The following is a 144179-nucleotide window of genomic DNA, read 5'->3' as shown; positions in this document are numbered from 1 at the left end:
GGCGGCAGGGGAGGCCAGTGGACCAGAGTGGTTACAGGAGCAGCTGGCTGGCTTGCTTCAGGGGGAGGCGGCAGCTGGAGACGTGCAGTCTCGGGGCGTAGGATGTGTGTCAGTTCAGACGCAGGTGGGGGGTGAGGAGGAGAGGCCTAAGTTTAGCGACGCGGCGAAGGGTAAGGTGTAGGTCTGTTTTGAGGGGCCGTTGGGGGCGCACTTAAAGCAGGATGTTCGTGAGCGGATATGGTGGGGGGGAGTATGTTGACATTTTTTCGCTTCTTCCCCTGGAGCGGTTTAAACCTAGATAGGGAATGAGTGGGTGAGGGAAAAAAGGAGGAAGATGAGAAGCGTCGGCATAGACTCATACCGCGTACGTTTGCCAATTGGTTGCAGGCGTTTGCGATCTTGGCAAGTGTCATTGGGGAAAAGACGCCTGAGTGTTGCTCGGCCTTGTTTTGCTATTTGGATGCCATTGGGGAGGCGTACCGGGTATATGGTGGGGCCGGGTGGCTTAGGTACGATGAGCAATTCAGACAGAGGAAGGCGGTTAGGCTGAATATTCGGTGAGACCATAAAGATATAAGTTTATGGTTGCGGGTGACCGCACCGGGGCGGCAGGGGCAGTCCTTTCGGGGGGATACGGGAGGGGCACCGGGACAGTCTACAGTGTCAGCAGCGTCAGCCAGGGGATTGTGTTTCCTCTTTAATGACAGTAGCTGCAGGTTTGGCGCAAAATGCAAGTTCAAGCATGAGTGCACAACTTGCGGGGGTAACCACGGGGCTAACCGGTGCTTTAGAGGCGGGAAAAACAGAGGGTCAGACTCGGCTGCAAAAGGGTCAGACTCCAGTTCGGGTGTGAAGGATGGAGTGGTACCTAAATAGGTATCCCAGGCGGGAGGCGGCGGAATTGTTAAGACGCGCTTTTTTGGAGGGGTTTCGTATTCCGTCAAACCCATTGCCGGTGGTGGTACCGCAAAGAAATTTGCGGTCGGCTTTAGAGTTTCCTAAGGTAGTCAAAGGAGGTTGCCTTGGGCAGGATGGATGGGCCATTTGAGGGAGTGCCGTTAGCTGGCCTGAGGGTATCGCTGCTGGGGCTGGTGCCTAAAAAAAGAGTCTAACAAGTTTAGGCTTATACATCACTTGGCTTTTCCTAAGGGGACGTCGGTAAATGATGGTATAGATCCGGAACATTTGTTCGGTGGTCTATACGTCATTTGATGCGGCTGTGGCATGGGTTAAGAAGCTGGGACCTGGGACATTGTTGGCTAAGGCAGATATCGAGGCGGCTTTTCGGTTACTCCCGGTTCACCCGGATAGTTTACATCTGTTGGGTTGTTTTTGGGACAGGGGGTATTTTGTGGATAGATGTTTGCCTATGGGCTGTTCTGTGTCATGCGCATACTTTGAGGCATTTAGTTCATTCTTGGAATGGGTGGTGGTTGACGTGGCGGGGTGTTCGTCCATTATCCATTACTTGGATGATTTTCTGTGTTTGGGACCGGCGAGCTCGCGGGTTTGTTCTCTTTTGTTGGCTACGTTGCAGTCGGTTTTTGCGGATTTTGGGGTGCCGTTAGCGGTGGATTGCGTTTTTTGGGAATTGTAATTGATACGAAAAGGATGGAATGTCGGCTTCTGGAGGATAAGGTGGTTGATTTGCGGGCAGGAGTTGAGAGGGCGAGGCAGTCTGCGAAGGTTCGGTTGCGGGATCTGCAGTCGCTTTTAGGGAAATTGAACTTCGCATGTAGAATCATGCCTATGGGCCGAGTGTTTTGTCGTCGGTTGGCGGCAGCTACGGCGAGGGTGGTTGCACCACATCATTTCATTAGGTTGGGGCGGGAGTTAAAAAGGGATTTGGAAGTTTGGTCTGGTTTTTTGAGGGATTTTAATGGTAGGACATTAATGATGGGCGAGGTGGTGGATAGTTTTGACTTTGAATTATTTACAGATGCGGCTGGCGGGGTGGGGGTTGGGGCTTATTGTCACGGCCAGTGGTGTGCGGCTCGTTGGCCGGAGTCTTGGGTTGGTCAGGAATTTGTGTCTCCTTGAGCTGTTTCCCATAGTTCTGGCAATGGTGTTGTGGGGGGATAGATTTAGGAACAAGAAGGTGCGGTTTCATTGCGATAACATGGGGGTGGTACAGGCGATCAATGGTTTGACGGCTTCGTCTCCACCCGTGGTTCGCTTTTGACGGCTTCGTCTCCACCCGTGGTTCGCTTGTTGCAGCATCTTGTGTTGCTTTGTTTATCATTCAATACATGGGTGGTAGCGGGTCATGTGCCCGGGGTTTCACATTGCGGATGCTCTATCTCGTTTGCAGTGGGAGCGATTTCGGCAGTTGGCTCCGGAGGCAGAAGGCCTGGAGTGCCCGGGGTCGCTGTGGGGGCTATTGGAGGTACTGTAGCGGGGTTGTTGCAAGCGTCATTGAGCGCGGGTTCCTGGGCTGCGTACGGGAAGGCATGGAGAGAATGGGAGCAGTGGTGTGCTGTTTTGGGGATGAGAGTAAATGAGGGGGAGATACCTTTATTGTTGTTCCTGGGGCACGGGAAAGAGCAAGGTTGGTCGGTGGCGCAGTTGAATAAGTGTGTGGCAGGCCTGGTATTCGGTTTCAAGCTACGGGCCATGGTGGACGTGAAAAAGGCTTTTTTGGTGCGGCAGGTATTGAGGGGTTGGAGGAGGGGTCAGCGGACGGAGGATCGTAGGAGGCCAGTGTCGTTCTCTTTGCTGATGAAGATTGGTAGACAGGTTGAGTTAATTGGTAGTTCCGTTGGGGAGGTTAGCTTGTTTCAGTTGGCCTTTTCCTTAGCCTTTTTTGGGGCTTTCCGTTTGGGGGAATTGGTGTCTAGAAGAGTCAGGGTTGCGGGGGGTCTGTATGGGGAGGATGTGGATCTGCTGCAGGACAGGGTGGTGGTCCGGCTGCAGACGTCCAAAACTCATATGGAAGGTAAGGGGGCGGTATGTTACACTTTTTTCAGTGCCAGAGTGCTTGTTGTGTCCAGTGAGATGTTTGCGAGTGTATAGGGAAGGGGTGTTTTTTTAGGGTGGCTTATTGCTAAGGCATTGTGATGGGTCGTTTCTTTCCAGGTTTCAATTTGTGGCGGTGTTTAAAAAATGTCTGGTAGGGGCAGGGGTGGACCCAGCAGATTTCACGGGTCACTCCTTCAGGATTGGGGCAGCAACTGAAGCGGCTAGGTTGGGGTTAAGTGACGAGGTTATTAAAAGGATAGGGCGTTGGGAATCCATCAGGTTCCAGTCATATGTGCGTTTGGGGAGTTTGTAAGGGGTGTAATGGTGACTTGAATAGTAATATGTTTTCTTTTGTTTGCGTTTTATTGCAGGCTCCAGTCCGGTGCTGGTTTGGATCATTGGACACTCGTTTGTTTTCTGGGGGGCGTTGAGGGCGGATGTTCGGGAAAATGGATGGCAATTGGGGTTTGGCAGGGATGTCGCGGTTGTGAAGTGGCTAGGATCGAGAGGTATGTTGTGGGGCAGTGTGCTGAGGGAAGTTCATCGTTTTGTTAGGTTAGACAGAGCCCCAGATATTTTAGTGCTCCATGTTGGGGGCAATGATTTGGGGGTTAGACCGGCGAGGGAATTGATTGGGGATGTCAAATTTGACCTTTTACGGCTTTGGTCATTGTTTCCGCAAATGGTGACTGTATGGTCAGATATTGTGCCTAGGAAAACGTGGCGGGAGGCGCGGTCTGTTGAAGGGGTGAACAGGGCTCGCATTAAGGTGAACAGTGCGATTGGACAGTTCGTGGCCAAGAGTGGGGCGGTGGCAGTTAGACATGTGGATCTTGAGTCGGGCCTGGGTGGGTTTTGGAGGGTGGATGGCGTTCACCTGAATGTGGTTGGGATTGATCTGTGGTCACTAGGATTACAGGGTGGAATTGAGAGGGTTCTGGAGATGTGGAGGAACACGCAATCATGAGGTTTAAATGGTCAAGTTGCGCGTTATTGGCAGGGGGAGGTCCTCGGAGCTGGTGGAATGGGTTGGTGCTTGAGAATGAGAGGGCCTCAATGGTGGGGCTGGACTCTCAGGACTAGGCACTCAGTTAATCGGTGAGGCATCCATCAATTGGTGGCTCCGAGCTGGGTGTTTACGGCTGGAGGCAAGATGGATTGTCCACTTGGTGGTTGTTCTGGATGGATACATGTTGGGGCTTCTAGGACCTCCCTCGTCTGGGGTAATTCATTGTTAATATATATTTGTATTTTTGTTTAATAAATAACGGCTGCTGTGGCCGATTTAAATCCGACTCAAGTCTCTGTGTCTTATTGGTAAGGAGCAGGTTAAAAGGGGTAAAGGATGGAGGTATTACGGGAAAAGGATAGTTTGCTGGGGCCCGAAAAAGGGTCACCAATAATTCGCTCAAGTAAGGCCGGACTAGAGGTTTAGCCTAAGGGTAGGCCTGCATGAAGAATTTTGGTGCCAGGGGCCTGGTAAGTGTAGGGTAAATGTAAGGTGGGAAGCGGAGGGGCGGGATAGTAAGGGTGGAGTTAGAGGGCACCTTATTTAAGGGGGGCTTAGCTAGGAGGCCATTTTAGAGTTAGTGAAATAAGCACCCGCCCACCCTCCCTTTTGAGTAGGTGTTGGGGGTTCGTTAAGTATGTCGCGGCAGTCGAGGCGGGGGGAGGTCCTCGGAGCTGGTGGAATGGGTTGGTGCTTGATAATGAGAGGGCCTCAATGGTGGGGCTGGACTCTCAGGATTGGGCACTCGGTTAATCGGTGAGGCATCCATCAGTTGGTGGCATCCGAGCTGGGTGTTTACGGCTGGAGGCAAGGTGGATTGTCCAGTTGGTGGTTGTTCTGGATGGATACATGTTGGGGCTTCTAGGACCTCCCTCGTCTGGGGTAATTCATTGTTAATATACATTTTCATTTTTGTTTAATAAATAACGGCTGCTGTGGCCGATTTAAATCTGACTCAAGTCTCTGTGTCTTATTGGTAAGGGGCAGGTTAAAAGGGGTAAAGGATGGAGGTATTACGGGAAAAGGATAGTTTGCTGGGGCCCAAAAAAGGGTCACCAATAATTCGCTCATGCAGAGGGAGACAAGCAGAGAATGGAGTGAGGTGCTGCACACTGCACTGGGGAAAAACACTCTCGCCTCCATCTTCAGGGTGAGGGACAAAAGTGTCACACCTGGGGGGATAACTGTGGGAGATGGTCTCTTCAAGTTGTTACCTAGAGAAAAATAAAATACATGGCTCTGGATGTTCTGTGGTGCTTTATACTGGGAGGTACCATGCAATTAATTAATCTATTGCTTACTAATTGGTCTCTATTCTGATTGTACCCAGGGGACTTAACCATTTGATGTGTGCTGCCAAGGACGATCAGGAAATGCTGATTTCAGCGCTGTGTCACTCATGAGCTAAAAGTAAGTGGTTGCTGAGAACCAGCATCATAAACATTGCAGCCCAGGCCTTGAAAAGAGTCAAGTCTACCTGAGAAGAGTCCTGGTTATCCATAACCTCCTGCTCTCTCACCCATCTGCTGATGATTGGCAGTTCTCTCCTAGACAGAAAGGGAGAAAACTAGGTAGAAGACGGTCAGTCACCAGCAGGTGGGCAGGAGAGCAGGAATTCATGGATAACCAGGACTCTTCTCAGGTGGCCGTGACTCTTTTCCAGGCCCAGTCTGCAATGATTGTGATGTTGGTTCTCCGCAACCCCTCACTTTTAACTTTTAAATGACAGATCGCTGAAATCAACTCACCTGTCTCTACTTTATACTGCCGTTAGTATGGGCAGCATAAAGGTGATGACAGGTTCCCTTTAACAGTAGGGCTGTAGAAATCTTTTGCCTCAGGTAGAAGGAAGGCTAAAATCACAAAATGTATTAGGAATTAGAAAACGTCTACTTTTGGACTAGTCATTTACAGCTTTGTGATTGATACGCCTGCAATACAGCAAGCTATTTTCTTAGTCACCTCTGAAATGTCACATATAATAGTCATACAAGCTAGTAGAGGAGAAGTCTCACATTAAGTACTATGACTAATGTGACTTGTGAAGCAACTCCAGCGTTGTCAGTTACTTCAAAGCACTTCACTGCAAAATAAAATGTAAAATATACAGCAAACTGGAAGATAGAAATGTATCACCGCATAACTGGGCAGATAATTTATCCACACTCTGTGATGGTCATTCTTTGTGAGAGGCTGTCATAATGCATATGAGCAAAACCATATCATAGCATATGCTTCTGTCATAAAGGGTGGTCTGCTACTCATGTATGAGCCACGCAGCTGGGCTCTCGTTCTGGTGGTCCCAGTCTGTCTGATCCGTGGCCAAATCTGCATGTGTCACTTGCAACGAGTGAAATCTTGAATCTCACCGAGAAGTTTTCTGCTACATCAAAATGGGCCTTCAAAAATTTGAGACAAATTCACAATGTCTAAACATTAAAGGGGTTTTCTGGGATTTTACTACTGATGACCTATTCTCAGGATAGGTCTTGAGTATCTGATCCGTGATCAGCTGTTTCAGAAGACACTGGCACTCCTGTGAGCGCCGCGGCCTTCTCTGTACTTACCAAGCACAGCTCCGTACATAGTATAGCGGCTGTGGTATCGTGCTCAGCCCCATTCACTTCCATCCTTCCACTCCAGGTCTATCTTTGCCCTGTTTATGCCATCTATAGGGTAAGTAAATCTGGGCCTGCGTTTGTAGATGTTTTATTATAGATCGAAAAGTAACATCTGAAGAAAAAAAAAAGTGATGATAAATGGAGAAAACCCACAGCAGATCGGAATGAAACCCCTGCTGCAAAAAACACCTGAAATGGGCTGCTTTTTACAGTGGCATCTCTACAGGGATTGTAATGAGTCCTCCTCTGCTTTGCATTGCAAAGATTGGAAGCTACGGGTTAAACCCACTGCCAAAAATAACATGCTGTGGATTGAAAACCTGCAACCCAAGTCAATTTACACTGCGGGATTTCTCCTCACCGTGTGGATGAGATTTGCTAGCACTGTAAAACAGGGGTGTTGCTAGGCTAAAACATTCGGGGCCTGGGCCCCAGATGTTTTGTCCCAGGCCCTGAATGTCCTGCCTGCCAGATAGATACAACTGTATTGCTGTCCTCAGGACAGCAATACAATTGAATCTAATGCACTGGAAGAGCTGAAGGACCTGTGGTGACATCACAAGTCATGTGACCAATAAAACAGGCAGTGTATGTGAAGGACCTGCGGTTATGTCACCATCATGTGACCAGTGCAATAGAGGACGGCAGTGAGGAAAAGTCCTGGAGAAGAAGCTGTGATGAGTAGAGGTGAGTAAAGGGAGAGGCAAAGCAATGCTGGGAGTTGTGATTATTTAACTGGGACTGTATGTTAGGGCTGAAGGGAGGGATGTTATCATGGGACTAAATGTTCAGGAGTGATGCTATTTACATGAGGCTGCATGTTGGAGGTGGCTGTGAGAGGGGGCGATGTTATTTACATGGGACTGTATGTTGAAGGCGGCTGTTGGAGGGTGTGATGTTAGTTACATGAGACTGTATGTTGGAGGTGGCTGGGGGAGTGATGTTATTTACATGGGACTGTATGTTGAAGGCGGCTGTGGGAGGGAGTGATGTTATTTACATGGGACTGTATATTGATGGTGGCTGGGGGCAGGAGTGATGTTATTTACATGGGACTCTATGTTGATGGCGTTTGTGGGAGGGAGTGATGTTTAAATGGGACTGTATGTTGGAGGTGGCTGGGGAAAGGAGTGATGTTATTTACATGGGACTGAATATTGATGGCATCTGTGGGAGTGAATGATGCTATTTACATGGCACTGTATGTTGGAGGAGGCTGGGGAGAGTGCGATGTTATTTACATGAGACTGTATGTTAAAGGCGGCTGTGGGAGGGAGTGATGTTATTTACATGGCACTGTATGTTGGAGGGGCGATGTTATTTACATGGGACTGTATGTTGGAGGAGGCAATGTTATTTACACGGGACTGTATGTTGGAGGAGGCAATGTTATTTACATGGGACTGTATGTTGGAGGAGGCAATGTTATTTACACAGGACTGTATGTTGGAGGAGGCAATGTTATTTACACAGGACTGTATGTTGGAGGAGGCAATGTTATTTACACAGGACTGTATGTTGGTGGAGGCTGGGGAGGGGGCGATGTTATTTACATGAGGCTGTATGTTGGAGGAGGCTGGAGAGGGAGTGGTGTTACTTACATGGGACTGTATGTTGATGGTGGCTGTGGGAGGGAGTGATTTTATTTACATGGGACGGTATGTTGAGGGGGCGATGTTATTTACATGGAATTCCATGTCAAAGGCGGCTGTCGGAGGGAGTTATGTTATTTACATGAAACTGTATATTGATGGTGGCTTTGGAAAGGAAGTGATGTTATTTACATGGGACTGTATATTGATGGTGACTGTGGGAGGGAGTGATGTTATTTACATGAGACTGAATGTTGAGGGGGTGACTGAATGTTGAGACTGCCCGATCCCCTGAAGGTGCCATGTATATGGTGAAACATGTCGGGGGGCAGTGTATAGTGTTTCAAGCTACAATAGACCTCTCTTAAAGGGAACCTGTCACCGGGATTTTGTGTATATAGCTGAGGACATGGGTTGCTAGATGGCCGCTAGCACATCCGCAATACCCAGTCCCCATAGCTCTGTGTGCTTTTATTGTGTAAAAAACCCGATTTCATACATATGCAAATTAACCTGAGATGAGTCCTGTCCCTGACTCCTCTTACGTACAGGACTCATCTCAGGTTAATTTGCATATGTATCAAATGGTTTTTTTTTACACAATAAAAGCACACAGAGCTATGGGGACTGGGTATTGCAGATGTGCTAGTGGCCATCTAGCAACCCATGTCCTCACCTCTATACACACAATCCCGGTGACAGGTTCCCTTTAAGTGTGATAGTAGGTAGACGCCGGAAAAAACTAATAGGTAGCAACTGGAGCAAGTGCGCCGCTACCAGGCTACCAGAACAAAAGTATAGCAAGTAAACACAAACAGCACACCAGAGGTTCTAGTAGATTGTTTTAAATAGTAGGTTAGATAGGAATAAGTAATCATTAATTATTTAAAAAGTGATTAATAAAAGTTATATTTTAATGTTAAAATTGAAATGTGCACATGTCAAGAGCAGGCAATCAGTAGTCTTGTACTAAATGAAAAAAAGTTATTTCTACTGGGGACTCTGTGAGGGCATTATTAATAAAGGAGGGCTTTTCTACTAATGGGGACACTCTTGGGGAGCGTTATCACTATTTGGGGCACTGTAGGGGGCAGCATAGGCGTGCGCAGCCTATTGCATTAGGGTGTGCACACTAAAGAACAAACACACATGCTGCACACGCATATGTGTGTGTGTGTATATATATATATATATATATATATATAAATACACAAGAGGATGATACAGTCCTCTTGTACAGTCCTGATCAAAAGTTTAAGAACACTTGAAAAATTGCAAAAAATATTATTTTACATTGTTGGATCTTAACAAGGTTCTAAGTAGAGCTTCAACATGCAACAGAAAGAAATGAGAGTGAGACAAAACATTTTTTGAGCATTCAACTAATTGAAAATAACAATTAAACTGAAATAGGCTGTTTTTCAGCTGATCCAAATTTTAGGACCACATGGCTTTAAAAGGCCAAATTTGTGCAAAGATGTGAATTCATTTTCTGTCAGGTAGTCACACGTTGTGATGGCAAAGGCAAAAAAACTCTCCTTTTTTGAATGTGGTCGGGTTGTTGAACTGCATAAGCAGGGTCTCTCACAGCGCGCCATCGCTGCTGAGGTGGGACGCAGTAAGGCAGTCATTTGGAATTTCTTAAATGATCCTGAGGGTTATGGAACAAAGTGGAAGACCCAAAAAAATGTCATCAGCACTGAGCCGGAGGATCCAATTGGCTGTCCGTCAAGACACTGGACGATCCTCAACCCAAATTAAGGCCCTTACTGGTGCTGACTGCAGCCCCATAACCATCAGACGGCATCTGAGACTGAAGGGCTTCAAAAACAGAAAACGTCTTCAAAGACCTCGTCTCCTTGAACGCCACAGAACTGCTCGTTTGGACTTCGCAAGAGAGCACCAAACATGGGACATTCAAAGGTGGAAGAAAGTTTTATTCTCTGATGAGAATTTTTTTTTAACCTTGATGGTCCTGATGGTTTCCAACGTTACTGGCATGACAAGCAGATGCCACCTTAGATGATTTCTACGCGCCACAGTGGAGGGGGCACCATAATGGTCTGGGGTGCTTTTTCCTTCAGTGGAACAATGGAGCTTCAGGAGGTGCAGGGGCGTTAAGAGGCCGCTGGCTATGTCCAGATGTTGCAGAGAGCATTCCTCATGACTGAGGGCCCTCGTCTGTGTGGTAACGACTGGGTTTTTCAACAGGACAACGCTACAGTACACAAAGCCCGCAGGACAAGGGACTTCTTCAAGAAGAATAACATCACTCTTTTGGCCCATCCTGCGTGTTCCCCTGATCTAAATCCAATTGAGAACCGTTGGGGATGGATGGCAGGGGAAGTTTACAAAATGGACAACAGTTCCAGACAGTAGATGGCCTTCGTGCGGCCGTCTTCAACACTTGGAGAAATGTTCCCACTCACCTCATGGAAACACTTGCATCAAGCGTGCCAAAACAAATTTTTAAAGTGATAAATAGGGATGAGCGAACTCGAACTGTATAGTTCGGGTTCGTACAGAATTTTGGGGTGTCCGTGACACGGACCCGAACCCGGACATTTTCGTAAAAGTCCGGGTTTGGGGTTCGTCGCTTTCTTGGCGCTTTTGTGACGCTTTCTTGGCGCTTTTTTAAAGGCTGCAAAGCAGCCAATCAACAAGCGTCGTACTACTTGCCCCAAGAGGCCATCACAGCCATGCCTACTATTGGCATGGTTGTGATTGGCCAGAGCACCATGTGACCCAGCCTCTATTTAAGCTGGAGTCACATAGCGCCGCCCGTCACTCTGCTCTGATTAGCGTAGGGAGAGGTTGCGGCTGCGACAGTAGGGCGAAATTAGGCAGATTAACTCCTCCAAAGGACTTGATTATTGATCGATCTGCAGCTGTGGGTCATTGAGCTGCTGATACTCAATTGCTCACTGTTTTTAGGCTGCCCAGACCGTTTGTCAGTCACTTTTTTCTGGGGTGATCGGCGGCCATTTTGTGTTTTGTGGTGCGCCAGCACAAGCTGCGACCAAGTGCATTTAACCCTCAATGGTGTGGTTGTTTTTTGGCTAAAGCCTACATCAGGGTGAAGCTGTCACACCAAGTGCATTTAACCAGCAATAGTCTGTTTATTTTCTGGCCATATACTACATCAGGGGCAAGCTGCGCCTGTCACCAAGTGCATTTAACCCTCAATGGTGTGGTTGTTTTTTGGCTAAAGCCTACATCAGGGTGAAGCTGTCACACCAAGTGCATTTAACCAACAATAGTCTGTTCATTTTTTGGCCATATACTACATCAGGGGCAAGCTGCGCCTGTCACCAAGTGCATTTAACCCTCAGTAGTGTGGTTGGTCAAGCTGTCACACCAAGTGCATTTAACCAGCATTAGTCTGTTCATTTTTTGCCATATACTACATCAGGGGCAAGCTGCGCCTGTCACCAAGTGCATTTAACCCTCAGTAGTGTGGTTGGTCAAGCTGTCACACCAAGTGCATTTAACCAGCAATAGTGTGGTTATTTTTTGGCCATATCCCAGTCTAATTCTGTCAGTAAATCTATACCTGTCACCCAGCGCCTAAATACTAGGCCTCAAATTTATATCCCGCTAAATCTGTCGTTACCGCTGTACTGTTCTGGCTGGGCAAGTTATTTAGTGTCCGTCAAAGCACATTTTTTGTTCTGGGTTGAAATACAATTCCCAATTTAGCAATTTCCTAATTTAGTGGTTTCTGCTGTATCAGAGCTATTTGAAATCTATCCCTAAAAGGGTATATAATATTCAAGGTGCACATAGGGTCATTCAGAATAACTTCACACACACACTACTGTGCATTTCCAAGTCTAATTCTGTCAGTAAATCTATACCTGTCACCCAGCGCCTAAATACTAGGCCTCAAATTTATATCCCGCTAAATCTGTCGTTACTGCTGTACTGTTCTGGCTGGGCAAGTTATTTAGTGTCCGTCAAAGAACATTTTTTGTTCTGGGTTGAAATACAATTCCCAATTTAGCAATTTCCTAATTTAGTGGTCTCTGCTGTATCAGAGCTATTTGAAATCTATCCCTAAAAGGGTATATAATATTCAAGGTGCACATAGGGTCATTCAGAATAACTTCACACACACGCTACTGTGCATTTCCAAGTCTAATTCCGTCAGTAAATCTATACCTGTTACCCAGCGCCTAAATACTAGGCCTCAAATTTATATCCCGCTAAATCTGTCGTTACTGCTGTACTGTTCTGGCTGGGCAAGTTATTTAGTGTCCGTCAAAGCACATTTTTTGTTCTGGGTTGAAATACAATTCCCAATTTAGCAATTTCCTAATTTAGTGGTTTCTGCTGTATCAGAGCTATTTGAAATCTATCCCTAAAAGGGTATATAATATTCAAGGTGCACATAGGGTCATTCAGAATAACTTCACACACACGCTACTGTGCATTTCCAAGTCTAATTCCGTCAGTAAATCTATACCCGTCACCCAGCGCCTAAATACTAGGCCTCAAATTTATATTCAGCTGAATTTGAATACAATACATTGGGCCAAATAATATTTTTGTTGTTGTGGTGAACGATAACAATGAGGAAAACATCTAGTAAGGGACGCGGACGTGGACATGGTCATGGTGGTGTTAGTGGACCCTCTGGTGCTGGGAGAGGACGTGGCCGTTCTGCCACATCCACACGTCCTAGTGTACCAACTACCTCAGGTCCCAGTAGCCGCCAGAATTTACAGCGATATATGGTGGGGCCCAATGCCGTTCTAAGGATGGTAAGGCCTGAGCAGGTACAGGCATTAGTCAATTGGGTGGCCGACAGTGGATCCAGCATGTTCACATTATCTCCCACCCAGTCTTCTGCAGAACGCGCACAGATGGCGCCTGAAAACCAACCCCATCAGTCTGTCACATCACCCCCATGCATATCAGGGAAACTGTCTGAGCCTCAAGTTATGCAGCAGTCTCTTATGCTGTTTGAAGACTCTGCTGGCAGGGTTTCCCAAGGGCATCCAACTACCCCTTCCCCAGCGGTGGAAGACATAGACTGCACTGATGCACAACCACTTATGTTTCCTGATGATGAGGACATGGGAATACCACCTCAGCATGTCTCTGATGATGACGAAACACAGGTGCCAACTGCTGCGTCTTTCTGCAGTGTGCAGACTGAACAGGAGGTCAGGGATCAAGACTGGGTGGAAGACGATGCAGGGGACGATGAGGTCCTAGACCCCACATGGAATGAAGGTCGTGCCACTGACTTTCACAGTTCGGAGGAAGAGGCAGTGGTGAGACCGAGCCAACAGCGTAGCAAAAGAGGGAGCAGTGGGCAAAAGCAGAACACCCGCCGCCAAGAGACTCCGCCTGCTACTGACCGCCGCCATCTTGGACCGAGCACCCCAAAGGCAGCTTCAAGGAGTTCCCTGGCATGGCACTTCTTCAAACAATGTGCTGACGACAAGACCCGAGTGGTTTGCACGCTGTGCCATCAGAGCCTGAAGCGAGGCATTAACGTTCTGAACCTTAGCACAACCTGCATGACCAGGCACCTGCATGCAAAGCATGAACTGCAGTGGAGTAAACACCTTAAAAACAAGGAAGTCGCTCAGGCTCCCCCTGCTACCTCTTCTGCTGCTGCCGCCTCGGCCTCTTCTGCTGCTGCCGCCTCGGCCTCTTCCTCCGCCTCTGGAGGAACGTTGGCACCTGCCGCCCAGCAAACAGGGGATGTACCACCAACACCACCTCCGTCACCAAGCATCTCAACCATGTCACACGGCAGCGTTCAGCTCTCCATCTCACAAACATTTGAGAGAAAGCGTAAATTCCCACCTAGCCACCCTCGATCCCTGGCCCTGAATGCCAGCATTTCTAAACTACTGGCCTATGAAATGCTGTCATTTAGGCTGGTGGACACAGACAGCTTCAAACAGCTCATGTCGCTTGCTGTCCCACAGTATGTTGTTCCCAGCCGCCACTACTTCTCCAAGAGAGCCGTGCCTTCCCTGCACAACCAAGTATCCGATAAAATCAAGTGTGCACTGCGCAACGCCATCTGTAGCAAGGTCCACCTAACCACAGATACGTGGACCAGTAAGCACGGCCAGGGACGCTATATCTCCCTAACTGCACACTGGGTAAATGTAGTGGCAGCTGGGCCCCAGGCGGAGAGCTGTTTGGCGCACGTCCTTCCGCCACCAAGGATCGCAGGGCAACATTCTTTGCCTCCTGCTGCCACCTCCTCCTTCTCGGCTTCCTCCTCCTCTTCTTCCACCTGCTCATCCAGTCAGCCACACACCTTCACCACCAACTTCAGCACAGCCCGGGGTAAACGTCAGCAGGCCATTCTGAAACTCATATGTTTGGGGGACAGGCCCCACACCGCACAGGAGTTGTGGCGGGGTATAGAACAACAGACCGACGAGTGGTTGCTGCCGGTGAGCCTCAAGCCCGGCCTGGTGGTGTGCGATAATGGGCGAAATCTCGTTGCAGCTCTGGGACTAGCCGGTTTGACGCACATCCCTTGCCTGGTGCATGTGCTGAATTTGGTGGTTCAGAAGTTCATTCACAACTACCCCGACATGTCAGAGCTGCTGCATAAAGTGCGGGCCGTCTGTTCGCGCTTCCGGCGTTCACATCCTGCCGCTGCTCGCCTGTCTGCGCTACAGCGTAACTTGGGCCTTCCCGCTCACCGCCTCATATGCGACGTGCCCACCAGGTGGAACTCCACCTTGCACATGCTGGACAGACTGTGCGAGCAGCAGCAGGCCATAGTGGAGTTTCAGCTGCAGCACGCACTGCGGAACAGCACCACTTCACCACCAATGACTGGGCCTCCATGCGAGACCTGTGTGCCCTGTTGCGCTGTTTCGAGTACTCCACCAACATGGCCAGTGGCGATGACGCCGTTATCAGCGTTACAATACCACTTCTATGTCTCCTTGAGAAAACACTTAGGGCGATGATGGAAGAGGAGGTGGCCCAGGAGGAGGAGGAGGAGGGGTCATTTTTAGCACTTTCAGGCCAGTCTCTTCGAAGTGACTCAGAGGGAGTTTTTTTGCAACAGCAGAGGCCAGGTACAAATGTGGCCAGCCAGGGCCCACTACTAGAGGACGAGGAGGAGGTGGAGGAGGATGAGGATGAAGCATGGTCACAGCGGGGTGGCACCCAACACAGCTCGGGCCCATCACTGGTGCGTGGCTGGGGGGAAAGGCAGGACGATGACGATACGCCTCCCACAGAGGACAGCTTGTCCTTACCCCTGGGCAGCCTGGCACACATGAGCGACTACATGCTGCAGTGCCTGCGCAACGACAGCAGAGTTGCCCACATTTTAACGTGTGCGGACTACTGGGTTGCCACCCTGCTGGATCTACGCTACAAAGACAATGTGCCCACCTTACTTCCTGCACTGGAGCGTGATAGGAAGATGCGCGAGTACAAGTGCACGTTGGTAGACGCGCTACTTAGAGCATTCCCAAATGTCACAGGGGAACAAGTGGAAGCCCAAGGCCAAGGCAGAGGAGGAGCAAGAGGTCGCCATGGCATATGTGTCAAGACCAGCTCCTCTGAGGGCAGGGTTAGCATGGCAGAGATGTGGAAAAGTTTTGTCAACACGCCACAGCTAACTGCACCACCACCTGATACGCAACGTGTTAGCAGGAGGCAACATTTCACTAACATGGTGGAACAGTACGTGTGCACACCCCTCCACGTACTGACTGATGGTTCGGCCCCATTCAACTTCTGGGTCTCTAAATTGTCCACGTGGCCAGAGCTAGCCTTTTATGCCTTAGAGGTGCTGGCCTGCCCGACGGCCAGCGTTTTGTCTGAATGTGTATTCAGCACGGCAGGGGGCGTCATTACAGACAAACGCAGCCGCCTGTCTACAGCCAATGTGGACAAGCTGACGTTCATAAAAATGAACCAGGCATGGATCCCACAGGACCTGTCCGTCCCTTGTCCAGATTAGACATTAACTACCTCCCCTTAACCATATATTATTGTACTCCAGGGCACTTCCTCATTCAATCCTATTTTTATTTTCATTTTACCATTATATTGCGAGGCTACCCAAAGTTGAATGAACCTCTCCTCTGTCTGGGTGCCGGGGCCTAAATACAGACGTGGACAAAATTGTTGGTACCCTTTGGTCAATGAAAGAAAAAGTCACAATGGTCACAGAAATAACTTTAATCTGACAAAAGTAATAATAAATTAAAATTCTATAAATGTTAACCAATGAAAGTCAGACATTGTTTTTCAACCATGCTTCAACAGAATTATGTAAAAAAATAAACTCATGAAACAGGCATGGACAAAAATGATGGTACCCCTAGAAAACACAGAACATAATGTGACCAAAGGGACATGTTAATTCAAGGTGTGTCCACTAATTAGCATCACAGGTGTCTACAACCTTGTAATCAGCCATTGGGCCTATATATATGGCTCCAGGTAATCACTGTGTTGTTTGGTGATATGGTGTGTACCACACTCGACATGGACCAGAGGAAGCAAAGGAAAGAGCTGTCTCAAGAGATCAGAAAGAAAATTATAGACAAGCATGTTAAAGGTAAAGGCTATAAGACCATCTCCAAGCAACTAGATGTTCCTGTGAGTACAGTTGCACATATTATTCATAAGTTTAAGATCCATGGGACTGTAGCCAACCTCCCTGGACGTGGCCGCAGGAGGAAAATTGATGACAAATCTAAGAGACGGATAATCCGAATGGTAACAAAAGAGCCTAGAAAGACTTCTAAAGAGATTCAAGGTGAACTTCATGCTCAAGGAACATCAGTGTCAGATCGCACCATCCGTCGTTGTTTGAGCCAAAGTGGACTACATGGGAGACGACCAAGGAGGACACCATTGTTGAAAACGAATCATAAAAAAGCAAGACTGGAATATGCCAAACTACATGTTGACAAGCCACAAAGCTTCTGGGAGAATGTCCTGTGGACAGATGAGACAAAAATCGAAGTTTTTGCCAAGGCACATCAGCTGTATGTTCACAGACGAAAAAATGAAGCATATCAAGAAAAGAACACTGTCCCTACTGTGAAACATGGAGGAGGCTCTGTTATGTTCTGGGGCTGCTTTGCTGCGTCTGGCACAGGGTGTCTTGAATCTGTGCAGGGTACAATGAAATCTCAAGACTATCAAGGAATTCTAGAGAGAAATGTACTAGCCAGTGTCAGAAAGCTTGGTCTCAGTCGCAGGTCATGGGTCTTGCAACAGGACAATGACCCAAAACACACCGCTAAAAACACCCAAGAATGGCTAAGAGGAAAAAATTGGACTATTCTAAAGTGGCCTTCTATGAGCCCTGACCTCAATCCTATTGAGCATCTTTGGAAGGAGCTGAAACATGCAGTCTGGAAAAGGCACCCTTCAAACCGGACACAACTGGAGCAGTTTGCTCATGAGGAGTGGGCCAAAATACCTGCTGAGAGGTGCAGATGTCTCATTGACAGTTACAGGAAGCGTTTGATTGCAGTGATTGCCTCAAAAGGTTGCGCAACAAAATATTAAGTTAGGGGTACCATCATTTTTGTCCATGCCTGTTTCATGAGTTTATTTTTTTACATAATTCTGTTGAAGCATGGTTGAAAAACAATGTCTGACTTTCATTGGTTAACATTTATAGAATTTTAATTTATTATTACTTTTGTCAGATTAAAGTTATTTCTGTGACCATTGTGACTTTTTCTTTCATTGACCAAAGGGTACCAACAATTTTGTCCACGTCTGTATATGCCAATGGACTGTTCCAATGTTGGGTGACGTGAAGCCTGATTCTCTGCTATGACATGCAGACTAATTCTCTGCTGACATGAAGCCAGATCCTCTGTTACGGGACCTCTCTCCTCTGCCTGGGTGCTGGGCCTAAATTTATGAAAATGGACTGTTGCATTGTAAAAATATATAGATAAAAACAGGCACTCACCAATTGGTATGTCTATAGTAACTTTTTTATATTCATTAAAACACATAAAATATATGACAAAAAATACAATGTAATATACTAAGGTTCGGGATCCGCTTACATAGATATATTCATAAATGGATAAACAGTATATACAAATCAGATTGTGCCAAAAGTTAGTAATATACTCTGGTATAATAGTGTCCTGTGACTGTAAAATAAAATTTAATATAAGTGTTCTGTGAAAAATAAGTGCAGTTCTCCTGTAAAGAAAGTCCTTCTCCAAAGAAAAAGATTTTTGGTGATAAAGATTTGTATAGAAACCTTGCAATAAATTAGTATCTTCTTATAACTTTTTTGCATATAACGTGTATCCAATGCTGTTGTTATAAAAAGAGAGAGTCTTTCAATTTGTAGCAGCATATGAAATCCACACTTGCAGTAGTACAAGGTAACTCAAGATCGGGTTTAGTTGTTGGGGCGTCCCCCTCTTCCTTAACCCTCTTACCTTGTCTTCAAAGTGTAGCTGCCCTGAAAGTTTTGCCGTTCCTGCGCTCGCTAAGTCCGGTAATCACTGCTTGCTGTTTCGTGTTCTCTGGTCTCAGCGTTCCACGTGGTATAATTACGTCTCGCCTTCCAGGAAAACACTAAGCTGGAGTCGCGAAATCTCGCGATAACTTCGACTGGTTTCTGTTTCAGCCGTATCCAGACCAGCGCATAAGTTTTCTAATGACTAAATAGTCCCTTAGATTCGGCTCGGGTTTTTAGGTGGGTAGTTCGTCGTTCTCAAGGACCAGCCAGACGCGTTTCGAGGGGTCTCCCTCTTCCTCAGATAGCCACTGAGGAAGAGGGAGACCCCTCGAAACGCGTCTGGCTGGTCCTTGAGAACGACGAACTACCCACCTAAAAACCCGAGCCGAATCTAAGGGACTATTTAGTCATTAGAAAACTTATGCGCTGGTCTGGATACGGCTGAAACAGAAACCAGTCGAAGTTATCGCGAGATTTCGCGACTCCAGCTTAGTGTTTTCCTGGAAGGCGAGACGTAATTATACCACGTGGAACGCTGAGACCAGAGAACACGAAACAGCAAGCAGTGATTACCGGACTTAGCGAGCGCAGGAACGGCAAAACTTTCAGGGCAGCTACACTTTGAAGACAAGGTAAGAGGGTTAAGGAAGAGGGGGACGCCCCAACAACTAAACCCGATCTTGAGTTACCTTGTACTACTGCAAGTGTGGATTTCATATGCTGCTACAAATTGAAAGACTCTCTCTTTTTATAACAACAGCATTGGATACACGTTATATGCAAAAAAGTTATAAGAAGATACTAATTTATTGCAAGGTTTCTATACAAATCTTTATCACCAAAAATCTTTTTCTTTGGAGAAGGACTTTCTTTACAGGAGAACTGCACTTATTTTTCACAGAACACTTATATTAAATTTTATTTTACAGTCACAGGACACTATTATACCAGAGTATATTACTAACTTTTGGCACAATCTGATTTGTATATACTGTTTATCCATTTATGAATATATCTATGTAAGCGGATCCCGAACCTTAGTATATTACATTGTATTTTTAGTCATATATTTTATGTGTTTTAATGAATATAAAAAAGTTACTATAGACATACCAATTGGCGAGTGCCTGTTTTTATCTATATATTTTTACTTGCTCTACAATTGATGAATAGGTGATTCATCTTAAAAACAGTGCACCTTTACCATATTGATAGATACGGGTGAGCCACGATATCAATTTAATCAATTTCTATGACTGTTGCATTGGTGGCTGACGTGAAGCCTGATTCTCTGCTGACATGAAGTCAGATTGTCTGTTACGGGACCTCTCTCCTCTGCCTGGGTGCTGGGCCTAAATTTATGAAAATGGACTGTTACAGTGGTGGGTGACATGAAGACTGATTCTCTGCTGACATGAAGCCAGATTGTCTGTTACGGGACCTCTCTCCTCTGCCTGGGTGCTGGGCCTAAATTTATGAAAATGGACTGTTGCATTGGTGGCTGACGTGAAGCCTGATTTTATAACAAGACACGGAGGCTCCTATTGCATTAACTTCCTTTACTGTAACCATAGCAGCAAAGAAAAGAACATGTCAATCACAGAAGAACACCCATGTAACCGACTCCTCCCCTTATCCCAGTATATAAGGACCTCCACTTCCTGGGAACATCCTCTTTCTTTGCTGCTGCCATAGCAGATAAGTGTCTTCATTGTTACTAGTAATTTTGCCTGCCATTCATTTGGCTATATTGTTTTGCTGACTGCTTCTTTTTGTCTCTAGTACTGTCTGTGGAGGTTTTTTCTACCTCCCCTCTCATTTACTGTTTTCGTTTTCACTTCGGCGTTTTGCCTTGTTCTTTCCTGGGGTGTTCCCCCCCCCCCCTCCTGATTGTTTTTTCCTCCTCTTCTACTTATTGTGTAGGCCTACTTGGTTTACCTGGTGCGCAGCGTTGGTTGGGCTGGTCGTTCCGATCTCCCGGTCTTCCCCCCCTCTTTTATTCGCATCGCATCGCTCGCCTGCATCTCCGGCACTTGCAGGGACGGCCGAAGTCTCGCGCCTCGCGAGATTTCGGCCTCAGGCTCTCCCAGCTCGGCGCTTCCATTACGAGTCTGCGGCCGCGTCTGATCTCGCGAGATCTCGGCCGCTCCTCCTCAGCTTCGCGCCGTTTCGCCGCTCATGTCCCTGCTGCTCCCTCGGCTTGTGCGCTCATCAGGTGGGTCCCTGTCTCGCGCCCTCCTCCATGCTTTAGTAGTTTTCTTCTGGCCCTCATTCTTTTTTCTCTTTCTTCCTAGGTTTTCCTCTCCTGTGGTCTGGGGTGACTAACTCCTTCCACATTTGCTATAATGTCTCGCCGCAGTAGTTCTTCTTCTGTTAGGCAGGTCCCTGCTGCTAGACCCCAGAGCCCTGCTAGTGCCCCCAACCTGCCTAATGAATCCTCACTGGAGAGACAGAATGCTGCGCTGCAGCAGTCTATCTCTGAGGCTATCAGGGTAGCTTTGGGCTCCATGTCCTCAGCGCTGTCTGAGACCATATCACAGGCCTTAAATGCTCAGCCCCCTAGGTCCTCTCCGGTCCCTATGGTGGATGCTGAAAGACCGTCTGCCTCCAGAACAGTTAGACCCGATGGTAACCCATCACATGACCGCGCGGTTGTCCCGCGGAAAAGAGCTTGCGCACGGCAGGCAGAACACACTCGTGCTTGGAAGTCTGCCAGGACTATGCCTGAGCAGTTGTCTGATTCTGACAGAGAATCTATTGAGGAGGTGCAGAACGATACCCATTTTGACTCCGCAGAGGAGTTTGAGGACGGCGAGTCTGATCCTCTGGGTTTGTTGCCAACCCTTTTGCCACCTGCGACTACGGTGGCCCCACAAGAGGACCAACCTGTAATAGATGACAACATGGTAGATTCATTGGGTGCCCCTCTCTTTAATCCGGATGAGTTACATCATCCCAGGTCAGCAGAATGGCTTCCCGCTACTCATGTGGCACGTTATTTAGAGGAAAAAATCCGTACTCCTTTAAGCAAGGAGTCCCGCAACAAGTTGCGAGCGGAATGCCCCCGCCCTTTGATACCCAATAAGGTGTGTGAGACACCGGTGGTGGATCCAAAGATGGTGCAATTCCTCACCAAGACAAAATTTAACCCTAAGAAGGGACTTGATTCAGCCTTACGCGCGGTTCAGGATAAACTCCTGGATATCACGGGCCCTCTGGCGAAAATTTTCGACATGGCCGAGTCCGCCAAGGCAGAGGGTAGACTGGTGGACCCTGTTGAGTTGGGAGGTTGGGCCCAGAGGGCCATTTGCATGGCGGGCAACGTCAACACCTCCTTAGCCATTGAACGCCGTAAGGCCATCTTAATGAAGGTGGAGCCTAAGCTCTCCAACCTCGCCCTGTCGGAGGCAGGCAAGAATGCTCAGGGTCTCCTATTCGGAGAGTCATTTATCAAGGAGCTGGGCAGATTTGTCGGGGCCTTCACGGCTTTGGACAAGGCCCAGACTTCGATGAAAAGGGTGTTTAACACCCGTTTTTCCAACAGGGCCGGCAGCTCTAGGGGCCGCCTGTCCGGCCGGTCCGACTTTCATTCCCGTGGAACGGGAAGAGGCTCCTTCACCTATAGGTCCTCCCTACAGGATGCCAGACATCAACCCTCCTTCTTCCCTTCCCGGGGTTTTACAGGACGCTCCAGAGGTTACCGTGGAGCCCCATCTCATCGACGACCAGTTGGTAAGTGCCTTGCCCGTCCGTCCATTGTTTTCTTCGACAGATTGCGTAGGGGGCAGGCTCCGTCACTTTTTCAATGCCTGGTCCGAGATCACCTCAGACCGGTGGGTATTAGAGACCATCAGAGGTTTCGAGATAGACCTTGTAGCTCCCCCAGACCTGCTACCAGTCCCCAGACACATTCTTTGTACCGGGTCGGTTCAGAGTCTACTACACAGAGAGCTAAAGGAGCTCGTCCGCAAACAAGCGATCGAGCGCACCTCACCTCAGGCAGCGGTGGTAATCAGCAGTATGTTTCTGGTGCTAAAAAAGGGTGGCCAATCGCGCCCAGTCATCAACCTACGGTCCCTCAACTCTATAGTCCAGTATCGCCATTTCAAGATGGAGGGTATCCACCTCCTAAGAGACATGCTTCTCCCGGGCGATTGGATAGTCAAACTGGACCTCAAGGACGCCTACCTTACAGTCCCGGTGGCTCCGGCTTCCAGGAGCCTGCTCTGTTTCCCGTGGGGAGACCAACTTTGGCGCTTCACTTGCCTGCCTTTCGGTCTCTCCTCCGCCCCTTGGTGCTTCACCAAGGTGATGAAGCCTGTGGTGTCTTGGCTCCGCAGCAGAGGGGTACGCATGATAATATATTTAGACGATGTTCTTATCATGGCGAAGAGTCCGGCTCTTCTTCGCTCACATCTTGCCATGGCCACCGGTCTCCTCACCCGGTTGGGTTTCATCATAAATCGGGAGAAGTCGTGCCTCATTCCTTCGACTTCTATGGAATTCTTGGGTTTCAGGATAGATTCCTCTTCCCTGACCCTTCATCTGCCGCTGGTCAAGGTCCGTGCTATTCGCAAGGAATTGCGACATGCTTTGCTTCGTCCCCAACTGTCTCTGCGACACCTGGCGCGCCTTATAGGTCTCCTGGCGGCGTCCATACAGGCCATCTTCCCGGCTCCTTTGCACTACCGAGCTCTCCAGAGGCTCAAGATTGCACACCTCCGGGCCGGTGCCGCTTACTCGGACTTGGTCACGCTCGATTCGGAAACGAGGGACGAGCTTCAGTGGTGGATCCAGAACCTTTCGGTCTGGAATGGCAAAGCCCTGTTAGGTCCCCTTCCGGATTTGATTATCGAATCCGACGCCAGCTTACACGGCTGGGGGGCACATTGCAATGGGATATCCACGGGCGGTCCTTGGTCCCCAGAAGAGTCCCGCCTCCATATCAACGGCCTGGAATTATTGGCGGGGTCCTTGGCGATTCGCAGTTTCGCCAACGGTACTGTCACTACATGTATCAGACTACGGATGGACAATGTCTCCGCAGTCCGATACGTGAACGGGATGGGCGGTACCCGCTCCTCGGTCCTGACTTATCTGGCTCAGGATTTCTGGGAGTTTTGTCTTACCAGGGGTATAGTGGTTGTGGCGGAACACCTTCCGGGGCTCCACAATATAGTGGCGGACTGCAATTCGCGTTATATTTCGGATTCCAGCGACTGGAAGTTGGACGAGGGGGTGTTCCTAGCTTTAGCATCTCGCTGGGGTCATCCATCGATAGACCTCTTCGCGAGCCGTTTGAACGCCCAGGCTCCCAGGTTCTTCAGCTGGCGTCCGGATCCTCTGGCGGAGGCGGTGGACGCATTTCTCCAGCAGTGGGGAGGTGCGCTGATGTATGCTTTCCCACCATTTGCGTTGATTCCCCGGGTTCTCCTTCAGGTTCAGCTCCAATCGGCAGATCTAATCCTCATCGTCCCGCTGTGGAAGTCTCAGCCTTGGTTTCCTCTTCTTCTAGACTTGCTGGTGGATTACCCAATCCTTCTTCCGGATCTCCCCGAGCTCTTGCGGGATCCCATGGGGAGTCCACATCCCCTCATTCTGTCGGGGGGGTTTCGTCTGCTCGCCTGCAGGATCTCGGGTTCCTCGTTTCACGGTCTGGAGTTTCGGACACGACTCTTTTCTTATTGGAGAGCGCATGGGCTCCGGGAACTAGACGAGCTTATCGCTCCGCCTGGGACTCTTGGGCTCGCTGGTGCGGGGAGCGGGACCTGGATCCCCTTCGGGCCCCTGTGAGTTCGGTCTTGTCCTTTTTGTCTTCCTTGTTCGACTCCGGCAAGGCCTATCGCACCATTAATCTCTACAGGTCGGCCATTTCTTCCCGGCACGAGGGTTTTGACGGTACGCCTGCGGGCCAACATCCTTGGGTGTGTCGCCTCCTGAAGGGCTCCCGTTTGTCCCGTCCTCCCAGGCCTCGCTTCACGACAACTTGGGATGTGAGTTTGGTCTTGAATTTTCTGAGGGTTTGGCCTTCCAATGACCAATTGTCACTACGGCAGTTGTCGGCTAAACTGGTCACGCTTTTGTGTCTCATTTCGTGTAAACGGGTGTCTGATGTTAGGGCTCTGGACCACGACGCGCGGTCTTTTACGCCTAGTGGGGTTCTCTTTAACATCTCCAGACGCACTAAAACGAACATTCGTGCCGTTTCTTACCCGGCTTTTCCTCAGTGCACTCAGCTATGCCCGGTGGCATGTCTTCGGGAGTACGAATCTCGTACGGCGGCTTTTCGGGTCCCTCTTTTACCCAATCTGTTTCTGTCTTTTCGTAGGCCCTATGCTCCTGTCTCCAGTGTGACGTTGTCTCGCTGGGTTAAGGAGATTATGAGTTTGGCCGGTGTTGACGTCGCTATCTTTACAGCTCATTCCGTCCGCAGTGCTTCCGCTACCTCTATGTCGGTCTTGGGGTCCCGCCTGGAGGATGTTATGCGCTTAGCGGATTGGTCTAGGGTTTCCACTTTCCGCGAGTTCTATTTTCGCCCAGAGCCTCATGCTTTTAACGCGGTCATATCTCAGCTTTAAACTTGCAATAGGAGCCTCCGTGTCTTGTTATAAAATTTCATGATTTTCCTATTCCATGACGTAAAGTCATGATTTTATTAAAGACACGGAGGCGAGTATTGCCCTCCCTTGCCCTCCCTGGGGTTTTTTGCGGGGGATCTGTTATCGTTTACTTGTTATTTATTGCTTATTGGATGTTCACATTTTTTGAGTGTTTAGTCTATTTGCTATGTTCTTCATAGGTGTCGTGGTGATACTACCTAGTATTTTATTTCTCGTTTCACAGGTTGACGTTCTCCTCCTCAGCATCTTTGGTCTCAAGTCGCTCGTTGGCGTTCCAGAGGCGTCTGAAGTTTGTTGGTGCCGTTCGTTTGGCTAGTTGGTCCTGTGGTTCGGACTATTGGTTTGGCGGTTTCATGAAGATCCAGTTGCCGGAAGAGTCGGTTTATGTGGCGGTTCAAAGAAAGAGGATGTTCCCAGGAAGTGGAGGTCCTTATATACTGGGATAAGGGGAGGAGTCGGTTACATGGGTGTTCTTCTGTGATTGACATGTTCTTTTCTTTGCTGCTATGGTTACAGTAAAGGAAGTTAATGCAATACTCGCCTCCGTGTCTTTAATAAAATCATGACTTTACGTCATGGAATAGGAAAATCATGAAATTCTCTGCTATGATATGAAGACTGATTCTCTGCTGACATGAAGCCAGATTGTCTGTTACGGGACCTCTCTCCTCTGCCTGGGTGCTGGGCCTAAATTTATGAAAATGGACTGTTGCATTGGTGGCTGACGTGAAGCCTGATTCTCTGCTATGATATGAAGACTGATTCTCTGCTGACATGAAGCCAGATTGTCTGTTACGGGACCTCTCTCCTCTGCCTAGGTGCTGGGCCTAAATATCTGACAATGGACTGTTGCATTGGTGGGTGACGTGAAGCCTGATTCTCTGCTATGACATGAAGACTGATTCTCTGCTGACATGAAGCCAGATTGTCTGTTACGGGACCTCTCTCCTCTGCCTGGGTGCTGGGCCTAAATTTATGAAAATGGACTGTTACAGTGGTGGGTGACGTGAAGCCTGATTCTCTGCTATGACATGAAGACTGATTCTCTGCTGACATGAAGCCAGATTGTCTGTTACGGGACCTCTCTCCTCTGCCTGGGTGCTGGGCCTAAATTTATGAAAATGGACTGTTGCAGTGGTGGGTGACGTGAAGCCTGATTCTCTGCTATGATATGAAGACTGATTCTCTGCTGACATGAAGCCAGATTGTCTGTTACGGGACCTCTCTCCTCTGCCTGGGTGCTGGGCCTAAATTTATGAAAATGGACTGTTGCATTGGTGGCTGACGTGAAGCCAGATTGTCTGTTACGGAACCTCTCTCCTCTGCCTGGGTGCTGGGCCTAAATTTATGAAAATGGACTGTTACAGTGGTGGGTGACGTGAAGCCTGATTCTCTGCTATGACATGAAGACTGATTCTCTGCTGACATGAAGCCAGATTGTCTGTTACGGGACCTCTCTCCTCTGCCTGGGTGCTGGGCCTAAATTTATGAAAATGGACTGTTGCATTGGTGGCTGACGTGAAGCCTGATTCTCTGCTGACATGAAGCCAGATTGTCTGTTACGGAACCTCTCTCCTCTGCCTGGGTGCTGGGCCTAAATTTATGAAAATGGACTGTTACAGTGGTGGGTGACGTGAAGCCTGATTCTCTGCTATGACATGAAGACTGATTCTCTGCTGACATGAAGCCAGATTGTCTGTTACGGGACCTCTCTCCTCTGCCTGGGTGCTGGGCCTAAATTTATGAAAATGGACTGTTACAGTGGTGGGTGACGTGAAGCCTGATTCTCTGCTGACATGAAGCCAGATTGTCTGTTACGGGACCTCTCTACTCTGCCTGGGTGCTGGGCCTAAATATCTGACAATGGACTGTTGCATTGGTGGCTGACGTGAAGCCTGATTCTCTGCTGACATGAAGCCAGATTTTCTGTTACAGGACCTCTCTTCTCTGCCTGGGTGCTGGGCCTAAATTTATGAAAATGGACTGTTGCAGTGGTGGGTGACGTGAAGCCTGATTCTCTGCTATGACATGAAGACTGATTCTCTGCTGACATGAAGCCAGATTGTCTGTTACGGGACCTCTCTCCTCTGCCTGGGTGCCGGGGCCTAAATATCTGAGAATGGACTGTTCCAGTGGTGGGTGACGTGAAGCCAGATTCTCTGCTATGGGACCTCTCTCCAATTGATTTTGGTTAATTTTTATTTTAATTCATTTCCCTATCCACATTTGTTTGCAGGGGATTTACCTACATGTTGCTGCCTTTTGCAGCCCTCTAGCCCTTTCCTGGGCTGTTTTACAGCCTTTTTAGTGCCGAAAAGTTCGGGTCCCCATTGACTTCAATGGGGTTCGGGTTGAAGTTCGGATCGGGTTCGGATCCCGAACCCGAACATTTTCGGGAAGTTCGGCCGAACTTCTCGAACCCGAACATCCAGGTGTCCGCTCAACTCTAGTGATAAACAATAACGGCGGAGCTACTCATTACTGAGTTCATGTTTAGAAGTTGGATTTCTGTTTTGGGGGAGTGTAGTTTTTTTTGGGAGGTGTGGTCCTAAACTTTTTATCAGCTGAAAAACAGCCTGTTTCAGTTTATTTGTTGTTTTCATTAAATTGAATGCTCAAAAAATGTTTTGTCTCGCTCCCATTTCTTCTTGTTGCATGTTGAAGCTCTACTTGGAACCTTGTTACGATCCAGCCATGCTAAATAAGATTTTTTGACATTTTTCAAGTGGTCTTAAACTTTTGATCAGGACTGTATATATTGATATAGTGGACCACGCTGATGTAACCTGGGTATCTCCTGCAGGACTGGCTTTAGGTTCATGTGGGCCCTTGGGCGATAAAGCCTCAGTGGGCCCCCTCGTGGCATTTTGTACAACACATGAGGCAATAAAACTGCATGTATTATATATGCCTCAGATCAGCCCAAAGACCCCCCACTCAGCCCAAAGACCCCCATCGGCTCATCTTTCTCTCTGGCAGCAGTCTTGCTCCCGTCTTTCCGGCTGGCGCTGCACTGTCACCTGTACGCACTCAGGACAGTGAAGCGCTGGCTGGGGAGGGTAAGTATTGAAGGGGCCGTGCGGCATGGTGCACTAGCGGTAGCACAGATCTTTCCCCCATCTTGTTCAACCCCCCCAACAGACCTATCTATCACGATCAATGGCTGCACAATATCCCCAGTCAACAAAGCCCGCTGCCTTGGAGTGATCTTGGATTCTGCCCTTTCCTTTCGACCGCACATCCAAGCCCTTTCCACCACCTGCCGTCTCCAACTCAAAAACATCTCCCGCATCCGCGCTTTCCTTAACTTTGAATCTGCAAAAATACTTGTACATGCCCTCAGTATCTCCCGCCTAGACTACTGCAACATTCTCCTCTGTGGCCTTCCATCTAGCACTCTCGCACCCCTCCAATCTATCCTCAACTCTGCTGCCCGACTAATCCACCTCTCATCCTATTATTTCTCTGCCTCTCCCCTTTGCCAATCCCTTCACTGGCTCCCCATTGCCCAACGAATTTACTTCAAAGTACTTACAAATACATACAAGGCTGTCCATAACCTGTCCCCTCCCTACATCTCTGAGCTAATTTCCCGATACACCCCCACACGCACTCTCCGATCCTCACAAGACCTCCTTCTCTCCTCTCCTCTTATTGCCTCTTCCCACAATCGACTCCAGGATTTCTCCCGTGCATCCCCCATACTCTGGAACTCGCTACCCCAACATATCAGACTCTCACCTACAGTGGAATCCTTCAAAAGAAACCTGAAAACCCACCTCTTCAGACAAGCCTACAACCAATGACCCTGCTGCCTCTATACCGCCATGACCAACTTAACCCGCACCTACTGTGTCCTTCTCCCATACCATGTAGATGGAAGCCCTCACGGGCAGGGCCCTCTCTCCTTCTGTACCAGTTTGTAACTCATTTTGTTTATGATTAGTGCAATTGTCTGTATTATGTATGTGCTCCCCTTATCATATGTACAGCGCTATGGAATGAATGGCGCTTTAATAATAATAATAATAATCCGACAGGCTGTTCCCCCGCTGGACCAGCCTGCTGAAGAAGGCTACCTACCGCTAGTGTGAAAGTGGCCTTAGAGAACTGGGACATAATTATTGGGGCGTGGGCCCAAATCCTTTGAGACACTAGCAATGCAACCTTTTTTTATCCGACGTATCACATCTAATATTTTATGATAATTATTGAATAAAGTATATCTATATTTTGCTACAAAAAAACTTTTAGTCTCAGTTTATCTTTGGTTCGTGTATGTTGATGTCCACTGAGTGGGTACGTTATTTTAGGGTACTCTTTTCACATAGGATCACTATATGTGAACGTAAATCTATGTGTATTTTGTGACTGATATTGTTTAACCCTGCTGTAAAGTGTTGAGGTTTGCAGCACACAAAACCGCAAAACCCATAACATTTATGCCATGTGTGAGCTCACCCCTAAAGGGAGTTGTCTCACTTCATCGAGTGGCATTTATCATGTAGAGAAATTTAATACAGGGCACTTACTAATGTGATTGTCCATATTGCCTCCTTTGCTGGCTGGATTCATTTTTCGATCACATACATTTCTTGTTTCCATTGTTACGACCACCCTGAAATCCAACAGCAGTGGTCGTGCTTACACATTATAGGAAAAAGCATCGGCCAATGTGTGCTCCCACAGTCCCTGTTAGTTTGCGTGCATTAGCCCTCACACTCATAGTCTCACTGCTCTTACAGTAAAGAATCCTCTTCTATGTTTGTGTACAAACCTTCTTTCCTCCAGACGCAGAGGATGTCCCCTCGTCACAGTCACAGTCCTGGGGATAAATAGATGATGGGAGAGATCTCTGTACTGCCCCCTGATATATTTATACATAGTTAAATCTCCCCTCAGTCTTTTTTTTTTTTTTTTTTTTAAACTAAATAACCCAAATTTTGACAATCTTTCAGGGTACTGTAGTCTACCCATTCCAGGTATTATTTTAGTTGCTCTCCTCTGTATCCTCTCCAGCTCTGCTATGTCTGCCTTGTTCACAGGAGCCCAGAACTGTACACAGTACTCCATGTGTGGTCTGACTAGCGATTTGTAAAGTGGTAGGACGATGTTCTCATCACGGGCATCTGTGCCCCTTTTGATGCAACCCATTATCTTATTGGCCTTGGCAGCAGCTGCCTGACACTGGTTTCTACAGCTCAGTTTGCTGTTCACTAAGAGTCCTTTTCCATGTCAGTGTTAGGCTACATGCACACGACCGTATGTGTTTTGCGGTTCGCAAATTGCGTATCTGAAAAAAAAAAAAAAACAGATTACATCCGTATGCCATCCGTTTTTTTTGGGCGGATCCATTATAACAATGCCTAAAACAGACAAGACTAGGACATGTTCTATTTTATTTTTGCGGGGCTACGGAACGGACATACTGATGTGGACAGCACACGGTGTGCTGTCCGCATATTTTGCGGACCCATTGAAATGAATGGGTCCACATCCTATCTGCAAAAAAAGCAGAACAGACACGGAAACTAACAACGTTCGTGTGCATGAGGCCTTACCCAGTGTTTTACCATTTAGTATGTACGGGTGACTTGCATTATTCCTTCCCATGTGCATAAGCTTACATTTGTTAGTGTTAAAGGGAACCTGTCACCGGGATTTTGTGTACAGAGCTGAGGACATGGGTTGCTAGATGGCCGCAAGCACATCCGCAATACCCAGTCCCCATAGCTCTGTGTGCTTTTATTGTGTAAATAAACTGATTTTATAAATATGCAAATTAACCTGAGATGAGTCCTGTCCCTGACTCATCTCAGGTTAATTTGCATATGTGTGACTACCTGACAGAAAATTACAATGAATCCACATCTTTGCACAGATTTGGCCTTTTAAAGGCGTGTGGTCCTAAACTTTTGATCAGCTGAAAAACTGCCTGTTTCAGTTTAATCGTTATTTTCAATTAATTGAATGCTCAAAAAAATGTTTTGTCTCACTCTCATTTCTTCTTGTTGCATGTTGAAGCTCTACTTGGAACCTTGTTAAGATCCAACAATGTAAAATATGATTTTTTTTTCAGGTGCGCTGCGAGTCCGGAGCGTGACACTCGCTCGTCTAAAAGTGGCCTTAGGCCCCTTTCACACAAGCGAGTTTTCCGCTCAAGTGCGATGCGTGAACCACACTAAATCCTGACCCATTGATTTCAATGGATCTGTGTACATGAGCGTTTTTTTCACACATCAGTTCTGCGTTGCATGAAAAACACAGCATGTTCTATATTCTGCGTTTTTCACGCAGCCCTGGCTCCGTAGAAGTGAATGGGGCTTCAGTGAAAAACACATTGCATCCGCAAGTAAGTGTGGATGCAATGCATTTTTCACTGATGGTTGCTAAGAGATGTTGTTTGTAAACTTTCAGTTTTTTATCACGCGTGTAAAAAACACATCAAAACGCATCGTACCAGTGTGGAAAAAAAACTAAACAACTGAACGCAATTGCAGACAAAACTGACTGAACTTGCTTGCAAAATGGTTCGAGTTTCACTGAACGCATCCGGAGCCAATCTGTATGGTTCGTGTTAGGCCTCATGCACACGACCGTTGTGTGCATCCGTGGCCGTTGTGCCGTTTTCCGGAAAATGCACCGTTTTGCAGCTGAGGCCGTGATCCGTGTATCCTGTCCGTCAAAAAAATATGACCTGTCCTATTTTTTTGACGGACAACGGTTCACGGACCCATTCAAGTCAATGGGTCCGTGAAAGAACACGGATGCACACAAGATTGGCATCCGTGTCCGTGATCCGTGGCCGTAGATTGCTTTCATACAGACGGATCCGAAGATCCGTCTGCATAAAAGCTTTTTCAGATCTAAGTTTTCACTTCGTGAAAACTCATATCCGACAGTATATTCTAACACAGAGGCGTTCCCATGGTGATGGGGACGCTTCTAGTTAGAATACACTACAAACTTTGTACAAGACTGCCCCCTGCTGCCTGGAAGCACCCGATCTCTTACAAGGGGATATGATAGCACAATTAACCCCTTCAGGTGCAGCACCTGAAGGGGTTAATTGTACTATCATATCCCCCTGTAAGAGATCAGGGCTGCCAGGCAGCAGACCCCCCCCCCCCAGTTTGAATATCGTTGGTGGCACAGTGTGCGCCCCCCATCGGGCCCCCCTTCCTCCCTCTAGTGTAATAAATCGTTGGTGGCACAGTGTGCGCCCCCCATCATCCCTCTATTGTTATAAATCGTTGGTGGCACAGTGTGCGCCCCCCGTCGCCCCCGCCTCCCTCCCTCTATTGTAATAAATCGTTGGTGGCACAGTGTGCGCCCCCCATCGGCCCCCCTCCCTCTATAGCAGTAACAACATTGGTGACAGTGTGCGGCCTCCCATCTTCCCCCCCCCCCCCCCGATCATTGGTGGCAGCGTAGTTCCGATCGGAGTCCCAGTTTAATCGCTGGGGCTCCGATCGGTAACCATGGCAACCAGGAAGCTACTGCAGCCCTGGTTGCCATGGTTACTTAGCAATAGTACAATAGTAGAAGATTCATACTTACCTGCTTGGTGCTGCGATGTCTGTGACCGGCCGGGAGCTCCTCCTACTGGTAAGTGACAGTTCTTTAGCAATGCGCCGCACAGACCTGTCACTTACCAGTAGGTGGAGCTCCCGGCCGGACACAGACATCGCAGCAGCAAGCAGGTAACTATGAATCTTCTACTATTGTACTATTGCTAAGTAACCATGGCAACCAGGAATGCAGTAGCGTCGGAACTCCGCTGCAACCAATGATCGGGGGGGGGGGGGGGGGGGGGGGAATGGGAGGCCGCACACTGGCCACCAATGTTGTTACTGCTATAGAGGCAGGGGGGCCGATGGGGGGTGCACACTGTGCCACCAACGATTTATTACACTAGAGGGAGGAAGGGGGGCCCGATGGGGGGCGCACACTGTGCCACCAACGATATTCAAACTGGGGAGGGGGGGCCTGCCCCCTGCTGCCTGGCAGCCCTGATCTCTTACAGGGGGATATGATAGTACAATTAACCCCTTCAGGTGCCGCACCTGAAGGGGTTAATTGTGCTATCATATCCCCCTGTAAGAGATCGGGTGCTGCCAGGCAGCAGGGGGCAGTCTTGTACAAAGTTTGTAGTGTATTCTAACTAGAAGCGTCCCCATCACCATGGGAACGCCTCTGTGTTAGAATATACTGTCGGATCTGAGTTTCACGATGTAGCTCATATCCGACAGTATATTCTAACATAGAGGCGTTCCCATGGTGATGGGGACGCTTCAAGTTAAAATATACCATCGGATTGGAGAAAACTCCAATCCGATGGTATAAAAGAACTCCAGACTTTACATTGAAAGTCAATGGGGACGGATCCGTTTGAAATGGCACCATATTGTGTCAACGTCAAACGGATCCGTCCCCATTGACTTGCATTGTAATTCAGGACGGATCCGTTTGGCTCCGCACGGCCAGGCGGACACCAAAACGACTTTTTTTTCATGTCCGTGGATCCTCCAAAAATCAAGGAAGACCCACGGACGAAAAAACGGTCACGGATCACGGACCCACGGACCCCGTTTTTGCGGACCGTGAAAAAAAACTGTTGTGTGCATGAGGCCTTAGGGTCCATTCACACGTCCGTTGTTTCTTTCCTGATCTGTTCCGTTTTTTGCTGAACAGATCTGGACCCATTCATTTTCAATGGGTCCTGAAAAAAAAATCTGACTGTGCTGTCCGTTTTTTTTTTTCAGGACCCATTGAAAATGAATGGGTCCAGATCTGTTCAGCAAAAAACGGAACAGATCAGGAAACAAACAACGGACGTGTGAATGGACCCTTAAAGGGGGCCTTATTTTCAGTTATATGTAAATTAGGTGCTTAGAGCACCAAGGGGCTGGCCTATATCCTGGAGCACGGCTTCCCCTCCCAGACATCCTTCCTGCTCTGAAATCTCACGCATGCGTGTTGGCAGTTGCAGTGAAGATCTTGGACAGGAGACAACCACAAGAGCTCTTCACTGCACCAGCACATGCGGGAGATGTCAGGGCTGGGCATGAGGAGGCCTGGTCCTTTTACTGAAAGGGGGAATGGCAACAGAAAGAGTCGGAGGTGAAAAAAACTCTCCTGTAAAAAAATAGATCCTGAGCATCAGTTATGCACATCTGGCATCTGTTTTAGCCATTTCAGTCAGAGATCCGTTATTTTAGACAGAAAAAAAGTACCGCGTACAAAAGTGTTAGGTTTAAAGATGCAGCAAATTTAGCAAACAATGTTCGGCATTTGATAAATTTGTCACAAAGTACGTCAATGCAGGGAAAACGGACTTCAAATATTGCCCTCATGATAAATCCCCCCAGTGTATTTTTTGCCTTTTGTTTAGGAATTTTGCTATATTTTTTTTCCCACCTTTTTTTATGCAAAAAATTCTACTTCCAAATGTTAGCTGTAAGTACAGTTTTTTGTGCCATTTTTTGTCACTTCGCTGTGTGTATGTATATATATATATATATATATATATATATATATATATATATATATTTATTTTATTAAAGCATATTCTGGCATTTTTGCTTTGTTTCAGTTTTTTTCTTTTTCTTCCACATTTTTTTTTGCCCTGCTTGAATAAAATGCAAACGCCAATCTGTGTTGAATTTTTTTTATGGTACTCTTAGGCCCCTTTCACACGAGTATTCCGCGCGGATGCGATGTACGAGTTGAACGCATTGCACCTGCACTCAGTGGCGGATTATAATAGGGACATTCGGGTCGGCAGCCCCGGGCCCAGCACCGCTGGGGGGCCCAACGCTGACCCGAACGCCCACATACTGCGGCGGGGCACGGGAGCGCATAGCTCCCTGTCCCGTCGCCGATCACCGGCATTCACCGCATAGGCTTCAGGCCTTGTAGGCCTGAGGCCTATGCTGTAGTGAAATCCCGGCGCAGGCGTGCGTGATGACGTCATTGCGCGCCTGTGCCGGGATGCAGCACTGTGACGCTCCTTCCCCTGGACATAGGTGAGTATTTATCTTTTCATTTTTTGTTCATTTTTTATTTCATGTGCCTACTTGGGGGGGGGGGGGACACAGGAGGACATATTAGGGAAGATAGATCGATTACATGGGGGGGGGGATGTGGGGGCTGTATGGGGCCAAATTATTATGGGAGGGAATACTATGTGGGGGCAAATTACTAGATGGGGCAGTGTGGGGGAAACTATTGTGTGGGGGAAATTGCCATGTGGGGGCAGTGTGGGGTAATTTCTATGTGGGGACAGTGTGGGGTAATTTCTATGTGGGGACAGTGTGGGGTAATTTCTATGTGGGGACAGTGTGGGGTAATTTCTATGTGGGGGCAGTGTGGGGTAATTTCTATGTGGGGGCAGTGTGGGGTAATTTCTATGTGGGGGCAGTGTGGGGTAATTTCTATGTGGGGGCAGTGTGGGGTAATATCTATGTGGGGGCAGTGTGGGGTAATATCTATGTGGGGACAGTGTGGGGTAATTTCTATGTGGGGACAGTGTGGGGTAATTGCTATGGGAAAATTTGCTATGTGGGGGCAGTGTGGGGAAAACTATTGTGTGGGGGCAAATTATTATGAGAGGGAATACTATGTGGGGGCAAATTATTATGAGAGGGACTACTATGTGGGGGCAAATTACTAAATGGGGCAGTGTGGGGGCAAATTATTATGAGGGACTACTATGTGGGGGCAAATTATTATGGGAGGGACTACTATGTGGGGGCAAATTTCTATATGGGGGCAGTGTGGGGGAAACTATTGTGTGGGGGGAATTGCCATGTGGGGACAGTGTGGGGTAATTGCTATGGGAAAATTTGCTATGTGGGGGCAGTGTGGGGAAAACTATTGTGTGGGGGCAGTGTGGGGAAATTGCTATGTGGGAACAGTGTGGGGAAATTGCTATGTGGGGGCAAATTACTATGTGGGGGCAGTGTGGTGGAAATTACTATGTGGGGGCAGTGTGGTGGAAATTACTATGTGGGGGCAGTGTGGTGGAAATTACTATGTGGGGGCAGTGTGGTGGAAATTACTATATGGGGGCAGTTTGGGGGAAATTACTGTGTGGGGATTACTATGTGGGGGCAGTGTGGTGGAAATTACTATATGGGGGGTGTTGCTATTGGGGAGGCACTGTAGGGGCATTTCTATTATTTCTGGGAACACTATACAGGGATTATTGCCTGGAGCACAATAGAGGGTGGTATTATTACTGGGGGTCTCTAGGGGACATTATAGCTGCTGTGGACACTATAGGAACATTTGGGCTAAGCAGAGTTAAATTCTTTTTTTAAACCCCTAATAATGATCGGGTCTCCATCCTGATTGTCTCCTAGCAACCGTGCGTGAAAATTGCACCGCATCCGCACTTGCTTATATCTACAGAACACTGATCCCAAGACCGAACTTCTGTGCGATTTTTCTCACGCAAGTGCAAAACGCATTACAATGTTTTGCACTTGCGCTGAAAAATCACGCGTGTTCCCGCAACCCACCAGCACATTTTCCTGCAATGCCCGTGTGAAAGAGGCCTTGGGCCCCTTACACACGGGTGAGTGCAATGTGTGACGTGAACGCATTGCACTTGCACTGAATCCGGACCAATTTACTCCAGTGGGGCTGTGCACATGAGCAGTAATTTTCACGCACCACTTGTGCGTTGCGTGAAAATCACAGCATGTTCTATATTCTATATAGAAATAAATGGGGCTGCGTGGAAATGGCATAGCATCCGCAAGGAAGTGCGAATCCGGTGCGGTTTTCTCGCATGGTTGCTAGGAGATAATGTAAGTAAATTGATAAAAGTCAATTTACTATATTATTTTGCCTTAATACATGGTGATAAGGGAAAATAATAGCATTCTTAATACAGAATGCTTAGTAAAATGTGGCTTTAGATGTTAAAAAAAATAACTTGCGCTCACCACGAAATAAATAAATTCTGAGGCAATTTTTAGTGAATTTTATAAAAATATAAAATTGTCTCAGAATTTATTTCGTTATATAATATATATATATATATATATATATATATATATATATAAAAAGTGTCAATATTTCCATGTGTTTGGTGTTTTCGCCTACGGAGACGTAACATTTGTATTCACAACACAATTACGTCCTGTGTGGTAATGACTATGACGTACTCCCTTAAACACACGTAGTTTACGCACGGAGCGGTTTATTTAGGACAATGTTGCCGACATTACTAGAACGTCCCCAGGACGCTATACTCGCACTATCTATCGCTAGTACGGCTCAGTCGCCATTTTAGTATTTTTTTTTTTCTCGTAACGCAAACAAGGCAATGAGGGCGGGAAAGTGATGAACCCGCCCCTCTCTACATGCCATTCATCCTATTGGCTAACCATCCTTTCAAGCTCACAGGCCGCCCGCCCACTGAACGGTTCCTCACATGATTGGTGAACGTGCCTATCCATCAGCACTAAACTTCAGTTAGGATTGGCTACCGTTCTCCCGCTGACGCGCTTTGGTCACGCCCACTTATTAGCGTGCCGTGTGCAAAAGCAAGCTGAGGGGCCCTGGGAGGGAAACAGCCGTTAAGTGAAAGAGGCGGGTATACACTGGGCACCTGGGGAAGAAAGCAGCAGCCGATTGGCGAAGACGCGGTTTCAAACCATGAAGGCATAAGGCGATTGGTTGTACGGTGTCCTCTCGATCGGGCCTGACGGGCAGGGGGGGGGGTTATTGTGTGTGTATGAGGCTGAGAGTACTCGGTACCGGCACCAGTGAGCAGCGTAGACACGGGGACAACGGTATCCGGATTTTCTAACGGCGACGCTTGAACTTCCGCAACATGGTAATTATTTTAGGTTCCCTCCGCGGGGAATACTGGGAGTGTTGTGGAGCCGACTCCGGGGAGGGCTGCGGAGAGCACGTAAATAGTCCCGGTAGGGAGAAAAGGCGGGAAGAGCGATCTGCTCCACCCCGGGGACGCTTCTCCCAGCGAGTGTGTGGTGCCCGCGCTGCCCACGGCACAGGCTCACCTCCGGCAAATGGCAGCGGTATTGTTCTGGCCGCTCCGTGTGGATCATACACAACCGTCACCTCCGCGGGGGGAGGGTTAAGGGTAGTGAGCAAGTGGCCCCTGAGGGTCCCAGCTACGGGGCAGGTGATCCAGAACCGGAGCCCTCAGGCTGCAGTGCCCCCTGCCGCCAGCTGACTGCAGGGGTCGCGCTGCCCCCGGCGATCAGCTGATGTTGACAGCCAGACCTTGTGTATATAGTGGAGAACAATGGCCCCACAGGGATTGGTCCGACTGCTGCACCTGGCACTCATCTGACAGCCACTGACCCCTCCCCATGTCTCCTATACATCACAGCCATAGGATTGGGGTAGAGCTGGGCAATTCTTGGAAAAAAGAAAAAGGGGGTTACAGTTTTTTTTTTTTCTGGCATCAACTTATTTGTAGCCAAATGACAACTTGTTTTTTGTAAGGCATCATTTTTTTTATTTTTTGTGACAACATTGTAATTGTTTTTTTGCAATTTAAATTTCAGCTACTTCCACACTCGCATTTTGGGCAGATCCGTTACAACCGCATGCATCCGTCTTCCATAGCCAAGATGGATCCGTCTTGAACACCATTGAAAGTCAATAGAGGTCGGATCCGTTTTCTATTGTGTCATAGGAAACTGATCCGTCCCCATTGACTTACATTGGGTGTCAGAACGGATCCGTTTGGCTCTGCTTCGTCAGGCGGACAGCAAAACGCTGCAGGCGGCTTCCAGAGCGGAATTAAGACTGAGCGGAGCCAAACTTATGCCTTTTCCATTCAGAATGCATTAGGGCAAAACTGACCCGTTTTGGACCGCCTGTGAGAGCCCTGAACGGATCTTGCAAACGGAAAGCCAAAACGCCAGTGTGAAAGTAGTCAGTGTTCACAGATCAGTTAAAAAAAAAAAACATTTCCATAATTTAATTTTTAACATTGTCCACAAGGCATTTGACATCTTTAGTACACTGGTTGTGGAGATCACAGCAAAACCATGGTTTACAGAAAACATTTTTATGCACAAAAATAATTTTATTTTTAATAAACTTTTTTTTCTCATTAGGGGGACATCAGTTTTATAATGCGTCAGAGACTCCCTGTATAAGCGGTAGGCAGTGTAATACACACGGTCGTGGCGGCCTTTGTTACCTTCCTGGTTGCCATGATGGTTGCCCGCGATGGTGTTCGCAGGGGCTGATGGTGACGGGGAGTATCTCATCTGCCCAGATGCCACGGTTGATATTGACCACAGCATCTTAGGAGTTTGAACGGCTGGGATCGGAGCTCTCCCCATTCTGTCAGCGCTGGACTCCTGTGGTGATCTGGAGCTGCACACCTCGTGCAGGGTCTTTTCAAGGGTAATCAGAGCTCTGAAGAAAAAAAAAATATATGATAAAAAATAAATAAATCTTCAGACACTAAAAAGGGGCAAATTAATGGCCCAGCCCTCGTTTGTGTCTGTGACAGTGCTGCATCCCTATGTGGCACATACATGAGAGGGGTTTAGGACAGGACGCGCTCGGCTCAGGGACTGCATTCTAACACTGGAATGCTTTCTGAGTTAATTAAAACTTGATCTGTACTTGTGGATGTATTTTTATATACATATAATGTCTGTGGGAGCTCTTACCATCCTGCCTTCCACCAGCAATACACCTTACCAGTGCCCCGTCCCCAGGACATACACAAGAAAGGTGTGCCAGTAAGTCACCGATCTACAACCACACAAATGTGAAGTTATGCATAAAATATGAGTCAGATGGCTGTAGGTTTTTGGGGGCTTAAGTTTTTTGGGTCACATTTAAATTTTTTCAGACCCCTGCCCCCCCCCTTTTAAGCCGCTATTAGACCACACAATTATCAGCAAATTATAGCAAAGCCGCCGTCCCTCCAGCATTCCGTTAGCATCGGTCCGTGTAATCTGGCCAGCGCAAAGGACATACTGATCTGTGTGCTCAGCACACGCAATGTAATAGCGCCTTCGGGCCACCTGCACATGTTGCAGAATATGTGCAGTTTTTCCATGCAGAAAACATGCAGCAAAGTGTAGGAGACTACACAGAACTCGTTTTCACTCTGCAGATTTTTTCCTAATAGGAAATTGCGGATTTCCAAGTCTGCAGCACGTCAATCATGTTTGCAGATTTCACTTTTTTGAAGAGTGAGATTTGCGGCAAAACCGCATCAAATCCGCTGTTGAACATTGTGGATATGCTGCAGAAACACACAAAAATCTGTGTGGAAATTTGTGCCAATCTTATATGCGTTCACCCGTGGGAAAACACCAGAAAGCAAGAGCATGCTGTGGTTCAAAAAATGCCAGAAACTGTAAAAAAATGCATTGGGAGATTCATCAAACTGGTGTAAGGCCTCATGCGCACGGCCGTTGTTCGGGTTCACATCCGAGCGCTCAGATGCGGACCCATTCACTTCAATTGGGCCGCAAGAGATGCGGACAGCACTCCGTGTGCTGTTTGCATCCGTGGCTCCGTTCCGCGGTCGCCGCTAAAAAAATATAACATGTCCTATTCTTGTCCGCGCTTTGTGGACAAGAATAGGCATTTATATTACCGGCTGCCATTCTGCAACTTGCAGAAGGCAACACGGACGGCTTCCGTTTTTTGCAGACCGCAAAAAACAGCACGGTAGTGTGCATGAGGCCTAAAGCAGAACTGGCTTAGGTGCCCATTGCAACCAGAGTCCTCCTTTCATGTTCCAAAGGAGCTCTGAAAAAATTAAGGTGGAATCTGGTTGCTATGGGCAACTATGCCAGTTTGATAATTCCACTCGTGTTTGCATTTTTGTTTTACTGACCAACATGTAAAAGCAGCATAAAAGAAAAACACTAAGTGCAACCACTCTGCTGGGGGCCTAAAGATGGTGGCTTGCAGTCTTTTGGCCCAAAGGCATAATCTTAGACAATGGGGGCATATCGCTAGGATATGCCTCCCATTGTCTGATAGGTGCGGGTCCCAGCAGGGAGCGCTGTGGCTGGAGGACCCCAGATTTCCCCGGGTCAGTCAGCCACCACGCACTAATCCCCACCTCTCCCATAGAAGTGAATGGGAGCGTGCCACGCATGCACAGCCCATGCTCCCATTCATTTCTATGGGGCAGACGACAATGGCAGAGCCAGCGCTTAGCTATTTTCGACGGCCCCATAGAAATGAATGGAGGGTGCACGCGCAGTGCGCTCTCCTTCACTTTCGGGGCTTCGTTCTCGATATAGGTGTGGGTTTCAGTGGTGGGACCCGCACCTATAAGACAATGAGGGCATATCCTAGCGATGGGTTCACACAGTTTTTCGGTGCTGATTTTTCACATTTCCATCAGCTTCAAAAGATGCCTCAACAGCCTCCCATTCACTTCAATGGGAACCAGAACATGTGGGGGAAAAAGCAACATTCCCTATTGGAATCAGCTCTGAATCTCCTGCTGAAATGAATGGAAAGCAGAAAACAAAACTGTATATGCGCTCCTGCGCACGACCATTGGATGTTTTGCAGTCAGCAAATTGTGGATCCGCAAAAAATACCAATGACGTCCATGTGCATTCTGTATTTTGCGGAATGGAACAGCTGGCCCCTAAAAACAGTACTATCCTTGTCTAATGCGGAAAATAATGACATGTTCTTTTTTTTGCGGAACGGACATACGGAAACGGAATGCACACAAAGTAACTTCAGTTTTTTGCGGACCCATTGAAATGAATGGTGCTGTATAAGGTCTGCAAAAAAAACGGAACAGACACGGAAAGAAAATACGTTTGTGTGCAAGAGGCCTTAGGCTGGTGTCAGACGAGCTCGATTTATGACGCTGTGTAACCCTTATAGGTCTGGAATGTATTGGATAACACTGAGCTGTCAGTGTTACATTCCAGACCTCTAAGGGTTACATAGCATCATAAAATCAATATAATGCTATGGGACCCCGGCAGTGCTAGGAGGTCAGGGCGGGAGCTGTCTGATACTCACGCTGCGAGTCTGGACCGCGACACTCGCGCGTCTGACACCGGCGTTAAGGTACCTGCACACGTAGTGGATGGCACAGGGTAAGGCCCCTTTCACCCACACTGAATCCAGACCCATTGATTTCAATTGGTCTGTGTACATGAGCGTTTTTTTTTTTCCACGCATCACTTGTGCGTTGCATGAAAAACGCAGCATGTTCTATATTCTGCGTTTTTCACGCAGCCCTGGCTCCATAGAAATTAATGGGGCTTCAGTGAAAAATGCATTGCATCCGGAAGAAAGTGCGAATGCAATGTGTTTTTCACTGATGTTGCTAGGAGATGTGGTATGTAAACCTTTAGTTTTTTTATCACGTGCGTGATAAACGCATAAAAACACGTTATACCCGCGTGGAAAAAAATTAACTCAATCGCAAACAGAACTGACTGAAGTTGCTTGCAAAATGGTGCGGGTTTCACTGAACGCATCCGGAGCCAATCAGTCATGCTCGTGTGAAAGGGGCCTAAGAGTCTTCAAAAAGTGTTGCTCGATCAGACAAATCTCATGGACACTTCGTTTTTTTTTTTTTTTGCGCTGTTCAGATTTGGAAGTTCGCAGCATGTCAATTGTTTGTGCAATTTTTTTGTGCAAATTTCACATTACTAGAACTGCAAAATTTGCGGAAAAGCCGCATCAAAGCCACACCAAAAAAACCTGCAAGTAACATATGCAGTTTTTTTGTGCGGAAAAGCATAAAAATCATGGTGCAGATCTAGGTGCAAAAATAATTTATTTTAGTGCGGATTTTCCGTAGATCTTCCTCTTCCATTGAAAAGGGTGAAATCCACACATGAAAAACGCAACAAGAATTGACAGACTGCAAATTTCTACATCTACACGAAAGGTCAATTTCTGCACCCAAGGGAAAAAAAAAAAAAAAAAAAAAAAAAAAAAAGCACCAGCACTGTAATACACTACGGTTTTTCCATACGGAAATCTGTGCAGAAGAAACAATTTGCAGCCGCTCTTATGGTGTTCGCCATGTTTGTTTTCCTGGGAAAAAAAAAAAAAGCTCCTCAAGTTAGTGGGAAAGATAAAATGCAGGACGCCCGGCTTTTTTTTGACTAGTAGATTTTTTTCTAATTGGTGGTGTTGCCACAGTTCTTTAATTTCTTTTTCTATAGTGAAAGACCCCATCCACGTAATACCACTAAAAACAACCATAAAAAACATGCGTTTTTCTGTGCAGAAAAAAAAAAAAAAAAAAAACCAAGCAGTTTCTATAGCCTTTTTCATTGAACAAAAAATAAAAAGTCAGGTCAGATTCAGGTGTGTAGGGTCCGGAGGTTGTGGATTTGCATCTGACTGAGTGGATGCACATTCATATTTTTTTCAGTTTGCTTCCACTTTTGCTTAAAAAAAAACAACCACTGCATCAAAAAAAACGCTTAAAAAGGGACGTGGAAAAGTTATAAAACCAGGTGGGTTTCACACACAACATTCAACTCGAAATATGAAAATATCTACATAAACATTTGTGGTTTTTCTGGGAAAATGCTGCATGCCGAGCCAGGCACCGATTCTTTTCAGTTTAGGGTTTTAAATATAGCTTGTACAAAATCTTCCCCCCAACACTAGGCCCCACTCACACACAGTCTTTTTCCTGTGGAATTTAGCAGACATTCCACACCAAAAAAATAAACACCACCAGCAGCAGTCCTGCTTTTCAGGGGAGGCCACGCTTTCTGTCATGCAGACATGTTTAATGCCCGACTACAGCAAGAACGGTCCTGTCTCTTATTGGAGCAGTGTCCACACGGAAAGTTGGTTTATTTCCATTTAATGCGGCTAAATCGCAAGTGGGTCTGCAGCACGGCCTTAGGGTGGTCTAACAAGGTTTTTCACCGATTGCTTTTTATGGGAAAAACAAATACCAGCGTTACATGCGACTCTCTAAATTATTAAACATAAATCATGCGTCTGACGCCTGTGATGTGTTTTTTGGGTCAGTAGTGTTTCTATTTTTTTTTAAATCACAGCGGGGGAGGGGGGGGCAGCATTTTTGATCCAATTAATATTTTTTTTTTTTTGCTGTGCTTGTAAAAAACACAAGTGGCAAAGTTTTAATGCCAGAGACCGGTCTCCTGCAACATTATATAATGTATTGCCTCCATGTTCACATTAGCAATCTGAAGTCGGGTTTAGTACCAGGGTACAAGCCGGTACCAAACCAGACTTCAGATTCCGAATTAGAAATGCTTTTTAAAGATGTAGAATTGAATATCGAATTAATTTACCGAAATCTTGTGCAACTTCGGCTGAAATGAATTTTGCCTACATAGAGGCAATAAAGACCGGTCTCTGACAGCAATAAAGGGGTTGTCTCATCAGACAATGGGGGCATGTCGCAAGGATATGCCTCCATTATCTTATAGGTGCGGATCCAACTGCTGGAACCTGCACCTTATAGAGAACGGAGCTCCGCAAGGTGGTGGCTGGAGGACTCCGGTACGGCCGGCTCCCCATAGTAGTGAATGGGAGCGTACCGTGCATGCACGTCCCCCGCTCCCATTCATTCCTATGGGTCCAACGGAAAAAGCCGAGCCAGCGCTCAGCTATTTTAGCCGGCCCTATAGAAAATGAATAGAGAACGGTTGCGCAGTGCGCCTTTCTTCACTTGCGGGGCTCCGTTCCCAATATAGGTGCGGATACCAGCGGTGGGACCCCCACCTATAAGACAATGTGGGCATTTCCTAGCGATATGCCCCCATTGTCCATGATTAGACAACCCCACAAAGTCTTTTAACGAATCAACTTTGGATCTATGAAGTGACATTTCAGTGGGAGGTACCTGCTTTCTTATATAAAGACTTGCAAAGAAAGCAAAAAAAAAAAAAAAAAAAAATTGACCCCAAAACACTTGAGGTTCAGCTACACTGAGATCTTGGTTGCAGTGGGGTCACAGCATGGCTGACACGTGGGCCAAGTTCTTTCCGATTCTGGGGTCATGGCAAAAGTGTGAGTTACCTTGTGAGAATGCTAGCACTGACACCGCCATCCTAGTAGTCACCCGACCAAGAATGCTGTGGAGCCGAACCCTTAAAAAAAAGTGTTAAACTACTGGGAAAAAAAAAGTGTGAAACCAGCTCAATCTGCAGGATTTTTCCCAGTCATTTTAAAACATCACACAAAAAAAAAAAAAGTTGTGAATTTGAGGAGAACGATGCTCTAAGCAAAGCTAACAGCTTGTGCCATGCCTGGTGCGGGGCGGACTACAAAACTTCTCATCGACCCAAGCGGGGCGCCCTGCCCAAATTAGTATTTTACTGGTGAGGGGGTCTCGCTGGCCGCAGCAACACTAACACATATAGGGGAAGCTTTATGAATTAGACATGATGTGAGGGGTTTACACAGTACCAGAACGTGTGGACGCCAGCATCCAGCAGGACTGTCCCACCATACCGATCACCAGCCAAACCAAGTCCTTGTCCTGCAAGTAGAGAAGACAGGTTAGTGTCAGGTTATAGTCCGTCATATATAGAAGTTTCTATATCCAGCCCAGCTGCACAACGCCCATACATTTCTAATGCTCCACAGCGTCATGGTGGCAAGGTCTGCTCCATGTGCCCCTACACCTCTGCCCAGACACAGAAAACATGGCCTCCGTCAGATGGTGACCAGTGACTTTTTCTTTTTAGGATTGACATTCATTGAGTCCATAATTTTATTGGACTGCATGTTGCAGTGGTTTTGCCGACTTTTTTAGTGGAATTTGCATCGGAGGCTTTTAACAGCCTCCAACGCAGGTGTGAACTTAGCCTTACCCATGGGTTTTGTGGTAACAAAGACAGAAAAACCCAGGATTCAGAACAAAGACACGCAACGTGTTACAGGCCAGTCCGGCTGCACCTTGTGGTACCTGTTGGAAAGCTCGTATTGACCTGTGACCCCCCCCCCCCCACCAGCGGCACAGGACTGGTTACAGTCTGTGGAGGGGAGCAGGCGAGTGACTTTGTCCACAGGTACAATACAGCACTAATACAGAATATAGTACATACATGGGTCACCGAGCTTAGCTCCATATTCAGGACATACAATATGCACGTGTGAATAATCAGAACATCTCTTGCACATCTGTGCATACGGAGCAAAGTGCTGCTCCTGGAGTAACCAGTGGTTACTAACTAGTACTTCACGTTAACAAGCCAGAAATTATAACTAGTTGTCCTCTCTGCAACTGGAAGGGCTCTGTGCCCTGTACAACCTAAGAACAGGTATAAAGAGGCTTCGCAAACTGGAATAGGACATATCAGGTAGTGCTGGGGGTCCATGTAGTTTGGTAGCGGTGATAAAATTATCCCCGACAGCGCTTGGACAGGCACTGCGGCCTCCTCACAGCGTACCAGGCACAGCGCTGTACATTATATAGTGGTTGCGCTTGGTGTTGCAGGCCAGGCTCATTCACTTGAATGGGAGTGAGCTGCACATAGACAGACCAATGAATGTGCCATCACTAGGAAGATACCACAGCTCTCACCAGAGCGCCGCTGCCCCTTTAAAAGAGCCACTTGGGACAGCAGTATATCCTCCAAGCGATTCTACTGGTCTACTCCACAGTACACGGAAAATCTGCAATGTTTTGGCGATTGTGTACTATGGAGATCAATAAAAGATCACTTGGAGGAGATGCTGCAGTCCCATGTCTCTCTTTTCAGATTGGCTGGGGACAAACCATCAGATGATGTCCTGTTGCATTTCTGAGCAGGATGGGTGACACGCACTGGTGCTGTTCTTACCATTTATACTACTTTATAACAGTCATACCAGTATGTCACCAACACAACTGCTGACCGTCAGCCATAGCTCGAGTGCTAGAACAAGATGTCTAGCCCTGTCAGTCAAAAGGGAGGCAGGAGTGACCAGAACACAGGGGTGTTGCATTAGCGGTGCTCCTAGCACTATGGGCAGCCCCCTGGTGCTCCAACTAGTTAATCTGCATAAATATAAAACGTACTCGCTCTCGTGCAGCTAGAGCGAAATAATAGTGTTTTATTCAGCATAATCAACCCTCCTAGGCAATATGCCTGGTTTACTAAAGGTTGATCATGCTGACAGAGGCTCTTTAAAACGTGCAAGATGCATATGCATTAATACAGGGTTTTTCTTTTTCCACAATTTAATACACTTGCGACGCAGCACTTCCTCACAGAAAAGATAAATGCATGGAAACTACGGTTCATGTAAATCTCATTTTCTTTTTTCATACAGGCTGGTGGTAAGGCTGGGAAGGACAGTGGGAAGGCGAAGGCCAAGGCAGTATCTCGCTCACAGAGAGCAGGACTGCAGGTAAGAGGAGACAGAACACCCTCTAAAACCCATTAAAGATCTTGAGGTTGTGTATTCTATAATTGCTATTACTTCCCACTAAAGAAATTGAGTGATGGGGTTTTCACGAGTTGGACGACCTGAACTGCACTCACACAGACGGCCAATTGATTTCCCACACATCACAGAAGGAAAACACCCGGCTGAAGGCAGTTTCACATGAACATGTTCGGCCCGTATCTTCTGGGCAACCACGTTCTTCTGAACATCATAGTGTTTTGTGATGCAGCCAGTTCATATCGGATTGCTGATCTCTTGTACAGAACTCACATCATGGGAGATCCTGCAGACACATGGCACATTTTTTCCGGGCGCGATCATAAAAATATAAAAAAAGAGGCCTGTAGGCGCCTGCACACGCAGCAGGTTTTGTTGCACAACCTTTCTGCACCTGAATGAGGCTTGTAGAAATCCATGTGCTTGCTGCCAAAACTGCCTCATTCAAATGAATGGAACCGATTTTCAGTTGTAGAAATTTTCTGCACCAAAATCTGCCGCATGTAAAGGCACCCCACCAAGTCTGGACTTGTTCAAAGCAGAGAACCCCTTTCACCCCAGGGATTTAGTACTGCCACAATTCGCAAGAAAGCGTTAAAATAAATGGAATACATTTACGTATACGTTAAATAATGGAAACATTTAGAGTGAGGTCAATGAACTGTACGAGTACATAATAGCTGCTTCTCACCCCTTAGGAGATACGGTATTAGTACGTGCTTTATAACAAAATATTTGTTTTAGTTTCCAGTGGGCCGTATCCACAGACACTTGAAGACACGCACTACAAGCCACGGGAGAGTTGGTGCTACTGCAGCAGTGTACAGTGCTGCCATTCTGGAATACCTTACTGCTGAAGTAGGTTTTCCTTTTGTCTATTAGATCCAAATACTCCATTACCATTACATCAAATAAGTCTAATGTTCTGCTCATGAAGTGTTAAAGCAATCTTAAATTGAAAAAATAAAATAAAAAAAATACAACAGGTGTTGGAGTTGGCAGGAAACGCCTCTAAAGATTTGAAGGTGAAGCGTATCACTCCTCGTCACTTGCAGCTAGCCATTCGTGGTGATGAAGAGTTGGACTCCCTCATCAAGGCCACCATTGCAGGAGGAGGTATATTTTATTTGCTTATTGCCCTGGTATACTGTGTAGCATTTTAGCTTAGTAAAGATTTGAGAAAACTAGTGAAAAGTAAAGTTCAAGAAGTTTCCAATGGCAACTAATCAGATTGCCATCTGCAAAAATTGCATATTAAACACGGATGCAAAATATGGTCGTATGCACAAGCCTCAATTTTAATACATTTACTGCCAAAGTTGTGCATTTATTTTCTAGTGCTTGTTCTCCATTAAAATGAAAGTCTGACTACAAGACAGCGCAGACTATCGCCCAGCTTTGTTTTATGCAGACTAGCACCTGATGAGAACGAGCGGCATTCTAAGATTATTAGTGCGCGCCTTGTATCCGCCATGCTGATGGACTGTCAGACCAATGACTCTCTGCCTTTTTCTTTGCAGGCGTTATTCCTCATATCCACAAATCTCTCATTGGAAAGAAGGGACAGCAGAAAACTGCATAAAGTACATAATCTGCTGCCCTCTACCATTGTACTGTAACTGGGACAGAAAAAATTGGGATATGTTGAATTTGTTTTGTTTATTTTGGTTGGAAATTTTACTTTTTCTAAAAGAAATAGATAAATGGAAGGTAATAGAGTGTAGACTTAAAGGAAAACCTTTGTATGTTCTTTAGGTTCAAAGTTTAAAAAAAAAAAAAAAAAAAAAGTTCCTGAAGTCTTGTACATGAGGTTTGTGTGTTGATTGGCTAGGTTTCTCCCGTGTGTTTTATACAAAAATGGAACAGATAAACCATTTTTTACATAAGCTTGACTCTGTGTGATAAATCTCATCTGACCCATGGGTCCTTTTCGTCGAATAAAGTTTTTAAGCCACAATTTCTTCACAATCTGCTTATTCCAGTGGCCTTATTCAATAACAAAAAATGTATAACGAGTTGTGTAAGGGCTCATTCACAAGTCCGTATGTACGGGTCAATGGGGCCACAAAAGATGCACACCATGTGCTGTCCGCATCCGTAGTTCCATTCCGTGGCCCCACAAAAAAGATAGAGCATTTCCTTTTCTTGTCCGCAATTGCAGAGAAGAGTAGGCATTTTCTATGAAGGTGCCGGACATGTGCGGTCCGCAAATTGCAGAACACACACAAGCCGACAGCCATGTTTTGCGGATCCGTAAACACTACGGTCATCTGAATGAGCCCTAACTGGAAGAGAAGTGCTGGGCAAGCGCCCCATTTATGCTGCATTCTTTTCTATGGGAGTTTTAGATATAGAGTCTCTAGAACTCCCATAGAAATGAATGGAGTGGGTGCGTGCATGCCTGACTGGCCACTCTGTTCATTTCACAGGGGTCCACAGAATACAGGGTCCTGTTCTCGTGATGGGTGGGGGGCCCAGCAGTAGGACCCCCATCGATCTAATAGTTCTCCCCTATCTTGTGGGTGCGGGATAACTTCACAGAACCAGACTACCCCTTTGAGTGACTAATTGAAGTCAATAGAACATTTCCATGTAACATTGATAAGGTTTCAATGTGTAGGACATTAAGGACAAACCTGGGCTAAAATATATATCTTTCATGCAAGTCACAATATATGTAAAAAAAATAAAAATAAATAGCAATTGAAGCTTTTGTGTAAACTGTGAAGCAGTCAGTCATATTACAAAGTCTGCGTGACCCCGACAGTATTGTGGAATCACTGCTGAAGTGTGAACAGCCTCCGACCATGCTATAAATCTACTCAGAAACCACTTTTTACATTCATTTTATAAAATATTTTAGTGTGTATTGGTACAAACTGGTACCTGGATAAGGAGAAATTCTGCTACAATCTTGACAGTGACGATCAGGCATTTCTGTATGGGGGAGGCACGTACTGTAGACCCAGAAGTGCAAATATCTCTTCCTCAGAGGTTGCTGGGATGGAGCATTCCTACAAGCAAAAAACTGCATGTAAGCTCAGAGCACCTCTGACACAGGGTTTCAAGCCCTTTTCCAATTCAGCCAATAAAGACTATTCCTTGTGTAATTAAAGGCTATATGATTACATTTACATTAGAAATTCCTCAGAGTCTGTAAGATACGTTTTATAGGAAGCATCAGTGGATAAAGCTCTGTCCTGGTCATGTGGTGGTTCACAATTATTAGAGCGCTGTCTTATAATCTGGAAGGGCACTACTGTATGACCGCAAGCATATTAAAAATGAGATTTTTGTAAACTCACCTGTAAAATCTCTCTCGCTTAGTTCATTGGGGGACACAGGACCATGGGTATAGCTACTTGCTGCCACTTGGAGGCAACACTAGGCTGAAAAGTGATAACTTCTCCCCTGCCGGCTTTACCCCCCCTCTAGCCTGGAGAGAGTCAATGCCAGTCGGACCGAACCAGAACTGAGGACCATACTGGCCTACCAACCGCTATCATTTGCAGCAAACAAATCACTGGGTGGGAGCGGTGTCCCCCAATGAACTAAGCGAGAAAGATTTTACAGGAGAGTTCACAAAAATCTTGTTTTCTCGCTTGTATCATTGGGGGACACAGGACCGTGGGACGTCCTAAAGCAGTCCACGGAGAGAGAAACAAATCACACGCCCATGGAGAAAACGCCCTAGAGGATGCGTAATCCACTGCCGCCTGCAAGACCTTGCTGCCCAGAGCAGCATCCGCCGATGCCTAGAAAGGCACCCGGTAAAACTTGGTGAGTGTGTGCCCGGAAGACCAAGACACTGCCTTCTACAACTAGAAAGCTGATGCATGGAGGAAATGAACCCGAGAAGCGACGACCGCTGGTCGGGTGGGCCATAACGCCACTGGGTGGTGCCTTACCCCGGGAGCGGAATGCCCGAGCAACAGTCAAACAGATATACCTGGAAAACATCCCTTTGGAGGCAGTCAAGCTTCGACAAGGACCTCCAGGAAAAAACTGGTAAAAGTCTGTACGGCGGTAAGTGCTAGTCATGGACAAGCAAACCTCAGAGGCCAAATCACATGGCTGATGGAGAGCTCGCTCTCTATAATGCGAGGGAGAAAGAAGAGAAACCCATGTCTGATGACGTGGAAGGGCGACTACCTTCTGCAAAGAAAGAAGATAGTGGGCGGAGCACTGCCTTATGTTCATGACAAAAGAAAAATGTATGTACAAGAAGGCGCCATCAACTCCGAAAAACGCCGGGTGGAAGATTCCGCCACCCAGAATGCCGCCTTCCCAGAAATAAAAAGGAGAAGACGACGTTCCAGAGGGAGGATCTGTTCCTCACTGAAACGCCACCAAACGACCTACAGGTCGTTTGGACAAAGCTGGCTCCTGGCCGCAACTGTGGAAGCAGAACCAAAAATCCAGGTCCGCAGGATCCTCCTCTGGTCAAGAGAACGCCCCCTAGGAAGCAGTAAATTTGTAGACTAATGTCCCTAGAGCCGTAGAGGCTTGTGGTGAGACTTCTAGCGAGAGAAGCTGCTTGAGAAACCACAGAGAACAAAACGCCTGAGCCAGGCATGCCCAACTGCAGGCCAAAGAACCAATACCTCGGAAAAAAGGTAGAAGTAAAGCCGATGTGATCACCGGTGATGGGAAGCCCCGTCAGTGACCCTATATTGACAATGTGGCAACCCTGCCTGGAAGGGCAGATGAGTAGGACCAAGATGAGAGAAATGCCGCGTGGAGTGCAATTACGATGTCTAACACCCCCACCGTACTCAAGGAACCCTGGTCAAGTGGAAAAAATGTAGATGAGATTCCAGAGCCGTACAACCCAAGGCTACTGGTCAGCTAGACAGAAGGGGAAGGTGGTCAGCCATTCAGCTCAAGGAGGGACAGGAAAAGAAAAAGGGTGTTCCGTTCCAGGAACTAAACCCCTACCAGCAGTGGCAAGGCATGACAGACACCCGCTCACCCCGGCGTGGGGAGACTCGAAGTCCACCCCTGGAATGAGCAATGAAAGGAATGACCACCATCGGCTTTATGTGATGTAGACATTACTCTTATCTGAAGAAAGGTAGCACTGATTGCGTCACGGCATCAACTATTAGCACCCAAGTCCCGCTTATAACGGCAATCTAGTGGTAGACGAGTGCCGCACGGACTAAGCTACCCAGTAGAGCGCACCCAAAGGTAGGTGCTGATCAGCTATGGCAATTACGCCATCGCAAAGCCCCAGTTGACGACAGAAGGACAACAGTTATCAGAGCAACGGTCAATTATCGGTAGTGTAAAACAGTAAGAGGCCAGGGAGCTCTACAGAATCTAGTGGTAATGCAATACTCCTCCTGAGGAGGCGGCCATACAAGGGAAGCCACAAGAGTAATGCTAACGCCATACTCCAGCTGAGGCAACCGATTCTAGTGTTAGAAGAAGGAGCTGTGCAGCGGGAACCCTAGTATGTAGTGGTGATGCAAATACCCCTTGTACAGTAGGAGCTACAGCATGCTCCGCCAGCGTAAAACTGAGGGGGAGGCCTGAGGCCCACAGTAGAAGCCATGGTACCATGCTGTCCCAGTTAAGTAGAGTTAACCTTAAGCACTCCACCTGAAAAGGGCGCTAAACAGGAGCAACCGCAGAAGCAGTGCCCGGGTAGAACCGTTACCGGAGGAGGGCTGCCCCACTGCAGCGACTACAATCTCTAGCACTAGAGTGTAAAATTCCCCTGCGGAGGAGAACACGCTGTAGTAGCCACTGCAGAGTGCCAGCATAACACCCTCACCTAAATAAGGAAGAGTGGTGGACAAAGAATACAGAGTCAGTGCAACACTCTGCTCGCTGGATCGTAATCACAATATTCTGTGTAATGGTGTGCGCACTACACTTTGTCGAGGACAAATACCATGACCGACCTGAACGGTGGAGGCCCATGGGGATGGGGGGGGGGGGGGGGGGGGGGGTGTCTAGGACACAAGTGTTGTTGGGTGACCCCCCTGAGAGAACAATACAGGTCGACGTATTTGCGCCCCCAACCAGAGCCGGAAGGAAAGGATACAATATGGGAGTAGCCACAGTATCCAGTGGCAGTATCTATATACCAGTAGATGAAGAGTACAAAGCACCAGCGGGTACCGACTTGCCACGGCCCACCTGTGTAGGAAGCCAAGGCATCTAGTGTTGTGGCGTATTTGAATTATAGCATGCAAAGATGCTTAGTGATTCTCCTGTTAACGGATCACTTGTAGAGGGTAATTCCACAAGAAGCATGGCGATGGCAAACGACTGATGGAATAGTATTTAGTGGTAGTGTAATCCTCCGGTTAAGGAAGGGGGTAGTGCGATAGTCAGAACTGTATCCAACAACTGTATCCAACAGTAGTGTAATTACCCCTCCTAGTGGGAGCAAGCAGCTATACCCACGGTCCAGTGTCCCCCAATGATACGACTTAGAAAAGACGATTGTATCCCCTACATGTGTCCTGTCTTAGAAGTTTTCCCAGAATCAAAACCCATCACCTTTGGTCACGTGACAGCTGATGCAGCCAGGATCGTCGAGTTGCGGTGATCCCATAGAAATGAATGGGATCGCCGTGGCAGTCACAAGAAATCCAACATGGCTGGATTTCTTGGGACTGTCATGGCGAGCTCATTCATTTCTAAGGGATCACAGCAACTCGGCAATCCTGGCTGTGACCAGTGTAGGCCTAGCCTAAGTGTTTACCAAAAATGAGAACTGGGTCCCCAGGTTCATTGGGGTGCCAGTCAAAGTCTATGGGACTGCCAAAAATGTGCACATTACAGCATTCGAGCAGTCCTGGACTGGAGGCACACATGTTCAACCACCAGGAGAGAGGATGATCTGTGAACGGGTGGTCAGCTTTGATGCCAGAAAAAAAACAAAGTAGGAAAAAATACAAGCACACAGAACATGGTAAGAAAAATCATATCATAGTTAAAATCACAGGATATTTGTTCTGTAGACCAGGAGCTTCTTACCTTCTCTGTATTATAAAGCCCGTGACTGTTTAACGACAGATTCTTCTCATGCCAAGAAAAGCGACGCAGTTCTCTTTCAAAATGCTGCAAGACAGGTTATAAAAAAAAAAAGTTAAAAAAGAGTCTGTATGAGAAAAAGCTGATGTACCAAGCCCAGCCCATGGACAAGAGTGGAGCTGTATGCTTCCCAGTCAAATGATCTTGAATAATTATGGTACACCCCAAAAATATATTTGTGTAATCAATTCGGGGTCACTGCCCAAATTATCTTTCCATTTCATCCACCAGGACGGCATATATATTCAGGTTCGCCGTCATAGTGGATTCAAGGAAACAGAATTACTGGTAAGACTAATTCGTGATTTTAACATTTCTTGGTGATAGTTTTTGGAGTTTTCTTTTCTTTTTTTGTTTTTTATGAGGAAAAGCCTGTTTAAAGTGCTGCTATAATGAGTAAAGTGCCTGCATCCATCTGAAAGGGACATGTGTGAGGAAATTCCATCCATGTCCTTTCCAGTTGGATGCAGGCACAGCCTCTCATGGCAGTAGTGCTCTGAATAATTTTTCACATTAGTGACCCTTCTACTCAGGCATGGGATTCAGCCGGTTCCCTCAGGTTCTCCAGATCCGGTTGTTAAAATTACAACTGGATCAGGGAACAGTGTTACCAGCTGAGTTCCGATCCGGTGCTCTGGCGGCAGCAGCTGGAGATGAGCGCTTCAATTCCATTGTTTAGCTTCTTAGGCTTTTTAAAAGTTTAGTGTAGTGTATATATGGTGTATTTAGGTGTGTGTTGCATATATATGGTGTATGTATATGTAAACATGTGTCGTGATGGCGCATGTTCGCCGTTGAGTAGGGAACTTGTTAAAAATTTGAATCCCACCCCTGCCTCTACTTACAACATGTGCAGCATCTGGTGTGAAAATGTTCTGCTACAGGTAATTTCTAATGAATAAGAACTATTTCCCCATGTGACAGCAAATGGGTTAAAGGGGTTGGCTACTTTGCGATTCTTCTGTTACTTAATGTATTGTAGTCACTGCTCCTGATGTAACTCCCATCCATATTCTGATCTTTTGCTCCTCTCTGAAAATGGCTGTATTGCCTGCCCCTTGCTTTCCTCTACTGTGGAGACTCCACAACAAGCCTGCACAGTATAGACCAGGCTCTGCCTCCAGTGCACAGCTGCCCAGTGAAGAGTGTGCACAACTCGCATTCGGCACCTGTGGATGAACGCAGGCTTTCACAGGGTGAACGCTCGCTTCACTTAGCAGCTGTGCATATAGGACCGGACACTGGATGCAGAGGAGAACTGTCTATACTGTGCAGATGCCAAACGCTTGTGGAGCCTGACCAGTAGAGGAAAGGATGGTAGCGCGCAATGCCGGATGGATGGGGGAGGCAACACCGCCATGTTCAGTGATGTCCTATGTAGGGCCGCAGCTGCAAAAACACACTGCAGGCCCTGTCTACAGGAGCAAAAGGGAGAAAAAAATAAAATTAATATGGATGGAAATTACTAAATAGTCAGGAGCAGTAACTACAATACAGTAACAAACACTGCAAAAGTGGCCAACCACGTTATACATGCAGATACCAGTCCTGTAGCCTCCCTGACATGTAATTCAGTAGCCCTTTGTCTTCCATTTTCATGAGACCAGAGCTCAGCATCACCGACCTTTGATCCTGTCCAGCCCAGAAGGGCATAGGGGTATTCTTCATATGGAGCGACTACTAAATCCACTCTGACTGCTCTCCACGTGCAAGCGCCTGAGGATGTGAAATCACCCGACTCAGCCTTTGAAGAGTCACGGTTTGGAAGAGCGAATATAGCATAACAGGTTTCATGCCCATCCATGTGTGTGCTGCGTCTGCGAGTCTGCCCATGAGAGCGTGCCTTTGTATGGTGGTACAACAATAAGCCCTGCAATGAGAGAGAGGTCAAGCAGTAGCTTATGCCTTCTTCAGTCATGCGCTTCCACCACCCAAGACAGGAAACGTTACATTCTTTTGAATGCTCACCTATGCCTTTATGCAATTGCATCCTCCTACTTGGGATCCATTCACACGTCCGTATGAATGGTCCGGATCCATTCCACAATTATGCGGAACGGGTGAGGACCCATTCATTTTCAATGGGGACGGAAAAGATGCGGACAGCACACAGTGTGCTGTCCGCATCCGCATTTCCAGTCCGCGGCTCCGCAAAAAAATAGAACATGCCCTACACTTGTCCGCAGCTGCGGACAATAATAGGCATATCTATTGGCCTGGTGTTTGCAAAACACTGCGGACGTGTGAATGGACCCTTATCGTATTAGGGTGGTTAGCGCAACAAAATGGCTTCCCGATGACTATTTTGTGCACTCTCAGCTGGTATTCCACTAGTAGAGAGGTTGTCTAATCTAGGACATCTTTTATAATACCGTATTAGGACCGCTTCAAGCATGGCTTTCTGTTCTGGAAGACCACCTGCATTTGCTGATCTCCGTGTACGACAGAAGACATACTGCTTTATTTTGGGCCTAGGCCTACAAAATGAGCTACTAAACTAAGGCATTAAGGCTCGAGATATAAAAAAAAAAAAAAAAAGTATGCAGTTTAGAGTAGGGCCCCATATGAGCGAGACCTCCTTGTCATGGCAGGTGGGCTCTCAAAATGTAAACAAATCTGAGTTATTTATTAAGACCAGCGTTTAAGATGCCGGCCTCAATACCCCTTGAGCTGGCGCATGATCCGCCTAAGTTATGTAGATGCGCTGGCCTCTACATAACTTAGGCGCATCCACCACCAGCCTAAATCTACGCCAGCTTCCTTGTAGATTTAGATAATTTTCTACACCTAAAATAGGCATAGAAAATTATAAGTATGACTGGCCGGCCCTCTTCCACACCTCGCCCCCTTTTTTTTTTGGGCTTGGCATGATCGGGGAAAAGTCACAGATTCAGCCGCAAATCCCCTTTGCGATTGATTCTGCGACAGATATACGCCAAAAATTGGCGTATAATAATAAATGACCCCCAAAATGTGCACTAAGGAACTTCTATTTAAGAGCTAAATGTAAGCATTAATGTAATTTACAGTAACAGAGTGTAGAAACACAGCGCTTGCATCATGCATCTCCAGGAAAAAAGATACTTCAGAACTGTTTTTTAAATAACCATACGTAATACATTTCCCATGTAGTGGCTACTGCAGAAGAAATAAGTTCCAGATGTCAATTACCCACAGCAAAATCACCTCTCCTGGGGTCTCAGGAGCTGGACCTACTGTAGTGGCTCTCAGATTAAAGGGCCCTTCTGTGAGGAGAGTGCATTAAAGGGAACCTGTCACCATGACTTGTTCTCAGTTGCCCAAGTGGCTCATGATTGGCAGCCTTCATTGTATAAATGTGTATACACAGATCGCCATCAATCACTGATAGGACCACCCATATGGCTACTGAGCTCAGAAAGAGCAGAGACTTTAATGAATTACGTTAGGGCTCAGGCACATGTGCTGCCCATGCCGTGCACTGGTGACTGCAAAATGCACGGGCATTGTCCTTGTGGCCTGCGCTGACAGATGCAGACCCATTCTGAATGTGTCCACAATCCGTCCACACTGCAAAAAATAAAATAAAAAATAGAATATGTTCAAATTTTTTGCGGTCCGGAGGCGCTCCGAGTGCTTCCGGATTGCAGACTATTCGAGTAAATGGGTCTGCATGCGTGATACGGTGCGCACATGGCTGGTGCCCGTATATTTGCAGGCTGCAATTCCAGCACACATTCATGTGCATGAGCCCTTATACTGACTTTTCCCACAATCTGCTCAGCTCCTCCTGCTCTATACCATGCTGCCTGCAGATTGCACTGCATTTTCTGGTGTCAGCTCCTCTAAACAGTGTCTGCTAGGTGTTAATGACCTCTGGCAGATTCTCTTTTAAGGCTCATGCACACAGCCATTGTTTCAGTCCACATCCGATCCACATTTTTGCTGGTCAGATGCAGACCTATTCACTTCAATGGGGCCGCAAAAGATACAGGAAGCACTCCGTGTGCTGTCCACATCCACAAGTCCCTTCCGTGCTGACTGCAAAATGGTAGAACATGTCCTATTTTTCTGTAATACAGACAAGGATAAGACCATTCGTTTAGGGGCTGGCCGTTCCGCAAAATACGGAGTGCACATGGCCGGTATCCGCAAATGGTCACGTGCATGAGCCCTCATATTCTACAGGCAACAAGACAGCGTAGTGGCTGTCCACTATGGAGAACTTCCGCTACTTCTGCATGAATGCACTATGCAATCCAATAGTATATGCACTGTTACTACCTGGCTATCCATCCAGTTTACGGCTTTTTTCAGCAGCCCGTTTAGTGCTTCTTCATCAGGGTGTGTTATGAGGAAATCCACATCATGCCCTTGTTGCTTCCCCCTGTTAGGTGCCAGGACTAAGAATCATCATTTGGGCACAAAACAAAAAAAAAAAAAAAAAAAAAAAACTGAGTTAGGGTCCATTCACACGTCCGCAATTTCGTTCCGCATTTTGCGGAAGGGAATTGCGGACCTATTCATCTCTATGGGGCAGCACGATGTGCTGCCCAGATCCGGAATTGTGGATCCGCACTTCCGGGTCCGCACTTCCGATCCCGAGAAAAATAGAACATGTCCTATTCTTGTCCGCAATTGCGGACAAGAATAGGCATTTTCTATTAAGTGCCGGCGATGTCCCTGTTTTGCGGATCCCAAAAACACACACGGACGTGTGAGTGGACCCTAAGGGTACAGTCACATGATGCAGAGGTGCAGTGGGTAAAATGCGGACACAGTGTGGCTTGAACTGCGCAACAACTGTATTTGGCTAACGCATTACAAACTGTTCATTGTTAATGGCCTCAAGGATTTGTGGGGTACTGTGCAGACTAACTATGAGCAGTGAAAGCGCAGTTTGCAATGGGTTGGGTAATGTAGTGGAAAGCCACCGTGGCTTGCATGGTTGCACAGTTCAAGCTGCGTATACATATATGTTTCTATTAACCAACTTACATATTGAGTTATTGGTGCATTTTCAGCCCCCATTACTTTTGGCAGATCATGTGACCCCACTGCGCCTCCCGTTTGGACAGAAGGCAGTTTCTCCGTTCATTCCTATGACAGGGTCATAGAAGTGAGTGGAGACACTGGCTTTCTGTACACACAGCAGACATTGTGGGATTCAGCGAGACTCACTGGGTGCCGAAACTAAACCTCCAAATGCCATTGGCTGAAGAGAGTCAACCCATCTTATGTATATTTAAAAAAAAGAAGAAAAAAAAACAACACCACCACCTTTACTTCACCTACCTGCGAAATCCACCAGTCATTGTAATCCTGAGGCCAGGGACAAATCTGTCCAGTGCCCTTGTTATCAAGCTCTCCACGCGTTCGGCCTCGTCACGGGTCACCGGCTGCTTTAGATCCGTGTAGTGCTCTATCCCTGGGTGAAAAGTACCATTAGCTACTACACCGAGAACATCCTTCCACATGTACACAATACAAAGCCTCCACCTGCTTTCTGCTCCGCAGTCAATTTAATATTAGGGTCCTCCAAGTCACTTAGTTTCCGCACTCCATCATTGTACCAATGTTCTGCTGTGCGCACACCAACACCAAAAATACTTGTGAGGAGCTAAACAGAGTAAAGAGAGTAAACAAATCATGTGCAAAGTAGATTCGTATAAATTACAACTAAATTAGCAATTTTACCCAGGATTGCATTTAAAGGGATTCTTCTCAGCAATTTTGACCACACTAAACTGCTCAGAACACTGTGTAGGCCAGGCAGAGCAGGACAAACATACGTTTTGTGACACATAAGTAGTAGTGGGAATATGAATTTTTATTCTGCTCATGTAAGTGAATTGTGGGCACAGCTGCCACCTGCATTGAGCGGCTTCACACCGCCTCCCCTCTGAGTGACAGCTGTAGTAGTCTTCTGGTCTGAGGCTATAGTTGTCACTCAGAGGAGATTGAAGGGGCTGTGAAGCAGCTCTATATAGAAGGCACTTTACAGTGTAGTGCACTTGCAGGAGACGAACCTGGCAGAAAAAAAAGGTTCATACACACTTTACTTGATAGAAGCGTCACAGACGTTTGTACTGCTTACCTCAAAGCCCCTACCTAGTGGCATTTAACATGGTCAAAAATGCTGACAGACTCCCTTTAAGATGCACCAAATTATGGTGGACACTTTGCAAATTTGGACTTCCCTCAAATCTAAACTGTGACAAACTCATCAACCATACAAGAAAAAAAAAAAGAAAAACTGTTTAATGAACACTATACCACAGAACAATGCTTACTTCTCCGATGATCAGACTCCCACTGATCACTCACTCTTAACTGATTGGTAAAAATATAAGAGGCAGTGAGGAGACAGATTTTTTTTCTTTAAACTTCACACAGGGATCAGGTTATAGAAGTCTATGGAGAGGGGCTGCAGCAAGACACAGAAATGCTGTTGGTATTGATGTTTTGACTAATATAACCAGCTAAGGGCTCTTTAACACTTGCGTTGTCCGGATCCGGCGTGTACTCCATTTGCTGGAATTACGCGCCGGATCCGGAAAAACGCAAGTAAACTGAAAGCATTTGAAGACGGATCCGTCTTCAAAATGCGTTCAGTGTTACTATGGCAGCCAGGACGCTATTAAAGTCCTGGTTGCCATAGTAGTAGTGTGGAGCGGGGGAGCAGTATACTTAGTCTGTGCGGCTCCCGAGGCGCTCCAGAATGACGTCAGAGCGCCCATTGCGCATGGATGACGTGCCATGCGATCACGTCATCCATGCGCATGGGGCGCCCCGACGTCCCTCTGGAGCGCCGCACGGACGGCAAGTATGCTGCTCCCCCACTCCCCACTACACTTTACCATGGCTGCCAGGACTTTAGCGTCTTGGCAGCCATGGTAACCATTCAGAAAAAGCTAAACGTCGGATCCGGCAATGCGCCAAAACGACGTTTAGCTTAAGGCCGGATCCGGATTAATGCCTTTCAATGGGCATTAATTCTGGATCCGGCCTTGCGGCAAGTGTTCAGGATTTTTGGCCGGAGCAAAAAGCGCAGCATGCTGCGGTATTTTCTACGGCCAAAAAACGTTCCGGTCCCGAACTGAAGACATCCTGATGCATCCTGAACGGATTTCTCTCCATTCAGAATGCATTAGGATAAAACTGATCAGGATTCTTCCGGCATAGAGCCCCGACGACGGAACTATATGCCGGAAGAAAAGAACGCAGGTGTGAAAGAGCCCCAATAAATGATACATATACGTCCCTGCTCTCACATTTCAAAATCTGCCGGAATGGAACGTTTAAAATAAAAATATTTATTGTACCAAAATGTAAAATTTAAGTGAAAACAACTCAATAATTCACTTGTTCAGGATACTATTTAGCATCTCAGGTTTATATAATCGAGCATACAAAAACTCCCCCTCTTAAACCCTAAAGGCTTTAATTGCACTGTCTCAGCACATATTGGCAACAGCGCAAAAGTATCAGCATTTACTGGTAACAAATGTTGCCACAAACATAAACCTCTGTCTGCCAATACATTATATATATATATATATATATATATATATATATACAAAAAATTGGACTGCACTTCCAGCAATTCGTGAAGAAAATCTGAGTTTATTCACCCATCTTGTGGCAAAGCAACGTTTCGGCTCCAACTGAGCCTTTCTCAAGCATTGGTGAACAGTACATAGCAAACATATATAGGTGTGTCAAATATACAATCAATATAATTACATAATTGGTACTTTACAAATAATATCCATATATGGTACATTTCATTAATATAATATCAGGTGACCTGTGCTAGATCAAATGACAAAAAATCAAAGCTGTGCACTAGTTAAAAGAAATATCGAAGAATACACAATTATATGCACCTGTAGCCAATTATCATGACATTAGTATATCAGCTGTAACGATAGCCAAGTGCAACAATATACAGGATTGATGAATTTTAACCTGATAGAAGGATGGAGCCCACATATACTGTAGCGCCAATCGGCGCGTCCTGTGCAGTCCAATGCGCATGTTCCAGCCTGTCAGCGTCATCGGAGGAAGCCGCATCCAAGCGCCACGTCGTCGCTCACTGATGACATCAGCCGCAGACTGATGCGGTTAGACTAAATAACCACCGTCATTCAATTAGGAAAGGCCGTAAGGACCTACCAGTCCCAAGACATTTTGGGCAATTTAAACATAGGGAGAAAGATCTTAAGTGTTGGGTTATAGACCATGTTCCAATGCCCCGGAGAGGTGGGGACCGGATAGCGCTATTAAAGAAAAAAGAAATGCAGTGGATTCAAACATTGAAAAGCCTTTATCCTGTAGGTCTGAATATTGATTACAGATATGGAGGGATTACGTGAGGATAGCAGTTTGCCCTGATGCAACTTGTATGACCTTTGTATACAATCCTATGTATAGTACAGAAACATTGGTTTTATATATTTTTTTTTAAAAGATTATTAACACAATTTATTACACATTGTCACTAATACACTTTTCACTGTCTTTTTAGACAACTGCGATTTCGAAGATATTGTGGAAGATGGATGAACCTGACAGTGGATGATAAGCCCCAGAATAAATTATTTACTCTGTTTTTGATTTGTTAATCTAGTTTGATTTACATGACTTTATTCTCTTGTGCAGCCCAAACGTCTGTTCCATCCAGGTGGTAACATACATTAATAGGGGAATGGATCTAGTTTTGTACAGAATATCCTTATGTGGATAGCGCTCTGATATAATGAGGAGTACCCTCTTAGTTGCTTAAAGGAGCTGGGTTTGATCCCATGGGGCCAACGACACTGACGTGCCGGGGACCGATGTGGGATCTCAGGATGTGCGTTCATCGTTTTGGATAAAGACGTTGTCGCATACCACCTGCTGTATTGTGGCAAGTGACCACAGCAACTGATATTATAGAATGCTTTCTATCATTATGATTTATAATGAAGATCCTTCCTGGACAGGATTCCCTCAACCAATATGGTGGACATGGGGTGGTAAGGGCAGAGCGCAGGCGCCGCCTGCTGCTGACATCGGTGGGCGTCACTAAGGTGCGGCTGATGTCATCAGTGAGCGACGACGTGGCGCTTGGATGCGGCTTCCTCCGATGACGCTGACAGGCTGGAACATGCGCATTGGACTGCACAGGACGCGCCGATTGGCGCTACAGTATATGTGGGCTCCATCCTTCTATCAGGTTAAAATTCATCAATCCTGTATATTGTTGCACTTGGCTATCGTTACAGCTGATATACTAATGTCATGATAATTGGCTACAGGTGCATATAATTGTGTATTCTTCGATATTTCTTTTAACTAGTGCACAGCTTTGATTTTTTGTCATTTGATCTAGCACAGGTCACCTGATATTATATTAATGAAATGTACCATATATGGATATTATTTGTAAAGTACCAATTATGTAATTATATTGATTGTATATTTGACACACCTATATATGTTTGCTATGTACTGTTCACCAATGCTTGAGAAAGGCTCAGTTGGAGCCGAAACGTTGCTTTGCCACAAGATGGGTGAATAAACTCAGATTTTCTTCACGAATTGCTGGAAGTGCAGTCCAATTTTTTGTATCTACAAACGTGGGGTAAGCACCTGCTGCCGTCCTTGGATTTTGCACCCACATACTAAGGGTGGTGCCGCCTATATATATATATATATATATATATATATATATATATATATATATATATATATATATATATATACACATACACATACTTTATACACAGGTCTTTGGTTACATAACCTGCATTACCTGTCACTCATTAGGACCATTCTCTCGTCTGTGAAAGTTACCAACATTATGCCCAACATAGATTTGGATAAAAAATCATGAAGTGTCACTTCTAGTATAATATCCTGATGTTACTGCCCCCCATATGTGGACACACTCTGCGGTGGTTATCATTAGACTGATTTGTAATGTGAACTGCTAGTAAGGTTCCCCCCCCCCAGTACAAAGCTTACCTCAGTGTCGCTATATTACAGTAGACGCTGATTGCGAGGGGAGGAGATAGCTGATGCGCTCCCTCCACTAGTGGCATCGGCTGAAACCGCGCCTACTGAGGGGCGGAGTCAACACTATTTGAAGCCGACGTGTGAGCGGCTGGTCACAGCGCCGGGAGGCTGCCTTGCTGCACGCCACTGTGTGCAGCGATCTAGCACTACAAGCTGTTTAACAATTATTGATCTGTTCTGTTCCTGCTCCTGAGGAAGTGCGGGAATATCACAGCACAGAAACGCGTTGAGTGCGTGTGTAATGTGGGGGGCCAGCAGTGAGGGTCAAGAAAGGAAGTGAGGTCTCAAAAACCATTTGCACCTCAAGCGCAGTGATTAGAGCGGAAGGCTGTGATACACATCCTATTAACCCCCATAGCTGGCTCCTGTAGGCAGAAATCTAGAACATTTCTACCGGACTGCTATACGTATTGCCAGACACTGAGGTTGATGTTTGGTGGCAACATTTGTTACCAATAAGTGCTGATACTTTTGCGCTGTTGCCAATATGTGCTGCCTTTAGGGTTTAAGAGAGGGAGTTTTTCCATGCTCGATTACATAAACCCGAGATAGTAAATACTCACAAAAGAACAAAATAAACCTCTCTCCCCCCGGGTACAAATGTGGAAATACATTAGCCTGAACAAGTGAATTATTGAGTTGTTTTGACTCCAATTTTACATTTTAATAACACAATAAAGATTTATTATTTTATTTTAAACGTTCCCATTCAGGCAGATTTTGAAATTTAGTATCAGTGTTTTACTGTTTCACCCCAGTGCTGGATACACATCTACACTGCTCAGTATTGCAGTATAATGTCCTCCATGCTGCTGAGGTGGTGCTATACAGATGCACATAAAAATGTTTTAGCCTGTATGTGTAAATGGTTGGAAATGCCCTTCCACGTGCAAAAAACAAAAACAAACAAAAAAACTGAATTTCTGAATAAAGCAGAACCAACTTCTCTCAATCTTACTCCCTAGATAGACACAAATGTATTGTCCTCACCTCCATACATTGGTACTGTTCACTGTTTTTAAGCACCTCCACTTCACGGCATACCCCATCCTCCAGGATCTCCTACAAAAGAAATAATAAGTTACACTGACTGACGTCTAAGAAAGTAGTGGAGCATACACAGCTCCTGAAAGGGAATCTGTCACCATGAAAATGCAATGTAATCTACAGGCAGCATGTTAGAGAGCATGAACTGGGCAGATTGATATATAATTTTATGAGAAAAGATTCCGTAAAAACTTTTATTTATTTATATTCCTGGTCCTTCTGGGCTTTAAAGTCACATCGGCGGTCCCATCAGTGACTGACAGCCTTCCCTCTATGACTGTGTATACAGATAGCTGTCAGTCACTGATACGACTGCCTCCTCGACTTCAAAGTCCAGAATGAGCAGAAATATAAATGAATAAAATAAATACGTTTTACTGAATCTTTTCCTATAAAACTATATATTGATCTGCTCTGCACTGATGAGGGGCAATCACCCCGAAACAGCTCTCTGCAGATGAGATGCTGGCTTAGTTATTATCCAAGTCATGTCTTAAGGCCTATTTAAAGTTTCGAACATTGACTTATAGAATAGCTGCCTTACATCTGGCGAGATCAGAGGCAGAGCTCGTTAGGAGCTCATTTGCATACCTTCTTCCCAGAATTCCACAGGAGCATGTATGGCCTATAGGCCTCCTCACTCAGATTAAGGCGTTCTCTGTAAGGAGAGACCGTATTCCCCAAAGCCTACAGATTACGTCACATTTTCATGGTGACAGGTTGCCTTTAATGATGTGTTACAGATGTCTTGAAGCCAGTTACAGCTTTCAGCAGCTGGTCTGCATATACATTACTGTCCTGCACCGATATCAACAAATTAGATGATATGGTATATAGTTTATTCTGTCTGACGTCTGGACAGTGTGTGCCCTGCCACCTTCAAGGGCTATTACCTGAGAATGAAGAAGCCACGACACTGATTTAGTGCAGTGCTCCTTTCACCGTTTTCACTGCAGAGTGCAGGGAACTACAGCACGGCTGCATTCAAGTGAATGGGCAATGCGTCATTTCCTTGGACAGACGGCTTAGAATGCTGCTGTGCAGGAATAACCGTGAAGGAGACAGCTCTAAATCACTGCCGCAGCTCCTTCATTCTCATCTCCTCAGATTGGGTCCCTGAGGTCAGATCTCCAACAATCAAAAAGTGACATGCCATGACCTTAGAAGATGGTAGCACCTCAAGGACAATTCCACTGTGTGCTGCAGTTTACCTACTGGACCATACGTTTTTGCCGACCATATTGTACACGGTTATACATAGTTCTCCAGATTAAAGGGGTTGTCCAAGTTATATTTATTGATGACCTATCCCCAGGATAGGTCATCAATATCAGATCGGAGGGGTCCGACACCCAGCACCCCCTCCGATCAGCTGTTTGAAGAGAAGGCGTGCGCGGTGTCAGCACTGCCTCCTCTTTACTGTTTACCTTCTAGCCGTTGCATCTGCAGTGGTGAGCAGGTGTAATTACACCCAAGCCGTCCCATTCATTTCAATAGGAAAGCTTGGGTGTTATTACACCTGCTCACCACTGCAGATGCAACGGCTAGAAGGTAAACCGTGAAGAGGAGGCAGTGCTGACACCGTGCGAGTCTCCTCTTCAAACAGGTGATCGGAGGGGGTGCCGGGTGTCGGACCCCCTCCGATCTGATATTGATGACCTATCCTGGGGATAGGTCATCAATAAATATAACTTGGACAACCCCTTTAAGAAAACACCCCTGTTCTGTCTAAGGACTTTCACGTGAATGATACGGATTGGCTCTGGTCAGCTTTGTCTGTAATTGCGTTCAACGTTTCAGTTTTTTCCATGCAGGTGCAATCAGTTTTGATGCGTTGTTCACGGGGGTGTAAAAAAAAAAAAAAAAAAAAAAAAAAAAAAAACACACACTGAATGTTTACAACTAGAGATGAGCGAACTTCTGTTTTAAGTTCGGCGTCTAAAGTTCGGGGGCGGGTTAGCGGAGAATCCCGATCTGGAACCGGATATGGATTCCGACTTCCGTTGTGGTCCGTGGTAGCGGAATCAATAATCGGCCATTATTGATTCCGCTACCACGGACCACAACGGAAGTCGGAATCCATATCCGGTTCCAGATCGGGATTCTCCGCTAACCCGCCCCCGAACTTTAGACGCCGAACTTAAAACAGAAGTTCGCTCATCTCTATTTACAACCAACATCTCCTAGCAACAGTGAAAAACGCATTGCATAGGGATGCAATGTGTTTTTTACTGAAGTCCCATTACCTTCTATGGGGCCAGGGCTGCGTGAAAAAAACTTAGACTATAGAACAGGCTGCGATTGTCACGAAGAGCAGAATTGATGCGTGAAAAAAAACGCTCATGTACACAGACCCATTGAAATGAATAGGTCAGGATTCAGTGCGGGTGCGATGCGTGAAGTGAACGCTTAGGAAAACTCACTTGTGTGAAAGAGGCCTAATGTTTATTTGCCCTAATAAAGAATCTGGACGGGGGATGTCCTAAAGGCGTTCTATAGCATAACACTTCCTACTGTCCATTACACTGCTTAAAAGCGGCTACAGTAATGTATCCCATGGCTCGCAATTAGTAATGGATTGGCTGACCAGAGAAGGATATTTAGGCAGTCATGGGGAGGCAATATAGCAAGGGGACCCACAAATAACTGTTGCACAGGGACACTATGCCCTCTGTCTCTGCCCCCACTGACATTACCTGGATGACAGTCTGGCAGTGCCCCCCACACCAGACCAGGTTTTTTGCTTCTTCAATGGACTGTAGTTTGCATGGCAGAGACTTGAGCACAGACACCGCTCTTGCGAAAGCCAGACTTCGGACTTCAGAGCCCTGAAAAGAAGCTGCTTTTCCCAATATTTCCAGGGCGTCCTGAAAGTGAGCAATATCACCGCTCAAATCACACCAAGGCACTTAAGACATAAACCAATAAATAGGCCAATTAGGCCAGACTAGCGAGTTCAATGAGAGAAATGCTGCACATTTAAAGGGGTTGTCTCATTATGGACATTGGGGGCATATCGCTAGCATATGCCCCCATTGTCTTATAGGTGCGGGTCCCACACCTATATCGAGAACGGAGCTCCGCAAGCGAAGGAGGCAGCTGCCCTCCATTCATTTTCTATGGGGCCGGAGAAAATAGCCAAGCGCTGGCTCGGCTATTTCCGTCGGCCCCACAGAAATGAATGGGAGCAGGGGCAGCGCATACGCAGTACGCTCCCGTTCACTTCTATGGAGAGCCGGCTTGGTGGTGGCCAGAACGGAGTCCTCCAGCCACAACTTTGCGGGGATCCATTCTCGATATAGGTGCGGGTCTGAGAAGTGGGACCCGCACCTATCAGACAACGGGGGCATATCCTAGCGATATGCCCCCATTGTCCATGATGAGACAACCCCTTTAGACATGATTAACCATTCTGACCTCTGCTCCTCTGACAATGATTTATAATGCTGCCAGACCTGTATACTGAATTACACTGATGGCATTATGTGAAAACAATTCAGTAGATTTCAGGTCTTTGCAGGGAGACACAGGATTATAAATTATTAAAATGCTGTGCGATCCTGTCAGAGGACATAATGGGAAATCACGTTCACACACACAGCATGTTTCAGACGTTTAATTCACTGGACCAGTGCTCCAGGTGGAGACCGAAATAAACGCCAATGCGACTGAAAAATTGCAAATAGCAACAAGATTTTTTAGTATTGACAAATACTGAAGGTGCAATGTGGGGGACATTACTACTGGTGAGGCAGTGATGGGGACATTACCACTGGAGGGGCACTGTGGGGAACATAACTGGCAGCATTATTGGGGGCACTCAGGGAATTATTAATACAGAGGCACTATAGGGGTCATTTTAATACCGGGGCACTATAGCAGGATTTTATGTACAGGGGCATCATTAATACTGAGGGCACTATAATGGAGTTTTACTGGGGGTAAAATAGGGGATATTAATGCTGGAGCCTATTACAGGGACACATTAGGGGACATTATTTTTGGGCACACTATACAGGCATTATTACTGGGAGCACAACTTAGGGATTTTTTTTTAGGGATTTTACTGGAGGCATTTAAGTGGACATTATTATTACTGGGGGGCACTACAATTGCTGGAGGCACTACACATTATTTCTACTGGGGCCACCATTTTCAGCAGTACAGTATTTGAGGCATTAGTAAGCATGGTGGGAACAGTATTAGGAGTGGCAGCAGGGGGACACCAGGATGGTTTAGTGTTGAAAAAGTGGGAAGGTTGATGGAATTTTTTTTTTAGAAATCTAACATATGTGTAAGAGACTCTTCAGAGACGAGACACGTAAAACAGGTAGGGCAGCGCTAAAGCCTCCCCATCAGAGCCGGTGATGTCACCAAACCCACTGCTGAGCAGAAGCCTCCGCCCGGCAGTGTGTTGTAGTAAATAAAAGATCCCTTGCCCTGCGCAGGGGAGAGCATCGGAGCATGAACTGCTCCGATGCTCATGTCAGGGGGAAAGCCTGGGTAAAAATTATGGGTAGGACAACCCCTTTAAAGGGGCTTTACCACAATACTAAGTGACAGCATACTGATCACAGAGACCTCATGACTCTACAGCAAGAGGCCTGTAGCACTAGGTAAGGAGGCCACAACTACTTCATTCTGGTAATCAGTGAGGATTTTATGCTGGTTTGTATTAATACACTATTTTTATTTCTGTATGACAGTCACTTTAAGCCTTATATGATCAATTTGGATAATGGAGAAGAACTGCATTGGGGGAAAAAATCAAATTAAAAATCAAGCTCTATGCTAGCTCTGCAAACATAATATACGAACTAAAAGTAGTCTGTATTATGTGACTGAAGCTTACCAATCCCCTGCCACTCTGCTCGTTACAAGTAATCACTGGCTGTAGTGGACACCACTGAGGTCACTGCTCCAGCAGACAGACAAGTACTGAAAAGTCATCGCAGTAGGCCAGGATACAGACAAAGGCAGGGGGCTTGGAAGCAATGGCACATCAGCGATGGGGACAGCCTTTTTACTGCACTCAAAGCATAGACAAGACTGGATGTGACCCGCGTACATTTGGTTTGATCTTTTGCCAAGAAAATCAATATCCAAAATTAGAGCATAGCTAATTGCAGTGCTTATGTTACTGCAATTTGTCTTGCAACACACACATATACAGGAGCAATACACCAGCCTTGCTACATATACTCCACAGCAACAAAACACCTATAAAATATCCACATGGTATACTACTAAAGTCTGAGCAATGGACTGCAGACAAGTTGTCCTGTGCCCCTTGTTTCTGCTCCGGACTCACATTCCATAAAAGTCTATGAAGAGTGACAGAAACAGGTGACATTTTCTTGCCTTTCCCATAATTCACCATAAACTTGTATAGAAGAACTGTAGGCATCTTCCTATTTTTGCTTGGCTCCACAGCAGAAACTGGGAGCCACAGAAACTTTTACTGGTAACTGCTGGTGGTAATGGTGGTCAGACTCCGCAATAAAAGGTTTGGTATAACCTAGGCATTTTTCATATGTAAGCTGCTGGAAAATCCCATTAAACATGTACAAGACATACAGCACATTATAGGAAAGTCCCCATCGGGTGGAGGAAAGACCTGCTTCAGGGTGTCTTCACACATGGTAGATTTTGATAATCCGTTCAATTCACCTGAATGGGATGCTGCCACAACAACCCCAATCAAATGAATTGAACTGATTTTCAGTCACTGAAAATTCTGCAACTAAATCTGCCATGTGTGAAGGCACCTTCAGCCTTCGGTGAAACCCACACACAACAGTGGCTTACTGTAATCTCTGAATTATGATGGATTAATGGTGTTCGCCTTTGGCAGGCATACGGTGCTACGGTAGTAAGTGCATCCTTGTCTTTGGAAACCTGAGATCCTAAAACCTGCAATTTAACAAAAAGATTAAATTGGGAGTGGAGAGATTCATTTTAGAGCTACAAACATGAATACATTACATGTCTTTGGCTTTACCAAACTGAGTAAATGTTGACAATTTACAATGAATTTATGTTTTATTACAATGTTATATACATGTCATTTTATACAAATTAGCTTATCCTCCTCACAATCACATTAAAATTGGAAAAACCCTCTAAAAAATTTAACTATTGTAGATTTTAAATATGTGTCTGCAGTGAATCTTGTTGGCGTACAACTTAGAGGACACAATTGCATTTTTAACACATTAGTGAAAATTTTAGCCTGTGTTCCAGCAGTTAACTTTTTTTAATAAAATTCTTCAAATTTTTTTTATTTTGCGGGATGGGTTGTAGAATTTTTAGGAACAGCAATTTGAACATTTTGTGGATTTATTTATGGCATTCACTGTGTGATAAAAAATTTTTTATTATGTGGGTCAGTACACTGATAATGTCACATATATAGTTTTTAAAAAATTTTCCTCTCCTACTGCAGGCTGTCAGCAATACAACTGCTCCCCCTCCTCCTCCTCCAGACTGATGGGACGGCTGCTTTAGTTGCTCATTTTTGGTTTGGTAGCAGCTAGAGATATGGGCTTTGTATTGTTTGAAAGCTGGCAAAAATCACAGCATTATCTTCAGTACATTTTAAGGTATCACTGTTAGAAACCGGGATACAGTGAATGCAGATGAAAGTGAAAGTAGGCTTTATCTGCAATTATTTCTGACTCAATTTCTAACAGTGATATCTCCTGTTTATCTTGGGCTAATGCTGTCATGTTGGTCTTGTATTAAAGCCTGGAATGCCAGCTTCCAAACAAAACCAGGCCCATGATTCTATGTTGCTACAAATCAGGAGATATCAGCAGCTAAAACAGCCCTCCTTCCAGCTCAGGCAGAACAGTTAAGTACTTTTCACGCAGCCCAAGAGGACTCAGTTAAAGGGAATCTGTCACCAGCGACCTCCCTATCCAACTGTTTGCATAGAAACATAGCTGTAGTTAACCCGATTAAAACCCTGTTTTTCTTTTGTTGATCCAAGGCTCTGTTTCAGAGTTATGATACTTTCTTAATATGCACATTTTGGCCTTGGTGCAATCAGGGTGTCAACCTTGCTCTTGTTGCACCCAAGCTCCGCTCCTTTCTGTGGCCAGCCTCTCACTTGCTTATTTGTCACTGATATATATTTTTTTTACAATGTTCCACTGTATGGGAAGGCACAGCAGACTTTGATTTCCCATACAGTAAAACAAAAGGTATGCCAACACACACTTTTTTGGCATATACTGGGCACATGGGAGCCTACAGACCCTTTGGCATGTGCACATAAGCTATTCCTGCACATGCGCCAAAAGATACAACGAGATGTGAACAGGGCCCTATAGGCATGAGGACGGCACAACAGTCAAGGGACTGCAGACGTTGGGATATGTGGCACAAGGTTTGGGCAAGTTGAGTTTTGTTTGCTGCCCTGGGAGATAAGCTGCTGACAGAGGCTTAATCCCCGACTCCCTATTGAAATAAAAATGCATATTCAGCAATGCGAAACACTCATGGGGGAATCAGGAGAGAGAGGTGACAAACAGGCATTCTTCAGTGGAGCAGCGGTATGATGTGCACATAGCTCTCTTATGCACTCGGGCTCTCTGCATGTGTTGACAAGACATAGGACTGGTTTTAAGCTTCTGGTCACTGCCATTACATCCTAGGTCAGGGATCAGCAACCTTCGGCACTCCAGCTGCTGTAAAACCACAACTCCCAGCATGCACACTTTCTTGGCTGTTCTTGTAACTCCCATAGAAGTGAATGGAGCATGCTGGGAATTGTAGTTTCAGAACAGCTGGAGTGCCGGTGTTCCGTGAAAAGTTGGTACCTGTAAAAAGTTGGTACCCTCGTCACTTCCGGTCCCGACGTCAGGTTGAAACGAAGGTGTGAGCTGAGAGCTCGGCTCCTCATTGGGTACAATGATTTAACATGTAGCGGCTGTGAACACACAGAGGGAGGGAACCTTGGATTTACGGCCCACCGCGCATGCGCGAATAACATTGCTGTGTGAACGCTCAGAGTGTACCATGGATTTACGGGCCAATGCGCATGCGCGAACCGCATTGCCCTGTGAACGCACGGAGGGTACCATGGATTTACGGGCCAATGCACATGCGCAATACGCATTGCCCTGTGAACGCGCGGAGGGAGGGCAGCCACTATCAACTTCCAGAACAATGGAGCCGAGGGAGGTTGTAAACTTTTCGTTTATAGGACCTGAGGGAGGGGAGGGACGCAGGGGGGGGGGGGGGGTTTTGGCCGCTCTGTGATTGGTCATTCGGAATACTATACTTTAACAGTGCACATCATGCCTAGGAGCCGAGGGAGGGACGCAGGGGGGGGGGGGGGGGGCACATCATGCCTCGGCTCCTAGGCATGATGTGCACTGTTAAAGTATAGTACCCCGAATGACCAATCACAGAGTGGCCAAACCCCACTCCCCCTCCCTGCGTCCCTCCCCTCCCTCAGGTCCTATAAACGAAAACTTTACATTGCGGCCAAACCTCCCTCGGCTCCATTGTTCTGGAAGTTAATAGTGGCTGCCCTCCCTCCGCGCGTTCACAGGGCAATGCAGTTCGCGCATTGGCCTGTAAATCCATGGTACCCTCCGCGCCTTCACACAGCAATGTTATTCGCGCATGCGCAGTGGGCCGTAAATCCAAGGTTCCCTCCCTCTGCGCGTTCACAGCCGCTACATGTTAAATTATGGTACCCATGTTGCTTCTGCGCAGGCGCCAACATGCCTTCGCGTCAGCCAATGAGGAGCCGAGCTCTCAGCTCACACCTTCGTTTCAACCTGACGTCAGGACCTGAAGTGACGAGGGTACCAACTTTTTACAGGTACCAACTTTTCACGGAACACTGGAGGTTGCTGATACCTGTCCTAGGACTTCTGCATAAAGCTATGTACAAAAAATAAAAAATAAAAAATAAAAAAAACACACAAATTTTTTTTTAAAATCCAAACAGAAAAACCCTTACCCCTAAACGGTGTCTGGCCTCCACTGGCACGGGTTTTCCTGAACTCATGCTCTCTGTGAACCAGCTGATGTCCAAGATATGTGGTGACGCTTGATCTTCAGCACTCTGCACCGGGTTCCCAGTTTTCCTTTCAATCCAGCTGAGGACGTCTGTGAAAGTATTCTGTTCTGACACTACATGTGTCACAGTGCCGCTGCAATAAGTACACAAGGAATCTTCAGATGGACATATTCACAAATCCCATTACTGGCAAACTTTCTTAGGCTAGTTTCACACTAGCGTTCGGCTGTCCGCTCGTGAGCTCCGTTTGAAGGGGCTCACGAGCGGACCCGAACGCTTCCGTCCAGCCCTGATGCAGTCTGAATGGATGCGGATCCGCTCAGAATGCATCAGTCTGGCGGCGTTCAGCCTCCGCTCCCCTCAGCAGGCGGACACCTGAACGCTGCTTGCAGCGTTCGGGTGTCCGCCTGGCCGTGCGGATCCGTCCAGACTTACAATGTAAGTCAATGGGGACCGATCCGTTTGAAGATGCCACAATATGGCTCAATCTTCAAACTGATCCGTCCCCCATTGACTTTCAATGTAAAAGTCTGGACGGATCCGCTCAGGCTAATTTCACACTTAGCCATTTTTTGTCAATATAATTTAGACGGATCCGTTCTGAACGGAGCCACCGTCTGCATTAATATGAGCGGATCCGTTCAGAACGGATCCGATCGAACGCTAGTGTGAAAGTAGCCTTAGGACACAACATTGTCCATTCCAACACACTCCTCACAAAAGGAATAGTAACACCCAATTGTAGAGAAAGGTGTTCCAATTCATTGGGAAGTGTTTTCTAAGACTCATGGAGAGCAGACAGTCCTCTCAGGCTGGGTTTAAACCTGAGCGTTTTACAGCGCGTTCCTATGCGCTGTAAAACGCTCAACAGGCAAGAACCAATGATTCCCTATGGGAATGGTTCTCACCTGAGCGTTTTACAGCGCGTACGACCGCGCTGTGAAATGCCCGACGCCCCAAGAAGTACATGAGCTTCTTTGGGGCGTCTTGTCGCGCGTTCCTGTACATAGACTTTCGGGAATGCGCGACAATGGGCGTTCGCTTGTCTCTGTATGCACGATTGCAAACGCCGGTACAATCGCGCATACAGAGCGCTCCATCGCGAACACTCAGGTCTGAACCCAGCGTTAGGGGTGGTCTCACTTTAGCAAGTAACATTTATCATGTAGAGGAAGTTAATACGAGGCACTTACTAATGTATTGAGATTGTCCATATTGCCTCCTTTGCTGGCTGGATTCATTTTCCCCATCGCATTATACACAGCTGGTTTGCAGGGGGTTACAACCACCCTGTAATCGAGTAGCAGTGGTCGTGCTTGCACACTGTAGAAAAAAGTGCTGGCCTATGCGCACTCCAGCAGTCCCAAACACCAGAGGGGCTGATGCTTTTATCTATAGTGTGCAAGCACGACCACCACTGCTGGATTACAGGGTGGTCGTAACCATGGAAACGAGCAGTGTATAATGTGATGGAAAAATTAATCTAGCCAGCAAAGGAGGCAATATGGACAATACCAATACTTTAGTAATTGCCTTGTATAAATTCTCTGCATGATAAATGGCATTTACTGAAGTGACAAGACCCCTTTAACCGCTACAGGACCGCCGTACGCAGGATTGCGTCCTGGCGGCGGCCCTGCTCTTCTGGGTGGACGCATATACGCGTCCTCCCACGATAGCCGAGATTTCCTGTGAACGCGCGCACACAGGAACGGAAGGTAAGCGAGTGGATCTCCAGCCTGCCAGCGACGATTGTCATTGATCACCCCCCTGTCATTGATCACCCCCCTGTCATTGATCACCCCCCTGTCATTGATCACCCCCCTGTCATTGATCACCCCCCTGTCATTGATCACCCCCCTGTCATTGATCACCCCCCTGTCATTGATCACCCCCCTGTCATTGATCACCCCCCTGTCATTGATCACCCCCCTGTCATTGATCACCCCCCTGTCAGGCTCCATTCAGACATTTTTTTGGCCCAAGTTAGCGGAAATATATATATTTTTTGTTTGTTTGTTTTTTCTTACTAAGTCTCATATTCCACTAACTTGTGTCAAAGAAAAAAAATCTCACATGAACTCACCATACCCCTCACGGAATCCAAATGCGTAAAATTTTTTAGACATTTATATTCCAGACTTCTTCTCACGCTTTAGGGCCCCTAAAATGCCAGGGCAGTATAAATACCCCACATGTGACGCCATTTCGGAAAGAAGACACCCCAAGGTATTCAGTGAGGGGCATATTGAGTCCATGAAAGATTGAAATTTTTGTCCCAAGTTAGCGGAAAGTGAGACTTTGTGAGGGAAAAAGAAAATCAATTTCCGCTAACTTATGCAAAAAAATAAATAAAAATTCTATGAACTCGCCATGCCCCTCATTGAATACCTTGGGGTGTCTTCTTTCCAAAGTGGGGTCACATGTGGGGTATTTATACTGCCCTGGCTTTTTAGGGGCCCTAAAGCGTGAGAAGAAGTCTGGGATCCAAAGGTCTAAAAATGCCCTCCTAAAAGGAAATTGGGCCGCTTTGCGCATCTAGGCTGCAAAAAAGTGTCACACATGTGGTATCGCCGTACTCAGGAGAAGTTGGGGAATGTGTTTTGGGGTGTCATTTTACATATACCCATGCTGGGTGAGATAAATATCTTGGTCAAATGCCAACTTTGTATAAAAAAAAATGGGAAAAGTGGAATATGAGACTTTGTAAGAAAAAAAAAATATATAATCATCATTTTCCGCTAACTTGTGACAAAAAATAAAAAGTTCTATGAACTCACTATGCCCATCAGTGAATACCTTATGGTGTCTACTTTCCGAAATGGGGTCATTTGTGGGGTGTTTGTACTGTCTGGACATTGTAGAACCTCAGGAAACATGACAGGTGCTCAGAAAGTCACAGCTGCTTCAAAAAGCGAAAATTCACATTTTTGTACCATAGTTTGTAAATGCTATAACTTTTACCCAAACCATTTTTTTTTTAATCAAAGACATGTAGAACAATAAATTTAGCGAAAAATTTATACATGGATGTCGTTTTTTTTGCAAAATTTTACAACTGAAAGTGAAAAATGTCTTTTTTTTGCAAATAAAACGTTAAATTTTGATTACTAACAAAAAAATTAAAAATGTCTGCAGCAATGAAATACCACCAAATGAAAGCTCTATTAGTGAGAAGAAAAGGAGGTAAAATTCATTTGGGTGGTAAGTTGCATGACCGAGCAATAAACGGTGAAAGTAGTGTAGTGCAGAAGTGTAAAAAGTGGCCTGATCATTAAGGGGGTTTCAGCTAGCGGGGCTGAAGTGGTTAAAGGGGTTGTCCAAGTTATATTTATTGATGACCTATCCTCAGGATAGGTCATCAATATCAGATCGGAGGGGGTCCGACATCCAGCACCCCCTCCGATCAGCTGTTTGAAGAGAAGGCGTGCGCGGTGTCAGCGCTGCCTCCTCTTCACTGTTTACCTTCTAGCCGTTGCATCTGCAGTGGTGAGCAGGTGTAATTACACCCAAGCCGTCCCATTCATTTCAATAGGAAGGCTTGGGTGTAATTACACCTGCTCACCACTGCAGATGCAACGGCTAGAAGGTAAACAGTGAAGAGGAGGCAGCGCTGACACCGCGCACGCCTTCTCTTCAAACAGCTGATCGGAGGGGGTGCCGGGTGTCGGACTCCTGCCGATCTGATATTGATGACCTATCCTGAGGATAGGTCATCAATAAATATAACTTGGACAACCCCTTTAAGGTTCCTCAAAATGCTGCCACAAGTTGATCCTCCACTCCAGATCATGCTCCGTAGCCCACACAGACTTCAAGGTCCCAATGACAACGTACAATGTGAATACCTTCCGTCATCTCTAGGTCTAGAGCTATAAATGTGATAATATATAGAAAAATCCCAACAAATCCATCTAGTAGAGTGAGGATACTGGAGGGAATTGGGGTTGCGGTATGGGTGGTATATATCCACTGCCCCCTTCCCCAATAAGCAGAGGTGTTAGCATCATTTTTCTGTCACTATCGCTTTAGTTTCTCTTCACATGGCTCTAGATAAATTATACAATCTGTTCCGCCTGCAGCCACCACCATTCCCTGTTGTGCCATTCTGAAGTTCTGTTGCATTATACCTGTAATCTTGTGCCACACTAAACCCTCTCTTCTGTGCCAGTGATGTGAGGAAGCCTCTTCGTGCAGCCCCCATTTTTCGCTCCACCAAGAATATACAGATATCGGGAAATAATATTGGTGGGGGGGCTACTGGTTCAGTGGCAGAGACGTCCCCTTTCCTTCTCCTTTTGCGAGGGAATGGAAACATCACGGGACCTGGGCAGGTAAGAGACAAATGACAACAGTCTGATATTAGCCACTACAATTGTTCCCCTGTCTGTATACAGTGGTTATCACAATCATTATCAAGGGGTCCCTTCTGTGCATCCATCCCGACCGAGGGTCTATGGAAAGAGGAGAGAGCTGCTGCCGGACACCCTAGATTGGGGGTTGAAATTCAAATGATCGGGTAGAATCAGGAGGCCCCCCCATACACATTAGATTGTCACTTGGCCCTGCCGAAAATGCCCTGAACAGCTAACAGTCTAATGTTATGGAGGAATCTTTATACCAATTAGGGCTGGAGTATGGAATAGTGTCAGGAAAAGGGACTACCCTTTAAGCCACTGTGATAGGCTGGTGCATCCTGTCTCTGTATTAGGCGTCATTAGTAAACCTGTCCCAATATGTTGCATTCTAAGGGGTAATTCGGACCACGCTCGGTCTGGGAAACACAGTCCATGTGTCGACCACTGCTCCCCTGACCTGACTGCATCACAGCGATTTATTATAGCCAGTTCCTATATGATCGCGGCTCTATTATACTTTACTAACAGGACATGAGCACAGCACAATAGACCTGCAATCCGATAGGAACGGACCATCATAAATCACTTCGATATAGTCAGTTCGGGTCAGGGAAGCCGTGGCCAGTCCAAGAGATCCGGCCAACACACGCCCTGCGTTTCCCGGACTGAGTGTGGCCGTGTGAATCAGCCCCGACACGAAATAAGGAATGAGCATATATTCCACCATCTCCGGCACCCTCATAGGGTTTAATGGAGCAGTAGACAACCATGTATGTTTGCCACCTCATTTGAATGGGGGAAGAGCCCTCATTCTAGTGATCCGCAGGGGCCCCAGTGACCAACCCAACACGCGTGTCCCTTATCCTGTAGAGAGAGATGGGACCTTCCCTTTAAAATAAACATCAGCATAGATGGGAAGGTTGGGAGAGTTAAAGGGGTTGTCTCATCATAGACAATGGGGGCGTATCACTAGGATATGCCCCCATTGTCTTATAGGTGTGGGTCCCACCTCTGGGACCCGCACCTATATCGAGAACGGAGCCCCACAATGTGATGGCTGGAGGACTCCGGTCCGGCCACCAAGCTGGCTCTCCATAGAAGTGAATGGGAGCGTACCATGCATGCGTGGCCTCCGCTATCATTCATTTCTATGGGGCAGACAAATAGCCGAGCCAATGCTTGGCTATTTTCGCCAGCCCCATAGAAAATGTATGGTGAGCGGCTGCGCATGCTCAGTGCACCCTCCTTCACTTGCAGGGCTCCGTTCTAGAAATAGGTGTGGGTCCCAGCGGTGGCCATTCTGCAAATGATAGAACAAGTCCTATTGTGTCGCAATGGGGATGCAACCAAACGGAACGGAATGCATTTTGGTGCGTTTCGTTACATTTTTTCTCTATTGACAATGAATGGGGACAAAACTGAAGCATTTTCTTCTGCTATTGACATCCTATGATGGATCTCAATAGCGGAATTTAAAACGCTAATGTGAAAGTAGACTAAGGCTACCTTCACATTAGCGGCAGCCTTCATCGGCAGGCTGTTTTGGCGGGTGAACAGCCTGTCGGATCTGTGCTGCCGCTAGTGCACGCGTGCCGCCGGAGGTCCGCTCCGGCCCAATTGACTATATTGGGGGCGGGCCAGAGTTCTAGCGGCAGCACGGCAAACATGCCGAGAGGCAGCCGGAATAAAACTACGACATGTCTGTTTAAGTGACTACCTACATTCCCTGTGTAATAAGAATTCTGTAGCTTCTATACTATGTTGTATAGTTCCTTTATTATTCCTGCTAGAAGTTAAAAAACTAATTACTAGCATTATACAATAAAGGTCCAACTGCTAGCAATTCTAGCAGGAATAAAGGAATGGCACATCATACAGTCATAAGAACAGATGCCTCGGCTGGAAGCAATAACTGTTAATCCAGACATGTTAAAAAGGAGCTTCAAAAATTTGCCTACTAGGAGGAAATGTGAGATAACTCAATTAACCCAAAACTCACCTGTTAACCTCCCTGACGGTATTCCCGAGCGTGACTCGGGTTAATTTTTTGCTGCCAGGAGCGGTAACCCCGAGTCACGCTCAGGGTAACATTGCAGAGTCCCTTCACCTTCTGCCGGCGATGTTCTCCGCTGAGAGTGCCGGTGTTCTGCCAGATATCTATAGGTAATGGCTAAATACTATTCGGGAAGGACCTGCTGACGTCCTAACATCACGTGGCACTCCTAGATAACGTGGATCAGAAACAGGAGAGCCACGCTCTATTTCACATGTATCATGGAGCTCACTAGGGTCAGCAGTGAACTAAAAAACTCCTGCAGCCTTGTACTGAAACTGTTGGTGATGTGCTGTGAGGGATTGTACACCGCTGGGGGCAGCTGCATGGATGCTGTGGGAGGGGGCATCTTGTTGTAAGGGGTGCGGGGGGGCGGCAGCTGCATGGATGCTGTGGGAGGGGGCATCTTGTTGTAAGGGGTGCGGGGGCGGAAGCTGCATGGATGCTGTGGGAGGGGGCATCTTGTTCTATACCGGAAGTGACGCAGCTGCACAGGAATCGGCTGCAGGAGGGTGTGCGCGGTGCTGCGCAAGCGCACATCCACTGGCTTAGGAAAGAATCATTGCAGCGCCGAGATAGAAGCACTTCGTGCACCGCGTGTGTGCACAAAACATCAGTTGCAGTTCATCCTGATTTCATCTGATGATTTGTGCGCACTCAGGGGTAGGGAGATCTGATGCAACATTTTGCGCTGCAAAATCTCTATACCCCTAAGTGCGCACGCGTGGTGCACAAAGTACTTCTATCTCAGCGCTGCAACGATTCTTTCCTAAGCCAGTGGATGTGCGCTTGCCGGATTCCTGTGCGGCTGCGTCACTTCCGGTATAGACTTTTTCGCAAGGTAGAGAGATCTGGCAGAACACCAGCCGGCATTTAACTTCCTGGTTCTGTTCCCTGCGAGCAGCAGCTGCGCATGGGAGCGGAACTGGGCGGGAAATTCTAATAAATATAAACATAAGAAGTGACAAACACACATAAAAGAGGTTATACATTGTAATCTGAGAGGATTACACTGTATAACCTCAGATCTGACATTTGATGACTGTACAGTGCCCCTTGCCTGCCATTTTACTGTCATCTGTGCCCATAAAATATTTATGCAAAAAATTGTACCACTTTTGGTACAAAATTCCTGACATAATCATACCGCCAGGAAGGTTAAAGGGTTATTCCCATCTTGCCAATTCGTCCTCACCTGCAGCCGGCTCTGCTGTTCACTTCCTGGTTTCCGGCCTCTAAGGCAGTTTGCAGACGGCCCGCCGCGCCTCTTTATGACATCACACTGAGAACTCAGTCCTTGCCTGCTCGTTTATGTGGATAGTATTCCCACTCCATATCGTCCTCCCCCAGCCTCCCTCCACTGCATAGCGTCCGATAACCCCTTGATTGTCATAAAATCATTGGTGGATTTGGGGATGAATGAATTAGTACAACTGCCACTCACATAGGCTTTATGCTCTCCCAGTCCTCAGATCCAGGGCACGTCCTGTCTATATACTCCTTATATGGGACACAGAACTGAACAAATAGGCTTTGGGGTTATCCATCAAAAAGGGGTTATCCATCAAAAGGATCATAGTTTAATTTGTCCACGCTGCGACAATGATCCTACCCTTCTCGCTAAAAACCTTCCCCTTTTACCTCCTTGTTGTACTGTGCCCTCCCTTAGTTACAGCCACCTTTCGCCGGCTGAATGCAATGGCCGCGCATGCGCGTCGAGCGAAACCATCTTCCAGTGTGTGGCTGCATTTCGTCCATGAACGCACACGCCGCCGGCCGGGCATGCGCGGTTTCATTCCCTTGTGCTGCAGCGTCTCCCACAATGAAGTTCGGCAATAACGGGAGCGCGCACAGCCAGAAAAGTGAAGGAGGGTGCACCACGCATACACGGCCCCATAGAAACAAACAGAGGGCAGTAGCACATGCACTTTGCTGGCTGGGTTCACAAGATAAGTGCAGGTCCCAAAGGTGGGACCCGCACCTACAAGACAATGGGGGCATATCCTAGCGGTAAACCCTTGTCACTCCAGCCTCAGCGGTCCCATGCTGTACATGCAAGGAAAGGACTGGAGGGGACCACCCAAACAACAGCACTACAGCAGTGGCTCTTCCTATTCACGTCCGAGGTCAACCCAATGTTCTTCATCCCTAGAATACAGGAGGCCTGGATCCGATCCTGCAGATGCGCACAACATCCAGCCCTATGCAATGGTCTGACTTACTTGTAGGCCACGTTATTCTGACCGATACAGCTCGCTTCCACCCTCCAACCACAGATCACAATCTCCTGAGTTAAAAAGAGAAAAAATAAATAAATAAATGGAACAGAAGTCACAGCACAGAAATTGTCAACCACCCCCATTTATACTGAATAGCCACATGCCCAGAGAGCTTCCACTGTCAAAGATCCCATTCAGCTGTTCATTAGTCATATCTGTGTCTGGGAAAGCTGGGTGACAACCACTATGGTCACTATTACTGCCTCCACAGGGGTAGTCAGGCGGCTTCTAGTCCTGAATGGCACCGATAGATTCCCCGCTGCCACATGAGAAGACATGTTGGTCAGGACTCTAGGAAAGCTGGGTGACTACAAGCGCAGGATACAGGTTATCACTCTGCGTGCCCAAAAATGCCAATTATCCATTATGTAGCACCACACTGCAACTTTATCACAACCCCCATTGACACAATGTATATCATGGCAGCAAAAGGCTCAACCTAAATAGGCCTTTGCCCCCAACACATCTGCTTCCTCCCCTCCCCCACCATATGCACGTGTATACCACCTGTCTGCACATGTACCCCAATCCTTACCACTAAATTCGTTAATATATACCACCAAATGGGCCCCCACCTTCTCAGGGCCCCCGTGGGCTGCTGGGACCCCCTTGCCTTCATTCCTATACACCTTCCCTCCAAACTTGGCCTCCACCTCACAACCTACTGCGCAGCCAGAGAGACTTCCGGTTCCACGACCACGCCCATATGCAAATTACCGTGTTCACGCCGCAAAAAGAGCCTGAGGCATGCCCCGCCCCCAGCACGCTCACCTTATAGAAGAAGCCGTCCATCAAATGAGCCCCGCCCACCAAAAAGGTCGCACGTGTCCAGCTCTCTGTCTGCAGCCTGCTGTGGCTCTTCTGTCACTGCCAGCATGCTGGGACTTGTAGTGTCACAAGAGCTGAGGGGCACGTGGTGCAGACTTCTGACCGGTCCCATACATGCAGTAGGACTGTGCCAGCCTGTATTCAAATCAGCGCCGCAGTCTTTGTCTGTTATTATCTGGTACTTGGTGCTTCCTCTTTATTATAGTGAAATATACAAATAATAGACAAATGAGGAGAATAAGGCGCATTGTACAGAGGGAGCAGAGCACAGACACAGGCGGCTGACAGGTACAGTATATATACATCATCTACAGTATATAGTATACAGAGGGAGCAGAGCACAGACACAGGCGGCTGACAGGTACAGTATATACATCATCTACAGTATATAGTATACAGAGGGAGCAGAGCACAGACAGGTGGCTGTCAGGTACAGTATATACACATCATCTATAGTATATAGTATACAGAGGGAGCAGAGCACAGACAGGTGGCTGACAGGTACAGTATATACATCATCTACAGTATATGTATATAGTATACAGAGGGAGCAGAGCACAGACACAGGCGGCTGACAGGTACAGTATATACATCATCTACAGTATATGTATATAGTATACAGAGGGAGCAGAGCACAGACACAGGCGGCTGACAGGTACAGTATATACATCATCTACAGTATATGTATATAGTATACAGAGGGAGCAGAGCACAGACACACAGGCAGCTGACAGGTACAGTATATACATCTACAGTATATAGTATACAGAGGGAGCAGAGCACAGACACAGGCAGCTGACAGGTACAGTATATATACATCTACAGTATATGTATATAGTATACAGAGGGAGCAGAGCACAGACACAGGCGGCTGACAGGTACAGTATATACATCTATAGTATACAGAGGGAGCAGAGCACAGACACAGGCGGCTGACAGGTACAGTATATACATCATCTACAGTATATGTATATAGTATACAGAGGGAGCAGAGCACAGACACAGGCGGCTGACAGGTACAGTATATACATCTACAGTATATGTATATAGTATACAGAGGGAGCAGAGCACAGACACAGGCGGCTGACAGGTACAGTATATACATCATCTACAGTATATGTATATAGTATACAGAGGGAGCAGAGCACAGACACAGGCGGCTGACAGGTACAGTATATACATCATCTACAGTATATAGTATACAGAGGGAGCAGAGCACAGACACAGGCGGCTGACAGGTACAGTATATACATCTACAGTATATGTATATAGTATACAGAGGGAGCAGAGCACAGACACAGGTGGCTGACAGGTACAGTATATACATCTACAGTATATGTATATAGTATACAGAGGGAGCAGAGCACAGACACAGGCGGCTGACAGGTACAGTATATACATCTACAGTATATGTATATAGTATACAGAGGGAGCAGAGCACAGACACAGGCGGCTGACAGGTACAGTATATACATCTACAGTATATGTATATAGTATACAGAGGGAGCAGAGCACAGACACAGGCGGCTGACAGGTGCAGTATATACATCATCTACAGTATATGTATATAGTATACAGAGGGAGCAGAGCACAGACACAGGCGGCTGACAGGTACAGTATATACATCTACAGTATATGTATATAGTATACAGAGGGAGCAGAGCACAGACACAGGCGGCTGACAGGTACAGTATATACATCATCTACAGTATATGTATATAGTATACAGAGGGAGCAGAGCACAGACACAGGCGGCTGACAGGTACAGTATATACATCTACAGTATATGTATATAGTATACAGAGGGAGCAGAGCACAGACACAGGTGGCTGACAGGTACAGTATATACATCTACAGTATATGTATATAGTATACAGAGGGAGCAGAGCACAGACACAGGTGGCTGACAGGTACAGTATATACATCTATAGTATATGTATAGTATACAGAGGGAGCAGAGCACAGACACAGGTGGCTGACAGGTACAGTATATACACATCATGTACAGTATATGTATATAGTGTACAGAGGGAGCAGAGCACAGACACAGGCGGCTGACAGGTACAATATATACATCTATAGTATATGTATATAGTATACAGAGGGAGCAGAGCACAGACACAGGCGGCTGACAGGTACAGTATATACATCTATAGTATATGTATATAGTATACAGAGGGAGCAGAGCACAGACACAGGCGGCTGACAGGTACAGTATATACATCTATAGTATATGTATATAGTATACAGAGGGAGCAGAGCACAGACACAGGCGGCTGACAGGTACAGTATATACATCTATAGTATATGTATATAGTATACAGAGGGAGCAGAGCACAGACACAGGCGGCTGACAGGTACAGTATATACACATCATGTACAGTATATGTATATAGTGTACAGAGGGAGCAGAGCACAGACACAGGTGGCTGACAGGTACAGTATACAGTACAGACCAAAAGTTTGGACACACATTCTCATTCAAAGAGTTTTCTTTATTTTCATGACTATGACAATTGTAGATTCACACTGAAGGCATCAAAACTATGAATTAACACATGTGGAATTATATACATAACAAAAAAGTGTGAAACAACTGAAAATATGTCATATTCTAGGTTCTTCAAAGTAGCCACCTTTTGCTTTGATTACACTCTTGGCATTCTCTGTGTGTGTATCTATGCAGTACACCTATATGTATAGATACACACACATCTATATACACACATACAGTACACCCATCTATATACACACAGATCTACAGTATACACCTCTATGTATAGAGACACACACAGGTATGGAAGAGATTTCAGAAATCCCCTCCACTTGCCCTGTACTGTAAATGGTGTGGAGAACTGGCCGTTGTTACATTAGGGGTGAGCAGTATACAACTATGTCCTGTCCTGGGATTTGGGGTTGTGAGCGCTCTTGTCGGTGAGTTGAGCGGAGGATCGGAGCTGCAGGAGGGATGCACTCGTTCTGGTATTTGTGGTGTGCAGTCTCCAGGGTCAGCACCAGTAAATCTGTTTCTTGGAAAGCTGTGTGAGAACCCACATTACAGCCCCTACTGGGATGGTCACCAGCTTCCCTATCTTGTAATGCAGATAAAGCACTGTTTTGTGTCTGACGTAGGAAAGGTAGATAGCAATATCTGGAAAGGCAGAAGATACAAGTAGAGGTTTCATGCCAGTGGCACAGCTCTGTACATATACCCCTGGGCACTCCTCATGCCGCCAGGTGTTTCTTCTTAGAGAGAATGTCACCACGGTGCCCGATCTGAGGGCAGCGTAAACTAGTTACAGAGACCCTGATTTGATTGATGTGTAACTTTCTGAATGACTTGGAGTAGTTTTGTTAAAACCGCCCTTTGGCCTGATGCACACAACCATACGTGCTTTGCGCTTTGCAAATCGCAGATCCACAAAACACGGACAATGGCTGTGTGTGCCCTGCCTCACTGTACGGACTCATTGACTTTAATGCATCCATGGTCCATATGTTGCAGCGAGGATAGGACATATACTTATGTTTTGCGGCACAGTATCCATGTTTTGTGGATCTGTGGTTTGTAGACCGCAAACCACTTATGGTCTTGTGAATGCCACCTGATCTTTGTTTTTGACCCTCATCTGGTTTTGGTTCAAAATAACTGATGAAAATTACAGATAAAATACTGACCAAACACTGAGGCCATATTTACACAACAGTGTGTGGGGGAGGCCCTTAAGAGCGGCTCGACGGGGTATGAGCCCCTGTTATCGTGATCTAATAGAGCAGTGATGGCGAACCTTTTAGAGACCGAGTGCCCAAACTGCAACCCGAAACCCACTTGTTTATCGCAAAGTGTCAACACGGTGATTTACCCTGAATACTAATATAGTGTATCTTCCATGTACTTTATCATTTAGCTATAATAGCCTGCCTACATTCAGTGCGCTGCCTGTGCCGTTCATAGTGCGCCCTGCGCTGATGAAGGGCAGGAAAAGTCTAAGGCAAATTGGTACAACATAGACTTTTTCTAGGGCGGAGGTGCCCACTGAGAGGGCTTTGGGTGCCACCTCTGGCACCCATGCCATAGGTTCGCCACCACTGTAATAGGGGATAACTTTCTATAAGGGCTCATGCACACAAACACATTTTCTTTCCGCGTCCATTCTGTTTTTTTGTGGCCCAAATGCGGAAGCATTCATTTCAATGTATCAGCAAAAAAAAAACGGAAGTTAGGTCTAATGCACACGACTGTATGTATTTTGCATTCCGCAAAAACTGATCCGCAAAAAAAAAAAACGGATGTCCAAGTCATTTCTGTATTTTGCAGAACGGAACATCTGGCCCCTAATAGAACAGTACTATCCGGACAATACTACGACACGTTCTATTTTTTTGCTGAACGGAAATACGGACATATGGAAACGGAATGCACACGGAGTCAATTTATTTTTTTGGGACACGGAAAGAAAATACGTTTGTGTGCATGAGCCCTTACTCTGCGTGCATTCCGCTTTCGTATGTCCGCATGTCTGTTCCTCAAAAAAATAGAACATGTCCTATTATTGTCCACATTACGGATAAGGATAGGACTGTTAGAGGCCAGCTGTTCCGTTTTGCGTAAAATACGGAATGCACATGGACGTCATCCATATTTTTGTGGATCCCGGTTTTGTGGACCGCAAAATATAAACGGTCGTGTGCATGAGCCCTAACTTTCAAAAAACAGACGTGTGAATACCCCCATATGCTGTCATTGTTCTGAAAACGCCTTGTTCATGTAGCCTGTGTGACAGCGGCATTATTTGCCACCCTACGGCATTTTAGTTGCACTTTGTGCTGCTCTATTATATGGGTAATGTGGCCGTGTTAGGTGGGCACTTCATGGCAGCATTATTTGGTGGGGTCTATTTCAGATGAACCAGTATAGTGCAGACCACGTTAAGAACAAACTATTCTTTTGTCCATTAATATATTTTATTCCCTTATCCTTCAGATTATGTACGGAAGCAACAGGAAGCAGTAAGTAGAAGCGTATCTTATTCTTATTACCATTTATGTCGTTTTTATGGCATCACGTATTCTAACGGATGTGTCCACGGCTTCACTTTCAGGTCCAACGCGACTCCTCGCCCTTTCTACCAATATGGTAACTAGTACCCCTCATTAAAGGGGTTTTCATACCAAGTGTCAATAGGAAATGCGCAAAATGACCGGCCGGATCTCCAGACTCTTCTTTAAGGCCCCCTGCACACGAACGTGTGCTTCCCGTTGCCGTATTTGCGGATCCGCAATACACAGGTGCCGTTCCGTGGGCATTCCGCATCACAGATGCGGACCCATTCACTTGAATGGGTCTGCAAATCCTGAGATGCGGAATGGTGCGGAACGGAACCCTCCGGAACCACTATGGAGTGCTTCCGTGGGGTTTCGTCCCGTACTTCCATTCCGCAAAAAGATACAACATGTCCTATCTTTTTGCAGGACCGCCCGGATCGCGAACCCATTAAAGTGAATGGGTCTGCGATCCGCTGTGGCTGCCCCACGGACTGTGTTCGTGCATTGCAGCCCGCAGCACGACCACGGGGCGCACATGTTCGTGTGCAGGGGGCCTAAAGCTGTCATTACCACTCACATTGTGCACACAGGTCAATGACGTATATACATACAGGTGAAACTCGAAAAATTAGAATATTGTGCAAAAGCCCATTTATTTCAGTAATGCAAATTAAAAGGAATTGCATTAATGCAGCTTAAAATTAGAATTTTGTGAAAAGGTCCAATATTCTAGGCTCAAAGTGTCACACTCTATCCCTACCCCCTGAGCAAAGGGGACCTCAAAATTGTGACTTTGGGGTTTCATAAGCTGTAAGCCGTAATCATCCAAATTATACCAAATAAAGGCTTGAAATATCTCGCTCTGCATGTGATGAGTCTCATATGTTAGGTTCACCTTTTAGGTTGCATTACTGAAATAAATGAACTTTGCACGATATTCTAATTTTTCGAGTTTCACCTGTATATGCAAATAGCACTTCCACATTCGGGCTTCCAGATAGAATTCCCGCTACAGGGCATTGTCGCGTGTCTTAGGATTTCTGCTAGTCGTACATTGTAGAGCTTGCCATTTCACGTGCTGTTGAACCCCTAAAACTTTTTCCCTCAACCTCTATATAGGTAATGGATTTATATACTTTTTATGAAGCAGAATCCGAAGGGGCCAAAAATCATGTTTTCCTGCTGGAATTTCTCCTACAAGGGGCTTCACTTTATAGGGAAGGTCTACCTTCAGAACCAACTGATGGCTTCACAGCATTTAAAATAGAAATATGGAATAACTTTGCAAATAGTTTGTGAAAAGAACCAATTATTTAGTGCCGTCCTTCGCAGTCCTATATGTTGCCATGGCAACAGACCACAATAAAACCCTGTGTAGTCTGATCCTGCGGTCATATTCCCTTTTTTTTGTCCCCCAATTCATACCATAGGCCTTTTACACGGCCAACAATTGGGGAAATTATTGGGAAGAAGCATGCTTAGGACATACCCAATATTTGCCCTGTGTAAAGGTGGCGATGATCACCCAAAGAACAAGCAAACGCCCATTTATCGGGTGAAAGCATCGTTAATGCGGACACCTAAATCATTTTTTCTGGGCAGCAGGTCGTGCTGTGTAAACAGCGATCTGCTGCCCAGAAACCAATGATTATCTACGAGGACGGGGTGAGTGATCACAGTAATGGTAATTTACCCCTATGCAGAGGAGATGATTGCCCCATGGAAATGCTGCTCTCACCTCCAAATTGTTGGGAAATAATTATTTGTTCCCAATTATTGCTCGCTGTGTCAGACCATGTAAAGGTGTCTTAAAGGTAATCTGTCACCAATATTCGGCCTATATAAGTAGTTGCTGCGGTGCTTTTGTGCTCTCAAACACGGTTAAAACATACCTTTGGTATTCTTTTGTGCATTTGCTATGGCCAGAAACTGATATTTATTCCATATGCAAATTAGACACAAAGAGGGTCATTTATCAAACTGGTGTAAAGTAGAACTGGCTCAGTCGCCCCTAGCAACCAATCAGACTCCACCTTTCATTTTCCAAAGGAGTTGTCCAAAATGAAAGATAGAATCTGGTTGCTAACACCAGTTTGATAAATGACCCCCAAAGTGCCCATCAGGGTGTTTCCAAACTTCCCCTGTGCGATCCTAATTCCCTGCGACATCACTGAGCCCCCCCCCCCCCCCTGTATCAACCTCACTGTATGTACTGCACATGCGCAGTGCTGCTGGCATAGTTACTGAGGGAGCGCCATACTCTTGAAGTGACTGCAGGATCAGACTACACAGGTTGTTTGTTGTCTGCTACCATGGAAACATAGAGGTCTGCATAGTAACTGTATACATAAAACCATTCTTCATTTCTGTCACTAGTTCTTGACCTCAATATTGGTTCAGTTTACAAAATCACTTTTTATTAAACTTAGGCCTCATGCACGCGGCCGTTGCTTTGGTCCGCATCCGAGCCGCAGTTTTAGAGGCTCGGGTGCGGACGCATTCACTTCGACGGGCCGCAAAAGATGCGGACAGCACTCCGTGTGCTGTCCGCATCCGTTGCTCCTTTCCGTGATCGGCAAAAAAACTCAAATCGCGGATCAAAAAAGCACGCCATCCGTGTTTTTTAGGTCCGCGATTTGCGGACCGCAAAATACACAACGGTCGTGTGCATGTAGCCTTACATGTAATGTTTACCGCATAAAATCATATAATACCTCCATTTAATTAATGGGGTTGGGCTGTTGAGAAGTTGGCTCAGCCCAAAATTATATTTGGTAAAAGCATAAATAGGTATGTTATAGCATCTAACAGATGACATCATTACTGGATGGTTCTTCAAAATAACACGTTCCTTAAAGGGGTTGTCTCACTTCAGCAAATAGCATTTATCATGAGGAGAAAGGCACTAATGTATTGTGATTATCCATATTGCCTCCTTTGCTGACTGGATTCATTTTTCCATCACATTATACACTGCTCGTCTCCAAGGTTACGGCCACCCTGTAATCCAGGTGGCCATGCTTGTCCACTATAGGAAAAAAACACCAGTCTATGTGTGCTCCCACAGTGTTGGGCCACCAAAGAGGCCAGCACTTTTTCCCTCTATGGATGGATTGCTGGGCGGTCGTAACCATGGAAACGAGCAGTGCATAATGTGATGGAAAAATGAATCCAGCCAGGTGAAGGAAGCAATATGGAGAATCAGAATACATTAGTAAGTGCCTTGTTTTAACTTTCTCTACATGATAAATGCCACTTGCTGAAGTGAGACAACCCCTTTAAGTATATTCATGTGGTCGGGTCAGGAGCTTTATAGGGCTTGAACTGGGATCTCATCATGATGGTCTAAAGCAAGCCATAGACATGGAAGACGTGACATCCAGTAGTGGTTTCTCTATTATCCGCACTTATATAATAACATATAATAACTTGTGTCTGTGTATTTTTTGCAGAGAATAACCTGGTAGAGGTAAGTGCCGCCCTGTTTCCCCCCACATATAGGGGGGGATTTATCAAAACTGTTGTAAAGTAGAACTGTCTTACCGTATATACCGGAGTATAAGACGACTTTTGAGCCCTAGAAAATATTTTCTAGAGTGGGGGGTCGTCTTATACGGCGGGTAGGGCGGGCGCTGCAGTGCCGGGACGCCCGAATTATCAACTGGAAGAGCCCGGGCTATTGCCTTGTATCCCCAGCAGCTGAGAGCTGCGATGTAACCCACGGCATATGCCCTCCCTGCGCTGTATCTTCTATACCGCCCCCTGCTCTGTACCTTGTATGCCTCCCCCCTGCTTTGTACCTTGTATGCTCCTTGTACCGCTATCCTCACGGCCGCTCGCATCTCGCTCCTGCGCATGTGCGAGATCTCCGTGCGGCGTATCTAAGTGCGGCGCAGATGTGCATATGTGAATATGAAGAATAACATAACAAAAACATGTTCAGGGTATAGGTGGCACATGTTTAGGGTCTGGGAGGCAGGGAGGGAGGACAAGGAAGGTGGTGGGATGCAGAGATGGTGGTGATACCATGGGATGGCGGTGGTACCTAGGGATGGTGGTGGGATGCAGTAATGTACTGCTTTTGGAGACAGGGAGGGCTGGGCAGGCAGGGAGAGCTGACCAATCCAAGCAGGCTTTGTATACAACAACCAGTCCAACCAATCAGGGCAAGTGATGTACAGTACAGTACCTTACCAGTGTAAAAGTTGGGGGTCGTCTTATACGCCCAGTCGTCTTATACGCCGGCATATACGGTAGTTTCCTATAGCAACTAATCAGATTCCACCTTAAGGCTACTTTCACACTAGTGTTCGGGTGTCCGCTCGTGAGCTCCGTTTGAAGGGGCTCACGAGCGGACCCGAACGCAGCCGTCCAGCCCTGATGCAGTCTGAATGGAGGCGGATCCGCTCAGACTGCATCAGTCTGGCGGCGTTCAGCCTCCGCTCCGCTCGCCTCCGCACGGACAGGCGGACAGCTGAACGCTGCTTGCAGCGTTCGGGTGTCCGCCTGGCCATGCGGAGGCGTGCGGATCCGTCCAGACTTTCAATGTAAGTCAATGGGGACGGATCCGTTTGAAGATGCCACAATGTGGCTCAATCTTCAAGCGGATCCGTCCCCCATTGACTTTACATTGAAAGTCTGGACGGATCCGTACGAGGCTATTTTCACACTTAGCTGTTCTATGCTAAAAATAATGCAGACGGATCCGTTCTGAACGGAGCCTCCGTCTGCATTATTATGAGCGGATCCGTTCAGAACGGATCCGCCCGAACGCTAGTGTGAAAGTAGCCTAAATTTTCCAAAGGAGATCTGAAAAGTGAAAGGTGGAATCTGATTGGTTGCTATGGGCAACTAAGCCAGTTCTACTTGACACCAGTTGTGATAAATCTCTTTCTGGTTGTGTCACTTTCACGGTTCTGTGATTTCTTCACCAGGAGGAAGAGGAGGATGACTTGTATGAGCCCCCACCATGTGATCTGCAGAGTCGAACCTTGCCATGTGTCTGGACGGCTCAGGAGAATCACAGTGCATATTTAGGTAATAAGTCAGTGGTATTGAAACATTTGGCCGTCAAAACTCATAAATTATTGGGGGTCATTTATTTTAGTCTAAAAAAATAGTCACCTATTTAACCAGCCTTGCGACAATATTTAGTCGTATGGCAGTTTTTATACCGTGTTCGGCGGTTGGGTGGGATGGCGGCAGAGCAGGAGCGTGTTGGTGGCTGTGCCGGGACTACAGCCCTGGCAAATTTACGAACATTTCCAGGCGTAACAGTTCAAGGAGCTAAGGGAAGTTTTTTCGCCAGGCGCAAGGACTGACATGGATGTGCCTAATTTACGATGAGACGCACACTTCGTCGTACATTAGACAAATCTTAGGGCAGCAGAAGGGGGGGGCACTAAGACAGATGTAAAAAGCCGATCTGAGTAAGGGTGCATTTAAACAACCGTATGTATTTGCGGTCCATAAAAGGCAGATCTCCATGTGACTTCCGCGTTGCATCCGTTTTTTTTGTGGATAGAATAGGACATGTTCTATGCTTTTGCGGGGCTATGGAACAGACATACGGAAACGCACAACACACGGTGTGCATTTTTTGCGGACCCATTAAAATGAATAGGTCCGCAACCCACAGTCGTGTGAATGAACCCTAAATGTGCCCCATTTTCTTTGCACCATGACCGGATTACGTTTGGTGAGGGCCCTTGGGCAAAATAAAATTGGTAGAGGCCCGCATCCCACCTATGGGATCTGAAATTTCACCTGACCCCTATCACAGCCACATAGGGGAGAGATGGTTGTGCGGAAGTTATGGAGACCGCAATTCCCATAGACTTCAAAAGAGAAAGCCAAACACATGTGTGGCCACCACTTCTAAGCTGGATAGGATCACCAAATGGCCATCAGGATCACCCATGGAGGCCCCAAGTCTTGTGGCCCATGTACCCTCTCAATAGTCCAGCTCTAAATGGGACAATATTCTGTGATGCACCTGGCAGGATCACTGATGTACTTCTAAGTATAGGAAATCATTACTTATTGGGTGATGGCATTGTGTAAGGGTGTCGGTGGACTGTGGCAGTATATGGAGGTATTGCAGCACAGAGAATCATGTATGTAGCTGGAGCCTTTACAGGTTCGTAGTTATCATCCTATTTACAATAAAGAGCGTTTTACATCATTTCTTCTTAGATCGCTCGAAAGCTGCTCCTCCTCTGCCAAAACCTCCCACCCCGGACAGGACTCAGCAGGTAAGAGTTATATTGCAGTTCCCAGACCTCTGTGCTCTTTTCACTCATCTTTTTAATAACAGTAGCCGTACCTCTAGGTATTTTCTTAAGACGCCAGCCCTGGAGAAAAGTATGCCAACCCTGGAGTGGAGTGCGACAAATTCAGGAGCAAAAAAAGGCGCCTGTACATAAATAGGTTGGAAAAAAGGTCCAAAAGCTAGAAAACTAGACAGAATTAGTCTAAAAAATCTAAATAGTCCAACAAGGCGCAAAAGCCTCCAAAACAGGCGCAATTCAGTATTAAATGCGAATAAAAAAAATAAGACTGTCTAAAACAGCATTTCTCAGACTAAAAACAGACGCAAACACTTTAGTAAGGCTACTTTCACACTGGCGTTTCAGGGTCCACTTGTGAGATCTGTTTCAGGACTCTCACAAGTGGCCCAAAACAGATCAGTTCAGCCCCAATGCATTCTGAATAGATAAGGATCCGTTCAGAATGCATCAGTTTGCCTCCGTTCAGCCTCCATTCCGCTCTGGAGGCTGACACCAAAACGCTGCTTGCAGCGTTTTGATGTCCGTCGGAAGAAACTGAGCCAAACGGATCCGTCCTGACTTATGTCTGTCTGACGAAACTGAGCCAAACGGATCCGTCCTGACTTACAATGTAAGCCAATAGGGACGGATCAGTTTTCACTGACAATATGGTGCAATTGAAAACGGATCCACCTCCCATTGACTTTCAGTGTAAGTCAAAACGGATCAGTTTGCATTATCTTGAACAAAAAAAAAAATATATACAGTACAGACCAAAAGTTTGGACACACCTTCTCATTCAAAGAGTTTTCTTTATTTTCATGACTATGAAAATTGTAGATTCACACTGAAGGCATCAAAAACTATGAATTAACACATGTGGAATTATATACATAACAAAAAAGTGTGAAACAACTGAAAATATGTCATATTCTAGGTTCTTCAAAGTAGCCACCTTTTGCTTTGATTACTGCTTTGCACACTCTTGGCATTCTCTTGATGAGCTTCAAGAGGTAGTCACCTGAAATGGTCTTCACTTCACAGGTGTGCCCTGTCAGGTTTAATAAGTGGGATTTCTTGCCTTATAAATGGGGTTGGGACCATCAGTTGCGTTGTGGAGAAGCCAGGTGGATACACAGCTGATAGTCCTACTGAATAGACTGTTAGAATTTGTATTATGGCAAGAAAAAAGCAGCTAAATAAAGAAAAACGAGTATATATATATATATTTTTTGTTTATGGTAATGCAAACAGATCCGTTCGGAACGGATACAAGCGTTTGCATTATAGGTGTGGATTCGTCTGTGCAGATACCAGACGGATCCGCAACTAACGCAGGTGTGAAACTCACCTAAGGCCTCTTGCACACGACCATATGTATTTTGCGGTCCACTAAAAACGGATCTGCAAAAAATACGGATGACGTCCGTGTGCATTCTGTATTTTGCGGAAGGGAACAGCTGGCCCCTAATAGAACAGTCCTATCCCTTGTCCGTAATGCGGACAATAATAGGACATGTTCTAATTGGAACGGAAATACAGAAACGGAATGCACATAGAGTACCTTCCGTTTTTTTTGCAGAACCATTGAAATGAATGTTTCCACATACGGACCGCAAACCAAAACCACAAAAAAAACTGAACGGAAACTAAATGAAAATACGTTCGTGTGCAAGAGGCCTATATGTGCGCCAAAGTGCCAAATTCATCCCTTAAAATATTTTGGAAGATCTTGGGCTGTCTTTAAAGGGGTTGTGCAGCCTGTTTATATCCTCAGGATAGGTCATCAATATCTGGTCAGCGGGGGTCTGACAGCGGGCACACCCGCTGATCATTTGTGTGAAGAGGAGATGACGCGAGCGCTGCTTCCTCTTCATTACACTGCACTTCGTCTCCCTTGTAGCGCCGGCATAGTGTATTTACAAGTACTCTTCCCATCCAAGTGAATGGAGCGAGAACTTGTAATTACACTGCACTTCCAAGACAATGGGCAGTATAATGCAGAGGAGACAGCGCTCACATGGAACATCACCTCCTCTTCAAACAGCTGATCGGTGGGGGTGCCAGGTGTCGAGGCCCGCCAAACAGATATTGATGATCTAGGTCATCAATATAAACAGGCTGCGCAACCCCTTTAAGCCAGAAAATAAAACCTTCATCCTCTATGAGCAGGAATAGGTCAGCACTGCTTTTTCCACTTTTGCTTTGCATTTTTATGGCTTAAAACTTAAAGGGGTTTTCTGGGCGTTAAATATCCTCAGAATAGGTCATCAGTATTTAATCAGCTGCTCCATTGAGTGCTCCGGCCTCTTCCTTGGTCACACGAAGCCCCCCTCCCTCCCTCTATTGCATTAGTTTCATTGGTGGCCAGTGTGCGGCCTCCCCTCTCCCCCCCTATCCCCCCCCCCCCCCCACCTTCATTGGTGGCAGCGGAGAGTTCTGATCGGAGTCCCAGTTTAATCGCTTGGGCTCCGATCAGTAACCATGGCAACCAGGACGCTACTGCAGTCCTGGTTGCCATGGTTACTTAGCAATAATAGAAGCATCATACTTACCTGCTGCGACAGGTCCTATTTTTTTGACGGACAGGAAACACGGATCACGGCCGCTGATGAACAACGGTGCGTTTTCCGAGTTTTCAACGGACCCATTGAAAGTCAATGGGTCCGCAGAAAATCACGGAAAATGGAACAACGGCCACGGATGCACACAACGGTCGTGTGCATGAGGCCTTACTAAGCAAATAACCCGTCACTGCCACCAATGCTTCACAGAATACATACATTATACAACATATACATTGCATTTCCAATTGTTCACAGCACAGTTCATAAGTAATCCGTGTGGACTATCTGTATTAGGCCTCATGCACACGACAGTATTTTTTCACGGTCCGCAAAAACGGGGTCCGTGATCCGTGACCGTTTTTCCTTCCGTGGGTCTTCCTTGATTTTTGGAGGATCCACAACATAAAAAAAAAAGTCGTTTTGGTGTCCGCCTGGCCGTGCAGAGCCAAACGGATCCGTCCTGAATTACAATGAAAGTCAATGGGGACGGATCCGTTTGACGTTGACACAATATGGTGCAATTGCAAACAGATCCGTCCCCATTGACTTTCAATGTAAAGTCAGGAGTCCCTTTTATACCATCGGATTGGAGTTTTCACCAATCCGATGGTATATTTTAACTTGAAGCGTCCCCATCACCATGGGAACGCCTCTATGTTAGAATATACTGTCGGGTATGAGTTAGATCGTGAAACTCAGATCCGACAGTATATTCTAACACAGAGGCGTTCCCATGGTGATGGGACGCTTCAGGTTAGAATATACTAAAAGAACTGTGTACATGACTGCCCCCTGCTGCCTGGCAGGTGCTGCCAGGCAGCAGGGGGCAGACCCCCCTCCCTCCCTGTAGTTAACTCATTGGTGGCCAGTGCGGCCGGCCCCCCCTCCCCCCCTGTAGTTAACTCGTTGGTGACCAGCCCCCCCTCCCTCCCCTGTAGTTAACTTGTTGGTGACCAGCCCCCCCTCCCTCCCCTGTAGTTAACTCGTTGGTGGCCAGTGGGCCCTTCCCCCTCCCTCCCCCTCCTAATTAAAATCTCCCCCCTATCATTGGTGGCAGTGGAGAGTACCGATTGGAGTCCCAGTTTAATCGCTGGGGCTCCGATCGGTAACCATTGCAACCAGGACGCTACTGCAGTCCCGGTTGCCATGGTTACTTAGCAATTTGTGGACGCATTATACTTACCTGCGAGCTGCGATGTCTGTGACCGGCCGGGAGCTCCTCCTACTGGTAAGTGACAGGTCTGTGCGGCGCATTACTTAATGATCTGTCACTTACCAGTAGGAGGAGCTCCCGGCCACCAACGAGTTAACTACAGGGAAGGGAGGGGGGGCTGGTCACCAACGAGTTAACTACAGGGGAGGGAGGGGGGGGCTGGTCACCAACGAGTTAACTACAGGGGAGGGAGGGGGGGGCTCGTCACCAACGAGTTAACTACAGGGGAGGGAGGGGGGCCCACTGGCCACTAATGAGTTAACTACAGGGGGGGAGGGGGGGGTCTGCCCCGGGGGGGGGTCTGCCCCTTGCTGCCTGGCAGCACCTGCCAGGCAGCAGGGGGCAGTCATGTACACAGTTCTTTTAGTATATTCTAACCTGAAGCGTCCCCATCACTATGGGAACGCCTCTGTGTTAGAATATACTGTCGGATCTGAGTTTTCACAAAGTGAAAACTCAGCTCTGAAAAAGCTTTTATGCAGACGGATCTGCAGATCCGTCTGTGTAAAAGTAGCCTACGGCCACGGACCACGGACGCGGATGCCAATCTTGTGTGCATCCGTGTTCTTTCACGGACCCATTGACTTGAATGGGTCCGTGAACCGTTGTCCGTCAAAAAAAGGTCATATTTTTTTGACGGACAGGATACACGGATCACGGTCTCGGCTGCAAAACGGTGAGAGTCAATGGGTCCGCGAAAAAAAACGGAAAACGGCACAACGGCCGCGGATGCACACAACGGTCGTGTGCATGAGGCCTTATGAGATACCCTGCCCAAGGTGTATGACTCCTCCAAGTTGTCGATCCTGTGTCAAAGGCTACCAGTAATGTCTCCAGTATATGGCATGCATCTATCCTTTCTGCTTAGGGCATTTAATTCACAATGATGCAATTACATTCTATCTTTTCCTTGCTGGCAAAGCTATATGGAAAATAAGGCGAAACGAAACATCGGGCGATACCCAAAAGACAAGTAGCTTGTGAAAAAAATAATAATAATTGGTGTTCTTGTGCTGACGCAACAACTGTAAAGGCATATAGTTAGAGCCACAGGGGCGTAACAAATGAAGGAGTCAGCAATAGGATCCACACCATCCATGTCACTGGATGAGACAAGCCAGGCTTCCAGACATGCAAACAGATGAACAGTAACACCAACTAAAAAGATCACTGGAACCCGTGATCAGTGATGGCCAGTTCGCAGTGTTCGCCTGTGAACACATGCGGGCTGCCATCTTGACTCACAAGTTCGGCAATGCACAGGTAAGCCCGCACCACTACATGCCCGCACCACTAGACTGAAGAACAGCTTTTACCCCAAAGCAATCAGTCTCCTAAATGCTCGGAGATTATTGCCCCTTCCTAGGATAGAAACTACCACAGACTGAAAGTGACTGCTGCATTCATGACCCCATAAGCACTTCCTACTTTGCTCTTGCTATATATATATGCTGTGAACTGTGACTAGTAATGCCTTCTAGTGCAATGTTTTGTTTTTTTCTAGTGTAATGCTTTAGTTTAATGTCAGTTCTTGTTCCCCTGTCCATGGCATCTAGGATTGCTCCAAACAACATTTCATTGTATTACATTGTATTGTACAGTGACAATAAAGGCATCTTATCTTATCTTAGGTGAGCCGGTCTGAATTCAAATGCGGTCACTGGGAGAAGGCAGTTCCGAGAACAGCCACCGGGGGCCTTCATCGGGCTGTTTTCGGAACTGCCTGCTCCTGGTGACCGCATTTGATTTCAGACCGGCTCGCAGCACAGGCAAAGGCAAAGGCTTACCTGTGCATTGCCGGACTTGTGAGTAAAGATGGCAGCCCGCATGTGTTTGCAGGCGAACACTGCGAACTGATCATCACTGCCCGTGATTGATGCAATAAAAATGGTCTTTATTAAAGTGATGATTGAAAGTCCATGCATGAAACACCTCCCTTCTTCACTTACAAAGGACAATCCGTTTTCTAGACATGTTCTGTGACCCGTGCAGGGGTCAGGAGGGAGTAGATAAGTTGTGACATAACCTATTGTTATTGATGACAGGGGTGATATTTCTCACTGTAATCCTGCCTATGATGATTGTCACGGGTAAGGAAGGTAGAGAGGAAGTGCACCCCCTAAATAGCCACCCTCAACCCTGTCCCTGCCTACTTGCACCACCCGTCCTAGGTGACGGGGCGCAACTGGGCGACGGTCCCTGACTACGTAAGTGTAGAGCAGAGTGAACAGAGAAAGAGAGGAACAGACAGCCAAGGCAGAAGGCAGTACACAAGACTAAGGCAAACGGATAGACAGGGAGGTAGATAAGACAACAGTACCCAGTGATGAGAAAGGCAATGGCGGGTCAACTAGCCGAGGTCGGTCCGGGAGGTCACGTCAATACAAGGGATGAGGCAGGAGACGAAATCCGAGATTGAGCTGAGGTCAAATCCGAGAGATAGCGTAGGTACCAAAGGAGCGGGCAAAGCGAGGTCAGGAAACAAACAAGGTCAATACAAGAGGTCAAGTAGGAAGCAATAATAATAGTACACACAGCCCTAGAGGCCGCCAGTATTTATAGTCGGGAGTGAGGGTCATGTGACGCGGCCAGGGTCACATGACCGACAGACAGACAAGTCGAGCACCGAGTGATCAGCTCGGCGCTCAAGGCAGACCTAGGAGCAGTGAGCCTCCCAGCTAGCAAACACAGATCCTCGCTCCCGAAGCTAAGCAGCAGGTCTGCGGCTGATGGGAGACCGAGTGCGCCTTTGGCACCCCGTTACAGATGATAATGCTGTAAAGTGATCTGTACAGAGCAAGAAGTCTAAACAGATTATTAGGCCTAGTAGCCAATGTGAAAACTTCACAATTTTAGGTATTTTTTCAATATAGTGAGATTGAAAATTAAAACAAAAATACACCAAAAATTCTAGAAAAAACGTGGTTTAAACAAAAGGCGCTAGAGAGCATTACTGCTCTGGGGTCTGCCCCACCAGTCAGATAATGTTGGCTTATCCTGAGGAGAAGCTATCAACAGTAAAGGGTGCATCCATATAGAACAGAGGGGATATGGATTTGCCGCCATTTGCAGCGTTTTACAGTACCAACAATGTGGATGAAATGTTAAGATATCTCATCCTCACACTGAAGAACATGTCAATTTGAACTGCGAATTTCCACTGTGGATGTCACCCTTTGCAATACATGGGGTGAAATCCGCTGAAAATCCACAGAAAAATCTGCAGAGAACATTCAACTGCAGAAATTCCGCCTCGTATGGCCGTAGCCTATTACACGGGAAGATTATTGTTAAGATGATCGCTAACGAGCGTTCGTATGAACGCTTATTAGCGATCACCTGGCAGTGTAATACTGCCGCCAATGAACAAGCAAACACTCGTTGATCGGGTAATTGTGATCTTTTAACAATCCTGGTTTGCCAGCGACAGATCGCTTCATGTAATAGGACAGTATAGGGACGAACCATGCATTATCAATCGCTCGTCCCTATACTATGGAGGAGATCGCTGCATATAATAGCAGCGGCCTCCTCCTCCAGCAAGCTTCACTCCCGACAATCGTCTGTTCTATCTGCCCGTGTAATGGGGCCCCTGAGGCGTTTGTCCTGTTTCATGATATTGATCTAATTACTACCTTGTTTTTTCACAGGCTCAACGGCAGCAAAGACCACGTGAGTTTTTATAAATTGTGTGCACAGTAAATTGAGTTTTTGGATTAGGGTTATGATTCAGACTTGTCCCCTCTAAAAAAAACTGCTAGAAATACATAGGTGTTGAGCACAAGGGTATTTAATGTCTGAGAGTGACTGGCTGAGTGTTGGCACACATGCCCTTCACTGTGTTGGACATACTGTTGGTACTACTTTCATCCTGTTATCTTGCAGCACCGAAGCAGACCAGACCAGCGCCACCACCCATGAAGCACTGTCCTCCTCTCCCTGATCGCAGGTTATCTCTTCCCTGTACAGCTACACGTTCACCGCCACCATGCAACAACAACTTTCCAAAAGGAATGGACGGTGAGAACAAAAAGTAACACATCAATAACGCACTTTCTCTGTGCGAATGTAATGATAATATATGTAATTGATTACAATATTAGAGCGAAATAAGGAGGCTCTAGGACCCTGTTGGGCTTTCTCTAACCTGGATACAAGATGAGATGTGGTTGGACATGGAGGCATACAGGTTCTCCGACACATTTGCCCACAGATGTTACAGCTGGGCCTATAGATCCTGCACACTTGTAGGTTGCTGAAGCTGGCGTCCCAGCTGGTCCCATAAATGCTCGCTGTGTGTGGGTTTTATCCTGCAGAAATTTCCAGTAGGAAGCCCTGCCATGAGGGGTAACATATGTGGTTGCAGGATGTCCTGCACATATCGCTGAGCTGTTAGTTTCCCTCTCTAGTGTCCATCACAACTAGAGGTGACCGACTGTCGTATGTGTTGCCTCCCCATATCATCACACCAGTAGCTGGAGAAGTATAGGTCAGATCAGAAGGGCCTAGTTGGAGGACAGTTCGTAGAAATGACCACCCTGCTTCTCTCAGTCCAATGTTGCGCCTTTGTCAAAGTCTGTTAACTGGGCAAAATGTCTTTGAGTGCATCGCAGAGGCAAGTCTAGCATTCAAAGATCTCTCATCAAAACGTGTACTACCCAAAAGAAGCCTCTGAGAGTCTTTTAATAGGGCAGTGAGGGAAGCACTTTTACGTCCTCTTGGGGCAAAATCAGACCACACCTGTAATCATTTACACACCTGCCTGAGACATACTGTAACTGCATACATAGTTTTGCAGCATTTCCAACATTTCTATCTCAGTGCATTATTTTCTTTTGTAAAGGAACGCAGTTTTCTAGGGGTCCAAATTCCATTTTTCTGATATTTCTTGCATAGACATAGGGGGAGATTTATCATGGAGGACATTTTTTAAGTCGGTTTTGCAGGATTGTGCGACATTGTCAGACATTGATATATTTGCTGGGTCTCTAACACTTCTGCCTTGGGATGTTATTCCTCTTTCTACACCATGCCTTTACTCGAGTGCCGCAACTTATGTGATAAAAAAAAAAAGGTCACAGTTGATAAATCAACAGGCTAACCATGGCCACTTTTCAAAGCGAATAAACCAAACAGCTGCTCACAGACCTTAAAGGGGGTCATCCAACCCCTATAATGACCCCCCCCCCATGCCTGGGCACCTCATATAGGTTATACTTAACCCGCTCCCCAGCACCTGCGTCGCTCCTGGTCCCCGCACAGCCGCCACTACATCTCCCTAGGATCTTGGGTGACGCTAGGGAGGCTCGTCCCCGGTGCGGGGATCAGGAGCGACGTGGGTGCTGGTGAGCGGGGTAAGTATAACCTATATGAGATGCCCGGGCATTGGGGGGAAAATTATAGGGGTTGGATAACCCCTTTAACTGAACTAAACAGTGGCTCAAAATGGAGTGAGTGATGTAAAAATGCAAAATGTCACACAATTTTTACGCAAATATACCCTAATTTGCGACTTTTTGAAGCGTGAATTCTGGAATGCATGGTGTAATAATAGAGTTTAGTGATAAACTCATGGATGCCTGTGGCCACCACTAGGGGGGAGTTTACGTTGGCAGCCAGTGGCTGTCGCTGCCAACCACCAGACACAGGCAAGCACATAATGGCGTTGTGGACGCAGGCTATGCATTCCTGGTATATGCAATGAAACTCAATATTAAAACAGGATGTAATAAACTCCGGAGCTCCCCCTTGTGGTGGCTGATGGTAGCAGAAATGTATCATTTATCTTTATGTCTATTCAGATATATTAAAATAATATTCAGCACAGAAATATGGGCCTAAAAAGGACATGATAAAAACTAGACATTTTCTTTAAATCATAAAAAATATACTGGTTTAACCCCTTAAGGACTCCTGTTGCCATGGGAACCTTCCCCGTCTGCCACAACTTCGCAGACGGGGAAGGGTAAGCACAGGGCTGAGGGGGGCTGTCGGGGGGCTCTCTCCCTCTCCATCGGGGGGCTGCAAAGGCACAGCAGCCCCCCGATGGAGAGGGAGGGAGCTCCCTGACCGATGACAGTTAACCTTTTCCATATGGCGGTCCGTACGGACCGCAGTATGGAAAGGGTTAAACGGCTGACATCTGCGCAGATGTCAGCCGTTTATACCAGGGTGTCAGCAATGTGCTGGCACCCTGGTATAACCCACTAGAAGCCAACAAATTTTCAAGGGGAGGCGGGCGGGGGATCGCGATCCCGCCTGCCGCACCGCCCGCCTCCCGCAACGCCCCCACCGCCTGCGACCCCCCCCCCGCACCACCCGCCGGCATAAAATCGTGCAGGGGGGGTGAAAAATCTCTAATTTAGGCACTCAAAAGTTTCTGATCCCCGCGGTCAGGGACCACGGGGATCAGAAACAGCAAAAAGCGCAGCAAACCGCAGGTCTGAATTGACCTGCGGTTTGCTGCGATCGCCGACATGGGGGGGGGGGGGGGGGTCACAAGACCCCCCCTGTCGTTGTGACAGGATGCCGGCTGAATGATTTCAGCCGGCATCCTGTTCAAATTAACCCCTGGGGCGCCGGAATCTGCATTTTGCAACTTTTCGAATACTCATCCGAAATTTTTGGGTCACACAGGCATTTTTACACCGTCCTTGACACTTGGCAGGGGCTGGGACATCAGCCCAAGTAACATTTACTAACATTTACGACTGGAAACAGGTATAAAAGAGGAGTGAAAAGTACTCCAGTCAGGAGAATTTATGATGAGGCCTGTACCTTGCCATAAATTAGACACTTCCTCCAGCAATGCAAGCTTAAAAAGACAGTCTTTGATAAATGATCCCCATTGTCTTTTAATTTACGCATAACCCCATAGATTTATAGATATGGGAAACACACAGCCCAGTTTTACATAATTGAAACAACCCTCCCCCAACCAAAAATTGCTTTGATTATAGTAAAAAACAGGAGGAATTTAACAATTGCATTGCCACACATAGGAAATTGAACCACACACCACCCCATATCAGCAAGTGACTAGCCCCTGCAAAGAGCAACTTTTACTCTTGTAGACTCAGCATGACTATGTATTACATGGGCACCCATTCATTTGAACTGGACGTACTGGTAAATTAAGTAACAGGGTTATCTTCGCTGGAAAAACTGTTTTAGTCATCCTGTTCTCTTGCAATTGATACATTTGTTTTCTCCTTTCTTACAGATCTGTACTTGACATTATTGGAGACACAGGTATGAAAAATATATATAATGCAATAATAAAACACTATATGCAATATAAAAATAAAAAAAACTATAAAAAGTACCACATACAAAGATGGAAATTTGGAACAGCAGGGACACCTGGTGGAAAAAGGATGTAACAGCGCCCACCATGGGATGAAAAAAATCATGCATGCAGCATAAATTGATTAGTACACAAAACCCCATACAGCATTATAAACAAATAAACAGGCGGGAAGCTGCTAAGAATCATTAGGCTAAAGAGGAATAGCACATCACAGAATATAAAAAAGGCAAAAGCAAGATACCAGAAGAAAGCGGGTGCTGGCTGCCCACCGGTAGTGTCCTACTCCCAATGTGTTTCGCTGTCGCTTGGTCCAGGGATTTTAGCTATTTGCATGATTATTTTCATTTTGAGACGGGCGCTGTTACAACCTTTGTCCACCAGGTGTCCCTGCTCTTCCAAATTTCCATCTTTTTGTGTGCCCAAAGGCGTCCATAGCCTTTAAAGAATGAGAGTCTTACTTATCTATGAGTAATTCATAAGGTTAATGCTTCCTCGTTTTCTTCTCAACAGGTCAACACACACTATGATGTTGGTACAGGTAAGAAACACAAAATGTACATTTAGATTTAAAGGGGTTGTCCGGGATTAGGGACATTGCTCTAATAGTACAAGTGTGGCATACACATTACATACAAGCAGGTAGTACCTTTGGCACAGATTTCTACAGCACCGTTTTCATCTTTGAAATTCATGGCCGGAAGTTACTGTTTTCTTCTCCTCAGTGACGTAGCGGGTCCCTTGCACAGGCAAGCAAAGCTTCCTCTTCCTCTGCTCAGGGAGCCCGGTGACGTCACTGGCAGCGAATTAATCGAGGTGAATATTAATGAGGGGCGGAGTTACAGCGACTGTCCGACATCCCGCTAAGCCCCGTCCCTTGACAACCCCCTAAGCCCCGCGAGCTTCAGAATGAATGAAGGTGAATATTGATGAGGGGCGGAGTTACAGCGGCTGGCCGACATCCCACTAAGCCCCGCCCCTTAACCCGCTCAGCCCTGCCCCTCCAGTCCGGTGAGCTTCAGAATGAATGAAGGTGAATATTGATGAGGGGGCGGAGTTACAGCGGAGCAGAGCGACAGCTGTAACCACCTGATGCTGCGCTGCCCCAGGACCCACAGGGCAGTGCAGCCGGAAGTCAGGTAAAGATAAACAGATATATAAACAGGGGGACCATTGGAGCCACATAGAAGTGGCAAAAATAGCTGAAAATGTATGGAGGCACCTTTATTTAGATGTACATTGTGAGTAAACGTGTTTTTAAAAAAAAAACATTTGGTCCCGGACAACCCCTTTAAAGGCTATGTACATCTTCGGAGGCAAGTTTTGTTTATGATTGCATTTTACTAATTTTTGGCTAAAAATCATGTTTTCAATTGTCCTTTATTAAAAATATTGGGCCGTTCTGTCACAAAGGGTTAACTGTTTTTCTAACTGTGTGACTGGTACTTTCACTTTGTGTCAGTCATTTAATAAACCTTATCTTTAAATTCCTAAGAGGTTGTAAACACTTATTTAAGACACATTCTTAACAGTAAGATAAGAACTGAGCTATAATAAGTGTTAAATGGCGGAGCCTGTCAGATCCCAAACAGATGGAAAAGAGAGAAAATCCAGACGCTGCTACTAGAGCATCTCAGCCCTGTACAGAAAAAGGGCTCCATATTTTTTATAAAGACCAATTGAAAAAATGATTTTTAGCTCAGAATTAGTACAATGCAATAATAAAAGAAAGTGACCCCCAAAGGTGTACATAGGTGTACATACCCCAACATCCCGGATTGTCCACACCCACAGGCTTTTTATTCTTGTCCTGCATAAGACCAGTGACCCCACAACTGGGCGGCAGTCCCTATGTTTCAAATGGCAGGGAACACACAGGCAGAGAGTATGGAAAAGGGTCAAAAACCAGATGGATTAAAAAGTACCAATAACGCCAGAAGCAAAAGAGACAACCAACACACCAAAAAGTCAAGAACCAGGAGATCAATACAATAAAAAATTGCCAAAAGCCACAGTATAGTCACAAAACCAGTCCAGAAGTTCGCAAGCCAGAGGAGTCTTCAGAAATACCACAAGGGAACAGCAGGGAGAGCCAGAAATTCACTGGCACCTGGACATGCAGGAGCCAGCCTTATATAGCGGGCCGGGAATCACCAGCTGCCGGCTTCCCTGCAGGTCGGGCAGGGCTGATAGCTGAGTGTGCCGATGCTCTAACGACCCAACGTGTCCCTCCTTTGGCTTGAGGATGGGAGGGCCGCACCACTGCTATTGTTCCCCTGGTAACCTGACACCGTTGCTGCACCGGCCAGGGAAACTGGACACCATAAGTATAAGCCACGATCTCTAAATGCCTCACATACTGGTTCACAGTGCCAACTATACCAACACTGTAAGTGCCAGACATGGTGCTTTCTAAGGTGTCAGTTTCCATACACCCTCGATACAAGGTTTCATAAAGGCTGACCAGTGCATGCCAAAGCGCCTATTAGTCCCACTTACTGTCCTAAAAGTTCCAACCGCTGTTTTCCTATAAATGCCATCCACAGTGACCCATGTGTCATAAAGTACCTTCATATGTGTAAACCCCAGTATCACAGTGCCCTTAGAAAGGCCACACCTGGACCATGAGAGCAGAACTGACAATACAAAATGCAAAGCAGTTCATTTTGCTTGCCAGTTGCTTTTATTCTTTCATTTGTTAAGCCACGACAAACGTTTATGGTTATCACACTAAATGCTAGGGAGTCTCGTCCTCGTCCCAGCCCGCCATTGGCTGCTCCCCCCAACACTGAATGTTTCCATCCGCACACGGGGAGAAGCTGCAGCGCCGGTGCGGAGACCAGGAGTGGCGCAGGGAGTGGGGACCCGGGTAAGTATATACAATGTGGGGGACCCAGCATATTGGGGGACATTTTTATACTCTCGGATAACCCCTTTAAAGGGGTTGTTCACTTTTCGGGCAAACCTCCAGCATGGCCAGACCGATACTTTTTTGCTCCCAGCCACTGAATTCCAGCTCCTTCACTCTCCCGCCCTAGTTTCACCACATCAACATGTGCTTTGACGTGGGTCACGTGGCCCAGTGACATGCTGCAAGGGGGATAGGTCACCACTGCTTATGTGGATGTTGACACAGGGAGACCAGAGATGCAGTGGTGTTGGGGGGGTCGAAGAAGCTGAAACCCAGCGGTGGAGATTAGGTAAGGATGATTCCCTCCACAGGTCCGGCCACAATCAGGGGTTCTGTTGGAAAAGCTCCAGGGTGTAAATAACCTCTTTAGGGCTCATGCCCACGACCGTTGCCTGTTATGCAAAACACGGATACCAGTCACGTGCATTCTGTATTTTTCATACCGGAACATCTGGCCCATAATAGAACTGTCCTATCCTTGTCCATAATGCAGACAAGAATAGGACATGTTCTATATTTTTGCGGATGCAACGGAACGGACATTTGGATGCGGACAACACACAATGGGCTGTCCACATTTTTTGCAGTCCCATTTAAGTGAATGAGTCCGCATCCGACCCACAAAAAATGAGCCCTAAATCTCATCATTACCTGGAAGAAATTGTAACTTATGAATTATTGAAGTTTCACGTTAAAGATTTGAGGTGCCGCACAAGAGAAGTACCGAAGGTAGGAGTGGAGGAAGAGGAGGGGGCAGAGAGGCACTCACTCCTTGATGACAAAGCTTCATATGCTACATGTAGAGTTCCTGGAGAGGTTGTCCCACGAAAAAAACATTCTACATTTTTCAAAGCAGCACTTGGATCTGAATACTTTTGTAATTGAAGCCACTGAGCCACCTGCTGTTTGTTCGTCTCCTTATTTCTTTGTCCACCTCAATGAGGATGTCGCACATGCTCAGTCCCATCCTTCATCTGTCACCAGCCCTATCTATTTATTTATTATTATACACACTTATATAGCGCTACTAATTCCGCAGCGCTTTACAGACATTATCATCCAACTGTCCCCAATGGGGCTCACAATCTAAGGTCCCTATCAGTATGTCTTTGGAGTTAGAAGCTATGACAGTAACAGGGAGAGAGCTGGAGTAGAAAGGACACCCCCCCCCCCGGGCTGTGATAGGGTGAGAGCTGCTGCAAAAAGGAAACGCCCCTGAGCTGCCAACTTGAAATAAATCCAGCAGAACAATTGGCGCAATGAATGGGGAGATCTCTAGATCCATGATCCTGGTTCTAGCTTTTTTTAGAAAGAGATTCTCATGTACTATATATATATGTATATGAATTTCATTTTTTACATTAAAGGAGTTGTCTATTCTCAGACATTTTTGGCATATCGCTAGGATACCTCTGGGACCCACACCTATCTCCAGGACAAGCCCCTGTAAGTTAAGAAGAGCAACCAGGGCATGCATGGGTGCTCACCATTCACTTCGATGAGAGTTTTGAAAATAGCCGAGCTAGTGGACCTATCTGACCCAATATGCCATCAAAGTCTGAGATGAGACAACCCCTTTAATTATGGGATAATCCCTTTCTTGGATCATATATGCAGCATGCCCTGTACACTATAGTATGTTGTAAAATTGTTTTACAGTTCTTCCTTGCAAAACGAATTAAGAGATCATAGATCTGAACCATAAACTTTTGCTTTTCTACAGGGAATGAAGGGAAACAAAGGCAGCGGTCAGAGGTGAATATGTGAATTATTACAGTGATTTATTTCTATCTATTACCGTATTTTTCGCCCCATAAGACACACTTTTCCCCCCCCAAAAAAATCGGGGGGAAATGCCCCTGCGTCTTATGGGGCGAATGCGGACAATTTAACATCGCTGGATGCGATGTAGCGTGAGCGGGGGCCGGGGGAGGGACTGGAGGAGGAGCTGGGGGCCGGGAATAGCGGCGGGGCGGTGCAATCAATGTACTGTAGCCCCGCCGCTCCGATATACTAATATTAAATGTCTTATTCGATTAAAATATATTAGATATGCCCCCTCACTCCTAAATTGCTAATCGTACCTTAAATCCTATTCCTAGGTGCTGTAATGCAGGCCGGGCGGGCGGCAGCGTAACTCCCTGATGTCACGTGCCTGCTCCGCCTACTTTATGAATGAAGCAGGCGGCGCAGGCAAGTGACGTCAGCGAGTGACGCGCCGGCCGCCCGGCCTGCATTACAGAAGCTAGGAATAGGATGTAAGGTACGATTAGCAATATAGGAGTGAGGGGGCATATCTAATACATTTTAATCGAATAAGACATGTAATATTAGTATACTGGGGGCGGCAGAGGCGGGGGCGGGGGCGGTGGCGGGCGGGCGAGCTGATCCGTGGATGGCACAGTTAAGGGGGGGGTCTGTGGATGCCACTGTTATGGGCTGGGGGGCTGTGGATGCCACTGTTTTGGGCTGGGGGGCTGTGGATGGCACTGTTATGGGGTGGGGGGGTCTGTGGATGGCACATATATAACAGTGCCATCCACAGATCCCCCCTGTAACAGTGCCATCCACAGATCCCCCCCCCCCTGTAACAGTGCCATTCACAGATCCCCCCCCCCCCGTAACAGTGCCATCCACAGATCCCCCCCCTGTAACAGTGCCATCCACAGATTCCCCCCCCCTGTAACAGTGCCATCCACAGATCCCCCCCCTGTAACAGTGCCATCCACAGATCCCCCCCCTGTAACAGTGCCATCCACAGATCCCCCCCCTGTAACAGTGCCATCCACAGATCCCCCCCCTGTAACAGTGCCATCCACAGATCCCCCCCCTGTAACAGTGCCATCCACAGATCCCCCCCCTGTAACAGTGCCATCCACAGATCCCCCCTGTAACAGTGTGTCAGTCATCCACAGATCCCCCCCGTAACAGTGTGTCAGTCATCCACAGATCCCCCCATAACAGTGTCCGTCATCCACAGATCCCCCCCATAACAGTGTCCGTCATCCACAGATCCCCCCCATAACAGTGTCCATCATCCACAGATCCCCCCCATAACGGTGTCCTTCACAGATCCTCAGTAATAGTGCCACCCACAGACCACCATTAGTTCCAAACCCACCAAAAGCACACCTTTTGGTAAAAAATATTTTTTTTCTTATTTTCCTCCCCAAAAACCTAGGTCTTATGGGCCGGTGCGTCTTATAGGGCGAAAAATACGGTATATCATATTTTATACTCTCACAATATAACAGTCTGTGTACAGGGACACATGTAAAAGTCCTCTGAAAACCACTAAGAGGCCATGGCCACCTCTGCCGTGTTGTATTTTGGTGCAGAGGAGGACATCATGGACCCATGATGGAACGCTGCCCCCCGGTGTAGCATGGAGGGTAAGGCAGGCACTGATCCACATAAAGGTACTGTATTTGACGCTCTAAGGACAGGGTTCTGTGGCCACATTTCAGAACATATGATAGAGTGTGCACAGGGTCTTATACACTGATTTTTGAAGACTACCTTTGAAGGTACTTTACATAAAACAGAGAATTTTAGTAGATGTCATTTCTTAAGGTATTCTTCTTATATGGAGTTACATGAATAAAGTTAACATTTCTAAACATGTTGAATTTTGCAGCTTTCTGATATACTTAAAATCATTACCATCTTTAAGATCTCTGTTTGCTCTCAGATCCCACCTCTTTGACCTGCTCCTATCTCCAGAATGGGTCCCTGAAGTGAACGGAGAACAACGGGGGATGCACGGACACTCTTCATTCACTACTATGGGACTTCTGAAGAACAGGATTTTGGTTGTCCAAAATTAGTGAAAGGAAGGGTGGCCGCACTTGCGTAGCTTGCTCTGCATCCGCTGCTATAGGACATCCAAAAGTAGCAGAGTGTGCTTTCTCTGCCATTTTCCGAAGTCCCATAGCAGTGAATAAAGAGGACGCCGCACATGTGTTTTGTGATCTCCAGACCGTGCCCCCTTTACCTGAAGCCACACCCTTTCTATTAAGCCATGCACCCCAGTCAGGCCAAGTTTCACCATATGTTGGTGCAATTTACAGCAAAATCTAGGTGCACGCACATTAGTAAATGTAGGACAAAGTATATTAGGAAGCTATAGATTAGTCTTTACATAAAACTGGAAAACCCCTTTAGGGTATATTCTAACAGGACATCATTTCTGCAAAAAAAATAATCAACAATGCATGCAGATTTTTGGGCGGACTTTGCTGGATTTTATACCCTACAATTTGCAAAGGGTGAAACCCATAGTGGAAATCTGAAACAACTCAAGCATGTCAATTTCCGTGTGGCTGCCATGTGAATCTTTCCATAGAGTATGGATAAGATTTCATAAAATCTCATCTGCTTTGTTGCTCCCGCAAACACTGTGTATTTTCCAGCAGAAAATCTGCAGTGTATCTGCCGTATATTTGCAGCAAGCCCATCAGGAGCCGGAGTGGAGGATGGGAGTGTTAGTAGCTCTGGCTGTCACAGTCAATCATGGTGGCTGTTCTCACATTGTTGCCCCCTAGGGAGAAGAGGGGGCACTCTTACTTCCCTCAGGGCACACCCTGATTCTGAGGCTCCTGCCTGATGGTACCCATGATGATAGGTGTCTGGAAGGGTGCAAGACAGGGCATGTAGAGTGCAATGGCTAGGGTATGAGGTAGGAATCAGGAAAACAGGCCGTGGTAGAAGAATAAACATCTCTCTTTACTTAAATGCAAAATGGCAGTTGTAGTACATACAACTATATCAAACTAAAACGGGTTCCAACTGTTCATAGTTCAATTCCACCCCCAAATAGCGGTTTATAGATTTATACAAGGATGGGAGTTATGGCTCGCTTTCCGCTCTATCTTGCTAAAATCTCTCTCAGTGGAGTCTATGACTGACAACGGTACCTTGGCAATAACGGGATGCAGAATTTTTAAGGCACGTCTGGCCAGGTTGTGTCCAAGTGTGAAGGATGGCGTAACAGTGTCCCCCACAGCAGTAAGGTCTGAATGGCTGTAGTAGCAGATCACCTTAGTGACTTAGTGCTTGGCCATACAGATTCCAAGTTCTCCTTTTCTCTTCTTGGTTTTGGTCCTTTTTCATCTGTCTTTCTTTCTGTAGCTCTTGCAGTTAATTCAAATAGAGATCTGTTAGTTTCTGGAACTTTCTGGGCCTAAGAAGAATGAACATAAGTCACAGATTCCTTCCTCTCCTCTCTTAACTTAAAGAGGTTGTCCGGGTTCAGAGCTGAACCCGGACATACCTCCATTTTCACCCAGGCAGCCCCCCTGACTTGAGCATCGGAGCAGTTAATGCTCCGATGCTCTCCTTTGCCCTGCGCTAAATCGCGCAGGGCAAAGGCATTTTTTGGAGATTCTGTGACGTACCGGGGCTCTCCATGGGGCTGCCAGGAAGCCCGGTGACGTCACCGGCACTGATGGGCGGCATTTAGCGCTGCACTAGCCTGTAAAACGCCTAGGGCAGCACTTAAGAGCCCACCCGGTGATGTCACCGAACACATATTACCTAAAGTTGAATCGAGGTAGTACAAATCAAACCCAGGTCCGGCAGAGAGCGCACCCCGACGCACGTTTCTCTCCTCCGCTTTCTCAGGGGGCGTATGTTGTATTATAGTGCTTGATATCTATTACTACTCTTGTTGGTTCTCCATATTGTGTATAGGCTTGGGGCAGGTGCCGCATTGTCGGCCCTCTCTTTTGGCTCTCATGGTGTTATTGTCACATGTGGTTGTGTGGAGATGAGGTTATTACATCCATTGGGGGTAGGGTCCTATTGTCTGCATATTGCGGCATATGTCAATTTCCTTTTTCCTCCTTTAATTTCTATCCATATACTCAGGTCTGGCGGACGAGCCTGCTTATCGCAGCGCTTTCCTGCACTGCTGCAGGCAAGCGCTGTTTATGGTCTGTTGTAATATTTATTACCCAAATAATTTTTTTTATATTTGTACATGTGTGTCTTGTCTAAATTGGTGGTATCATAACATATTGGCATACATTAAGTTCATCCTTTGGATGATTTTGTTGGTTGTACAGAATATATTTTCTTCAGGGAATTCCCATGGCACTACCCAGAAATGTCTACACCGCTGTCAAAAGGACGATTCTCTCCTTTGTCTGGAAAAGAGGGGAGAACCGTTTATCATTCAACACATTGACTAGATCAAAGTACAAGGGTGGACTGGGTCTTCCAGATATTGAAAAGTATAGCATTGCTGCGACCCTAACCAGAGTTAAGGAGTGGAATGTATATCCATTGAGAAAACTTTTGGTAGATTTGGAGGAGGAATGCGCCCCATGCCCCCTGAACTATTTGATCTGGAAAACTAAGAATAACAAACATCTATACAAACATCTATACAGCTGTTGATAACCCTTATACTAAATACGCCATACACGCCTGGCAAGGCCTTATTAAGAAGCATGCTATACCAACTCCCAACTGTTTGGAACTTCCCTTGCTGGCCTCGATTCCAAACAACTTGAGATTTGTCAGGAGTAGGATTGTTTCACACCCTGATGGCTACACATTGCTTTTAAGAGCTTTATATTCAGCTGCTTCCCCAATGGAGCATACAAAATATTTGGAAAATAGAAGTCTCCCCCAATTCTCTAAAAAGGAGCACGACCAGATCTTAAAGCATTTCTCAGTATTGAACCCTCAGTTCACGACTCAAGAGAATGATCATGACCAGGTTTTATTCTATCATCAACTGGACCGTACCCCCTCCACCGTATCTATCTAGCTGGTCAACTGAGCTTAAAAAGTCATTTAATGAGCAGGAAACTGTCAATTTTGCAATCATCTATACCCAAAATCACATCAACAAGGCTTCAAGAGTCGCACTATAAGTTAATCTCTAGGTGGTACAGAACTCCTTTTCTTTTAAACAAAATCAATCCGGAGATTTCCACGCTCTGCTGGAGGTGCGGTGGTGGGGTTGGTTCCATTACACACATCTGGTTTATATGCTCTAAAATTGCCCCTCTGTGGCAGAAATTTAATCAGATACTCGCTGACATATATGGGACACGTGTAGAAGTAGACGAAGAACTCGTTCTACTGGGACTCTATAACAAAAAACATAATATCCTTTAAGACCGACTATTTCCCTTCTTACTTGCAGCGTTAAAGACCATCATACCTAGACACTGGTTGAGTGTAGAAATACCTACTATACAGGATTGGCTAACGGAAGTCTTAACTATTAGCCGGTTCGAGAAACTTAGATGGACTATTGCCGGCAACCCCAAAAAGTACCTCGGGATCTGGACCAAGTGGAGCGATTATGTTTCTACAAACAGGATCTCCAAATATTTTTACTGAAATATATCTTTAACAAGTGATTTTTTTTTTCTTTCCTCTCATTTTTAGATTACTTACTAAGAACATGTGACAATTTTTGTCCCCCACCGTTTGACCCCTTGTTTTGTTTTCCTCCCCCTCCCCTTTCCTTCCTTTCCCTTCACCATTCTACGAGTCCTTCTTTGACTGACTTATATTGGTTTATTCGAATTGATCTCATATTCAATAAATGCTCTCCTTGTTATGAATCTTGAATAGATTATACACTGGATGATAATCATTAGAAGTGTTTTTTCACTTGTGATTTTTCTTTCTTTGTTTTGAACTAGGAAATAATATCTTTTTGCTGTTGTAATAGGATATATTGCTCACATATATGTATTTGTAAGGGTCCATTCACACGTCCGTTGTTTCTTTCCTGATCTGTTCCGTTTTTTGCGGTACAGATCTGGACCCATTCATTTTCAATGGGTCCTGAAAAAAATCGGACAGCACAATGTCTGATTTTTTTTTTCAGGACCCATTGAAAATGAATGGGTACAGATCTGGTCCAGATCTGTTCCGCAAAAAAACGGAACAGATCAGGAAAGAAACAACGGACGTGTGAATGGACCCTTAGGAAAGAAACAACGGATGTGTGAATGGACCCTAATGGTGATTGTTACCTCATTCCATACTATTGTAAGCTTTTATCGCTTTTATTATGCTTGTTAATAAAAACAAAATTTACAAGAATACTATAGGAATCATTGGCGGATCCGGGGGGAGGGGGCAACGGGGCAATTGCAATTGTAACGTCACACGTCGGCGCTCAGACTCAGCGCGGTATATATCAGTGGACAGTGGGGGAGGGAGCTATATGCGGAGTCGGCAGGTACGCGGTCGGACAGAGAGTACTGTACATACTACATTGGCGTACTGTAGAGCTGAACTAGAGCTTCTAACCTGAACAGTTACCCTGCTTGGACCAGCCCACCAGCAACCCGGTGAGCTTGGGCAATCATGCTCCAGTGCCATGCCGGCTGGCCAACCTTTTAATAGCGTACTAACTGTTCTAAATACTATACTACCTAATGCTAAATACTTTACTGCCTGTCCCCAGGTCCCCAGCCCAGGTGTTAGAGCCACTGACTGGCCATAGTCTAGAGCTTCAATTTGACGTGGTCACGCCCCAAGTCAGCCATAATATTCTGTTCTATAATCTGTATAGAAACTCCAAAACTGTTAAATACTAAAGTTATATGTGGTTAACTGTCACCTATTTAATTTCCATAATTTGGAAAGACAAATGTTTTTAAATAAGGTTAGAGCTGTACGATAGGTTAAATAAAATAGTCTGTTCTATAAACACCACATTATTTTCTGTCCGCCACCACAAAACGATCTGGAAGTGCCCCTCCCGAGACCAGGCTCTGGATCCGCCACTGATAGGAATGGCGTAACATAGAGCCATAAGAATAAATGCTCCAGAATTGCTATTTCATGGGGAATGCAAGTAGTTACTTAAAGGCTATGTACTCCTTTGGCACAGTTTTTTGTATTATTGCATTGTACTCATTTTGAGCTAAAAATATATTTTTTTTATTTGGCTTTTATTACAAATATGGACCCTTTATTCTATATAGAGCTGAGATGCTCTTATAGAGAGATCAGAATTTTCTCTCTTTTCCATCAGCCAGCTAATCTGACGGGTTAATTATCTCTGCTCTCTGACCTTATAAACACTCATTATAGCTCAGCTCTTATCTTACTGGCTTAAATAAGTGTTTATGACCTCTTAGTAAAATAGAGATAAGGGTTATTAGATGACTGTCAAAAGTGCCATTCACACGGCTAGACCAACAGTTAATTCTTTGTGACAGAACGGCTCAATATTTTCAATAAAGACCAATTTGAAAAAAAGATTTTTAGCCCAAAATGAGTAAAAAGCAATAAAAAAATAAAAATAATTGCCTCCGAAGGTGTACGTAGCCTTTAAACAGACAGGAGAAGTGACAGGTCCTCTTTAAACTTTGCGTGGCTGACAACTACTGCTGTCCCAAAAAGGTAGTCACCTATGTTAACAAGGATTCTGAATGTTATTTAAGCCTGTCCTGAAGCATTACATTCCTTTCTTTCTCTTACTGCTCTGTCTATGTCTCTGTCGTATTATTAATAAATGTTCTCTTGTGATCCAGGATCTGGCAGTGATGGGCAGACCTTGGTACAAGGGTGAGATGGAGCGGAGAGAAGCAGAGACAGCTCTTCGAAGAATTAATAAGGTACAGATTACCAACTAAAGGCTTCAGGTAAACAAGCTGTGAGATGACGACAGTCAGCCTGGGCATGTGCTTCAAATCTCCACCTTTTCTCAATGCCTTCACAATTGCAAAACAACCTGGAGCATATACCGTATCTGCCAAGTGCATGCTTATATTCGAGTGCGACATTTTTTTATATCTATTGAACACTTTTTTTATATTTATATCAGCCACAGATGATACTTTGTCGCTGTTAACCCCTTTCACGATACAGTGATTTTCTGTTTTTGCAATTTCATTTTTCACCCCCAGAGCCGTAACTTTTTTTATTTTTACATTCATATAGACATATGAGGGCTTGCTTTTTGCAGGACAAGTTGCGCATTTGTAACGGCACTATTTAATATTGCATACCATGTAGTGGGAAGCTGTTTTACCTAACCTCCAGGATAACCAGAAGAAAAGGCACAACACAATAGAGATGATAATAATAATAATAATGTCACGATACTGGTGCAACAGAACTGGAATCCGATGGCCAGGACTTGGGAGCAGAGTATATATAATACAGATGTAGCAGAACCCACGTTGTTGTGCTCCGCACAGATGAGGCAGAGTCTGTAGACGAGAACCGAGATAAGGATAGCAGAAGTCAGGGTAGGCGGCAAGCTAGCAGGAAGGTAGACGAGCAGAAGGTTAGGGCAGGCGGCAAGCAGGTACGAAGGTCCAAGAACAGTCCGGGTCAGCAACAGGAGGTAGCAGGGAGAACCGCTAGGGCACAGAACACACGGAGGAGTGAGTTCCAGCAAGAGGATTGCGGACTAAAAGCCAAACACAATACTCCAGCAAAGACAGGAACGTCTGGCCAGACTGTAGGTATCTAGGGATTAACCCCCATGGGGGAAGGGCACACAGTCAGGCCTCCTAAAACCATCAACCTTTAAATAAGAGACTGACAAACGTATTCCTTTTAATGCTGGGTGATGATCGGCCACAGCTTTCTTTATTTAACCATAACAACATAACTGTCAATGGCGCAGTATGCCGGCCGCTGGCCTCCCAGCGGGCAAGTCTGCCATGTGCCATAACCACTTCCAACTGAATTATATACCGCCAGCTGTGACTTGTATACTTTCGACATTACAATACCAATCTTTATTTATCACACTCTTACATAGTCAACGTAGTCTCCAATATCCATCAACCTTGTATGACATTTCTCATTCTCTCTTTTTTTTTTTTTTTTTAATTTTTTTTTTTTTTTTTTTTCTTTGTAATGTTTTCTTACAACAAGGAACCTTGGACACTGTCCAACCACCACCCCCACTTCACAGGGAGGGCGGGAGGGAACCAGCTCGTCCACCGCCAAGAGGAAGTAGAGGGGGAAGAACAGGCATATATATAACCCCCCAGAACCGCCCCTTCCTCTGATGAAACCCAGGAAAGGTTTCAGACTTAACCCCTTCCACACCATAACCTCCAACCTGTCCCTACTGCCATATTCGCCCTGACCCTTACACATCTGGGGGCACAAGGGGTAGGGGAGGACCCCCAGTCTCTAATCACCCTCCCTATGCTGTCGGGTGCTTGCCAGTTTAAAAAGGAACAGGAACAGGAAGTGAGATGGCAACCAGGAAACACATAATCCACTATCTTGACTGAGGGCAAACTTGAGGGCAAAGTAAACTATATCAGGGTGGTTTCTGACAAATAATAATAGTAAAAATAAAAATGGTTCCTTTTATTATTGGAGTCTCATAATAAATAAGGATTACATGAAACAGAACACATACTGTAATTGATCATTAAGGCTTCTCATAAAACATCTAAACCAACCCTTCAGCTGGAGTCCTAACACCATCTGGACTGAAGGTACATAGTAAATCAAGTAAAACAAAATACATCACCGATAATGTAGTTTCAGCATACAAAATCCAGGCCAACACCTTGGCTGGAAAGCCCCTTTTTCATCTAAGCCAGGAGTCTCAGATACTGTAATTGAGAAATTCTGAGAAGTCTGTGCATCCACCTCACAGATGAGGCTTCTGGCTTGGCTTCATGAAATTCCTGCTTTTAGACTTTAGGGTACGGTCACACGGTCAGATTTCCTGGTGTAGCTTTGGAAGCCAAAATTCATAAAAGAAGAGAAGTTGTATCTGTGCTTCATACTTTCTCTCCATTTATGATCCACTTCTCATTTTGCCTTCCAAAACTGCATTAGGAAACTTGACCTTGTGGTCACACCCTTAGGCCCCTTTAACCCCTTAAGGACCAGGCTCATTTTCACCTTAAGGACCAGGCCATTTTTTGCAAATCTGACCAGTGTCACTTTAAGTGCTGATAACTTTAAAACGCTTTTACTTATACAGGCCATTCTGAGATTGTTTTTTCGTCACATATTGTACTTCATGACACTGGTAAAATAAAGTCAAAAAAATTAATTTTTTTCCATAATAAAATACCTAATTTACCAAAAATTAGGAAAAATTAGCAAATTTCAAAGTTTCAGTTTCTCTACTTCTGTAATACATAGTAATACCCCCAAAAATTGTGATGACTTAACATTCCCCATATGTCTACTTCATGTTTGAATTATTTTGGGAATGATATTTTATTTTTTGGGGATGTTACAAGGCTTAGAAGTTTAGAAGCAAATCTTGAAATTTTTCAGAAATTTACAAAAACCCAATTTTTAGGGACCACTACAGCTCTGAAGTCACTTTGCGAGGCTTACATAATAGAAACCGCCCAAAAATGACCCCATTCTATAAACTACACCCCTCAAGGTATTCAAAACTGATTTTACAAACTCTGTTAACCCTTTAGGTGTTGCACAAGAGTTATTGGCAAATGGGGATGAAATTTGAGAATTTCATTTTTTTGCCTAATTTTCAATTTTAACCCATTTTTTCCACTAACAAAGCAAGGGTTAACAGCCAAACAAGACTGTATCTTTATTGCCCTGACTCTGCCGTTTACAGAAACACCCCATATGTGGCCGTAAACTACTGTACGGCCACACAGCGGCGCGTAGAGGGAAAGGTGCGCCGTATGGTTTTTGGAAGCCAGATTTTGCTGGACAGTTTTTTTGACACCATGTCCCATTTGAAGCCCCCTGATGCACCCCTAGAGTAGAAACTCCATAAAAGTGACCCCATCTAAGAAACTACACCCCTCAAGGTATTCAAAACTGATTTTACAAACTTCGTTAACCCTTTAGGTGTTGCACAAGAGTTATTGGCAAATGGGGATGAAATTTGAGAATTTCATTTTTTTGCCTAATTTTCCATTTTAACCCATTTTTTCCACTAACAAAGCAAGGGTTAACAGCCAAACAAGACTGTATCTTTATTGCCCTGACTCTGCCGTTTACAGAAACACCCCATATGTGGCCGTAAACTACTGTACGGCCACACAGCGGGGCGTAGAGTGAAAGGTGCGCCGTTTGGTTTTTGGAAGCCAGATTTTGCTGGACAGTTTTTTTGACACCATGTCCCATTTGAAGCCCCCCTGATGCACCCCTAGAGTAGAAACTCCATAAAAGTGACCCCATCTAAGAAACTACACCCCTCAAGGTATTCAAAACTGATTTTACAAACTTTGTTAACCCTTTAGGTGTTGCACAAGACTTAATGGAAAATAGAGATACAATTTCAAAATTTCACTTTTTTGGCAGATTTTCCATTTTAATATTTTTTTTCCAGTTACAAAGCAAGGGTTAACAGCCAAACAAAACTCATTATTTATGGCCCTGATTCTGTAGTTTACAGAAACACCTCATATGTGGTTGTAGACCGCTGTACGGTCACACGGCAGGGCGCAGAAGGAAAGGAATGCCATACGGTTTTTGGAAGGCAGATTTTGCTGGACTGGTTTTTTGACACCATGTCCCATTTGAAGCCCCCCTGATGCACCCCTAGATTAGAAACTCCAAAAAAGTGACCCCATTTTAGAAAGTACGGAATAGGGTGGCAGTATTGTTGGTACTAGTTCAGGGTAGATATGATTTTTGGTTGCTCTATATTACACTTTTCCAGGACGTCCCTCCATGACAGTACCCACTGGAGGATGTCCTATTGGATCTCTGTAGGGACAGGAAGCGTGAGAGGTTAAAAGGCCCCTCCCCTACCCTCCCACCAGTGTTCTTCCTGTCCCTACAGGGATAGGAGCAGTGAGTGGATCCCTGCTAAATGTAGGGAGCAAACACTAGGCCGAGGCTGGTCGGGGGGCTCTTGCCTCTCCTCTTCAGCCTCCGTGGGGCCTAAAAGCCAGCACCCCTCTGGGAAGGGGTCCCCTAGCTTGTCCGGTACCTTTTTTTCCTGAAGCAGGCCGCAGGTACCTGGACGCTGAGCGGCTTCTCCGACGGAGCTCTGCGCTCAGCAGCGGCTCCGCCCTCCTCGATGACTCGATCGGCGTCACTTCCTGTGCGACCCGGAAGTGACGCGTCCAAGATGGCGGCGCGCATACATGCTGGAGGCCTCGGTTTGGGGCCTCGCATGTGGGGTTGATTTTTCTATGGAAGAGTCCCCCAGAAGAGGAGGCGGTCCCGGCGGCGATGAGGGGAGGGCCTGTAAGGTAGGAACCTTATTTAAAGGCTATGATGTGTGCTTATGTGGCGGTTGCATCATGGAGGCCCAAGGTGTGAGCAAGCTAGATGCGGTTGCTGACCCCCTCGTCCAGAGTAATGTAAGTAGTATCCGGCCGGCAGGTGTATAGTTCCCCCTAGGCTGGTTTTTATATCTCCTTCTCCCCCCATTAAGGTGGAAAAGGAGGCGGGACATAGACCGCATGGAGACACCAAGAAAAGAGCTAAGAAGTGTGCGACATGCACAAAAAAGCTGTCTGAGTCGTATAGAAAGGCCCTCTGCATGGATTGCTTAGCAAGGATCCTGAAAGAAGAACAACCATCCTTCCTGGAAGAGCTGAGAACCATCGTCAGGGAGGAAGTACAGGCGGCCGGAATGAATCAGCCCCCTCCTCTTCCAGTTCCCGCTTCCCCTCCGTCCAAGCGTACCAGGGTACACTTGGTATCAGATTCAGAGGAAGGAACCGGGTACCCTTCAGACGATCTGGAGGATCAGATCCCCCCGTCGGTGTCAGAGGAGCCTAGGAAATACCTGTTTTCCTCGGATCAGCTGGACTCGCTCCTTACTGCAGTAAGGCAGACCATGGCAGTTGAGGAGGAGGAGCCGAAACGTTCTATACAGGACGAGATGTTCGGCGGATTAAGGGCCAGGAAAAGAAAGATTTTCCCGGTGAATTCTTACCTTCAAGATCTGATCAAAGAGGAATGGGAAGAAGGTGACAAAAAACTCTATATTCCCAGGGAATTCAAGAGCAGACTGGCCTTCAATCCAGAGGAGACTAAACTTTGGGATGAAATTCCAAAAGTCGACATCCAGGTGGCCAAGGTGGTGAAGAAGACATCTATTCCATTCGAGGATTCTTCACAATTAAAGGACCCCATGGACCGGAAGATGGATGGACTCCTGAAGAAGGCCTGGGAATCCTCAGCGGCCACTATTAATGCTAACATTTCAGCAACCTCAGTAGCTCGAGCAATGTGCTTATGGCTGGAGCAACTGGAGGAGCATCTCAAGATGAAGACCTCCAGGGAGGAAATTCTTGAGTCCTTACCCTTATTAAAATTTGCTGCATCCTTCATGGCGGACGCCTCAGCAGAGTCCATTCGTTTCGCTGCCAGGAACGACGCTCTTACGAACACTGCAAGACGGGCCCTCTGGCTCAAATCCTGGACAGGAGACATTGCCTCTAAAAACAAATTATGCGCAATTCCCTTCACCGGAACATACCTTTTCGGCCAGGTCCTCGATTCCATTCTGGAAAGCGCAGCCGATAAAAAGAAAGGGTTTCCAGAGGAAAAAACAAAAAAGCCTGTGCAGCCCTTTCGTAAAACCTCCAAACAGTATACACCCTCAGAGAGAGGGAAAGGTAAAACAGGTAGATGGAGCTACCCTAAAGGAGGGAGAGGTAGGGGTTTCCTCTTCAATCCCAACTCAGGCCCAAGTAAGCAATGACATCAGGCCAGTAGGGGGCAGGCTCCGCTTATTTTGGGAATCCTGGACTCGGATTACCCAAAACCAGTGGATCCTAAAATCCATCCGAGAAGGGGTAAAATTAGATTTCCGTGGTCCTCCCCCGGAAAGATTCCTGGTTACAAAAGTCCATTCAGTGAGTCAGCAGAATCAATTAGGTCTGGACGTGCAGAAACTACTAAAATTAAATGCTATCGTCCAGGTTCCGGAAAATCAGAAATTTCTAGGTCATTACTCAAGTCTCTTTCTAATAAAGAAACCAGACGGATCCTACAGGACAATTATCAATCTGAAGTACCTGAACAAATCAATAACCTATCACAAATTCAAGATGGAATCCATAAAGTCGGCAATTCCGTTGATTTCAGAGGGAGACCTTCTATGCACCTTGGACCTGAAGGATGCGTATTACCACATCCCGATTCACCCCCTACACCAGAAATATCTCAGGTTTGCTGTCATTCAGGAGGGGACGGTTCTTCATTATCAATTCCAGTGTCTCCCCTTTGGAATCTCTTCAGCCCCTCGAATATTTACAAAAGTCATCACGGAAATTGTGGCGCATTTGAGAAAGCAGCAAATAAGGATTGTTCCATATTTGGACGATTTTCTTCTTATAGCCAACACGAAACAAAATCTAGAGGACAGTATTCATCAGACCTTAGCCCTCTTCAAGGATCTAGGTTGGGTGATAAATTACCCCAAATCCGACCTGGTACCAAACACCAAAAAACAGTTCTTAGGGGTTCTCTTGGACACAGAAAGTCAGTTCTCCTTCCTTCCAGAATCCAAACAGGAGATGATAAGGAGAAAGATATTGGCCTTCCAGAAACAGAAGGGTCATACTTTAAGGGAGGCAATGAAGATCCTTGGCCTAATGACTTCATGCATCTCAGTGATCCCGTGGGCCCAGTTCCATTCCAGGAGCCTACAGTCCGCAGTGCTGGCAGCTTGGGACAGGGATCATCAGTCCTTGGACTCGAAGGTAACACTTGCAAAGCGGTGTCTAGATTCTCTATCCTGGTGGACCAATCCCGGAAACCTAAAGAAGGGGGTTGCCTGGAACCTTTCTCCTTCTATAGTCATCACCACGGATGCAAGCCAGTGGGGTTGGGGGGCCCATCTGGAAGGACATCTCTTCCAGGGCAAATGGTCCACCCTGGACAGCCGCAGATCATCAAACTACAGGGAGCTGAAGGCGGTATGGAAGACACTAATGTCAGCCGAATATATTCTCTCCAACCACCACATCAGAGTGCTGTCAGACAACATAACCACCGTATGTTACCTGAAGCGTCAGGGGGGTACCAGGAACCCTCTACTTCTGGAGTTATCCGAAAAAATATTTCACTGGGCAGAGAGGAAAGTCCTCTCGGTGACAGCGGTCCACTTAAAGGGGGCAGAGAACTCCGCGGCAGACTTTCTGAGCAGACACTGTCTCGATGCAGGCGAATGGTGTCTAAACCGGGAAGTTTTCCTTCAATTATGCCATCAATGGGGGTTCCCACAGATAGACCTATTTGCCTCCAGAAGGAACACCCAGGTAGATCAATTCTTCTCCCTGAACCCCAGAGACAATCCGAGGGGGGTAGACGCCTTATCCCAGAAATGGGACATGGAATTAGCTTATGCCTTTCCTCCGTTTCCTTTAATTCCGCTGGTCCTGAAAAAACTAAAGGCTTGCTCAGCGACCCTTATCCTGATAGCCCCAGCCTGGCCAAAGAGAGCCTGGTTTCCGCTCCTGACGGACTTACTCCTAGAAGACCCAATAACCCTTCCAGCAAGGAAGGACCTTCTCGTTCAGGGGCCCCTGGAACACCCGAATCTCGAGAAGTTAAGGCTAACAGCCTGGATCCTGAAAGGCAGATCCTGAGAAGTAAAGGCCTTTCGGATAAGGTAATCTCAACCTTGCAGCAGAGCCGAAAACCGGTAACCTCTGCCATATACTTAAAGATATGGAAAAGGTTTTTATCATGGCTCGCAGACACTCATCCTGGAATCTCGGTCCCATCTATAGGCTGCATTCTGGACTTTTTACAGGCAGGGTTCGACCTGGGCCTAAAGCCCAGTACCCTTAAGGTCCAGATTTCGGCTTTGAGTAGTTTTCTTGACACCCCTCTGGCCGACCACAGGTGGATTAGGAGGTTTGTTAAATCGATTTCCAGATTAAGACCCACTGTTAGACAGACGGTTCCCCCATGGGACTTGAATGTAGTCCTAGAGAGTCTTTGTAGGTCCCCCTTTGAACCTATTGACCAATTATCAGATAAGATGCTTTCCCTTAAAGCAGTCTTCTTACTAGCTATTACCACAGCTCGTAGAATTGGGGAGATTCAGGCCCTCTCCATCAGAGAACCATTCTTGAGGATTCTGGATGACAGAGTCATTCTGAAATTAGACCCATCTTTCTTGCCAAAAGTGGTATCACCGTTTCACAGAGAGCAGGAAATAATTCTTCCCTCCTTTTGTACCTCCCCTAAGAATGCGAAAGAAGAAAGGTTCCATTGCCTCGACGTAAGAAGAACCATTCTCGCTTACCTCCAAAGGACGGAGCCGTGGAGAAGATCACAGAACCTCTTCGTTTCCTTTGGGGGAAAGAACAGAGGCAACAAGGCCTCGAAACAAACTCTAGCCCGCTGGATCAGAGACTTGATTCGAGAGACTTACTCACAGAAAGGACTTCCTTGTCCGTTCCCCTTAAGAGCCCACTCCACCAGAGCAGTCGCATCATCGTGGGCAGAGAAAGCAGATGCTTCTGTAGAGCAGATTTGCAAGGCCGCAACCTGGTCCAGTTTCTCTACATTCATTAAGCACTATAGATTAGATTCCCTGGCCAACCAGGATCTGGCATTTGGTCGCAAGGTCCTTCAGGCTGTGGTCCCCCCCTAGTTGTTTAGCTGGTAGTTCTCCAGTGGGTACTGTCATGGAGGGACGTCCTGGAAACGAAGGTTTAGTCTTACCGGTAAACGGTTTTCCAGGAGTCCGACATGACAGTACCCGTTATTTTCCCCCCCATAATTCTTTTCGGTTATTGCCAGGATCCTTAAAATTATCTTTCCGATGTGTGTCTAACATGGAAGTTTAATAAATACGTTGGATCCTATCTGGTGTAGTAATTGGAAAGAACACTGGTGGGAGGGTAGGGGAGGGGCCTTTTAACCTCTCACGCTTCCTGTCCCTACAGAGATCCAATAGGACATCCTCCAGTGGGTACTGTCATGTCGGACTCCTGGAAAACCGTTTACCGGTAAGACTAAACCTTCGTTTTGTGTGGCAAGGTAACAAGAAATAGCTTTTTTGGCACGTTTTTTTTTTTGTTATTTACAACATTCATCTGACAGGTTAGATCACGTGGTAATTTTATAGAGCAGGTTGTCACGGACGCAGCGATACCTAATATGTATACAATTTTTTTTATTTATGTAAGTTTTATACAATAACTTCATTTTTAAAACCAAAAAATTGTTTAGTGTCTCCATAGTCTGAGAGCCATAGTTTTTTCAGTTTTTGGGCGATTATCTTGAGTAGGGTCTAATTTTTTGCGGGATGAGATGACAGTTTGATTGGCACTATTTTGGGGTGCATATGACTTTTTGATCGCTTGCTATTACACTTTTTGTGACGTAAGATGGCAAAAAATTGCTTTTTTACACAGTTTTTTTTTTTTTTTTTACGGTGGTCACCTGAGGGGTTAGGTCATGTGATATTTATATAGAGCCGGTCGATACGGACGCGGCAATACCTAATATGTATACTTTATTTTTATTTATGTAGGTTTTACACAATGATTTTATTTTTGAAACAAAAAAAATGATGTTTTAGTGTTTCCATAGTCTAAGAGCCATAGTTTTTTCAGTTTTTGGGCGATTATCTTGAGTAGGGTCTCATTTTTTGCGGGATGAGATGACGGTTTGATTGGTACTATTGTGGCGTACATGCGACTTTTTTGATCACTTTTATTACCTTTTTTGGGAAGTAAGGTGGGCAAAATTTCAATTTTCTCATAGTTTTTATTTTTATGGCGTTCACTGTGCGGGGAAAGTAACATGACCGTTTTATAGATCAGGTCGTTACGGACGCGGCGATACCTAATATGTGTAGTTTATTTTATTTTTTTGATTTTTATTCAGTGATAAATGTTTTTTTTTTTATCTTAACTTTTTTCACTTATTTTTTTGATTTTTTGACCCAGACCCACTTGGTTCTTGAAGATCCAGTGGGTCTGATGTCTGTAAAATACAGTACAGAACCTATATAGGTTTCTGTACTGTATTTTACTTACACTGAACAGATCTATGCTTTCAGCACAGATCTGTTCAGCACCATGGACAGCAGGACGCCTGAGCAGGCGTCCTGTTGCCATGGGAACCTTCCCCGTCTGCTCAGTTATGGTCAGAACTGCGCAGACGGGGAAGGGTAAGGACGGGGCTCTGGGGGGGCTGTCTGGGGGCTCTCTCCCTCTCCCATCGGGGGGCTGCAAAGGCACAGCAGCCCTCCGATCGGAGAGGGAGGGAGCTCCCTCTTACTGTTAACCTTTTCCATACAGCGGTCCGTACGGACCGCTGTATGGAAAGGGTTAAACGGCTGACATCGCATCAACGATGTCAGCCGTTTATACCAGGGTGCCAGCAATGTGCTGGCAACCTGGTATACCCACTGTACACCAACGATTACGCAATAGGAGGCGGGCGGGGGATCGCGATCCCGCCTGCCGCACCGCCCGCCTCCCGCAACGCCCCCACCGCCTGCGACACCCCCCCCTGCACCACCCGCCGCCATCAAATCATGCAGGGGTGCAGGGGGGGGGTGTACTATATTGATTTTAGGCACTCTAAAGTTTCTGATCCCCGCGGTCAGGGACCGCGGGGATCAGAAACTGCAAAAAGCGCAGCAAACCGCAGGTCTGAATTGACCTGCGGTTTGCTGCGATCGCCGACACGGGGGGGTCACATGACCCCCCCTGGCGTTTTAACAGGATGCCGGCTGAATGATTTCAGCCGGCATCCTGTTCAAATTAACCCCTTCGGCGCCGGAATGCCGATTTTAAAGTCAGGACGTACCGGTACGTCCTTGGTCCTTAAGGACTCGGGAAATAGGGCGTACCGGTACGTCCTATGTCCTTAAGGGGTTAACATGGGCGAGAATTCCGTGCGGGTGCAATGCGTGAGGTGAACGCATTGCACCCGCACTGAATCCGGACCCATTCACTTCAATGGGGCTGTGCAGATGAGCGGTGATTTTCATGCATCACTTGTGCGTTGCGTGAAAATCGCAGCATGTTCTATATTCTGCGTTTTTTTACGCAACGCAGGTCCCATGGAAATGAATGGGTCTGCGTGAAAATCGCAAGCAAGTGCGGAAGCGGTGTGATTTTTGCTAGGAGATTATAGGGATGAAAGCAAACCCGGACCCCATTAAAGTCTATTCACTGTATTATTTTCCCTTTATAACATGGTTATAAGGGAAAATAATAGCATTCTTAGGACAGAATGCTTACTAAAATGTGGATTGAGGGGTTAAAAAATATTAACTCACCTCATCTAATTGATCGTGCAGCCGGCATCGTCTTCTTGCTTCTTCTTTCAGGACCTGCAAAAGGACCTTTGACGTAATCGCGCTCACCACGTGGTGAGTGTGGTGACGTCAGCGCAGGTCCTGCTGAATGATGATAGAAATCTTCTATCTTCATTCAGCAGGACCTGCACTGACGTGGTGAGCACGATTACGTCATCAAAGGTCCTTTTGCAGGTCCTGAAAGAAGAAACAAGAAGACATTGCCGGCTGCGCGATCAATTGGATGACGTGAGTTAATAATTATTTTTTTTAACCCCTCAATCCACATTTTACTAAGCATTCTGTATTAGGAATGCTATTATTTTCCTTTATAACCATGTTATAAGGGAAAATAATAAAATGAATAGAACACCTAACCCAAACCCGAACTTCAGTGAAGAAGTCCAGGTTCGGGTCTGGGTACCACATTCAGTTTTTTCTCACGCGCGTGCAAAACGCATTGCACTCTCTCGGAAAAAACATCAGAACGCAATCGCAGTCAAAACTGACTGCAATTGCGTGCCTACTTGTTTGGGTTTCCTGCAATGCACACGCAACGCATCCGGAGCAAATCCGTAAAGCCCGTGTGAAAGAAGCCTTAGTAAAACATCAACCCGTGTACCTATTTTACATGGGCCATAAAGCTTTAATCAGACGGTGTTGACATGCTTAATATTCAGGTTTATTAAGGTCAGACCATCCATGACCACTGGCAAGGTGACCTGAATGAATGTTAACGTCTTAAATATTAACCAGATGGAATATTGTGTCTGCCTGGTGGAACATGCTGATTTACCAGATTAATATCTCTTCCTAGGAATATATTCAGGATTATATGAAACCAGCATGGCACAAAAGCAATAATTAACTGCACAAATTTACACAAGTATTAGGCCTCGTTCACATTTCTGTGTCTGTTTGACATCCTTGAAAAAAATCTGTACTTGTTTCCTCTGTTAAGAAGTCCGTGTTTGTTCCGTACATCTGTTTTCTGCTTTCCGCATGTCACCAGTATTCCACAGACAATGCTCAGCTGAAAGTTACTTTCCAAAGCCCCTGGTACCAGCTGTCAGGGGTTGCCGGATGCAATGAACGCCTCCATCAAAAAAGATGGAAGCGCTCATTGCTAAACCAGGGGAGCCAGCAGTCCTTTCACTTACTTATGTGCTCCCCCATAAGTGTGCCATCCACAGATCCCCCATAAGTGTGCCATCCACAGATCCCCCATAACAGTGTGCCATCCACAGATCCCCCATAACAGTGTGCCATCCACAGATCCCCCATAACAGTGTGCCATCCACAGATCCCCCCAAAAGTGTCATCCACAGATCCCCCCAAAAGTGTCATCCACAGATCCCCCAACAACAACACGTCATCCACAGATCGCCCCAATAACTACATCATCCGCAGATCTCCCCATAAAAGTGCGTCATCCACAGATCCCCCTATATCAGTGTGTCATCCACAAATCCCCCCATATCAGCGTGTCCTCCACAGATCCCCCCATAAAAGGTCGTCATCCATAGATCCCCTCACAACCGTGCATCATCCACAGATCCCCCATAACAGGGCGTCATCCATGGATCCCCCTCACAACAGTGCATAATCCACAGATCCCCCATAACAGGGCGTCATCGATGGATCCCCCTCACAACAGTGCATCATCCACAGACCCCCCCATAACAGGGCGTCATCGATGGATCCCCCTCACAACAGTGCATCATCCACAGACCCCCCCATAACAGCGCATCATCCACAGATCCCCCCATAACAGCGCATCATCCACAGATCCCCCATAACAGCGCATCATCCACACATCCCCCATAACAGTGCATTATCCACAGATCCCCCCCATAAGAGTGCGTTATCCACAGATCCCCCCATAACAGTGCATCATCCACAGACCCCCAATTAGTTCAAAACCCACCAAAAGCATACCGTTTGGTTCAAAATATTTTTTTTCCTATTTTTCTCATCAAAAACCTATGTGAGTCCTGCATCAGGTGCATCTTATAACGCAAATTTTAGTGTTACTAAATCATATTTAATAACTCCTCCCCAGTGAAATAGCTGCAGTAATAGCACTAGCTAGTAATATTAATATATATTAATCATAATAGATTTTATAATATATTTAAAAATATAGAAAACAACTTACTTTACTTAAAGGGGTTGTCCCATTACAGAAACGTATCCCCTATCTACTAGGTAAAGAATAAGTGCCTGATCAGCGGGGATCTGACTGCTGGGACCGCTGCTGATCATGAGAAGGGGGGACCATGCTCCTCCGTTTGAATGGAGTGGTAGTCACACATGCGCGCTATCACTCCATTCAGTTGTATGCGGTTTCCGATGATCGCCGAGCTTTTGTACTCTGCTATCTCCAGCAGTGCCATGGAGTTGAATGGAGCATAGGTCCCCATTCTCTTGATTGGCGGGGGCCCCAGCAGTTAGACCCCCCACCCATCATGCACCTATCCACCCTGTGGAAAGTAGTAATGGCAGTAATTCAGATTTCCGTCTCCATAATAGAGGCCTATACATACATGCCATGCAGGTGGAACGCTACACTGCACATATAAATGCCAGCCAAAGGGCCACATTACTGGGGTGGACAAAGGCATCAGAGGGCTCCCTTTTAAAATTCATCAGCTCAGTTCCTTACATACAATGTTGTAGACCTTAAGATGGTAGTGGGCTCCTTACCAGTTGGGCTATATATACGTATGGTATGTCCCCCATGCTGCTTGACAGGAAGAGCACCCACAGCATCCTGAGTTACAATAACTTAGATGTATGACGTACATTAAAGGGAACCTGTCACCGGGATTTTGTGTATAGAGGTGAGGACATGGGTTGCTAGATCACCGCTAGCACGTCCGCAATACCCAGTCCCCATAGCTCTGTGTGCTTTTATTGTGTAAAAAAATGGATTTAATTTACATATGTATCAAATAGTTTTTTTCACACAATAAAAGCACACAGAGCTATGGGGACTGGATATTGCGGATGTGCTAGCGGCCATCTAGCAACCCATGTCCTCAGCCCTATACCCAAAATCCAGGTGACAGGTTCTCTTTAAAGTCATAGAAAATCCTGTTAAAGGGGTTTTCTGGGTTCAACATATTGATAGCCTATCCTCACCAGTGCACCACAGTCTTCTGTATTGCCCTTTATAAGGCACCTCAGAACTCTGCCTAACCCGTCCTATAATAAACCCCATGACTGTATGTGGGATATCTGCCCAATACCAGGCCATGTGCCCATTGCTATGACACCACGTTGTCTGTATATCACACAGGATGGCTGCTTCTTGGTGCGCCTGAGCTCTTCACAAGATCAGACGCAGCTGTATACCCTGGCCGTTCTCTACCACAACCACATTTACAACATTCCCATAAGAGCTGTGGGCAACCGTGGGTTCTCACTGGGGAAGGAAGGCAAACGGTATGAGGAGGTAAGTGGCTTGGGGGTAGGTGTTCGGGGAAAAATTGTCTTGATATGCTTTACTACAGAGAGAGGAATAAAGTGGTATATGCCTATAAGGGGGCAACTAAACTTAAAGGGGTTGTACCATCTCAGACATTGGGGGCATATCGCTAGGTGCGGGACCCACACCTGGAGGTCACATTGCGCACGCACAGCCTCCCTCCATTCATTACTATGGGAGTGCTGAAAATAGCCGAGAGGGTTGCTCGGCTATTTTTGGAAATCTCATTGAAATGAACGGGAAGAGCATCACAGAAGCTTGGTCCATTCACTTATAAGAGGCTGACGGAAATATCGGAGTGCTCCCATAGGAATGAATGGAGGGTGGGCACGCATGCGAGGTGTGCCCTCCGGGACTTTGCCAGCTGCGTTCTAAGTATAGGTACCAGCCCCAGAGGTAGGACCTAGTGATATGCCCCCAATGTCCGAGATGGGAATATTCCTTTAAAGGTGGCCGCATACTTTCAATAGCTGTCAGCTGAATGCTTGTTTGGCCAACAGTTACTCCTCCTGACCCACCCATACTCATGGATGCACTGCTCGGCCGAGAGTGCAGGTGCTCTTGATAGGGGAAGGAGAATTGGCTGCTGCCAGATACCTCTGGTGGCAGCTTGTCTCCCTTCAAAACAAATAATTGGGCATATTGAAATCCAACATCTACCATCAGGGCAGTCAACAAACCCTCACATTAGATGGCCAGCTGGTCAAGTCAAAATTGTTGGGGTCAGCCAAAATCCCTGGTAACTCCGGTAGTCTGCTCCTCTCCCGGAACAGAATACCAGATTTACCAAATGTAGATGTGAACCTAGCTTTACCCATCTCACTGAAGAAGACAACAGTCCGCCCCTCCTACAGACTGACATTGCTGATAACAGGGAACAATAGATTTGATTCGACTTGGTTAGGCCTAGTTCACACGACCGTATGGCTTTTATTGTTTTTTGCGGTCCGTTTTTCACGGATCCGTTGTTCCGTTTTTGAGTTCCGTTGTGTTTCCGTTTCCTTTCCGTTTTTCCATATGGCATGTACAGTATACAGTAATTACATGGAAAAAATTGGGCTGGGCATAACATTTTCAATAGATGGTTCAGAAAAAACGGAACGGAAACAGAAGACATACGGATGCATTTCCGTATGTGTTCCGTTTTATTTGCGGACCCATTGACTTGAATGGAGCCACGACCCGTGATTTACGGCCAAATATAGGACAAGCTCTATCTTTCAACGGAACGGAAATACGGAAACGGAATGCATACGGAACGCATTCCGTTTTTTTTGCGGAACCATTGAAATGAATGGTTCTGTATACGGACCGTATACGGAACACAAAAAAAAGGCCCGTACACTCGCAAAAAAAAACGTTCGTGTAAACTAGGCCTAAAACTGATTTTAGGTTTATCCTCCCAGTAAGGCCTCATGCCGACACGACTGTGGTTTGTTTTGCGGTCCACAAATCGCGGATCCGCAAAACACGGATGGCCTTTAATATAACTGCCTATTCTTGTCTGCAAAGCGCGGACAAGAATAGGACATGTTATATATTTTTTTGCGGGGCCACTGAACGGAGCAACGGATGCAGACAGCACACGGAGTGCTGTCCGCATCTTTTGCGGCCCCATTGAAGTGAATGGGTCCGCACCCGAGCCGCCGGATGCGAACCAAAACAATGGCCGTGTGCATGAGGCCTAAGTATTATTATCGCTGTGTAGACAGTATACAGCGTGCCCGCTATGTAATGCTGCAGTTCATTGCTAGACGATGCCACGTCGTACAGTCAGCTTCACCACAGAAAACATCCAGAGCTCGCTTTATGGATTTTAGGTGGTTGCAGCATCATGCTGTGTATGGCCTCATGCACACGACCGTTGTGTGCATCCGTGGCCGTTGTGCCGTTTTCCGTTTTTTTTCGCGGACCCATTGACTTTCAATGGGTCCGTGGAAAAATCGGAAAATGCACCGTTTTGCAGCCGAGGCCGTGATCCGTGTATCCTGTCCGTCAAAAAAATATGACCTGTCCTATTTTTTTGACGGACAACGGTTCACGGACCCATTCAAGTCAATGGGTCCGTGAAAGAACACGGATGCACACAAGATTGGCATCCGTGTCCGTGATCCGTGGCCGTAGGTTGCTTTCATACAGACGGATCCGAAGATCCGTCTGCATAAAAGCTTTTTCTGATCTAAGTTTTCACTTCGTGAAAACTCATATCCGACAGTATATTCTAACACAGAAGCGTTCCCATGGTGATGGGGACGCTTCTAGTTAGAATACACTGCAAACTTTGTACAAGACTGCCCCCTGCTGCCTGGCAGCACCCGATCTCTTACAGGGGGATATGATAGGACAATTAACCCCTTCAGGTGCGGGACCTAAAGGGGTTAATTGTACTATCATATTCCCCTGTAAGAGATCAGGGCTGCCAGGCAGCAGGGGGCAGACCCCCCCCCCCCCTCCCCAGTTTGAATATCGTTGGTGGCACAGTGTGCGCCCCCCATCGGGCCCCCCTTCCTCCCTCTAATGTTAGAAATCGTTGGTGGCACAGTGTGCGCCCACCATCGCCCCCCCCTCCCTCCCTCTATTGTAATAAATCGTTGGTGGCACAGTGTGCGCCCACCATCGCCACCCCCCCTCCCTCCCTCTATTGTAATAAATCGTTGGTGGCACAGTGTGCGCCCACCATCGGCCCCCCTCCCTCAAAAGCAGTAACAACATTGGTGGCAGTGTGCGGCCTCCCATCTCCCCCCCATCATTGGTGGCAGCGGAGTTCCGATCGGAGTCCCAGTTTAATCGCTGGGGCTCCGATCGGTAACCATGGCAACCAGGAAGCCACTGCAGCCCTGGTTGCCATGGTTACTTAGCAATAGTACAACAGTAGAAGATTCATACTTACCTGCTTGCTGCTGCGATGTCTGTGAACGGCCGGGAGCTCCTCCTACTGGTAAGTGACAGTTCTTTAGCAATGCGCCGCACAGACCTTTCACTTACCAGTAGGTGGAGCTCCCGGCCGGACACAGACATCGCAGCAGCAAGCAGGTAAGTATGAATCTTCTACTGTTGTACTATTGCTAAGTAACCATGGCAACCAGGGCTGCAGTAGCTTCCTGGTTGCCATGGTTACCGATCGGAGCCCCAGCGATTAAACTGGGACTCCGATCGGAACTCCGCTGCCACCAATGATTGGGGGGGGGGGGGGAATGGGAGGCCGCACACTGCCACCAATGTTGTTACTGCTATAGAGGGAGGGGGGCGATGGTGGGCGCACACTGTGCCACCAACGATTTATTACAATAGAGGGAGGGAGGGGGGGGCGATGGTGGGCACACACTGTGCCACCAACGATTTCTAACATTAGAGGGAGGAAGGGGGGCGCACACTGTGCCACCAACGATATTCAAACTGGGGAGGGGGGGGGGGTCTGCCCCCTGCTGCCTGGCAGCCCTGATCTCTTACAGGGGAATATGATAGTACAATTAACCCCTTTAGGTGCCGCACCTGAAGGGGTTAATTGTGCTATCATATCCCCCTGTAAGAGATCGGGTGCTGCCAGGCAGCAGGGGGCAGTCTTGTACAAAGTTTGTAGTGTATTCTAACTAGAAGCGTCCCCATCACCATGGGAACGCCTCTGTATTAGAATATACTGTCGGATCTGAGTTTCACGAAGTAGCTCATATCCGACAGTATATTCTAACATAGAGGCGTTCCCATGGTGATGGGGACGCTTCAAGTTAAAATATACCATCAGATTGGAGAAAACTCCAATCCGATGGTATAAAAGAACTCCAGACTTTACATTGAAAGTCAATGGGGACGGATCCGTTTGAAATGGCACCATATTGTGTCAACATCAAACGGATCCGTCCCCATTGACTTGCATTGTAATTCAGGACGGATCCGTTTGGCTCCGCACGACCAGGCGGACACCAAAACGACTTTTTTTTCATGTCCGTGGATCCTCCAAAAATCAAGGAAGACCCACGGACGAAAAAACGGTCACGGATCACGGACCCAGTTTTTGCGGACCGTGAAAAAAAACTGTCGTGTGCATGAGGCCTATTTCAGCGGCTGGGACAGTGAGACTGGTCAGGGTTGAGGGAAAGCTGAATGGAGCAAAGTACAGAGATATTCTTATGAAAACCTGACCCAGAGTGCTCTGGACCTCAGACTGGGCTGAAGTTTCACCTTCCAACAAGACAGTGACATAAGCACACAGACAAGACAACACAGGAGAGGCCCAGCCAGAGCCCAGCCTGCATGTATGACTTTTATCAGTCTAAAATAACAGATCTCAGACGGATGCTAAATGTGCATAACTGATGCACAGGATCCGGTTTTTTCTGTTCTTCTGACAGATCAGAAGAATGGAAAAATAACAGTTATGTCAACTCCCCCTAATTGTGGTCTTATGGTGGCCATATACCTTACATAGCTGTTGAGTCTGATCGCTGATTTGGCAGACAGCTGTTCCGCCCATTATTAGTCTATGGGATCATGCACGCGGCCGTTGCCCGGCCGTGGCCGTATTGCTGACCGCAGCACGGGCTTGGCCAGCCCTTATTGCTGCAGTTTTAAGAGAGTAGCCTCAGTTCTCCTGACCTTTATACAGAACATCTAATTTACTTACATGGCAGTCGATTGCTATGGGCTTCTAATACTTCCTCCTCTCTCCTCAGGTTTTTCCTAGCGTCATTCACTTGATCGAGCATTACCAGCGGGAACCACTCAACCTGGTGAATCGCCAGACATCAGAGAGAGAGTGCACCGCCCTGTTATACCCTGCTGTCTTATGAGATACCCGTCTTACTCCTACACACTCAGCATATTGATGGACTGTCCTTAGGATAGGCCATGAATATCAGATTGGTGAGGGGCCCACTCTCTGTACCACCACTGATCAGCTGTTTGTTGGGTTCTTGGCGCTTGTGCTAGCACTTCAGCCTCTTCAATGGTCACCTCACTCCACCGACCTGCATGCTATACATAGTGTAGGAAATTCCAGCTTCGTCCTAATCTGGTAAATGGGGTCAGGATATGCAGTACCCTGCAGCGCTGCTCCTAAATAGACTATGTGCAGATCGATGGCCTTAGGTAAACATTGAATAGGGCTTCTGCATCAGTATGGGTCATACCTGTGATGACTATCCTCTGGCACTCCAGCTGTGGTAAAACTACGACTCCCAAGATGTACACTTGCTTGGCTGTTCTCAGAACTCCATAGAAATGAATGGAGCATGCTGGGAGTCATAGTTTCACCACAGCTGGGGTGCCGGAGGTTAGCAATGACTGGGTTATACTATTACTTTCTGTTTCAATAGTTCATATTAAACGGTTAAAGAAAGTACATTACGGTCTGATTTATTACAGTGTCAAGCAGAATACCATTATATTCAGTGATGGCCAGTTTGCAGTGTTCGCCAGCGAACACATGCGGCTGCCATCTTTAGTAAGGTAGACTCACCCGTCCGGCGATGTAAGCCCTTACCTGTGCCTGTGTCGGGAGCCTGTCTGAAATCAAATGCAGTCACCAGGAGCAGGCAGTTCCGAGTACAGCCGCCTTCATCGGGCTGTTCTCGGAACTGCCTGCTCCCGGTGACTACATTTGATTTCAGACCGGCTACCGGCACAGGCAAGGGCTTACATCGCCGGACGGGTGAGTCTACCTTACTAAAGATGGCAGCCCGCATGTGTTCGCTGGCGAACACTGCAAACTGGCTATCACTGATTATAATCAGGTAATCAAAGAAGAATATAAGTTCCAATATAATACAATTATTCAGATAATATTCCTTATTTTATGTAAAGCATCATATTACTTTCTACTTCATTGTGAACCAGAATGGAGAGCTGCTTTGTATGAGTGACTCTCCTTCTAGTGTACTCGAGCCATTCTTGTATTGACGAATGGCCACCATGTAATACTACATTTCCAGCTGCCCCTAGCTATTTGCCAGGGTGCCAGGTTCAGCTGGCATCTCCAGGGGCTGCATTCAGAAAAGGGAGGACTCTGATGAGACAACCCTTTTAAGACATGCAAGACAATTATGTGTATGGATAATGAGGCTTGGAGGCAACATTGTGAACTTTGTATGTGCAGCGTCGGTGTCAATAGCATTCGGTCAGGGTAGCTAGGCCTGGCCAACACCTGGGCCCTCCAGCTAACCATCCATAACTTACATGCCATCTCATGATGATGTACACTCACCTAAAGAATTATTAGGAACACCATACTAATACGGTGTTGGACTCCCTTTTGCCTTCAGAACTGCCTTAATTCTACGTGGCATTGATTCAACAAGGTGCTGATAGCATTCTTTAGAAATGTTGGCCCATATTGATAGGATAGCATCTTGCATTTGATGGAGATTTGAGGGATGCACATCCAGGGCACGAAGCTCCCGTTCCACCACATCCCAAAGATGCTCTATTGGGTTGAGATCTGGTGACTGTGGGGGCCATTTTAGTGCAGTGAACTCATTATCATGTTCAAGAAACCAATTTGAAATGATTCGAGCTTTGTGACATGGTGCATTATCCTGCTGGAAGTAGCCATCAGAGGATGGGTACATGGTGGTCCTGAAGGGATGGACATGGTCAGAAACAATGCTCAGGTAGCCCGTGGCATTTAAACGATGGCCAATTGGCACTAAGGGGCCTAAAGTGTGCCCAGAAAACATCCCCCACACCATTACACCACCACCACCAGCCTGCACAGTGGTAACAAGGCATGATGGATACATGTTCTCATTCTGTTTACGCCAAATTCGGACTCTACCATTTGAATGTCTCAACAGAAATCGAGACTCTTTAGACCAGGCAACATTTTTCCAGTCTTCAACAGTTCAATTTTGGTGAGCTCGTGCAAATTGTAGCCTCTTTTTCCTATTTGTAGTGGAGATGAGTGGTACCCGGTGGGGTCTTCTGCTGTTGTAGCCCACCTTTCTTTCCCATTCTGACATTCAGTTTGGAGTTCAGGAGATTGTCTTGACCAGGACCACAACCCTACATGCATTGAAGCAACTGCCATGTTATTGGTTGACTAGATAATCACATTAATGAGAAATAGAACAGGTGTTCCTAATAATTCTTTAGGTGAGTGTGTATCTAACATCTATATATAAAAGATATTCGAGGAGATTTAGCAACTCTGGTGTAAAGGAAAACTAGCTTAGTTGCCCAGAGCAACCAGATTCCACCTTTCATTTTTCAGAGCTCCTTTGGAAAATGAAATGTGGAATCTGATTGGTTGCTATGGGCAACCAAGCCAGTTTTCCTTTACACCAGTTTGATAAATCTCTCTATTCACTCCCATAGTAAGAGAGATCCACCTAACATGTTTGCATTTAACCCTGTGTGTTTTTGTGAAATTAGATTGTGAACTGCATTGGAGACAGAGACTCATGTGTGTGACGATAATCACTGTACGGTGATGCAGGATACTTTGGTGCCATAGACATGCGCCTGTAAATAAATGTACATTTTTTATTTCATAATTGGTATGGAGTCTGCTGTTCCACTTTTGGCCACAGTGTGGCAGGAATCTCACATGTACGCCCCCCGACAAAAAAAATTGTTTCCTTTTGCTTTTAGCGCCAATATCCTGAAGCACTGTGGAGAGATTATTATCACAGTTAGGCCGAGTGCACACGAATGTGTCTGACCCCTGGTAGGACATGCACGATCGCCGGCTGTGGGTCAGCCGCATCGGATCGCAGACCCATTCACTTTAATGGGTCCGCAATCCGCCCGTTCCGCAAAAAGATAGGACCTGTTCTATCTTTTTGCGGAACAGAAGTACGGGACGCAACCCCACGGAAGCACTCCGTAGTGCTTCCGAGGGGTCCCGTTCTGTGCGGCCGTTCCGCAATTCCGAATTTGTGGACCCATTGAAGTGAATGGGTCTGCATCCGTGATGCGGAATGCACACGGAACTGTGGCCACAATACGGCCACGGATCACACACGTTCGTGTGAACTCTGCCTTAGGGCTTGTACACACGAACGTAAGGGCTCCATGCAGATTGCAGACCCTTTCACTTGAATGGGGTCCGCGATCCGAACGTTCTGCAAAAAGATAGAACAAGTTCTATCTTTTTGCGGAACGGAAGCACGGAACGGAACACCACAGAAGCACTCCATAGTGCTTCCGTTCCGCACAGTATCTCCGGATCCATTCAAGTAAATGGGTCCGCATCCGTGACACGGCTGGTGACCCATGAATTGCGGAACCGCCGTATGCGGCCCGCAGCACGGGCACGGAGCCCTTACGTTCGTGTAAACAAGCCCTAACCCTACAGTCTGCCAATCCACAACCCAACTCTTGTTCAAGACCACCATTAACAAGGGGGCAGATCTTTCTAACTGCTAGTAAACCTAACGGAGATGACCTCCCTGTGAACTCTACATTGATTCACTTTTAATTCTAATGTCTACGCATTGTTAGCTATTCTAAAATAAAAGTATGTGCCTAATACACCAGATACAACAAATTCATATTGTCACATTGTGTTACTTGCAAAAAAAAGTTTTCGTGAAGGGGTTAACTCTTCCTGAAAGAGGCTCTGCACTGAAGGCTATGTCACCAGTATCTGATCAGTGTGGGGTCCGACTCCTGACACCCCAGGAGATCAGCTGTAGAAGGGACCCAGGTGCTCTGTCCCATTCATAGGAATAGGACTGAGCTGCAATACCGAGCACAGCCACTACACCGTGTATAGCACTGAAGAGAAAAGGATGTGGCACTCGCCTATAAAATCAATGTCCTTTATTACGTTTTCCATAAAAATATTGCACAGGCAGGAGAGAAGTGAAAAAAGTGAGAAGGCCATTTAACGTGATCCCATGCTTCTTTTTAGACCTGCGTGAAAGCAGCCTTAGGGCTCTTCACACTTGCGGCAGGACGGATCCGGCAGGCTGGTCTCCCTGTCGGATCCATCCTTCCGCTGTTTCGCCGAGCCGCCGGACCGCCGCTCTGGTGGTGCACGGCGAAAGCCGCCGGACTAAAAAGTCCTGCATGTCCGGGGGAGCTCAGCCCCCGTCCCCATTATAGTCAATGGGCACGGAGCGGCGGACCGGCGCCTCGGCGAAACAGCGGAAGGACGGATCCGACAGGGAAACCAGCCTGCCGGATCCGTCCTGCCGCAAGTGTGAAGGAGCCCTAAGGCTTCCTGCCCCACGAACACATCTGATTTGTGGTCTGCAAATCACGGATCCACAAAATACAGAGCCGGTCCGCTTGCTGTCTGCATTTTATTTTCAGACCTTTGTTTTCAGTGGGTCCGTGGTCCACATTTTTCAGACATAGTTTTAGACGCCGATCTTAATAAAGGCCCATGGCTGGCGGTGGTTCCGCCACAGTTTCGAAGAGGAAACGGCCTCTCCATAACTTTGGCGCACCCAGCGCCAGTTCTAAATGTAAGACAGCTTCTCTGCTGTCATACATTTAGACCATTTTCCACACCTAAACCAGGCGTAGAAAATGATGGAGTTAGGCCTACCGGCCCTTCCACGCCACACCCACAGTTTTAGAGCTGTCATGAGCAGGGAGAAGTCGCAGAATACGTGCCTGAAATATTCCTAATATAAGCTGATTTAAGTATAATAAATGACCCCCATAGTTTATCTTTTTTGCAGAATGGACATACGGATGCGGAAAGCACATGGATGATCCGCATGCTTTCCGTGTCCATATGTCCAAAAAGATAGAACAAGTCCCCTACTTGCCTGTAAAATGCGGACTGATACGGTCGTGTGCATGAGGCCTTAGTTTGTCGGTTACCATAGGTGATGTAAACATGGTAGGACATTCAGGGGTGGGATTCAATTTTTTTACAGGTTCCCTACTCAATGGCGGACACGCGGCGTCGTGACACGTTTACAT

General features: G+C 46.5%; 3 protein-coding genes across 10 annotated transcripts; 2 read left to right on the top strand and 1 right to left on the bottom strand.

The window, feature by feature from the left end:
* Positions 1 to 37922: 37922 nt before the first annotated feature.
* Positions 37923 to 49513, top strand: LOC122927409 (histone H2A.V). The gene is made up of 5 exons (XM_044279228.1): positions 37923 to 38100; positions 47514 to 47591; positions 48372 to 48485; positions 48614 to 48743; positions 49148 to 49513. Exons 1-5 carry the CDS (start codon positions 38098 to 38100, stop codon positions 49207 to 49209), a joined length of 387 nt encoding a protein of 128 aa, XP_044135163.1. The 5' UTR covers positions 37923 to 38097; the 3' UTR covers positions 49210 to 49513.
* Positions 38127 to 84185, bottom strand: LOC122927408 (DNA-directed DNA/RNA polymerase mu-like). Of its 5 annotated transcripts, XM_044279224.1 has the most exons (16): positions 84068 to 84185; positions 83436 to 83500; positions 78933 to 79128; positions 74743 to 74935; positions 71574 to 71678; positions 68462 to 68632; positions 65709 to 65780; positions 60156 to 60276; positions 59952 to 60084; positions 58941 to 59043; positions 56302 to 56547; positions 54621 to 54704; positions 50514 to 50641; positions 45663 to 45735; positions 43205 to 43298; positions 38128 to 39665 (listed from the first exon to the last, which is right to left on the bottom strand). In XM_044279224.1, the coding sequence occupies exons 3-13, from the start codon at positions 79118 to 79120 to the stop codon at positions 50555 to 50557; spliced, it is 1503 nt and encodes a 500-aa protein (XP_044135159.1). In that variant the 5' UTR covers positions 79121 to 79128; positions 83436 to 83500; positions 84068 to 84185; the 3' UTR covers positions 38128 to 39665; positions 43205 to 43298; positions 45663 to 45735; positions 50514 to 50554. The 5 variants fall into 5 exon arrangements, with proteins under 5 accessions (XP_044135162.1, XP_044135159.1, XP_044135160.1 ...); XM_044279225.1 differs by lacking the exon at positions 43205 to 43298 and having other exon boundaries at positions 38129 to 39665; positions 84028 to 84161; XM_044279226.1 differs by lacking the exon at positions 43205 to 43298 and having other exon boundaries at positions 38129 to 39665; positions 84050 to 84122.
* Positions 84186 to 84272: 87 nt separating this feature from the next.
* SH2D6 (SH2 domain containing 6) lies at positions 84273 to 139599 on the top strand. 4 transcript variants are annotated; one of them, XM_044283087.1, is made up of 14 exons: positions 84273 to 84498; positions 89305 to 89330; positions 89423 to 89457; positions 92819 to 92835; positions 94301 to 94403; positions 95562 to 95620; positions 103066 to 103087; positions 103301 to 103435; positions 106638 to 106666; positions 107235 to 107262; positions 111356 to 111387; positions 119145 to 119228; positions 134118 to 134273; positions 138977 to 139599. In XM_044283087.1, the coding sequence occupies exons 2-14, from the start codon at positions 89308 to 89310 to the stop codon at positions 139091 to 139093; spliced, it is 840 nt and encodes a 279-aa protein (XP_044139022.1). In that variant the 5' UTR covers positions 84273 to 84498; positions 89305 to 89307; the 3' UTR covers positions 139094 to 139599. The 4 variants fall into 4 exon arrangements, with proteins under 4 accessions (XP_044139022.1, XP_044139020.1, XP_044139021.1 ...); XM_044283085.1 differs by having other exon boundaries at positions 84273 to 84608; XM_044283086.1 differs by lacking the exon at positions 84273 to 84498 and adding an exon at positions 86653 to 86677.
* Positions 139600 to 144179: the final 4580 nt, after the last annotated feature.

Source organism: Bufo gargarizans, chromosome 2 (genome assembly GCF_014858855.1).
Source record: "Bufo gargarizans isolate SCDJY-AF-19 chromosome 2, ASM1485885v1, whole genome shotgun sequence".
Lineage (NCBI taxonomy): Eukaryota > Metazoa > Chordata > Amphibia > Anura > Bufonidae > Bufo > Bufo gargarizans.
This window is presented reverse-complemented; position numbering and strand designations above follow the sequence as displayed.

What these genes read in the sequence shown, in the direction of transcription:
- LOC122927408 (XM_044279224.1), bottom strand. Translation starts at nt 79,120, where the DNA reads ATGTTTCCATTCCCTCGCAAAAGGAGAAGGAAAGGGGACGTCTCTGCC. An exon ending in AGTGTGGCACAAGATTACAG is followed by an intron (nt 74,936 to 78,932) that starts GTATAATGCAAC and finishes TACTTATTGCAG; the next exon opens with CGGCACTGTGACACATGTAG. An exon ending in AGGCCAGACACCGTTTAGGG is followed by an intron (nt 71,679 to 74,742) that starts GTAAGGGTTTTT and finishes GTTAAATTGCAG; the next exon opens with GTTTTAGGATCTCAGGTTTC.
- SH2D6 (XM_044283087.1), top strand. Translation starts at nt 89,308, where the DNA reads ATGTACGGAAGCAACAGGAAGCA. An exon ending in TACGGAAGCAACAGGAAGCA is followed by an intron (nt 89,331 to 89,422) that starts GTAAGTAGAAGC and finishes CTTCACTTTCAG; the next exon opens with GTCCAACGCGACTCCTCGCC. An exon ending in TCAACGGCAGCAAAGACCAC is followed by an intron (nt 103,088 to 103,300) that starts GTGAGTTTTTAT and finishes GTTATCTTGCAG; the next exon opens with CACCGAAGCAGACCAGACCA.
- LOC122927409 (XM_044279228.1), top strand. An exon ending in CACAGAGAGCAGGACTGCAG is followed by an intron (nt 47,592 to 48,371) that starts GTAAGAGGAGAC and finishes TATTTGTTTTAG; the next exon opens with TTTCCAGTGGGCCGTATCCA. An exon ending in GGCCACCATTGCAGGAGGAG is followed by an intron (nt 48,744 to 49,147) that starts GTATATTTTATT and finishes TTTTCTTTGCAG; the next exon opens with GCGTTATTCCTCATATCCAC.